The 121,896-nt window shown below is 38.6% G+C and overlaps 2 protein-coding genes across 6 annotated transcripts; one reads left to right on the top strand and one right to left on the bottom strand.

The window, feature by feature from the left end:
- Nucleotides 1-1,614: 1,614 nt before the first annotated feature.
- LOC132151771 (gamma-aminobutyric acid receptor subunit alpha-5-like) lies at nucleotides 1,615-31,543 on the bottom strand. 3 transcript variants are annotated; one of them, XM_059560130.1, is made up of 11 exons: nucleotides 31,277-31,543; nucleotides 30,822-31,062; nucleotides 30,184-30,268; nucleotides 29,845-29,969; nucleotides 28,921-28,987; nucleotides 28,266-28,487; nucleotides 20,811-20,893; nucleotides 13,010-13,153; nucleotides 9,325-9,477; nucleotides 6,311-6,522; nucleotides 1,615-3,613 (listed from the first exon to the last, which is right to left on the bottom strand). In XM_059560130.1, the coding sequence occupies exons 3-11, from the start codon at nucleotides 30,264-30,266 to the stop codon at nucleotides 3,320-3,322; spliced, it is 1,383 nt and encodes a 460-aa protein (XP_059416113.1). In that variant the 5' UTR covers nucleotides 30,267-30,268; nucleotides 30,822-31,062; nucleotides 31,277-31,543; the 3' UTR covers nucleotides 1,615-3,319. The 3 variants fall into 3 exon arrangements, with proteins under 3 accessions (XP_059416113.1, XP_059416112.1, XP_059416111.1); XM_059560129.1 differs by having other exon boundaries at nucleotides 30,831-31,062; nucleotides 31,277-31,542; XM_059560128.1 differs by lacking the exons at nucleotides 30,822-31,062; nucleotides 31,277-31,543 and having other exon boundaries at nucleotides 30,184-30,290.
- Nucleotides 10,308-87,098, top strand: LOC132151770 (gamma-aminobutyric acid receptor subunit beta-3-like). 3 transcript variants are annotated; one of them, XM_059560126.1, is made up of 11 exons: nucleotides 10,308-10,803; nucleotides 32,840-32,887; nucleotides 38,275-38,366; nucleotides 38,500-38,567; nucleotides 64,535-64,755; nucleotides 66,602-66,684; nucleotides 67,688-67,825; nucleotides 73,571-73,723; nucleotides 83,444-83,688; nucleotides 84,131-84,184; nucleotides 86,019-87,098. In XM_059560126.1, the coding sequence occupies exons 1-11, from the start codon at nucleotides 10,709-10,711 to the stop codon at nucleotides 86,364-86,366; spliced, it is 1,545 nt and encodes a 514-aa protein (XP_059416109.1). In that variant the 5' UTR covers nucleotides 10,308-10,708; the 3' UTR covers nucleotides 86,367-87,098. The 3 variants fall into 3 exon arrangements, with proteins under 3 accessions (XP_059416109.1, XP_059416108.1, XP_059416110.1); XM_059560125.1 differs by having other exon boundaries at nucleotides 10,312-10,803; nucleotides 84,131-84,211; XM_059560127.1 differs by lacking the exons at nucleotides 10,308-10,803; nucleotides 32,840-32,887 and adding an exon at nucleotides 37,323-38,182 and having other exon boundaries at nucleotides 84,131-84,211.
- Nucleotides 87,099-121,896: the final 34,798 nt, after the last annotated feature.

Genomic DNA, 121,896 nt, shown 5'->3' with positions numbered 1-121,896 from the left:
CGTTTTTATGCTGAAACGGCCTTCCATATGGTGTCACCCCTTTTTGGCTTAGTGAGAGCATGAACTCGGCCAGTTCAAATGCATGATATACTATCCTCTTGTGGCTGATTACAGCAATGCAGATAGAACGTGCAATAGAGAAATCACAGCACATTCTAAATCAAATACAGTGAAAGAACAAAAAGCAGTGCAGTTAAGCACAGGGTAAAGGATGTGACAAGAAAAATGCCGGCACTGTCAAACATTTTAACTTACTACAATTAAAAACATAATTTTTTATGTACAATCAAAGTGGAAACCCGCCAGTGAAAAAAAAAAAAAAAGACCAACGCTTTTTTAAGAGCTCTTTGAATTTAAGCAAATCAAGTTCAAATCAAAAGTAAAATAAATCATTATAAATTATTGGGGGTTAAATGGATGGGATGGGGGGTGGGGGCGGTATATTATGGTAATAATGATGAAAATGTTAGTTTTTTGAATACTACACTTTTAAAGCATTGTCAATTCTGACATCTCTGTGCTTAAATTGTGGGTGATCAGTACATTATCTGTCACATGGTTAGCTACCATCTTTGCACAGTAGATTAAATCAAAACGACATAACCAAACACATTTGATAATAAAATGCATTTTCAGCTTTAGGAGATGAAATTTTTGGCTTTTTCTTAATAACACAATGAAAAGAATGGGGTAACTCTTCTTGATACAAACAAAAATCTGTAATGACATATCTGAGTGACAGCTTCTAAACTGTACACTAGCGGAATTCCGGTCAAGCTCTCACTCCACCACTCAGGAGATTAAAGGTTTAAGGTCCATTGGCATGCTGTGCATTATTGTGTCAGGGATGAGTTTAGTATATTAGAGAGGTTTACACACGCTTTACATGTATTAAAAAGAAGTCAAGTTTTTCTCTAAACACACAATAAGAGCATGATATTTCAAATAAATGTCAGTGTGACTGATACAAAATAACAACATACTTTAACATTAATATTACATTAACATAAAGCATAATTAAGAACGTTGATAAATATGCAAATGCATAGAATACACAAACATTTAATTTGTATATTATGTCACTTACTGAACACAGCTGCCAAGTCTCCAGTAATATGTATATAATATCACACACATAATGAAAAATTATAGTTACTTGGTCACACTGGTCCTAGTTTAATTCAACGCCATGTATAGGAGCACTGGTAGGAAAAGCAACTTAAGTGAAGCTAAATCCTTCACAAACAGATGTGGGCCAGATGTTGCCAGTGCACAGGACCAGAGGAAGGATTCCGTAGCCTCCCTGCTCCAGGAACTCTGGTCTTGATGTGTGCATGTGTGTTTGCTTGCATGCGTGTACATGTGCGTTTTGTATAATCCCAGAAGTAATCCCAGGAAAAATCCTTCTTCCATTCACAGTAGCTTCTGCAGCAACCGTCTCATTAGGACAATATCTAAGCTTCACGTGCATGTCTTTGCATTACATTGCAATGAGCCTGTGTAAAGCAGCAATGAACCCATACTCGTTCCTTTAAAAAAGCTCATCTGTGTGTAAATGTGATGCATTTCAGCAATGTCTTTTGAGCAACTCAAACAGAAGTAATCAGAACTTGGTCAAGAAACAAATCAGGCAGAATTTATTGCTTCAGACATGTACGCTTTGAGGAACAGCTGTACATTTCTGGAAACATCCATTGTAGTAAAAGGGCACATTACTGACTTTCTTCAACTCTTTTAATGATTCATTCTCTTATAGGCTTTTATTATTCTCTTATAGAGTGGTGTACAGAGGAGCTTAATGGCTCTTGTAGTTGGCCTCTTAATGAGCTACACATTATCTGTAGGATCACTTAGTTCTTTGTGCCATCTCACTTTCACCTAACAAGTTCAGAATAGAATGTTTCTGGAAACAAACCCGAATCTTTCTGAGTCACACTTTTGGACTATCTGTTCGCTCTTCCAATTCATTTCCCAAATAAGTAGCCATGCATTTTGGTTGAAGAGATGGCATTATGGTGTGATGTTAATTTACCAATTTTAACATGTCTGACTGTAGCAGGTTCCATGTTTCTGCTGTGCAGTTGTACAGTAGAATATAGAATATGTCTCTCTTTTCTTGTCTTTAGAATCTGAATGTTTCTTTCATTTTGTTAACCTGATCATTTCACATTAGTCTACATGGTAGCGCAAAGAAAATATCACTAGGTGACAACATTTAAGGCTGTTTTTGACTTGTTCCAACCTCGAAAACCCACTGACCAATTTACAACACAGACAAAAAAAAAAGGAAAATGTCTGTCGCATAAACAGCATTTAAAGCCCATGTAAAAACCATTAACTGTAAAGAAATGCCACATTCTGTCAAAGCCTACAATATTTAACAATAAAATCTGCGTTTTCACCATCATTCATGTCACATTGGCTGCACATCAGAATAGTGTATCAGAACAATTTTTTAGCTCTTCCTCACTAATGTTGAGCCACGTCTACGCTAAAAGCAAAGCATACACAAGCTATGTACAAATGATTCAAAAATCTTAGCTGCAACCCAACCTTGTTCACCTTGCAGGGTATCTTGGTCTAAAGTGTGAAAAGCTGCCTAAGGTGCACAATTCTATTTAGCTACTTCAAAAAAGCTTAGAAAAAAATGACAAACAAAAGTGAAATCAGTAATTGCGATACATTCCAGAGAACTCGTATGAAGTAATCCCTCTGAAGGCAACATTTTTAGCATGGCTAAAAACTTAGCTTAGCATCTGATTACTCCATTGATGCTAAATACAAAGAAGAGAATAAACAAAGAAGAGAAGCCTGAAATCCATTAATACAAAGCAAGGGTTTCATTATAAGCAATTACCCATTACAACATAGTAGAAAATGTTTTTTGCATAGCATTTGGCCTTGCTGTACTTCTTTTCATAAATGTTTTTTATTCTGCGATAAATGCTGATGCCAAATGCATTCATTTTTGTTCACATCCCTTGGAAAATTTTCATGGCTGAAATGGAAGCTTGTGTGGTGCTCAATTCATTGTAAGTTGAATGCAATAACCAGTGGAAACCAGAGAAATATAAAGTAGGAAGTCAAGGCAGATATGGCAATTATATTCCCATAGAGCTTTGAATCTATCATGCAATTTTTGATATCAGGAAGAAATTTCAACAGGAGCACTCCTCTTATAGAATAGCAAAGTAAGAGATGCAGTAAGTAAGTGCTCGGCATCGTTTTTTGCAAGATCAGCTTGTCGTCGAGTATTGAAGTGGAGAAGAAAAAGAGGTTGTGAAAGGAATGTCGCAGTGGCATAGGGGCTTTGCGTGGGCTAAACCGCTCCTGTAATCACTGGTTCCCTGTTGAGATATGTGGCCCAGTAGACCAAGTTGAAAGTCCCAAAGAGGACCGGGAACACTATCCGAGACATCTTGTCAATTTTGCTGACACTGTTGTAAGTCTTTTTGGGATCCATTGCAGGCTTGGTCTCAGCGCTCTTCAGCTGGACAGTGGTGCTGTTAGAGATGGTTGAGATAGCTGCATCCTTCGTGATGTTGGGGGTGAAGTTAACTCCAGACAAACAGGCATTGTTTGGCTTTTTGGAGAGTGCCAGTGGGTCTTTTTTCTGTAGTTGAGAAAGAAGAAGACATTGTTATGTTGTTACTGTCAGACTTTAAACAAGATTGTTAATGTAAGAAGTAAGCTGCCAAACCTCTGTTTAAAGAACCCAGATAATGAACCAGTTTGAAGGTCGTAACCTTCTAATTAAAGGTGAAATACAGGCATGGTTAACAGAGATCTGAGTCTGAACATTAAACAATGGCCTCTGCAGGGTCAAAAGAGATTAATTAATAAAGCGACAGTATAATAATGGAGCGGTCAAGACTGTGGTTCAGACAGAGTGGACTGAACTTTGCTCACTCAAGGGTATGTGCAAGTAACTTTGAGGCACTTTTCCGAGTGAAATGTCATTTAGTTTATCACAATTACACATCTTCTACACTGTTCATCCATTCAAGGATTTTTGTCCACAATCAGTATGATTACTTTAGGTCCAAAAGAACATAAGCAGCAGTTATAGCTCTAAAAATCCTGCTTTATTGCTTTTATGTTCCAGTACTTTCAGGTGGGCAGAGGTAATCTGTCACCATGCCAGTCTGTGGGGGTGGCAAGACAAAAGGTCCTGAGTTGCATCTAGCCACCTCATTTTTCCACAATTCATCTTTACTTTTAAGGATAGAGCTTTCAAGTCTAAAAGGGGGTGCAAACGCATCATTAAAATAGTCCATACAAGTCTATGCGCTGTATTACAAGTCTTGAGTTATTAGAAAGGATTGAGAAATACCCAAATTAAAGTTCATGAGAGTCATAGAGATGTTTGATTTGCAAATGAGTCGTGAGCAATTTTATCCGATTCACAATACCCAAAAGGATCTTATTTGGAATAGAGTTTAAACTCATTAAAGAATTATGAAATATTAGAATCTTTATTAAGAATTGGAATTTCTAAAAGATCACATGACATTGAAGACCAGAATAAATTACATTTTAAAGTATATTCATATAGAAAACATATTTTAAATTGTAATAATTTTTTGAAGTATTACTGTTTTTAACATATTTTTCTTGGTGAGCAAAAGAGACATCATTCAAAAACATTAAAACATTTTTTTTTTACCAACCCCAATATTGAACAGTATTTTGTACACGTCATATACGTTATATTGCGTGGAATTTAGTGGTGGAAATTTAGATTCTTTCAAGAGATTCGTTTATTTTCAATTCGTTCACCAAAATGATTCGAGTGTCGTGTGTTATGTCTTAAGTCAACGAATGTATTTACTTGTGACAAAAACTGATTTGGCTTTATTAAAGTGTGTGTATAATCGCATTAAATAAATAGTCTAAATAAGTTGTTCCAATGAACAAAGCACAAGGTTTTCTTGCATAATGAAACATTTTAATTGTTTGTTCAGACAGTTCATATATTATATATTCACATTAATAAATCAGGGATCAAACGTGGAGTTATGTTCTGTATGCTAAATACGAAAACGAGCGTATGTGCACCTATAACTGTGCTTTGTATCTGCTGATTGCTGATCGAGATTTACATGCTTGGCTCACTGACCCTGTATACTCTCATTCATTTCGTTCTCGAATGAGATGTATCAGTTCATTCAACTCGTTCACCTACGAGAAGATCGTGTTCGTTCACTACATTCAACAAATCACATGCTCCGTCACATCTTGAGTAACTCTTTGACAGGAAACAGTTCACAGAGCTGTTCAAGAGCTGTGTATGCGCTGCTAATAACGCCGCGCTCACGCGCTGCTGTGGAGGGCGGAACTTCAGTGAATGAGAAATATGAGTCAATGGATTCGGTGTGCCAGAATGATTCGTTCACCTAAAATATTCGTTCACGTACAAACCATCACTAGTGTAATTCCCTATAGCCTACATTAAATATTTGGAATATATATTTTCATATTTTATTAGGTTCTTTGATAGGGTCACAATACAAAGGTCTAAGCAACAACGTAACTTCCGTGATGTCCCCGATGCGCGTGGTGGGTCAAGAAATTTTACTTTATATGTGGGGCGGGCTGGGGCGAAATTATTTCAGAAAAGCGGGACCCGGGTTGGAAAAAAAGGCGACCCGTGCATCACTACCCCACAGCATGAGCTCAAGGTTTTAGAAAGACTACTTAGCAGGATAGGTGAAATAAGTTGGTGTTTGATAAAAAAAGGGGGTGACATTTAAAAAAGCTGTGCTGGAGGTCTAGATCTGACCTTCAGAGGTCTGACTGCAGAGCCTTTACTAACAAACTCACCACAGTGACATTGATAGCTCTTTGAATTCTGTTTGTCCACTGCGAATGAAAAATTACCACCTGGGTGAAAATGGATCTTGCATAAGCAGAAACCTGGCATTTACATGTTCATCAAAAAAGCAGCTTTCAGAAATCTCAATGAAGTGGCCAGTCTGAAGGGCATTTTGAGTAAAGGCTAAATATTACTCCTATGGAATTTCAAAATGTGACATCCATCAGCAGCTAAAACAAATACATCTCATCTAATAAAGCAGTTGACATACGAGTTAGTGTCACCATCTGAAATGTTGTAACTGAGCACTCTCAAGCTGTTCTGGTGTCTCCAACCATTTTGTAAAAGCATATTATATAGTCGCAATGTATTGTAACCTTCATGTCAAACAGAACTGTCATGTTATGCAACTTCACTCAACAAAGCCTCTTTCTGAGGTTTTCTAAGAGTTGAACATCACATATGCACAAATGCATGAAAACATACTAAACTTACTTTAGGCTGCTGAGCCTCCAAGGCCTTCTTTCCATCCCATGCCCAGCTGCGTTTGGTGAAGTAGTTGACTGTGGCAAACTCAATAAGCGCTGAGAACACAAAGGCATAGCAAACAGCGATGAACCAATCCATTGCAGTGGCATATGCTACTTTAGGAAGAGAGTTGCGGGCGCTGATGCTGAGGGTGGTCATGGTCAACACTGTGGTCACACCTGTGGAGGATCAAACACATATGTATTTAGAATATTATAAGATCTCTATTAAGCAAAATAAATAAATAAATACACTACCGGTCAAAAGTTTGCAATGATTCAGAGTTTTTAATAATAAAGTCTCCTGTGCTCACAAAGGGTGTATTTATTTGATCAGAAATATAGTAAAAACTGTAATATTGTAAAATATTTGTACAATTTAAAATAACTTTTTTAACCTATTCATGTGATGGCAAAGTTGAATTTTCAGCAGCAATTACTCCAGTCAATACGTTTATTCAGCAAGAACATATTTAATTGATCAAAAGTGACAGTTAAAGTGACAAAAAATTATCATGGTTTCCACAAAAATTTAAAGCAGCAAAAACAACACTGGTAATAAGAACCATTATTAATAATTGAGTAAAAATAATAATAATAATAATAATAATGAAAAATTATAATTGAGCACCAAATCAGCATATAAATGATTTCTGAAGGATTATGTGACACTGAAGACTGAAATAATAACTATTGAAAATTCAGCTTTGCCATCAAAAGAATAAATTCCTTTTTAATGTACAGTATATTAAAATAATACCGTTATATTAAATTGTAATACTTGATGTTGTCATAATAAATGCAGCCTTGTGAGTGAAAGATACCTTTTCTTATCTTAATATCTTTATTATTACAAATAATATATAAAAACTTTTGATAGACAGTATTAATGAAAAATATAATAGACATTATAATCTAAATCCTTTAAGTTTGCCTCTTTGTAAGACACTATACTGTAAATTAAACAACATGCTTAAGTAACAAAATACGTTTCTTTTTCAAATGTATAGGAGTAACATTATAATTTCATCTGCAAAATATACAGGCTTATAATGCTTATAAAATAAAATGATTTATATGCCAAAAACAATCACAGCAATCCATCCAAAAATTTCTGTAGCAGCAGTGAGCAGGGAAATTCTGTCTTTCATCCAAAATAGTTATAATATTTAAAATGCTTTGCATGAATAAAATATTGGTTCATGAATCAAAAACTCATCTTAACAACAAAACAAAGCATACCAGCTGGGAATAATGGCATTAAGATCTTTTCAATCCCAGAAATGCAGTCTACTTTCTATCAAACAAAAAACTTTATAGAAGGTAGCAATGAAGGATTAAACACAGAAGCAATGCAGTTCAGATATAAATGTTTTTATATCTAACCTATGCCTTAGAATGACAGTATTGTTATAATTCCTTATGCAAAGCCTCTGAGAATAGTTCTTGATAAGCGTCTGAGGAGCGTAGGTGTGCGGTCCCTGTCAGAGGGAGATCAGATTGCCCCAGGCAGCGGTCACAGAGACCTTTAGACATATATAAGTATGGTACTACAGTCCCTCTCCGGGATTTCTCAGCCTCGGGCTATGCAAATAAAAAACTGTTACATGTGCAATATCAGCAAGTGAGTCTTTGAGCCTCCGTTCATGGATATTTGTATATTTATGTGTGTGAGAAAACGTTATGTTTGTTGTAGACTTTGTTGGGCAGTCCTAGAGATGTTGTTTGTGTGGGCGCATATTCCTTGTGGACTGTCTGCTCAGTTTGTTGATTATTGCCAAGATACAATGCAAGGCTCCAGAACTGAATAGGAACAGAGGTGTGAATTCCAAAACAGTCATCCGAGTGGATTAGCTCTTCATTCCTTCTGATTGCATCAGTCAGTTCTGATTTCCATTTTGATGAGAATTATTGATGTTCAAAGCAAAACATTAAGTGAAAGACCAAAAGGAGCAACAGATAAGAATCCATACATGCTTGGTGAGTGAAAACAGAATATAGCTATATAAAATCATCTGCATACAATCAGAACTGGAGGAATAAATATCTGATGCTGATGAGTTTGATGCTGAAGGTGCAAGCAGTCTATAATAACTGGAGAATGCTATTAGCATTAGCATTAGCATGATGTAGTTATGGCATTAACCAGAAGGGGCTAATGGAGCCATGCTAAACAGTGTTGTTAATTCTGCCTAAAACTACTGATTTTGTTTTTGGTCATTTTAATAAAGCTTATAAAGCAATTTAAAACTTAAATGAGAATTAGAAATGTTCCCTTGCCAACTAACTGATATAAAGTTGTAGTAGTAAAATTACGAAAACTGACACAAAATTTAAGCTATATAGATTTTTTTTAATACTAAATACAAAAAATAAAATCTAAATCAAAATTGAAAATATAAAAATAAATGTTAATTCAGAGCAATAATAATAAATATTATAAAATTATATAAATAAAACTCGGAATGGTGTAATGACATTAACCAGCAGAAGCTAACAGGGCCATGCTAAACAGTGTTGCTATTGTTAACAAAATCACTAAAGTAATAAGATTACAAAAATTCAAACTAAAAAAACAAATAATAATTGTGTGTGTGTGTGTGTGTGTGTGTGTGTGTGTGTGTGTGTGTGTGTGTGTGTGTGTGTGTGTGTGTGGTGTGTGTGTGAGAAACCTGAATAGTCACTGACTCATGGGGACTTGTGTCAACATGGGGAAAAAAGCTTATGAATGTTACAGAATGAGTATTTTGAAAATGTTAAAATGCAGAAAGTTTTCTGTGAGGGATAGTTTTAGGTGTAGGGTTGGTGTAGGGTGATAGAAAATACAGTTTGTACAGTACAAAACCATTACGCCTATGGAGAGTCCCCACAAGGATAGTAAACCAGATGTGTGTGTTTTTGTGTGTGTGTGTGTGTGTGTGTGTGTGTGTGTAAAACCCTAATTACCAAAAAAAAAAAAAAAGAAAGAAAGAATGCACTAACCAAAGACAGTCCTGGCAGGGACAGATTCACGGTTGAGCCAGAATGAGACTTGGGACAGAATGACAGTCATGAAGCAGGGCATGTAGGTCTGAATCACAAAGTAACCGATCTTCCTTTTCAGGTAGAAATGGGCCATCATGACTGTGTATTGACCTGCAGGGGGAACAATAAAACAGAAGAATGAAATGAGACAAAGGATGAGAATAGAAAACAGTGATGGAAAAATAAGGAAGAAACAAAGGGACTAAGAGAGGGAGGGATAGAGTGTGATTAAACTCTTGTGGGATAAGTGCAAACCAGCTGAGAGGTTTAAAGAGAAAATGAGAGAGAGAGAGAGAGAGACACAGAGAGAGAGAGAGGTGGTGAGAAACAAGTCAAGGGAAGAAAGAGACATAATAATATGAGACAAATCAAAACAAATGTGAAGTGATGTGATTATGGAATTTTCCAACAGTAGGCTACTGTCATTATTCTTTCAAAGTAAAGGGAAACACCTTGACTTCCTAGTTTGTGGTCTCTTGAACAGCTACTCTAATGTCTGACCACAAAGATGATTTGATGTTATTTAAGTGATAGAGTAAAACTTCAATTAAGAAATAAAAACTGCATAAATCATCAAATTGGAACAGATCGAATCATCTAAACGAAAGTGACATATATTATGTGTTTAAGTCACACTGCACTGGAATATGAAGTAAATCATTAACTGGAATAGAAGAGAATACAGAGTGAAAAAAAAAAATTATATATCCTGTTAACCAAGTGTAGATTGAATTTGAAGCTTTAAAAAAATCTTTTTGAGCCACACAGTCTGATACACTATAGAAAATCCACTGATGACTGCTGCTTTCTCCTGGCAAAATCGGATTTTTGTGTCCCACTAATCCCTCGTCACAATCTGCATCCTGCAGGCTTCTCTCACTCTCTCTCTCTCTCTCTCTCTCTCTCTCTCTCTCTCTCACACACACACACACAATCTCTTCTGTCTCTCACTCTTTCTATAGTGCCATCCATTCTGTCAGGCCAGGCCATCCGCGTTTAGGATATACTCTTTCACGGCTTCCAGAGAGAGAGTGAGGGAAAAAAGGGGGGAAAAAGCAGAGCAAAGGTGAAAAATCTAGTCAGGATCAGAGGGGACATATCAAGTGGATCAGATGAAGAGGACGACAAGCTGTTGAGCCTTGGAAGTTTAGGATAAGTCTGAACGTTGTGAGGGCCCTGAGGGGAAAGATGTCCTCGTCACGAGGGGCTCGTCCCATCTCCTTTGTCTCACTCGCCCCTTTATTTCAATGACCGAGAAGAAAGCACAACTGCCAGTGCTCCATTTAAGATATTCCACCTTGGATGTGCCCTGCAGGGTGGGACTCTTCTGAGAGCAGCAAACATGCGACTGTGGTGGATTTTACTGCTAAGCTTTTGGAGTGTTTATGGAGAACTCCCATTCATAGCAGAGAACAACGCTGCCATGCTAGTCAACTGGTGAGTGGTCTGTTTTTTTTACACAAATAGCACAGCTTTGAATGTCGTCAGAAACGGATGAGCACCTGAGGGGGGTCAGCTTCTAAATCAATTTGAAACCATCGGGAAGGGCAGGTGCTATTTTCTGGATGGTTGTTCTTATTAATAAAAGGTGACAGGTTATCTGGATGTCTTTACAGTGCGGGCTTTTCGGGCGATTGAATGTTGACATTTCCACTGGAGACTCCAGAAGGTCTTTTTCCCCCTTTCTTTCTTCTCCACTGGGTTTTCTATTTTTAACTTTGTAAAGAGGTTTGCACCTCAGATTAGCAGCAGTGATGGCCAGCTGACCTTTGTCCTGCAAGTCAGCCAAGGCTAAAATTGGAAGACAGGGAAAGACAGGTTATGAAGTCCTGCCAAAAAAAGAAGAAATTCCATGGCCTCAAAGCTCGTTTCTAAGTGTTTCTGGCCACCTGATGACAGCTGGCAAACTTTGATGTGTAAATCAATGGCAGTGAGACAGAGAGATGGGTCAGCAGGGTTTAAATCATGACGTGGTAAGCGTAGTTGATAATATCTGCCTAGCTCATGATCAGAGCATGATAATGTCTTATTGAATATGAGTGTATGCCAGCTCAGCACGGTTAACCATATATGTACATCCATAAAGGCAGAACAAGGGGAAGCCCCCAACCCCACCCCCCTGACATGATTGCAAAGCTAGAGGCAGAAATTATATGAGTGTATTACCAGTCATCTTTACATAACCGAATTGACAGATGCCACCTAGGCCCCCTTCTCCCCCTTGCTCATCTCCCATGTGTCTCTTTCCGGCTTGAGCCAATGTTGGCTGACCGATGTCACATGGTAAAAGCACAACTGATGGGGAAGCACGAGGATTAACCCTCCACACCCAATGGCTCAGGATAAGTGTTGTTTTCTCCCCTCCCTCTCTCTCTCATCTTCATCTCTTCCTGTACTCTTGCTGGTCCTAGAGACAGCTGGCCGTGAGTGGGAGGTGTACTCAAATCCTCATTTGCCATCCAGACTGATTCCAAAAAGCTATAATCACAGAAGGGCTATGGCTTTATTTAATAGAAAAGACGTCAAATGGTGTGATGCAACACATCCTGTTCCTGAAAATAATGCATTAGATGCAACAGGTTAGAAGGAGAGATGAACGCTGGAAGAATAAATATGATTTACTAGCAAGAAAATAAGGAATGTAATTCATGGTTAAAATGAAACTTTACGATAAACAATCCAAATCTCATTTTATATATAAATATTTTATTATTATTGTTAATATTGTTTTAATTGGATAATATTTAATTTAACAAATGAAATATATACAGTACAGACCAAAATTTTGGACACACCTTCTCATTCAAAGAGTTTTCTTTATTTTCATGACTATGAAAATTGTAGAGTCACACTGAAGGCATCAAGGGCTATTTGACCAAGAAGGAGAGTGATGGGGTGCTGCACCAGATGACCTGGCCTCCACAGTCACCGAACCTGAACCCAATCGAGATGGTTTAGGGGTGAGCTGGACCGCAGACAGAAGGCAAAAGGGCCAACAAGTGCTAAGCATCTCTCTGGGAACTCCTTCAAGACTGTTGGAAGACCATTTCAGGTGACTACCTCTTGAAGCTCATTAAGAGAATGCCAAGAGTGTGCAAAGCAGTAATCAAAGCAAAAGGTGGCTACTTTGAAGAACCTAGAATATGACGTATTTTCAGTTGTTTCACACTTTTTTGTTATGTATATAATTCCATATATAATTCCACATGTGTTAATTCATAGTTTTGATGCCTTCAGTGTGAATCTATAATTTTCATAGTCATGAAAATAAAGAAAATTCTTTGAATGAGAAGGTGTGTCCAAACTTTTGGTCTGTACTGTATATATATATATATATATATATTTGTTAAATTGAATATTATGTATTCCATCAATACATGTATCAAATAAAAAATTGGTTGTATATAAAACCAATAATAATATGCTTAGAAGAAATACAGAATACAAAATAAAATAACAATACAAAATAAAGCTCCATTGCCAGTAAGTATTGTTTATGGGCATTACATTTTTTTCAGTTTAGGCCGGTACTACAAAATATTTTGGACCCTGGTCCTAACTAAGTTGAATCACAGATCTTACACCAAATGACTGACTGACACTCATCACAATGAATGTTATTAGGTCAGAGAAAGTGGTTTACCTCTACTTGTGCTGATATCTTCTGTACCAACAGTGTGACCAATCAGATGGTATTGGTTGAGACGTGACCCTTCCTCTGCCACAACCACAGACATGCCAGGGCCTTTGGTCCACTTATAAACCACTTCTGAGATAGGGTAGGCATCTGGAAAAACACACAGTAGTTTACACTTATTGTGCAATGATGACAGTTATTAACTAGACACCACGAGTACCTGGAAGATTAGTTCAAATTAAATGTAATCTGTTTAGTCCCGTCTTTGAATAAGGTTCAAACTCTTGATTGCACAGTCATTGTCAGTTGACTACATTGCGATTTACATGCAGGCAATGTTAATTTCTCAGATTTAGGAGGTACACCTGACAATCATGGGGAAATATCAGCTTATTTTATTAACAGAGAGCATGTTTTTCTGACTCTGCCAAGTGTAGAGCCGGGGTAATACATTTAATCATCTGCAAATGTGTTGAAAAATAGGATCAGACCAGGAGGGTTAAAAAAATAGATTTTCATAGACACCTGCACCAGAGGAACACCTCGATAAAGTGACACAACCTGAAGAGATAGCAAGTCTTTGCATATGTTAAAAAGTGTAACCTCTGTATAGTTATCATGCAAAAAAAGCTAGAGTGTGTGTGTTATAAAAAAAACGGCCACTCTTTTATTTTATAATTGACTATAATTATTTTTATTCTATATTTATGCATTTCTGTTATATAATTATTTATGTATATTTATTTATTTTACTAACTGTAATCAACTCATTCAACGCAACGTGAAACCAAATTTTCACTAGATGCTTGTTTCACATAAAATAGCTGCAGCTTTACAGTTTCTTAACACTCCATTTTTTCCCTTTAGTGACATTCAATCTTGAAGCAAAACATTAATCCTGCCACTCTCATGCCACATATCTCCATCAAAATTAAAATTGACTTCAACCATCTAGACTGAGGGATTATTCTGTCAACAATCTGCACACACAGACGTTCGTAGCCTTAGATACCCCTAGCAAATTCCTGCAAAGTAATTCCCAAATTGTCAGTCTCACCACCCCCACTCCTCTATTCTTCCCTTGACAAGGAAAATCAAACTTGCTATCCACCTTTGGGAAGTATTCAAACACAGTTCAGTTATGGTGGGGCTTGGGTAACCCTGCAGATAATGTTGTACTTTTACCAAAAACTTTGTCATATTGCCTTGGATGGTCGCAGAAAAGGCTCTTGCATGTTGAAATGCTTTGATACAATAAGGTATTATATAAGGCATCATAGGAAAAAATAGCATCTAGGCCATTCTCAAAGACACTTCTCAGAATGGACAGTGCACTTGAGGACCAGTCCACACATTACCTGTTAAGACTCTATAGTGCACCAGCCAAATGAGATTGTAAAGTAATAGTAATACTGAGTGCTGGGATAGAGAGCATAGTTAGGTAGTTAGTTCAAAATGCTAAGTCCTATAATGTTCTATTTTTAACTACAGCGTTTTATACAACATGCAACACTTTTGGGACAATTGTACTGTATTTTTACGGTCAACTATAGAAAGTTCTATAAACAAGTCACAGTGGGTTTTATTAATGAAATATACACATAATTATTTAATATTTATACAATTTTTTGCTTAAATAGGTCGATTTACACACAAATGGCTTTAAATAAAATGTACAAACAAAATTAATAAAATTATGTTTCAAAAAAAGGCCCAGTTTTTTTATAGAAATGAATCAATCTCTCTGTATGTTTAATTGTAAAATATCTTCCTCTGGTATTTTCATGTTAATTGTTTTGTTGTTGTTATTGTGATAATTCCTATGTTTCTCTAAACATTGAAAAATCAAGTCCGTCTGAGCTGGTATCAAGTCTGTATTCTGTGTTATCTCCCTTTCTGACACACAAAAACAGAGCACATTACTGCTGTCATCATTATTGTGGATTTATGATATGAACCTTTACCGACTGTGTGTGACATTTCAGATGTTTTGAGAAGCCTGAAAAAAACCTGAAACTCTTTTTTAAGGGTTAGATATCAGTTCTCCTAAGGCACAGTGCTTGAAATGGAAATTATGGTATAATTATAAACTACAGTAATGAACAACATGTGTATGAGGGAAATACAGATTTTGTTTGTTTATTATAACCAGAGCACTGTGGGAGAAGTTATTCTTACTTTTTTTTAAATAATGTGGTCTGTAGACATTAAGGAAACAGCATTTGATAAACCAAAGGAAGTGAAAAGGTCTAGCTAACAGAGGACAAAATATTTCTCGTAGGTCATAGGTGAAGACTTGAGGGAAACAAGCGTAGCTCTTCATTACGACAGGGTCACCACAGCCCAAAGAGAATAGAATAACCTTCTTACTCACACACGACTGAAACGCTTTCCAGTAAAAGGAATTTGTTTAGTGTGGATTAACTTGACAGAATGTGTGCGCATATACAGGTTTGGCTATACTCGAGAGAGCCAACATTTTGGGCATGCAACATTCATGTCCTCAAAAATAGAGTGAAACGTCAAAAACCCACAAAGTGATCCTCACTTGATGAGATGTCCTCATTATTACAATGAAACCAGCATGTGTGTGTGTGTGCTTATTTGTGGTCAGGAATGTTAGTTTTTTGCTGATTATTTTATTCCAAGTCTAAATCAATCTTATTTCATTTTGTCATTTCAGTTTTCATTTTGTTTGTGCATCTCATTTACAATCCACTCTTGTTTTTATTGTAATATTGAATGCCTTTCAGCATATCAAATCAATAACAATGTAAAGTAACTTAAAGCACTTAAGTAGCCAAAAATGTGACAATCAAAAATTACATGGGTAAATTAATCAAATAAAATAAAAAGATTCCTCTCCAGATTTTACCACAAAAATTGCAGCGTAAGTAATATAAACTCCATTTATAAAAAGAAATATCAAAAACAGCACTCCCACTTTTTTTTTTTTTTTACAAACACCCACACCTTTCAACCTGTCCCTATAAAGCCTGTATTTCTTAACACTGAGATTATGAGGCTTGGCTGCCCTAAGGTGACCCTAATACACTATACATCAGCTGGTGACATCTTTAGCCATTAGCTAAGCAGGTTGAGAAGCAAACACCATATTCTTAATTATGCAGGATATGTTTGTAATTATAAGGTTTTGTTGCTGAAATGCCGTTTTGTGTGTGTGTGTGTGTGTGTGTGTGTGTGTGTGTGTGTGTGTGTTTAGATGTATTTTGAATGATTATGCATAATTGATTAGTGTATGTCTACTGTTTTTATATATATATATACCTGTACCTTGCCTATATATAGGTATACCTGTATCTCAACACATTATTTTGTAGACCTCTACCTCTATGGTATATCCTCCATTGCTGACCTATGCCTTATCTTATTTCTCCCTCGAAACTCTCTGGGAAGAGATATATTGGATTAATCTGAACGAAAATATGATTCACCATTGGGGACCTTTACAAGGTTGAATCATCTCACAGTAATCTTTAGTCTATATAATCTTTTAAGGTGAATCTGCTGGCACAATAACCCAAAGGCTGTACTGCAGTACAGGAAGTGCTAAATATACACAACTATACCGGTACGAATGTCATCTAATAAAACTTAATGGACATGGCAAAAAGTAGATATAAAAAAGATATACAGACTGAAGAATATGTAGTAAAAGACAGAGAGAAAAATATATTTTAAAAAAAATGACTAACTATTTTTCTTGTAATTTTTCCATCAAACATTGCTGAATAATGGCTGTATATAAACAACCGTTCATTTAGAAACCTCATTTATAGAGCTTTTCACTCAACAGTCTCTACATCTAAACTAATATAAGAATTAAAATGAAAACCAAATTATTTAATCTCTATTTATTAATTTGGCAAGTAATCTTGTAATAACTGGGTTAATGTTCTGTATAGTCAGACATAGAGTTCCAAGCTCCAAGACACTCAACAGTCTCTCTCTTCTCACATAATAAACTCAAATCAACTCAAATCAATATTTCATGTCCAGCCATGCAATAAGTGGGATAATGTACTGTACAGTCAGCTGATCATAACAGCAATACAAACCCTCTTAGGGTGATACAAGACCCTCAGCTTCACACCAGGGACTATTTTTTTGATAATGATCGGATTACTTTACATTAACCATGAAGTTTGTACCTCAGTGTGCTTAGTCCATAGCTGAATATGTATATTGTGTCTGTGGAGATAAACCACAAGAAAGATTGTCTGTGTCTCTCTGAAGAGAGATACATAACGCAAACAATAGTTTCACAACTCCTTACTGCTGTCGTTTACACGGACGCCATTGCCTTTCTAAGGCATTTTGGTTGAAATGATGTTTAAAACCAGGCGTCTGTCACTGTTATCCAACCAGCCAAACAAAAGCTGCTAAGTGCAGACAGAATTTATATAACCCTTTACATAACAGAGCACAATACTTCAAGTAAACACATTTGTTGTGTGATTTACAAGTTAAATCATTCTCTGCTGCCTGTATATAGAGTAACTCATGCAAGGGAAATGATGTTAAACAAGTCTGTGAACTCTAAGTTTATAAGTGCATAAGTGCTAATAAAGGCTACATTTTTTAATTACCACCTGACAATGAATAATTACAGTTTTTCTCAGTTGCTTTGGTACATTTCTTTAATCATCCTTGAGATTTGCAAAACAGTTCATTTCTCAAAACAACTCGTACAAATAGCAAAACACCATGGATTACCTGCAAAAGCCAGTCTCTTGCTCAAAATCCTTAGTTCATCTCTCAAAAATAAATATCTGTGTCAATGAACATGTCAGTGCCATCAGAATGACAAGTCCTTGTGTCATAGTTTACGGATAAGACAGTCAAATCGCTTAGTCATGTTGTCAATATAACAGTGTATGTTCAGAGGGATGTTCTGATGTAAATATATGCCATATATCTGATGTTCTGATATATGCCATATATCCATTTCAAAAGTACATATTTACACATTACTGTATGTGGGATATTGATTGAAAGAGACTGAATAGAATTCCCTGTTACACTTTTGTGTAACTTTCACTAAAAGAAATATGGGCACAAAGATGAAAATAAGTCAATTGTCAGAATATTTAACTCTTGTGTTGTCCTCTGTCTGTACAGTATAAGCTTTCTAACTGAAAATTCATGAGATGAACCTTTGGGCTATTTCAGAGAACCTGTTTATCATTGGTTTATCATCTACATTCTCTTCATTAGTCAAGATTCACTTGCACAATTCATGCCAAATTGACAATAAGTCTAATAATAATGTGTAAAAATAAAAATAAAAAGTGTGCTTGGCAGTTTGTGACAACTAGATTAACCATTTTGCATTTAATGACTTATACGATGAACTAAAGACTAGATGTTTTGAGGGGTAAGACTATTGCACAAAAAACTATATAATACGTTTTGAGCAACATGACATTAGCAACTGATAATGTAGGAAACCACAGATAAATGTGCATAATCAATTGCATGAATGTACAAAAGCAATCGCAACTTGTTCAAAAGAATGAAAAACTGGTTTTATGATGTGTATAAATGACTAGATGATGTGAAGGTTGTACAAGTGGTTTTGAGAATTTCATTTCTGTTTTGAAAAATGCACCAAAGTGACTGAGAAAAACTGTAATACCATTTGAGGCATTTGAGATAGCTCACAGGGTGTTCTGAATCTTAAGTAGAATGTAAAATAAATAAATAAAAATGCTGAGAAATTACTAATTAAACATAATGACTAAATGACATTTCTGTGCAGGGTAGTTCATGTTTATTAAACCTGTACTATTCATTTGTGAAGATCGAGCTCGACCTTCATCAAATATTTACAGAAGTTTAAGTAGTTCTTGCTTCTATAATAAAATAGGTCATTTATGAACAGATCAATGAGAGGGGAAAAAATGTAACATGCAAAATCAAGTAAATGTTGTTGGATATGCTATTGTCCATAAGTAAGATCTGAACAAAACAAGAAAAAAAACTGCCGCACTTAAGGCAGTGGCAGAACTGACAATAAGAGACCTTTTGTAAGCCCTTTAACCACTAAGCCTCGTTATTATTGTTATTAAAATATTTCAGTATACCAAAATAAAAAAGGAGAGTGTTTTTAGAGCACAATTTTTATTTACATTTTTTTTAGACAGCGAAGTATATTAAATTGAGCTAGTGTGGCTGGTTTAACATTATTTTCAAGGATTGTCCACATACATCAATTTGGATTCAGGACAAACCTCACTGGCAACTACAGTTTTACTAGAGTGATAAGATTTTATACTGTACTTCTAACTATGTTGATGCTCTAATTTAAAAATCCATCCAATCACACTGGGAAGCCTATGAGATTCCCAAAAGCACGGATTCAAACTCATTTTAGGACACAGGCCAGATAAGATTAAACGTCAATTTATGCTAGCCGATTATTTTTTTTTTTTTTTTAGTTAAATCTTGGTGTATTCATTGACAGAGTAAGCACGATACACGGTTTTATTTAACATTTGAAGTCCAAGAGCAATTTTAACAAAACTATTATATACACATACACAATTAATAATTAGAAATATTAATTACCACATGCAAAATAAAAAAATTAAAAAAAAAGATGACAGCAGTATCATTTCAGTGTCACTGAGATAGCATTTATTTATATTTTGAACTAGTTTTTTTATCTTTATATTATGTTTTCATTTTAATTTTAACTGAACTTTTATTCATTTTGTTGTGTTTTTGTAATTTTTATTACAGTAGTTTTATTAACTCCGGCAGTTTTACTTTTAATTATTTAAGTACCATTTTGGTATCATGTTAATCTAAATGAAAATGAGAAGTATTGCATTGGCAGCTAGCTGAAATAAAACAAGTTTCTTATTTATTTATTTATTTTATTTTTTACTTCAGTTAGTAAAACTAGTAAGTTTATTTTGTTTCAACTATAATAACACTGGACAACAGCTAATAAAACAAATGTAACATATCAGCTGACCTGCTGTAGCAAACGTGAATAGTTAATTTAATTAAATGTTTAAATGTTAAAAAACATCCCACAGGCCCAACTACCATACTCCATATTCTCAGAAGCGTACTGTATATAATGTCTTCAAAACATCCATTTAGAACTTTAGGTCATGAGGGATTTTACTGTGCAGCTACAAAAATAAAACCGATCAAACATTCAGATATGCATGATCCTGAAACACCAGTGACACCCCTCCTAAACACTTTCTGTCTTGGTATCTGCTCGATCCCAACCCAAAGGCTCTCCGTGCACAGCCCTATTCTGTAATGCCCCGAACATCAAAGAAACCTGAGCCCATCTCAGGTCATTCCTGGCTTCTTAGCACCAAAAAGCCTTCCCTTTGTGTGCGTGAGCGCGGGAGGGTTGGCAGGACACCTTCCTACTAATCTGGTCCTCAAGTCACCCGCCTCTCTGCAAGCATCAGGTGATAATCTTAATCCTACTCTTGGACAGGATGCCACTTGATAATAGGACTAAATCGTGCTCATTATGTGTTCAGACATACCCTAAACACCAGTCACTCAAGCTGTTTCTATATAATTTTCAATTTGCAATCTTACACTTGAATCTTGGTTACCTAAATTAGAGGTATCGTTCAATGCATTTACTTAATAAAATGGATGTAATCTTGCAACTTGAGTACTGACTATATACTTCCTCAGAGGGATTCTTTTATGATTTCTTGGAATCTGCTGAAGCATGTACAGTAAGTTTTTTTGGGGGGATGGCAAATGCTCTTCATTCAGAATAAAACATAGACTATAGACTTACAGCTGCCAAATTTGAGTGGACAGGCATGAGCATCCATAGGAAAATCCTCCAACTGCATGGGACACTCCGCTGATATGGTCAATCTGAAGAGAGAAAAATTTCAATTTAAATATGATTAAATCTAAATCAATGTTCTAAATATCAGTTTTTGGTATAAACATGTCTTAACCTCTGGGCTTCTTCGCCCGAAAACGGGCGAAAACTTGAACGTTTTGAAATGTTTAATTTTTTTGCTTCATCGGATGGGTATGAAACTTGGTGACTTTTGTTGTATTACCTATATGAACACACAAAAAAATCAAGGAGATGATTCTGATATGTTAAAGGGTCGTAAAAAAAAAAGTCACACTTAGCTTCCTCCCGCCCGAAAACGGGCGACATAGGAAATGAATGGGAAATACGAAAAAATAGGAAAACTCAAAGAAACTTTTGGTGGTACAAGCTACAGATCAGCAACTCTGCTGAAAAAAAGTGTACAGCAATGAAGGGGTGACACTCTAGAACATCAAGAGTGCAAATAAGACCCCCCCCCCCCACACACACACACCCACGCACACAAACACACACACACACACACATACACAGATAAACTGGCGACTGCAACAGCAAATTTGAAGAATATTCCACATAAAATCAATAAATGAAAAAAAAAACTTGCTCAAATGCACACACACACACACACAGAGAGAGAGAGAGAGAGAGAGAGAGAGAGAGAGAGAGAAAAAGAGAGAGACTGGTAAGACTGCAACAGCAAATTTTGAGAATATGCAAAAATAAATAAAAAATACAAAAAGAGACTCTCGCTCAAATGCAACACACACACACACACACACACACACACACACACACATTCACTCACACATACACACACACACACACACACACACATTGTGTTCCCTTTCTAACCAAATGCTATAGTTTGATTGTAATCATAATGCAAAACCTGATACTTATCTAAACATTTTTGTTAAGAAAATAAAGTAATCATCTTTTAGAATATCTAAATGTATATCTAAATAAAAAAAACGAATAAGATAGAGAAATCATGTCTAAAACAACAAAAGGAATCAAATAGCCTTTCTACATAGGATATATAGGAAGCTATAGACAGCCTACAGGCTGGTACAGGACATTACACAAAAGTGGCTATTTTTTAAAGCCACTAGATGAAGTTCTTCTCCTGGAACATTTTTTTTTTAGGCTGGCACTCTATTTTGATGTGAAATGCTGCATTTATTGAATTTTTTTTTAAAAAATAAATATAAAAAAAAAATGATATATTAATTCTAATGGAAAAAATAGCTCATAAAAATTATATAATTAATGCAAAGTATCATAAAAAAATCTAAAAATTCTAAATAATAATCAGAAAACATTATAGAACAAAAATATATTTGATTGGTTATCCTGGGAAAAAGTAAAGTACAATTTTAAGGCTTCGCCCGTTTTCGGGCGGGAGGAAGCTAAGTGTGACCCATTTACGAAGAAGCCCAGAGGGTTAAGTAATCATCAACTTAGTGACAATCATCACTGGAACAGCAGCTGTAGCTGATTGTAATTCCATCAACGTTCAATGTCTCATTGAAAATCTTCCTAATGCAGCTATAGGCCTGAATAACGTGTGAATATTAATAGTAAGACTGAGCTTGTGTGTAGCGTTCTTAAATGTATTTATAGAACAAGGGTGCCATCGTGTGCCAGAAGTAGGAATGCTGCCAAATCGGTAAAGTAAATCACTTCTTATTTTGGCTTTAAGCACAAACAAGTCTATGTTAACAAGCCTATAACTTCATGAATACATACAAATTTCCATTCCCGGTGTGTGTGTGTGTGCGTGTAATATGATTTGCACTTGTGAACTTACAAAAAATGTTATTAAAGGTGCTTTGGAATTACATTTATTGTGAAAAGTTATATAAAAAATTGATTAAATTTAAAATGTTTCATGTATACATCTAACATTATTCTAACAGCAGTGTGTGTGTGTGTGTGTGTGTGTGTGTGTGTGTGTGTGTACATGTATGTGTGTGTGAATCACAATATGTCATACACTATTTATATATAAGTCTTTATTCATGAAAAAAAAGAATTTATATATATATATATATATATATATATATAGTTTCCTTTATTCCTAAAAGTTTAAAGCCCCTGATGTAGAGAACACTGCATTGGCTCTGCAGTGGCTGAATCCTAGCTATCCTGTAGCCCCCTCTAGTGGACCACTTATGATACACAGCTTTTTAATAAACCATATGATATTATTTTATAACCATATGATTTCCTGAAAAGATTTAAGGCTAAACACATTAAATGTGATGGAGATGGATTTTGCAGCTGGACAACATCAATTCATTCTATTTGAAAAAGTGCAACGGAATCTGATTGCTGGATTTTATATATTGAGTATATCTAACATGATATTAGAATGATATGATATTGTCAAACTGCCAAAAGGTTTCAGGCACTTCCCATTACAAAGAAGTCATACATTCAACAAATACGTCCATGAGATTTACAATGTCTGGTTGCATAAAGTCTATTTAAATCAATGTTCAAAGTCTGCAGCTAAAGCAAAAATCAGCTAGGCTATTTACAGTAGCAAAGCAAATATACGAGATCAAGTCTGATCATAGCTAGCATTACCATTATGGCTACAGGATGTCTGCCATACTTTGCTGCCCTGTAGTCATTAAACCGTTCCCTCAACATCCCAGCTGGAGCCTATTTAATGCTTTGGTGTAATCAATGCAATAAGATAGTCAGCGTTGACCCTCAGCTGACAGAGTAATGAAGGGTTTGATATTGCCACGCAACTGGAACTGCTTAAAGCCTCCATCATCAGCATCTGACGATGAGACTGGGCTTGAATTGCCTGTGGTTGTATCTCTGACTGGAAATCCTGTGAGAATTTAATTAATGGGGCAGGACACGTGAGGCGCTGTTCCTTCACTTAATCAGCACAGGGCCTTCATCTCTGACAGCTCTATGATAAATTGCTGTATTGGAAAAATGAAGGACTGTCCTCTAAACTCAACCTCCATTCGACCAGCTCACACAACTTTATCAAAACCAGCCATATGAGAGGCGAAGAGCTCGCTATGTACTTACTAAACACAGTTAGTGCTGAGGTCACCATGGCTGGATGTGGAGATGAAATGATGTGGCACTGGGGCCTTGACAAATCGTGGGCTCTCAGAGCTTTATCCTGACAGTGAACTTTATGTTTTATAAAGTTGTTTAAAGCTCATAGTCCCTTTAAAGCTCATAAATTATTATTTTCTGTTCTTCCTTTGGCTGTCTTACAAATTTCACAGGAACATTCTGTAGAAGTTGTATGAATCTCTAAATAACGATTGCCAACTCAATAGTAATATACAAACCTAAGTAGTGATTATAAATAATGCACTTATTAAAATACTACTTTCTTACAGTTTCCTTAAAGAGACAATATTGTAATAGATTGTACTTTTTAATATCAGAAGTGTCTACCTTTCATATTGTATATACAGTGCATGCATGTATCATTGCAATATCTAAACATTGTGGTACATAAATCACTCCAGGACTTTGTATTCATTTGCACATTCACAGTCAAGTAGCAGTTTGAAAAAACATGGAAAAACATATATCTGTTCATTATCTGTACATTTGTATACATAAAAATACAAACACATTAAAAATTAAGGGGTATATAAAAGCTAAAATTTTAACAATTGCTCATTGATTGATTTATAATGCATGTTTGCCTGCTGCACCATTTGTCTCAACACTGAGCTCAAGCAAAGAAGTTATTTTAAAATCATGGCAGATCCTCAGAAGATTTGACAGTTTCTAGAACATCTCCCTTTTGTTCGGTCTCATAAACTCCTTTTTAACTCTAATAAAAGCCTGTAGACTGCATCCCACTTTTAGAATGTGGGTGGTGAAACTGTTTTGCCCTGCTTTTTCATAGCAGCTAAGGTGCTCCTTTCCATCTCTGCAGCAAAAATTAATAATAATAAAAACACTGCTGATCACTTTTCCAGAAGAAATGTGTGCATTAGTGAGTGGTAAAAGGCCCTTTTAATGGTTTGCACTGTTAGTAAATGCAACACTGGGCAGAGTTTATTGTAGGCAAGCTATTATTGGTTTCTAAATGACATACTCTGAGTCATTTCCTCTCAAAGTCATTAATGTTTGACTAATGATCTCGTTCAATCTACGATCCAAAAAAGCAGCTCTATCTAAGGCTTTAGCAACTGAGCAATTTTGTAATATGCATTTGGTCTTGCAATATACAACAGACAATTAAAAAAAAAAAAAACAGCAAACATCCACAAATGAGAAAGAAATGTTTTTCATGTAAATTAAATGATCCATGCTCTTTTTCATTTTTTTTATATTGCTTTAGCCCCACTACATGAAATCTAATTGTTACCTCTTTGTAAAACTCACCAAATCCCCTTTTATATTTAAATTTGAATTGATAAAAGCTAATAACTCATTATATGATTGATCACCATAAGTGTAACCTCAGGGAATAAAAACAATTTATTATTTTTTTTATTAAGCAGATTCTACTACAGAGAGGATTTAGTATTGATGCCATTTGAGATCAACAATAGCGGCTTTTATACTGCACTAACACAGCAGTCTATGGTACTTGGCAGTAGATTGTTTGCTGATGATAGCATGGAGAGCAGAAACTGTAGGTGTGTGTGTGTGTGTGTGTGTGTGTGTGTGTGTGTGTGTGTGTGTGTGTGTGTGTGTGTGTGTGTGTGTGTGTGTGTGTGTGTGTGTGTGTGTGTGTGTGTGTGTGTGTGTGTGTGTGTGTGTGTGTGTGTGTGTGTGTGTGTGTGTGCGTGCGTGCGTGTGTGTTCTCTCCCTCTGCCCTGATGCTGCGTGTAATGGAGCAGACAATCTGTGAAGAACAACTCAACAACAGGGGCATAAAAAATACAGCCACATGGCCTTTCCCACTTTCTCCTTTCCCTTTGTTTCTATCTCTTGCTTTGTCTCATCCCCATCCAACCCTTAGGTTGGAACACCCTTGGATGATTGATTCAGGGCACAAAGAGAAAACAAATTAAACTAGATACAGTAGTTACAGTAATAATTTATAATATTTTGTGTTAGGGCCTGTAAAAATGTTGGCAAGGCAAGTAGATGGACGGACGGACGGACATACTGATAGACAGACAGGCAGAAAGACAGACAGTTGGATAGACAGAAGCTTTGGCCTTGAAATAAAAAGAGAATAAATAAGCATGAGACATCTAAAGTATGTCTAAACTACTAATGAAAAGAAAACAACAAGAAAGATAAACCTAGTGACCTCTTGTGAAAAGACAACCCTGGGAAAAAAAACTGTATAGAGAGAAATCTTAGCTTTAGCAGGGGCATAGGTGGTGGGTGAACCAGCTCCAGGGTAAGTCTAAAAACAGCCAAATCTATTAACTACAAACACCATAAACCCATAGCCGCGATAACATATTTTGAGCAGGGGGGTGTTGAGACGTAAAACCGTGGAGGGGAGGGGCTTGGACACTATGATCCAAAAGCGCACCTTGTGTTAATAAAAGTTTCATTTCTTTGTTTTAATATGAGTGAGTTTGTCTTTATTGTTGCTGTTTTCATTAAAAAGAAATAAATAAAACAATGAACCACAAACTAAGCATTTGTTTTAAAAAGAAGGAAAAGACCTTATTTATTTGGGTTACAATGCAAGTAGGCTATATCCTTCTTATTCATTTTGTTAACAAAAGTTAACAAAATATTAAATGTGTTTTAATAGGCTAATAAATAACCACAAACTACAATCATTTAATGAAAGGGGAATTCCAAAGACTGTTTATTTTCTGTGTTACAATGTGGGTAAAACATATTTTCCTTATTAATATTGTTAATAAAAATTCAAAGTTTAATATACGGTAAGTGAATTTGTCATCGTACTGTTAGCCTTTTTATTATTATTATTAATAATAATGAGCCACAAACTAAGCATTCGTCTGAAGTGAGGGGAAAGTCCAAGAACCTTTTATGTATTTGCTACAATGCGGGTATGTTTTATTTGTTCTGTTTTATGTTTAATATAAGCTACTTTATCATTGTAGTAGCCTATTGCTGATGTTATATGTGTGATACTGAATCAACCGTAAGCATTAATTTTGTTCCAATAATAGGAAAAATCTAACATTAAAGATCAAAATAAGCGCTGATGCGAGAATGCGAGATTGATTGATGCTGAGGTAAATAGATGCTCTCCATCTTTCTCTGCTGTATCTTTGCAATTGCTGTAGATATGGTCGATTTATGTCGATTTGGTTATGGAATAGACATGTTACTGGTAATAATATGATCAAAAAGTTAGTTTAAGTTGAAAAGACTTTCACAATCAATTTGATTCAACTTAATTCATGTTTTACTGTTGCTTATTGTCATTGTAGGCTTAGGCCACTTTTATTCTACAAATTTTAATGATTATACAAATTAATAAAATTAGTTGTATTTATTTTTTGTTACTAAATTGTCATTTATTTATTTTTAACACTGCACCCCCAGCCCCCTATTTTTTCTTGGGCTGCACGCCAGGGGGTGCTGCAGAAGCCCTACTTCCCGCAGTAATGCATAAACATGTATTTTTAGGCAAGAACCAGACATGGGTGTCATGTAGTCTAATAAAATATTTTTAACTGAATTTGTATTTAATGTGATTACAATTTAATTAAAACATTAGAAATTGATAATTATACAATGTTTCCTTCCCACGGTTATTCATAGAGTAAATAAACTACAGACATGACATTATCACTAACCTTTTTCTTTTGCACTCTCAAAAAAAAAACCTATCGTTATAATCACTGAAGCTGTCTACACTGTGAAGTGAATCCCTTACTTACATTGTACTATTGCACTTTGTTGTCTATGATGAGTGAATTGTTGGAATTGTCATCGAACATGCGTGCATGTCCACTGAACGCCTCTGATTTGACATTGTATTCCTTTATTTGTTATATTGCACAACACTAACTGTGCAACATGAGCAAATCTTCATTTAATGCCACAGTCAACACTTTCTATTCATTTGTTAGCAACAGATGTAATAGATTATATTTGTTTGTGCAGGGGCATTTTTTGTCCAATTTAGTGGCATTTTTACCCTAGACCTTGTGGCCAGGAGAAGCCTAAGTCTTACTCACGCTCCGCCTATGAGCAGGGACAAGCTGAACATTCCCACAGAGATTGTACGATGTGGAACATGAGATGCTGAGTTCAGCAGGAGCCGAGTTCATGTGTGCTTAACACATCTGTCACATGGCAGAGCGTTCAACAGTGCAAAACAGGGGTGAGGAGGGCATAAATGAGATGAAGGTCAAATGTATGACTGTACTACCCATAACTACTCAAATCCATTCATGCACAGAGCAGTTCACGTACTGGGTAATTACATGGTGTTATAGCTTTAACTCGTACCTCATGGTGTACAGCAATGTCCCATCATCCTTCAGTCTCAGAAGCTTGTTGGGCGTTGTCATGTTGTGAGCAATGGATTTTTTGCCATTAAGGAAAAAGGTGTCTGGTGTCCAGATGTTGCTGGCCAGCAGGTTATTCAGAGGTAGCATTTCCATGGGCCCCTTGAAACACAGACGCTCATCCTTCCAGCTTTGTCGGAAAAACACATCAATGGTGTATTCCTGTTGAAATGAGAATGTTAGTGTCATTAGTGTGTACCTGAAGGCAGGGTCATTTTGAGGGACCCCGCTCCTCTGTGATGATGAGAAGGAGGGGCCCACTGAGGCCTCCCCATAAACTTTTTCTCCAGTAGCCCATCAAATAACAGCACCAACCTTGCCTGAGGCAGAATCAAATGTCTCACAAGACTCAATATAAAAAGGAACAATTGTATCATTCATCAGATCATACTGTAACCTACCTAAGATATTGCATGCAGAATTTCAGGAAAAGTTGCAGAGGTGAAGTAATGTTAAAGATGGAGGCATGATTTAATGTAGGGGGTCTTGATGAAGAGAGTTCTCAGGTGGGAATTTCCTGCTGTAGAGGTTAATGAATGGTTTTCTGGAAAATTGAAATTTCTTCATGAAGAAAGGATATGGTTTAAATACTTAACATCTCAGTGTCTGACACTGGTCCAAAGCTGGTCACAAAGATGTTGGTCTTAATTTCTGTCACTTTCTCTGTAAAATCACAAACAAATGTGATTTATTAGATCGACTTCAATTTTGGTCATTGCATAGATAGATAGATAGATAGATAGATAGATAGATAGATAGATAGATAGATAGATAGATAGATAGATATTATAGTTAACGGTACTAAACTTAAAACCATAAAAAAACACAGTAAATATATGTGTAAATATAATATAAAATATACAGAATTTCCATTAAAGTATGCTTCGATTTGGCCACTTTGCACTTTCCTTCTCAAAGCACTAAATCAAGTCCAATGCCATCATTCGTCAATTGACATCACACTGCTGCCACTACAGCTATGAGATGTGCTCCCCTAAACTCACTAACGTGGAAACAGAGCAGCCTGCGTTTATTCTGCTTCTCTGGAAAAGAACGATAGCTTTCTCAAGGTCAGCAGGCACATTGATATCGTCTCTCTCTCTCTACCTCTGTCTCTAGCAAGAACACTGTAATTGAGAGTGCCGGGAAATAGTGGCTGTTTGATTTTCACAGAGGACCAGCCAATTTCAGTGATCACTTCTGCTCAGCGTAAACAGCTGGATAAAAACAAGACTTTTTTTCTTTTCTTCGTACTTCTTTTTTTCCCAGTTAGTGAATTGAATAGAAGCAGCATCTCTTTCTCTCCTCTTTTTTTTAATGAAAGTCTTTCATTAGAAAGGATGAAGGCTTTCTCTATGTTTTTTAAAAACCATTTGCCTTTATCTGAAAACATCTTTTCAGAATAACTACTAGAGGTCAATGCCAGACATAAATGGCACTAATATACAAAGAAAAAAACGCCTCTCACTAAAGCACAACTTTGCAATAGATTATGGTTTAAAGATGGAAAGGCAGTTTACCTCCAAGCCCAGGTCGCAGTCTGTTATCGTAGCCATCCAGCAATCCATCCAGGATTCGTGTGAATACTGTGATGTTATCATTGAGCTCTGACTCTTTAGGAATCCCTGTAGTAGACTGGGAAAGGCTGATGCACAAGACCACAAAGATAAATAATAACTACAAGTATTTAGCCCCCATCCACCCTTCAAACATGACCACAGTGATACAGTACAATGGTCTGAAAGTCTGAATCAATATGAATCCATTATAAACATATCCTATCTTACATTAAATAACTCCTGCAATAAAAAATATGAAGTCGGAATAAAATAGAAGGTTAAGTTAAAGATGTAATCTACCTCAGACGGCAGGTGAAAGTCGTGAACAAAACACCAACCCAAAGACTTCTCATTTTGGCGCTGCAATTTGGTCCATATCCCATACCTGCAAAAGTCCAGGATAAGGAGTTCATTCCAGCATTATAATAATCTGACCATTCTCCATGAAAATCTATTATGCACACTGTAATTTAAAAAGAATATTAAGAGGGGGAAAAAAGAGAGTTTGAGGTGTATAAAAATCCATTAAATGGGATGTTCAGTAAACTTAAAACAACAAAGATCATCAGAGTATTTAACCAAATACTTTATCATTATTATTCATGCAATTACCACTCGTTTTTATTTTGTTTTATGCATAATGTAATGTATTTTCTCATTTTAGATTCTAATTCAGTCTATTATTTAAATTATTTATTTATTTTTACGCAATTCCAATGTCAAGAATCCGTTTTATATTTTTGTGCATATTCCATGAATGCTAGTTCACATTTCTTTCAACACCATCGTTTGTAAAAAAAATCTTTAGGAGCGCTGAGTTTGCAGCAGCTATAATTCATAGTTTTAACAGCCTCTGGCGTATAAACTTGTCTAACATTTACAGTGAGCCCTACAAAGCAGAATTGAGCAGAGTTTACAGTAAAAGCCTCGTATCTTACTTTAAATACCTGAATGGTGCAGTGGATCCACGATGAACAACTGCAATGAATTTCTTTTGAAGCAGTGAGCAAAATCCCGCGACGTTCAGCTTACAGCAGTGTGATGCGTTATTCTTCAGATAATATCCAGTCTTAACCATTCAGGCTCATTGTTGCGTCCTCTTCTCAGATTGAGTGACTGAACCACCGCTGCAGAGCATCCCTTCCTTTCCCCCGCATCCCACAGACCTCTTCATCACTCCTAAATCCAATGGAAGGACAGTAACCAGACAGCACAACAGCCCTTAAAACAGTCCTTTTCTCTCTTCCCCTATTCCCCCTGTAGTCAACACATTCCCTTTACAGACCATTACTTTCCCCCTTCTTCCCTCAGTGGTAGCCTAGTGCACGACATCTCAACGCTTATCTGCGCAACCGTTCAAGCGTTACAGAGTTTAACAAGATTTTCCGCTTACCGGGTCGCCGGTTTGGACGTCCGTTGCTCTCCCCACTCTAGCCCGACTATCACTCTAGTGGCATTTGTTCGTGTTTGGGACTAAAGTAATAGGACGTCACTTCTGCGCGAGCTGCATAATTACCCCCCGAGGGATATTTGAGCGGCCGTTTGGGGTTTGAAACTTATCTTGTTTGAGCTTATTCAGAGAAAAGCGCGATTACCGCGGCGCCGGACTGCGTTGCAAGCGTGGACGCTAGAAAATGAGTGGATTTCCCCAACAATTATGCTTACTAGGCATTTTGCGCACGAGCGTTTACCCTTAGCCCCCCTCCCTCCTCCCCCCGACTCGCGCCAGTCTGTTTAATGAAGGCTCAAGGCTGGCTTCCTCTACATGCGGAGTATTACATCTCCACTGGGGATATTTATTGTTTAAAAGTATCAGTTTTACTCAATTAAAACGAGTTGTAAATTAAACAATCGTCCTGGGATTAAATTAAAATATGTACGAAGCCTAGTTAAATAAATTAATCAAGGTATCAATCTAAGATACAATATTGATTTGGCAGGACTACATACAATAAATGGTTTACGATAGTAGTAGAGTTGATTATTGTTTTATAAAAAAAAAACAGTGAATAGACACGAGTAGTAATGAGGACAGCCATCAGAGGGAACTCTAAACCCATTTTTTCTGATGCTATCACTGCAGTGCATCAGTCGATAAATGAAAACCTTAAAAAGCTCTTCCTGCTCCAATTTCATGTTATCCATAAAGTTATCCATAGAACTATTGAATTAGTTTATTTTATAAATGACACACTTAATGCTGATTTGGGCTGACAGGACGTATGGGAAATGTCTTTAAAAATGTATGAAAAATTGTGGCATTGCACTATTCTAGGGGTTATGCAAAATCCTAATGCAAAAGTATAAATATTATAACTTCAAATATAAAACAAGAATTCCAGTAAAATACACTCACTATGGGTATTTTGTAATGAAGTAATGCATATTGAAGATGTTACACTAATTTACAGCAAGAGAACTAGGAATGTATATGATTCAAGCGAGTAAATTAAACATTTGCTTTGGGTTGGCTTTAACGGTCACAGTGCTATTGAGAAAAACATCCGTCAGGACGGAATTTTTTGTGAGTTCATGAAGATTGTGCAAACAGTTTTGTTGTGTAGGCATAATATGATATTGTAGTCATGTATTTTGGGGATTGATTCTTTTTTCAAGCGCTTTTGTCTGACTTCTGACTTCTGACTGACTCCATTGATGTGCACTTTCAGAGATATTCAAACGAGAAACAGCTGTTACTTCTACAGTCCACCTGTGTCCTGCAAGCATCTGATAATTCTGATCTAGTTATGTGTGTTTTATGTACGCATATTTAACATATCTTTAATAACAAAGATTAACAAAACAAAATTTGAACTTCAGACATAAAAGTGATGCTTTTGGAATAATTTTTTACTAGACACAATAAGAAACATCACAATTGTTTACAGAATGTGTTAATTCTAAAATTAGTAACAGAATGATGGGAATAGTAACATCACCTCCTTCTGTTTTGCAGGAATGCTGTGGATGGGAATAAAAAGCTATTTGCAATCTATGACACAAGGTAAGTTACTCATTGTGTATGATAAAAGTACATTTCATAGCATTTTACACTCACTATTGTTTGCTGCACGCTGAAATATTTCACCCTAAAATTTAAATCAGCTGACCTACCCTCAGGATGTACATGCGATTATTTCTTAGGAACAGATCTGAAGAAATTTAGCCTTACATCACTTGCTCACCAGTGGATACTCTGCATTGATTCCAGCTAAAGTACAATTTTAATAAGTCATCTGGTCTGAATCAGGAGAGAAATATGCACAGATCAAGCACCATTTACAAGCGAAAATAGTCCTAAACAGTTCTAAATAAATGTTGTTGGATTTTGTTGTGAGAGAAAAACAGGATGGGCTTTTTCACTGAAGGAAGCATTATTATGGATTATGGATTGGTATTTTAAAGGAAGATTATAAAGTTAAAAATGCTTAATGATGGATTTGTTTGTAACAAACACGCAGCTTTTCACTTCACAATCTGTTAATTTATTGGAGTCATGTTGTGGATTACTGTGATGTTTTTATTAGCTGTATGAACTCTCATTCTGATGGCACCCATTCATCATCACATAGGATCCAATGGTGAGCAAGTGATCTAATGCTACATTTCTCCAGATCTGTTGGGGTGAATAAACAAACCCATGTATATCCTAAATGGCCTAAAACTTTCAGCAAATTTTCATTTTTGGGTAAACTATTCCTTTAACACCACAGGATGCATCTATCCGAATTCTTCAGGTATTATGAGTGAATTTGCAGAGTTCTGTCTCAGTCTAAAACAAATCAGACCCGCAATGTCAGTCACGTACATACATTATTTATTCAGCAGAGTGCACTATTCACTCCATCCAGAGGATCTATTTATCTGTGTCCATTTAATCAGGAGGGGGTGGTGGGGGCATGCGGAGAAAAGAGGTCTCCTTCATCTGCGATTTTACAAGAATGTAAGGAAAAACCTTTCAATGGAGGCCAGTACAACCATGTTTTCATTCCCCCCTTTAGTGATACTACCTCACCCCTACAGTAGATCCGAAAACAGCTTCGATAGTCCAGAGGGCGAAATAAAGCAAAGTGTCTTGTGAACTTGTGGACACGGCCCTATAACTTACAATTAAAGGGGTCAGGGGACCCTGGGCATTATAAAGGCAGAGACAGGGATCAAAAGGTTCCAATCCTCCCACAGCCTGTTTGACTAGTGATACTTTAAAGGCTTTAACAGCATTTGGCTTGGTGTGTGACCATGACTTTGTTGCCATTTGCTCAACCCACACATTGAGGAGCCTTTGCATTTGCAGATGATGTGTGAGTGGAGTGCTTTGTTTGGATGATGGGATGTGGGTGTGTGTGGATAAGTGCTGTTCAGAGCTACCCTCACTTTCCATCTCTCTCCTTATAGCTGCTCTTCATAAACGTTTATACTGCAAGATGCTAAGAAATCATTCCCTATATTTATGGCTACAAAGAAATTCCCAACTTTTCTGCAATGATACTGAATATCTTATAATCTATCTTCAAACTTAAACGTTTTTTTAAAGCGATAGTTCACACAAAATGAAAATGATGTCATTAATTGTTCACACTCATGTCATTCCAAACCTGTAAGATTTCATTCATCTTCAGAACACAAACTAAGATATTTTTTATGAAATCCGAGAGCTTTCTGACCCTGCATAGACAGCAATGGAACTACCACTTTTTGTGCACAAAGAAAAACATAAATAACAGCTTTTTCAATTCTTCTCTTCCACATCGGTCTCCTCCACCATTCACGAAAGAAGGATTTCAAAAACTTTGCTCTTCTTTTAAGCATTACTTTTATATGAATTTAACTGAATTTGAATTAATTTTATTTTAATTTACTCTTACTTCTTTGTTACGGAAACAGTCTCTGTTGTATAAAGCACTATATGACAGGGCTGCACAATTATTCGCATGCGTATATAATGCACATCTTGTCAGCAAAGCCGGTTCTATGATTAGTAGTAAATCTCCAGCACGTACTTTCATATGGAGCAGCATTTACAACACAGAGCCGTAGTTCACTGACAAGCTACACAAAATCGCATTTATAATCGTAGACGATTTAGTCGGGCGATTATAAAATAGAAGTAATCGTTCTGCAATTATGAAAGCTGTTTGCGTAGCTTGTCAGTGAACCATAGCTCCGTATGGTAAATGCTGCTCCATCTGAAAGCACTAGAAAAAGTACCATATTTCATAACATGTTTTTACTCCAAACTCACTTCATAACATCATTTCATAGTATTGTAAGCAATGATGAATGCTATGTCAATTAGCGTTGCATTATTATATACTTTATTATAATAAAATTATAACAAGAAAAACTTATATATATATATTGTCGCAGTCGTGTGTTTATTAGTCACATTGAATTAATGAAAGCAGTTAAATCTTCTTTTTAATCAGCAACCGCTATAAGGATTTCCTGGGTTTCTTCTGCGAGGCATATTTGGAGTTTCAGTGCAAGAGCGCCCTCTGGCCTTCGGATGGAGATTTACTAGTGATCACAGAACCGTGCTTCACTGAAAAATACACAGGACAATCGCAGCTTCTGCTAATCGCAATTTATCGCCTCTGCGATTTAATTTGCATTAATAGTGCAGCCCTACTTTATAAATAATGACTAGTGATAAATAGTGACATGATTTGACTCAATTCTATTTCAGTCAAAATTAAAATTGCAGTTCTGCATTGTGTTCGCTATTTCAATACAAATTCAGTTCAAACTCAGAAACTGGATTGTAATTTTAAAGGCATTCAATGAATCCTAACCTGGTACAGACAGGACCAACTGTCCTAAAATATATTAAAGAATATTTGCTAACAATTAAAAAAAAATGAGGAGGGGGGGGTCAGTTTTTTTTTTTAAACCTTTCCCAAAGGCTTCCCCCTGCACATTTTGTTTCAGCAACAAACAACGCCTTCATCTAACACACCTCATTCAACTCATTAGCTCATTAATAGAGACTGCAAGACTTGAATTGGGTGTCTGTCTACTAAGGGAAACATGCAGTGCTGGGGGCTTTCAGGTTGAAATCCCCTGATCCTAGATATACTGTATCTATCATTTTAGACTAATATAGTCCTAACGATTTTTCAGGCAGTGGATCAAAAACTAAATATTGCTACACTTACAGAATAGTAGGCTATGTACATGAGAACACAAGAAGACCAGGCATCCAATAACATTTAAGTGGAGTCTCAACCCTCGCCTCTCTGGAATAAAGCTTCTGAAACAGTACCAGGAAGCACAGCCACATCCTCCTGCATCCGGCATTTGCTTCTAGAAGCATTAGGGCAGCATCAGTCCGCACACTACAATCTTAATGCAGCATGAGGGATATAAGAAGGCCACTAACTTCAACCACTGACTGTGTCAAATCCACCAACAGCTCTCGTAAACAACCTTTCCATTCAGTCAGAACAATGCAAACCTATTTTTTGTACACAGGTCAAATTAACAGGATTAGTTTAATGAGTTTTTAAAGCTTGGTAGAAGCCATTACACTTGTGCTTAACCTCCAGCAGACTGTCAAGCCTCACTGAAAATCTGATTATGCATAATAAAATTGTCTAGAGCCTAAATGGAGGAGCCTTAATATCCACTGATGGGGGGGGGGGGGGTGGTACTGAGAACAAGTAATACACTATATCATATTATCAAAGAATGTGTCAATAAAGCAGCATTATCATTCTTTCTCTCTGTCACATGATGTTCTGTTTATCACTGTTAGTATGCCTGTGTGCGTGCATGCAGAGGTACAGTACAGGAGATGTCCTGATGAATGCAGTGTTCTAATAAAATTCCAAAGTACTGTCATTTGATACCACCATACCTTGTTGCAGCAGATACTGTATGTGCAGCTAAAATGCTTTTCAGAGAGAAAGAGAGATTACCAGCGTCCATAACATAACTCGAATTGGAGGAATGAGCTGAGTAGCAACTTAACATTGATTGACTGATGTATTGATTGATCGTACACCTCAAATGCATTTTAACATTTAAACAAAGCTATATTTGTGACGACAATCATAAGAATGTGATAACAGTGGTTTTCTACTTCCATGATTTTCTTGTTTCTCTCGCTCTCCTGCTGTAGTCAAACTTCTATGATTACTGAAATCATATTTGAAAAATACTAATTAAACGAATCAATACTTTTATGGTTCTGACTTTCTGTGTTCAAGTCACCCGGCAAGGAAGCACCAAACCTAATGTCTACCTGAACAGCAAATGATGAATTTGCACCACAAGAAGTAACGTTAGTGACTCAGTCAGTATTGTATTTGTTGTAAGCTGTTTTCTCCTGATTTCTATTTCAAATGTACACTCACCAGCAATAATGGCACAATACAGAAGCTGTTTATGAATAAATCGCCTGAAAAACTTACCGTTTTATTGCTCTCCATGACCCAAGAGATACACCGAGGGGAAACAAAACCCCTCCCAGTTGTTCTCGTCAACTTTTACTTGCGTTGAATGTGCGCTTTTATCTAGTAGACAATGAGCCCAACGAAACAACATGTGTTTACCGTTATGTAGTTTTTGTTTGAACCGACACTTAGAAAGAATACCTTTTCGATAAACTCCGATTTACATAGGCTACCAACAAAACGGCGTGCGCACCGAAGCTTGTGGAATGTCACGTGACCACTATACTTCTACTGAAGTCCTCCTGCTCACATACCAATTTCATCACACTCTGGTCGACTCGGTCATCAGTTGTCGAATCAATAGCGGAACTTTCAGTTTCAGTTTCCAACTCTCACGTTCTCCCATCTAATAATAATTTTATTTTTTGCGGTATTTTTGAAAAATAAGTTAATTGACTCGTCAAACCACCCTTTGCTGAAACATAAGACTGAGACTTCAGCAGAGGGTGTAGAGTCGGGACAGAACAGCTACGAGCGTCAAAACCGAAGAATGGAGATTTGGCTGAGCCCCAAACACCGACTCCCCTTCTGCATGCTCCGGTAGTTTCATGGGCAAAATGCATTGTATTTACCGAGCACCTAATCAAGCAAAGCAGTCTCCGCAAGAGTGCGAAATCTCGGATCGCAGCGATTTATTTACGCGTGTTTGACATTAATTGGAGATCTTTAGGAAAGACCCACTAATGGAATAACGTTACATAGCTACGCAAGGAAAGCTTACAACGTCCGTTTTGTCGCTCGATTCCTTGCCTGAAAGTATAAGGAATGTTTGGCATACAGAAACGAAGGCTGTTTGGTGTTCTTTCATTACCGGTAATTGTGGCAGTGATGTGCTGTGCTCAAAGGTAAGAAGAGCTGGTGGAGACCATGGCGCGAGAGCATAGACCTCCTGGGCTCTAATATGATGGAAATAACCTTCTTTATTATTTCTTTTCAGCGCCAATGAACCAGGAAACATGTCTTTTGTCAAAGAGACGGTGGACAAGCTTTTGAAAGGCTATGATATTCGTCTTCGACCGGACTTTGGAGGTATGATGATGCTCACGTCAATATTTCTTACTTTTAAGGTTACATAAATATTTCAAGATTGTTTTTAAGATTGATATAAAATAAATAAATCGTTTGAGTGAACTTGAGGATTAAGTTTTTCTTCTCATTTAAGGTGCACCGGTGGCAGTTGGCATGAGCATCGATGTGGCAAGCATAGATATGGTGTCTGAGGTCAACATGGTATGTCTGTTTATATCTTTAATTATTTATTTAACCATTTATAAGTAGTAGACCATCAGCCGGTTCCAGAAAGAGCTGTCCATGGAACCTCATAGCTTAGTTACATCTCCTTCTGAGTTATAGAGCTTTGCTCAATCTCTTTTAGTGTCTAGGAAGGTCTAGTAAGGAAAGTGTTTTTAATATTAAAATCCTATCAGTGCTATATAATGGAGGATGTGGTGTTTTCTCATCATTAAAGTATTTATGGGTCATTAGATAGTGAACACAGTTGTTTTGTGTTCAATATAGTTAAAAGTTTGATTTCAAGCATTAGATGATACAATATGTTGTCTGTGCTGATTGTGGTGCATTTGTTTATCTATATATGACTTTATTTTTAATGTAGAACCCATGCTGATTTGATTATACCTGTCAGAAATGTATCAAAAGTCCTCAGTGGTCCATGTCCACATCAGCATATAAGACCTGGTTGTCTCCATGGCGACCGTGTCCATTTCACAGTCATGAATATGCAGATGGGTTAACCCTCTCACCTGGGCACTGAAAGGAGAATGTTGTCAGATTAGAGTCCCACAAGGGGATGGACACATAATGCTAAAGACACAGCTTGACTGTGACATAAGTGTTCATCAATTACCTGGACCTGTGTTTATACAATTGTAAAGTTAATGGACACTGACATGATGAAATTGCTCAGTATCTGTCCTCATCTAGGTAGCATGATACTGTGTGTCAGACATTTGTCACAGTGTGGATCATAACTGACATACTTAGATTTTGATGTGACTATTCTCATATTGTATTCTTTATAAAGGCTTCATCTGATTTCAGATATCCTGGCTTTGATTTGCTCTGGCATTGTTTCAATTTAGAGCATGCAGTGGAGGTTTGATGTCTGGCACTTGTGCTCTTTGCTTTAAAGTTGAGTGTTTGAACAAGGTGTGCTAGTCCTAGATTACCCCCAAACACGTCCGTTGGATCTCATAGCAGTGAAAGTCATATAACCCTTGCAATCTAAAAAAAATAAATAAATCATACTCTTGCAACTTATAAAATCAAACCACATGTTATGGAAGCCTGTTTCTGCCACAGAATAAAATAAATAAATAAGTAATTTTGATTTTTTATGTCACAATTCAGATTTTTTTTCTCTCATAATTATAAGAAGAGTCAGAATTGCATGATATAAACTCAGAATTGTGAGATATAAAGTTTAAAGCCTTATTAAAGACTGTTTAAAGAATTAAATTACTATTTTTCTCAGAATTGTGAGTAAAAAGTATGAATTGTGAGAGATAAATTCAGAGTTGTAAGGAATTCTGAACTGTGAGATAAAAAGTTACAATTAACATTTTTTTATCCCATGCAGAAACAAACTTCTATAATATCTGGTGTGGTTTCTCATTTTAAATATTTTGAAGTTTAGCTGGTTTTCCTGGTAAATGAGCTTTTAGCTTGTCTTACTTCTCATTTAGTTCTATCTGTAAGAAAAAACTCCAAACTATGTTACTGCATCAATCAGCACTTGTTGTCATGTGAGATGTGCGCTTCTCTGATGTAATGCAATGCCACTCAGCTCAAATGTACTTCCCACATCTTTCCTCTCACTCACTTTTCCTACTCACTCTAGAGATTCATTGATCAGTGCATTTTTCAATATTAAGATCATTAATATTTAAACACAGCAACGCTTAGTCTTATCAGGTATGTGAATTATTCCCTCTAGCTAGGGGTGCACATAAGTGGTACACAGGTGCACATGCGAGACCAAAATAAACAATGCGCTGTGTAAATATGTTCAGACCACTCATTTGCATACCGACATTGCACAATTACAATTGTAACAAACTGTTACACTTTATAAGATTTCTATTCAAACTGAGAGCATGAATCTAGGCTATCCACTGCCGTTTTCAAAGTACAATGCAAAACTGTGACATTTCATACACTGATGCTCTTCACTCTGTAGCGCAAAACCCGGCGACGCATAGACTTACTTTCCGGCAACGCCAAAATAAAAGCTAGCTAATTTTAAGTTTGAAAATGATGACAATTAATATTTAAAAAAAGTAAATATAAGCATTTTTTTAAAAGTTTACAAAAAAAAAAAAAATATATATATATATATATTTTTTTTTTTTTTACTTAAAACTCCCTTTTTATTTTAAAATATAATAATATCACACTTTAATATTTTGTTTATTATGTTATTTAAAAAAGTGCAATAATATTATTACTATTATTTTTATTCATAGTTATGTTTAATGGGTCACACTATGTGCAGTGTAATGACCAAACCAAATCTTCAGGTGCTCTTTTGAGAACCAGGCTGAAGAACTTATGTGTACCCCTGACTATAGCCCCATTCAGCGTTAGTTCTCCCGTGGCGTAAAACTGATCCTGTCAGCATGAAATATTAACTAAATTTGTTGCTGAAATCAACAGTGCTGCAGACATTAGCCCGGTTGATGAGGTTAGCCATATGACTGAACTTAGAGTGCTTTTGCATGGAAAGTCTAATGGTAAGGTAATCAAGCAGACACTAACAGGATTTTCCCGCCTAAGAATTGTGTTTGCTCTTTACAGATTAGTTATTTTTGTACAATGGATTAGCTTTCTTTAGAGGTACAAATTAGGATTACTTGTCCCGTATTGTTGATAGCAGTGATCCAGGCAGGACGAGGACTAAGATGTGTGTGTGGCAGGAGTTGGTTCAGCTCAGCAAAGCTCAATGCATCCCAGCACAGTGGGGATATCAGGGGAACCTTTGTGCACAGTAGGGATTACAACAGTCAGTGTGATTATTATTCTGTGAGACAGTTAAGCATCCAGGGAGTGACAGGAATAGAGAGCAATATGAAATATTACCGGTACAGGCAAATCTGTGCGCGTCTGCACGCATACTCCGCCTGTGTATACATGACTGTTTACGCGGGCTGTATGGAATAGTTCATCTCTCTTGAGAATGTATTTGAAGTTGTATGATTGAGTGCATGTTTGCTGGAGTGATTTAGAAATGGCAAGAAAGGAAAAGAGTATCTTTGCATATATCATATGGGCATCAAAGTTGAATGTGAAAAAAGGAAATGGATTATAGATAAACAAGCAGTCAAAAGTTTGGGATAATGATTTTTAAATGTTTTTGAAAGAAGTCTCTTATGGTCACCAAGGCAGGATTATTTTGTCCAAAATACAATAAAACAGTAATGTTGTGAGATTTGTTTTCTATTTTAATAATGGTTTTTATTTTCAATGTTGAAAAGAGTTACTGCTGCTGAATATTTTTCACTTCAAAACATTATAAAAGTCTTTACTTTCACATTTGGACAACTGAATGCATCCTTGTTGAATACAATTTTTATTCTTTATTATTAGTATTGTGGTAGTGTGTTCCATTTTCTACAAAAGTTTTAAGAAGCACAACAGTTTTCAGCATTGATAATAATAAGAAATGTTTCTTGAGCACCAAATCAGCATTTTAGAATGATTTCTGAAGGATCATGTGACACTGGCATAATGGCTGCTATGCCCCCACAGGAATAAATTACTTTTTTAAATGTTTTAAAAAAAGAAAACAATGTAATAACAATTGTAATAATATTTCACTCTATCAATGATTTTGCTTTTTTTTTTAGGAAATAAATGCAGCCTTGGATAGCATAAAAAAAATAAAAAATTATATAAAATAATAATTATTTCAGTCTTTTGACCGCTAGTGTGCATACAGGCAAGTGTAATGTTGCTGTCCGTGGTGCTGAAATGCTCATGCATATTTTAGGTATAAGATTTGAGGGATTTTGGAGATGTTGAGGTATTGACATGGGCTAACTTAACAATTTGTTACAACTTTCATAAATTGTTAACCTTATCTAACACCGGCCCACAAAATAACACAAATCAAAACTAAAATAATCCATTGTATAGATTAACTTCTTGTGATTAAAGGATTAACTGTACAATATTTTGTTGATGTCGCATTACCATGTTTGTGTCACGGCTTATGCTGCTGGAAGGAACAAGGAGTCGAGGGATAAAACGAAACAAGGATTTATTAAATAAAACATAAACAAGGTAAGTCGTAAATAACAGGTGGCAAGAGGCAAGTGGCAAGTAACAAGTGACAAGTAGACAAGTTGACATTTAGACGAGTAGACCCGACCAAACAGAACTGAAAGGACAAGGCTTTTATAGAAGGGATAATTGGGGAAACACAGGTGGATGGCATGACTAAATTAACAGGGACATGGAACACATGGGGAAATGGCTAGACACACCTGGGAACTAATCAAAACCACACACGGAAGACAGAAACTGGGTCACAGGGGAAAAAACACAAAATAAGTCCAGGTGTGTGACAGTACTCCCCCCTCCCGGTAGGTGCGTCCTCGCACCGTAGAAACAACAAAGGGAGGCGTGGGTGGGAACTTGGGAGGAGGTTCCGGTGGAGGACAGCCTCCCAGGAGGGGGCCAGCAGACAGGGACCACAGAGGAAGGAGCCAGGGAGGAGATGACGGAGGGAGGAGCCAGGGAGGAGACAGGAAGGATGTGAAGCAGGAGGTACCCAGCAGGACCCAGGCCACAGCCATAACGGCCCAAGGTGGGGCCGACGGTGGAAGGAGCCATGGAGGAGGAATGGTCACTGACTCCAGGGACTCGACCCACGGCAACGGAGCAAGTGGAGGAGGAGCCCGAGGCGGAGAGCCGAAGAGCCAGGGTGACGGGGAGGAGCCGGAGGTCCTAGGCGGAACAGATGGCTCTGGTGACTGACGCAGCGATGTGGATCCGGAAGGCCGCGGTGAGGCCAGAGTGACCGAGGACTGAGGTGTAGCCGAGGGGATGAAGGAGCCTGACGGAGCCGGAGGGACGGAGGGATGAGGCGAAGCCGGAGGAGTGGAGTCCCGAGGCATAGGATGGACGACGCCAGACCAAGGCGGAGCCGGAGGGACGAGGGAGCCAGGCAGAGCTTGCGGACTGCCGGGCCACGGCGGAGAGGAAGGAGCTAGGAGCCATGGTGGAGCCGACGGGTCAACGGGCCGAGGCGGAGTCCAGGCCTCAGAGGCTGGAGGCGGAGGTGAGGGAGACGCCGACCAAGGCGTCGCTGGAGGATGGCGGTCCCGCTGAGCTCGCACCACAATGATGGTAGGCTGAGGGCGAGCAGAGGGGCAGCCAGACGACAGCGGAGGAGGAGGCAGGAGTGGGTGGGAGGGTGGGAATTTTGGAGGAGCAGGCATTGGAGTAAGCTCTGGGGCTGGAGCCCTTCCTGGGCTTAACGGAGGATCAGGAGCCCGTCCTGGGCTTAACGGAGGATCAGGAGCCCGTCCTGGGCTTAACGGAGGATCAGGAGCCCGTCCTGGGCTTAACGGAGGATCAGGAGCCCGTCCTGGGCTTAACGGAGGATCAGGAGCCCGTCCTGGGCTTAACGGGGGTTCAGGAGCCCGTCCTGGGCTTAACGGGGGTTCAGGAGCCCGTCCTGGGCTTAACGGAGGATCAGGAGCCCGTCCTGGGCTTAACGGGGGTTCAGGAGCCCGTCCTGGGCTTAACGGGGGTTCAGGAGCCCGTCCTGGGCTTAACGGGGGTTCAGGAGCCCGTCCTGGGCTTAACGGGGGTTCAGGAGCCCGTCCTGGGCTTAACGGAGGATCAGGAGCCCGTCCTGGGCTTAACGGAGGATCAGGAGCCCGTCCTGGGCTTAACGGAGGATCAGGAGCCCGTCCTGGGCTTAACGGAGGATCAGGAGCCCGTCCTGGGCTTACAGGAGGATCAGGAGCCCGTCCTGGGCTTACAGGAGGATCAGGAGCCCGTCCTGGGCTTAACGGAAGATCAGGAGCCCGTCCTGGGCTTACAGGAGGATCAGGAGCCCGTCCTGGGCTTACAGGAGGATCAGGAGCCCGTCCTGGGCTTACAGGAGGATCAGGAGCCCGTCCTGGGCTTAACGGGGGAACAGGAGCCCATCCTGGGCTTAACGGGGAATCAGGAGCCCTTCCTGGGCTTAACGGAAGATCAGGAGCCCTTCCTGGGCTTAACGGAAGATCAGGAGCCCTTCCTGGGCTTAACAGAGGATCTGGCATAGGTGAATTGGAACCCCCCTCATTTTGACCCATTTGGCGCTCCATATTTTGCTCCCTCGTGGTGGGCAGTGTCGCCGGCTCTCGCACCTGGTCTGACGGGATGCTCTCTGGCTCTCCGTCATCGGTGGGCTCGGGCTTATGCCTCATACCGTGGGGAGATTGTAGGCTGGGCTCTGGGTCCAGAGTGGACCTGGCGAGATCCTCCATTGGGCCGACCGTGAGAGGGGACCCATTTCTCACCAGATTCCACTCTATAAATGCGGCGAAATCCTCCCGAGGACCATCTTCGGGCGACAACGCTCAGCGCGTGGTCCGGGTAGCTGGTGGCATTAGCTAGCCAGAGAAACCGTCTGGTATGGTCCTCGAGAGACAGTCCCTCCTGCTCCAGCAGGAGGAGGAGGTATTCGGGGCGATAGAGGGGATCCATGAAACACTACGGAAAGAAAAAAGACTGAAAAAAAAACGGAAAACAAAACGGAGGGAAAACACGCAGTTTTTAACTTTTTCAGGTCGGGTCTTCTGTCACGGCTTATGCTGCTGGAAGGAACACGGAGCCAAGGAATAAAACGAAACAAGGATTTATTAAATAAAACATAAACAAGGTAAGTCATAAATAACAGGTGGCAAGAGGCAAGTAACAGGTGACAAGTAGACAAGTTGACATTTAGACGAGTAGACCCGACCAAACAGAACTGAAAGGACAAGGCTTTTATAGAAGGGATAATTGGGGAAACACAGGTGGATGGCATGACTAAATTAACAGGGACATGGAACACATGGGGAAATGACTAGACACACCTGGGAACTAATCAAAACCACACACGGAAGACAGAAACTGGGTCACAGGGGAAAAAACACACAAAATAAGTCCAGGTGTGTGACAGTTTGCGAGATGCTATTGTAATTTTACAACCCTAAACTCAATTATGTTACTCTGACATTCATAGTCTGACATATACATATTCAACAGGACCTTACACTGTCAATATGTCACATGAAGCAGCTTCCATTTTGTGTTTGGTTAATTTCAACAACAGGCCCATGGAGTGTTCAGTACAGAATCTCCTGTAAGTGTGGCTGACAACACAAAAGGCATTAGGAATTTCAGTTATTTAGAATTTCCTCGACCCCAACTTGCCTTTAAAACATTGTTCTTCAACATTCCAGCTTGAATAGCTCTTTTTTAATGTCAAGTCAGAGTTTTTTTTTCACATGTTTAAAGGTTTGAATGTGGAATGGTTGCATGTTGACTTATGCTGATATAATGATTTTAGTTTTCTTGTAATCTTTAGTGCAGATACAAAGCATATAGTTTTAAAATATTTTTGGTTACAGCTGAATACACCTTAGAAGTTTTATTTGAAATTATAAGCAGTGATGCCAATTCATTTGATTTCTATTTGGGGTCGGTAAGATTTGATTTGATCTGAATTTAATTTTGAAAAAGAAAGTGATGTGACATACAGCCAAGTATGGTGACCCATACTCAGAATTCGTGCTCTGCATTTAACCCATCCAAAGTGCACACACACACAGTGAACACACACCCGGAACAGCGGGTAGCCATGTATGCTGCGGCGCCTTGGAGCAGTTGGGGGTTCGGTGCATTGCTCAAGGGCACCTAAGTCGTGGTATTGCCTGCCCGAGACTCAAACCCACAACCCTAGGGTTAGGAGTCAAACTCTCTAACCATTAGGCCATGACTTACCCACAATTCTAATTTTGAAATTAAGTTAAGAAAATAAAAAAAGAAAGTCTTACAATGATGCATTAAATTGATCAAAAGACACAGTAAAGACAGTTTGTTACATATCTGGACTCAGTTTGTGTGTTTTTGCCCCTGTGACCCAGTTTCTGTCTTCCGTGTCTGGTTTGATTAGTTTCCAGGTGTGTCTCTTCATTTCCCCATGTGTTCCATGTCCCTGTTAATTTAGTCATGCCATCCACCTGTGTTTCCCCAATTATCCCTTCTACTTAATCCTTGTCCTTTGAGTTCAGTGTTGTCGGGTCTACTTACTTACTAACCACTAACTAACCACTCACTTGCTACTTACCTGTGTCTTCCTCTGTGATCCATGTTTGGAGAATGCCTATGTTGGATAATAAAGCCTTGTTTCGTTTATCCTTCGGCTCCGTGTTCCTTCCAGCAGCGTAAACGGTAACAGAAGACCCGACCTTGAAAAGTTAAAAAATTGCGTGTTTTCCCCTCCGTTTTGTTTTCCGTTTTTTCTTTCCGTAGTGTGTCCATGGATCCCCTCTATAGCCCCGAATTCCTCCTCCTCATGCTGGAGCAGGAAGAACATTCTCTCGAGGACCATACCAAACGGTTTCTCTTGCTAGCTAATGCCACCAGCTACCCGGACCACGCGCTCTGCTCCTTTTATCACGCCAGCCTGAACTCCAAGTGCAGAGCGTTGTTGCCCGAAGATGGTCCTCGGGAGGATTTCACCGCATTTATAGAGTGGACTCTGGTGAGAAATGGGTCACCTCTCACTGTCAGCCCAATGGAGGATCTCGCCAGGCCCACTCTGGACCCAGAGCCCAGCCTACAATCTCCCCATGGTACGGGGCATAAGCCAGAGCCCACCGATGACAGAGAGCCAGAAAGCAACCCGTCAGACCAGGTGCGAGAGCCGGCGACACTGCACACCACGAGGGAGCAAAATGTGGAGCGCCAATTGGGTCAAAATGAGGTGGAGGGTCGTACAGACTGTGATCCCCAGTTAAGCCCAGGACGGGCTCCTGGTCCCCCGTTAAGCCCAGGACGGGCTCCTGGTCCCCCGTTAAGCCCAGGACGGGCTCCTGGTCCCCCGTTAAGCCCAGGACGGGCTCCTGGTCCCCCGTCAAGCCCAGGACGGGCTCCTGATCCCCCGTCAAGCCCAGGACGGGCTCCTGATCCCCCGTCAAGCCCAGGACGGGCTCCTGATCCCCCGTCAAGCCCAGGACGGGCTCCTGATCCCCCGTCAAGCCCAGGACGGGCTCCTGATCCCCCGTCAAGCCCAGGACGGGCTCCTGATCCTCCGTCAAGCCCAGGACGGGCTCCTGATCCTCCGTCAAGCCCAGGACGGGCTCCTGATCCTCCGTCAAGCCCAGGACGGGCTCCTGATCCTCCGTCAAGCCCAGGACGGGCTCCTGATCCTCCGTCAAGCCCAGGACGGGCTCCTGATCCTCCGTCAAGCCCAGGACGGGCTCCTGATCCTCCGTCAAGCCCAGGACGGGCTCCTGATCCCCCGTTAAGCCCAGGAAGGGCTCCAGCCTCAGAGTTCGCTCCAGTGCCTGCTCCTCCGAAATTCCCACCCTCCCACCCACTCCTGCCTCCTCCTCCGCTGTCGTCTGGCAGCCCCTCTGCTCGCCCTCAGCCTACCATCATTGTGGTGCGAGCTCAGCGGGACTGCCATCCTCCAGCGCCGCCTTGGTCGGCGTCTCCCTCACCTCCGCCTCCAGCCTCTGAGGCCTGGACTCCGCCTCGGCCCGTTTACCCGTCAGCTCCACCATGGCTCCTAGCTCCTTCCTCTCCGCCGTGGCCCGGTAGTCCACATGCTCGGCCTGGCTCCCTCGTCCCTCCGGCTCCGCCTTGGTCTGGCGTCGTCCATCCTATGCCTCGGGACTCCACTCCTCCGGCTTCGCCTCATCCCTCCGTCCCTCCGGCTCCGTCAGGCTCCTTCATCCCCTCGGCTACACCTCAGTCCTCTGTCACTCTGGCCTCACCGCGGCCTTCCGGATCCACATCGCCGCGTCAGTCACCAGAGCCATCTGTTCCGCCTAGGACCTCCGGCGCCTCCCCGTCACCCTGGCTCTTCGGCTCTCCGTCTCCGCCTCGGGCTCCTCCTCCACTTGCTCCGTTGCCGTGGGTCGAGTCCCTGGAGTCGGTGACCGTTCCTCCTCCATGGCTCCTTCCACCGTCGGCCCCACCTTGGGCCGTTATGGCTGTGGCCTGGGCCCTGCTGGGTGCCTCCTGCTCCAGATCCCTCCTGTCTCCTCCCTGGCTCCTCCCTCCGTCGTCTCCTCCCTCCGTGGTCCCTGTCTGCTGGCCCCTTCCTGGGAGTCCGTCCTCCACCGGAACCTCCTCCCAAGTTCCCACCCACGCCTCCCTCTGTTGTTTCTACGGTGCGAGGACGCACCTACCGGGAGGGGGGAGTAATGTTACATATCTGGACTCAGTTTGTGTGTTTTTGCCCCTGTGACCCAGTTTCTGTCTTCCGTGTCTGGTTTGATTAGTTTCCAGGTGTGTCTCTTCATTTCCCCATGTGTTCTATGTCCCTGTTAATTTAGTCATGCCATCCACCTGTGTTTCCCCAATTATCCCTTCTACTTAATCCTTGTCCTTTGAGTTCAGTGTTATCGGGTCTACTTACTTCCTAACCACTCACTTGCTACTTCCACTAACTAACCACTCACTTGCTACTTACCTGTGTCTTCCTCTGTGATCCATGTTTGGAGAATGCCTATGTTGGATAATAAAGCCTTGTTTCGTTTATCCTTCGGCTCCGTGTTCCTTCCAGCAGCGTAAACGGTAACACAGTTACAATGTAAAAAAAATTATATTTCATATAACTAACCACACTAACCAAATCTTGTCCCCCTTGGAGTCAGGTGTCAATATTTCTCTTGTCTGTTTCACAAAACAATATAGTAATATAGTTACAGAATTGCACTACTGCCTCATACAGCCATGATTATTCCAACCAGTTAACTCTTACCATTAGCCAGTGAGTCACAGAAAAACATGTCCTGATTGACTGACATATCCACGGCTTTTCGTTCACCCCTGTTGACTGTGACAAGGCCTGATTGTGTGGCATAGTGTATAAATAGCCGGCTGCCATGGCAATAAGGCTCACTCTTGCAGTGTGTCAGGTGGGCAGGCTCTGTATGCGCATGTGTGTGTCAAACGTTAAAATTTTGTTACCTCATTAGCTAGACTGAGTTGCCAAATCAAGATTTTAGTTTGTGCATGTGTTAATGAAAACAAGAAGAAGGAAATTAATAAGTGGATGTTTTTCAGATGTCTTGCCGTCACTTTATATGACAAAAGTAACAGTCCCAGAGGTTCTGTAGTGACATGGCTAGACATTACAGGAGAATTTGTGCTTTCCCCACAGCATTCAAGCACGAAGTCTGAGACAAGGCTGTTAAACTGAAATGCTTTCCAGATTTTTACCCCAGAGGCTTGTTTTTGCTGTTTTCCTGGGGTTTCCTCTGAACATATTTATTGGTTTTTACTCAAACTCTAAAAGAATCACTCTTTACTGTGGCAAAATGTGGTCTAACCACTCTCAAGTTTGTTTCTGGTTCAGTACAATTAAAAGACTTAGAACTCTATGATCTGTGTAGCATACTGATTACCACAAAACAGTGATATTTAATATTATTTATATATTATTATAGTATTTTATTGTGTTTATTATCAGTTTTTGTTTTCATTAAGTTTCAGTGATTTAATTATTAGTATTTCTCAATATTCATATTTCTATTTAGTATTTTTCTATTTCTATTTTCTATTCTATTTATTCCAGTTTTAGTATAGAAATTTTTGTACTTGAGAGTAATATTTATATTTTATTTCCTCTTCTTTTTCATTTAGCCACAGTGATTTTTAATCGTTTTCATTTTTATTAAATTATTTTCTTCTCATTTTTAATTTTTGATAACAATACTGACACTGAAAATAATTTCAACAAATTGAACAGAAGTCATGTTTACAGAATTGGCTTATTGTAAGCGTATGTGGAAGTCAGTCAATTCAGCTGTGTCTAACCATAAAATAACTTTGTCAGACTCTGTTCAGTGTCTTGTTGTAACGATATAAGCTTCGTAATCTTCGGGAAGAAGGAGCCGGGAACCGGCGGACAATCAACATGAAACTTTAATTACAAAAATAAACACAAAACCGCGCACCAGCCCCTCACGGACGACTGGTGCGCACAAAATAAAACCAAAACACAACTAAAAGCCCAGGCCTGGTCCTCTCTCGTCCTTCACTGTCGTCGCTCCAGTTTTATATCCTTCCATCTCCTCCATGGGCCTCGAGACCGGCGGGTCAAACAGGTGTAGCTCATCTCCAATCACTCCACCGGCCTCGCTCCCATGTCCCTCGGCCCCGCCCCACTCGTCACACTTGTATTGTGTTTTCCTCCCCAACTTGCTCCAGTTTGATTACAGTTTTTCTCAGTCGCTTTGGTACATTTCTCGAATCAAACTCACAATTTACAAAACAGTAAGTGCATTTCTCAAAACAACTCGTACGAAGAGCAAAACACCATGGATTACCTGAAAAAGCCAGTCTCTTGCTCAAAATCCTTAGTTCATCTCTCAAAAATAAATATCTGTGTCAATGAACATGTCAGTGCCATCGAATGACAAGTCCTTGTCTCATAGTTTACGGATAAGACAGTCAAATCACTTAGTCATGTTGCCAATATAACAGTGTATGTTCAGAGGGATGTTCTGATGTAAACTATGGCAACATTTTGGATGACAGTTAATTTATTGAACAGTATGCAATATGCTTATGATGTTACCGTTTACGCTGCCGGAAGGAACACGGAGCCGAGGATACACGAAATAAGGCTTTTATTATATCCAACACATGGAGCACAGAGGTAGACACACGTAAGTGGATAGTCACTGGTTAGTTAGTAGTAAGTAAGTAGACCCGACAACACTGAACTCAAAGGACAAGGATTAAGTAGAAGGGATAATTGGGGAAACACAGGTGGATGGCATGACTGAATTAACAGGGACATGGAACACATGGGAAAATGAAGAGACACACCTGGAAACTAATCAAACCAGGCGGAACAGATGGCTCTGGTGAATGACGCGGCGATGTGGATCCGGAAGGCCGCGGTGAGGCCAGAGTGACAGAGGACTGAGGTGTAGCCGAGGTGATGAAGGAGCCTGACGGAGCCGGAGGGACGGAGGGATGAGGCGAAGCCGGAGGAGTGGAGTCCCGAGGCATAGGATGGACGACGCCAGACCAAGGCGGAGCCGGAGGGACGAGGGAGCCAGGCCGAGCATGTGGACTGCCGGGCCACGGCGGAGAGGAAGGAGCTAGGAGCCATGGTGGAGCCGACGGGTCAACGGGCCGAGGCGGAGTCCAGGCCTCAGAGGCTGGAGGCGGAGGTGAGGGAGACGCCGACCAAGGCGGCGCTGGAGGATGGCAGTCCCGCTGAGCTCGCACCACAATGATGGTAGGCTGAGGGCGAGCAGAGGGGCTGCCAGACGACAGCGGAAGAGGAGGCAGGAGTGGGTAGGATGGTGGGAATTTCGGAGGAGCAGGCACTGCAGCGAACTCTGGGGCTGGAGCCCTTCCTGGGCTTAACTGGGGATCAGGAGCCCGTCCTGGGCTTAACGGGGGATCAGGAGCCCGTCCTGGGCTTAACGGAGGATCAGGAGCCCGTCCTGGGCTTAACGGGGGATCAGGAGCCCGTCCTGGGCTTAACGGGGAATCAGGAGCCGTCCTGGGCTTAACGGGGGATCAGGGGCCCGTCCTGGGCTTAACGGGGGATCAGGAGCCCGTCCTGGGCTTAACGGGGAATCAGGAGCCCGTCCTGGGCTTAACGGGGGATCAGGAGCCCGTCCTGGGCTTAACGGGGGATCAGGAGCCCGTCCTGGGCTTAACGGGGGATCAGGAGCCCGTCCAGGGCTTAACTGGGGATCACAGTCTGTACGACCCTCCACCTCATTTTGACCCAATTGGCGCTCCACATTTTGCTCCCTCGTGGTGGGCAGTGTCGCCGGCTCTCGCACCTGGTCTGACGGGTTGCTCTTTGGCTCTCTGTCATCGGTGGGCTCGGGCTTATGCCCCGTACCGTGGGGAGATTGTAGGCTGGGCTCTTGGTCCAGAGTGGACCTGGCGAGATCCTCCATTGGGCTGACAGTGAGAGGTGACCCATTTCTCACCAGAGTCCACTCTATAAATGCGGCGAAATCCTCCCGAGGACCATCTTCGGGCGACAACGCTCTGCACTTGGAGTTCAGGCTGGTTCAAACCGTTTGGTATGGTCCTCGAGAGAAAGTTCTTCCTGCTCCAGCATGAGGAGGAGGAATTCGGGGCTATAGAGGGGATCCATGGACACACTACGGAAAGAAAAAACTGTGGAGAAAACGGAAAACAAAACGGAGGGGAAAACACGCAATTTTTAAACTTTTTAAGGTCGGGTCTTCTGTTACCGTTTACGCTGCCGGAAGGAACACAAAGCCGAGGATACACGAAATAAGGCTTTTATTATATCCAACACATGGAGCACAGAGGTAGACACACGTAAGTGGATAGTCACTGGTTAGTTAGTAGTAAGTAAGTAGACCCGACAACACTGAACTCAAAGGACAAGGATTAAGTAGAAGGGATACTTGGGGAAACACAGGTGGATGGCATGACTAAATTAACAGGGACATGGAACACATGGGGAAATGAAGAGACACACCTGGAAACTAATCAAACCAGACACGGAAGACAGAAACTGGGTCACAGGGGCAAAAACACACAAACTGAGTCCAGATATGTAACATATGTATGCCATATATCCGTTTCAAAAGTAGAAATTTTCACATTACTGTATGTGGGATATTGATTGAAAGAGACTGGATAGAATTCCCAGTTACACTTTTACAGTTTTTCTCGATTGTTTACACACATTTTCTGAAAGCATGCCTCATATTCTCAAAACTCTACACACAAATCCAAAAACACACACACAATGGGCAAAACCCCTCAATGCTCCTGCAAAATGAAACTTTACATTCAAAACAATGTTATTTCTTCTCAAAATGGTATTTTGTTTTCAAATGACACACACAAACCATCATATGAATAGACATTTATAAGAACCATTTGAACACTGATGTGCTCAGTGTAAAACACTATGATGAATGGAAAACACTTATTCTCCATTCATCATAATCAGTGTTACACTTACTACAGACAGTACATAAATAAGTGTGTTGTAAAATATTTGAGAATATTGTTTTTACAGAACACACAAATACACGGTAACGAATATATTAAATTTTTCCCACAAAAACAATGTACACAGTGTACATCCCAACCAACACAAAGTAGGACATACAGTGGTCTACATACAAAACAACAGAAGAATTTACTGTATACAGTTACAGTAATACTGTAAAAAAAACACTATGCTGCATCCTCTCTTCTGTTGCGGTCTGGCCACAGCACCTCATCCACATCACAAGTAATGTTTTCCCTGGCCAAGCAGCGGGGGAAATATCGCCTAGCATGGCGATTCCAGCCATGAAAAGCATCAGCTGCTATATCTCCACATGCGTCCTCCATAGCTTGGAGAAGAGGTATACGCGTTTGAGGATTTCGGTCATACACTTTCCATCTCCAGGCAGAAAAAAATTCCTCAATAGGATTGAGGAATGTAGAATATGGAGGGAGATAAACACCTAAAAAGCGTGGGTGGGCAGTGAACCAGTTACGAACCAGAGCAGCCCTGTGGAAACTTACGTTGTCCCAAATGACAACGTACCTGAGCTGCTCTGGGCCATCTACCTGATCTGGTGGAATGAGTGTGTTGTGTAGGGTGTCCAGGAATGTGATCAGATGGGCGGTGTTGTAGGGGCCAAGGGTAGCATGGTGATGGATGACGCCGTGATGGGTAATCACTGCACACATTGTGATGTTCCCTCCGCGCTGGCCAGGGACTTCAACAATGGCACGCTGGCCGATTATATTCCTTCCCCTCTTTCGTCTTTTTGTGAGGTTGAACCCAACCTCATCAATGAAGATGAACTGGTGCTCCACTGCAACCACCTCTAGCTCAAGGACTCTTATTGTGAAGCTCAATCATTATGATTACAATATTGAAATATGTATAATTTACAGTAATGTATACAGTGTTGAGAGTATGCATCAATTGTGGGACTCACTTGCACATAGTTATGTCGCAATTCTTTGACTCTTTCTGAATTGCGTTCAAATGGCACCCTGTTGACCTGCTTCATCCTGAGATGATTTCTGCGCAAGACACGGTCCAGTGTTGATAAGCTTACCCTATCAATATTTTGAAATATGTCATTGTTTTCTATTATCTTTCTTTGTATTTGCCGTAATGTTATGGCATTGTTTTCTAGGACCATGTTAATGATTTGAGTTTCCTGTTCAGGAGACAGAACACGTTCCCGACCGCCTTGTGTTGGTAATCTTTCAGTTCTGCCAAACAAATACATAGTAAAATAGTGTAAATACAAAGTAGGTATACATTTCCTATATACATGAAGCATACTTTACAGCATTTTTACAGTCCTACAGAACAGTCCACAGGCAATACTGTACTACTGTACTCATTGAATACTGTATTTATATGTAGTACTGCAATTTTCTAGTGAAAGTAGATTTCTTACCTATTCTCATTTCGGAAAGTCCGGATGATGGATGCCACAGTGTACCTGCTCAAATGTGGCTGTACTCTTTGCCCAGCCTCCCTCATTGTTAGACCATGGTTGACCACATGATCAACTAAAGTGGCTCGGATCTCATCAGAGATTACGTTCCTTGGCCTTCCTCGTCCTCGTCCTCGTCCTCATCCTCGTCCTCATCCTCGTCCCCGTCCTCCTCCTCCTCCTCCTCCTCCTCCTCCTCCTCCTCTTCCTACTCCTCCTCCTCCTACTCTCACTCCTCTGGCTCTGCCTCTGTTTCCAATGTTGGCATCCATTGTTCCATTGAAGAGCTCACCTGTTGCCCTTTTATGCTAAAGCTCTGATTGCTAATTGTAAAACTGTGTGACGGGTGTTTGCCCATGTGATGAGTCAGTGTGCATATCTGAATGGCAGTGTGTTCCTTGTGAAAACAAGAAATTTTCCGCATGAAAATTGTGCCTAAAGCAGAGAATTGTGTGTAGTGTTTTGAAAGAAGTGTGTTTTAGAACTGCAGTTTGAGTGTAAAGCAGGAATTGTGCTTGTAGTTTAGCAGAATTGGCTCAGGGGGTTGGTGAATGAGTTACATGTTGTGGTCATTGTGTCTCAAGTACCAGAAAATGTGTGTAAACAATCGAGAAAAACTGTACTAGTGGCCTGTCCCAAAAAATTATAATAAAAAAAAACAATGTCACTGTGATATAGAAATGGAAAAATAAATATGGGCACAAAGATGAAAATAAGTCAATTTTCAGAATGTGTAACTCTTGTGTTGTCCTCTGTCTACAGTATAAGCTTTCTAACTGAAGATTCATGAGATGAACCTTTGAGCTATTTCAGAGAAATGGTTTATCATTGGTTTATCATCTACATTCTCTTCATTAGTAAAGATTCACTTGCACAATTCATGCCAGATTGACAAAAAGTCTAATAATAATGTGTAAAAAAATATAATATATGTATATAAAAAAATAATGTGTGTGCTTGGCAGTTTGTGACAACTAGATTAACCATTTTGCATTTAATGACTTATACAATGAACTAAAGATGTTTTGGGGGGTAAGACTATTGCACAGAAAACTATATAATACATTTTGAGCAACATGACATTAGCAACTGATAATGTAGGAAACAACAGAGAATTGTACATAATGATTTGCATGGATTTACCAAAGCATTTGCAACTTGTTCAAAGAAATGAGAAACTGCTTTTTTGATGTGCACAAGTGACACAATGATGTGAGAATTGAACAGGTAGTTTTGAGAATTTCAATTCTGATCTGAGAAACTGTATTATGCCCATATTTGTTTTTACTGTTCTTGTCCCTGTTTAGTTCATTAGTTACCAGGTGTGTCCCATTAGTTTCTGTGTATTTAAAGTGTGTTCTGGCCCTCGTTTCCCATCCGCTGTTAAATTTCATTTCGTGTTCTGTGTGTTCCTGTGTTCCCAGCTATGTGTTTATGGAATACTTTGGATTTTGCTTTATTCTGTGTCTCCTTGCTCCTTCGTTCCCGTGCTCCCTGTGTGAATCATGACAAACTTTAGATTTACATCACTTCTCTTCCTATTTCCCAGCTTTACATGGTTGTAAAAATTGAAGGATTGAATATAACCTTGCTCAAACAAGTTTGTTAAGCACTTCAGCCAAACTAGTCATGTTTAACATGTATAATTTAAAGTCTTATGGTCATATTTAAATGTTTAGTAAAGTATTTTAAAGTGTTTAGTCTGGGGCATTCCCTCTCCCTCTTTCAATGGAAATGCATTACCGTGAGAACGATCTTTGTTTGTTGAGGGGCAAGTTGAATTTTTTTGAACTTAGCTGAACTTGTATTAAACCTGGAACATTTTGGTAAAATCTCCTTACATGCCAGAGTTTAAAAAAAAAAACACAAAAAAACAACAACAATATTGTAGGATTCTTTAAATGGAACTATGAATTATCCAAACAGCTTCAGCTTGAAATGTGTTTCATGCACTCTCTAAGATCTGCTTATTAATGTTGTGCTCTTGATGTCAGTGCATGCAGCTGTATTCTGTCTTCAGACAGGAAGTGACAGGGCTGTTAAAGACTAAAAGCTCTCAAGCTGTCAGTGGGGTAAGCCCAGTGCCTAGAGTAAAAAGGATTTGCCTTGTGTACATTTTACTGTACCAGTGCCCCTCTCTCTCACTCATCTGTTTTAAAATCAGGGAATGGGAATGTCATTACACACACAGAGGCGTGTTTTCACTCACAGAATTGAGCTGCAGTGCAAGAATTATGGTATGAAGTATCCCATTTTAAGATATCTGTCAGCAAGATTACTTGGAAAAGGCAAAAAGTGTTGAAAATATAACACTATTCCATAAAAAGGAATTAAATACAATTTGCATCTAACAGACCATGCTGCTTACACAGCCTGTCTTGAGGAGGGCCCAGCACAGGCGGTATTAAATTACCCTGTCAAAATGTGCTGTTAGTGAGCTGAATATTTCTCAGAAATCAAAAGCATTCAGACATAATCAATATACTACTGCTGTTCTGTGTTCAGTCAGGGGGGTGAATCTCACGAATCCTGTCAAGAGCATTTCTCAGTCCCAATACTGTATATATATATATATATATATATTACCCCCAAAATTAAATATTGCTTTAAATGTACTCACCCTCAGGCCATCCAAGATGTAGATAAGTTTGTCTCTTCATCTAAATTTTTTTTTTAACATTAGCATTATATCCATGCTCACCAATAGATACTCTGCAGTGAATGGGTACCACCAGAATGAGAGTCCAAACAGCTGATAAAAACATCAATAAACTGCAAGTAATCCACATAATGCCAGTACATCAGTTAATGTCTTTTGTAATAAATTTTTCAGCAAGACATTTTATATACAGCTCCTCTATTCATAATATTTCTTGCTCCAGTGGAAAATGTTTTAAACAAATATGTCTGTGGATTTTGTTGTGAGAGAATGTTTTTCCATGGAGGAAAAGATGTTGTGGATTATGGACTGATATTTTAGCCCGAAGCAACAGTTTAAAGTTAAAATGCCTTTTACAGATAGCTTAGAATTTGCTGCTAGGATGTAATGCTAAACTTCTCCAAAGATGTTAAAGAAACTCATCTACATCTTAGATGGCCTGAGGTTGATTATTTTTGGGTAACCTACCCCTTTAATCCTTTTTTTTTAAAGATATATATATGCCCCCTAAAAAAAAATCTGATTTTCATTACTGTTATGTGTTACAGTATATTATTGAAATTGTGAAATATTTCAACAGATCAAAGTACTATTTATTACTACATATAATTTTTGCTGATTTAAACAATTATTAAAAACAATTACAATTAAAAACAATTATTATTATGAATTAAAACTATTATTAGTAGTATCTTTTAAAGAAACCCACCAGGAAAAAATAATTTGCCACAAAAGAAAAAGAAAAAATAAGATTATACTCACAGTAACATGTAAAACAAATAAAATTAAAAAAATAGCAATAAAGTTCAAATGCATATACAGTATATGCATTTGTTATATATAGAGAATGTGACTTAGACATGCTTTCCTGAGATTCACATAGGAAAGACTCCACAAATCACTATTATGCATACATTTAAAAGATTATCAAGTCTCTCTTTCTCTCTCTTCATATACTTTGAGGGACATTCTGTGCCTTTAGATGCTTTCCTGACAACATCTGAAATCAGGGAACATTTATAAATGCTACTGACGCACAGGACTGAAATTCTCATCTGTGCACAAGCACGAATGAAACATATTCAGTGTGATAGTACTGGATGGATTGGATACACAGCAGATGATCGCTCTGGCACAATGTGTGTGGCAAGTATAAGTGGTTGCCCTGGAAACCAATATCATCTTTGGTCAGGATTTGAAGATGTTTGTGGTACTTACCCAGATGAAGAGGGAGGTGGGGGTGGCTTTATGAAATTACAGGTTTTTTATTTATTGATTAATTTATTTTTAAAAGCACGTGGTCCTGGAAGTCTAATTCTGTCAACAAAACAATCCCATCGTACCTGCTGCTTTCTGGTCAAGCTTTACGTAGAAAAAACAACAAATAAAATCCGATGAATCCATTGATCTGTGTGGCGTATTATACAAAGAATATTTCAGAAAAATTATGATCCAGTTATGATGAATGCTAGTGGTTTCCTTTAATTTAATGCAGCCGTATCCTGACAGCTGAGTTTGGTCAAATAGCTTTTAAAGTGAAAGTGAGGGAAAGAAAGGCACAGAAAGCAAAAACTGCCTGGAAAGCCTCAGAAATGCAAAAGGTATCGGCCCAGAGCTCAGCATGCCTGTGTGGGTGTTTTGCAGAGAGAGAACGTCGTCAAGGAGACCAGAATTATTAATATATTTAGTCTTTTGTTTGCTCTCACCCCCTTTATTTTTAGCCTGATAGTCGGCTTTGTGCCCTGTAATTGTTCAATCAGGCGTAATATCAGTTTATAGAAGTGTTAACTCTGAAGTTCACTAAGTGCCTATTATCTCCACCTTTAGGATAAAAAGGTGTGCTTTGGGGACCATTTCCTTCCATCGACTGGCATGTGTCATACTGTATGACCTGAAGGCATGTTGCGGTCTAAGTGCCCTCTAAAAACAGATTACGTGGACTGTAAGGTGAAGCCAGGGGTTCTCCACTTGAATTATAAATGTAACTGTGTGTTAAGAGGACTTTGCACTGTTTAAATCACCCCAAAATGTCCTAAATGTTGGATAGTTTCAAGCTCCTGTTGAAAGTCTTATTAAGTGCAACAGACATAGGATGTTCACACACACAGGATCCACTGTAGAGCTTCTGGGCTTATCCCTGCAGAGCACTAGCAGACAAAGAAGAGGCCAAGCAACAAGATCACGCTGTGACATCAGCCACTTTGAACACCGTGTTAACTACAGCCTGTTGAGTTGCAGAGCTCTGGAGATGAGTGCCTCTCTCTGCTCTTAAGAATTCATCCGCTGTTACCAGGAAGGTTTTTTTTTTTTTTTTTTTTTTTTTTTTTGCGCTTTACAGTGGTTGCCTTTCTTCCATGCTGTTGTTTGCATGTGAGGAAGCACGTTGATGTCAATTGGAAAATCAATATCATATGAAAGAAAACTGGCTGTACGACTGACCTGACCTGACCTGAACCTGAGTCCAACACTTCTGGAGTTGAATGTAGTTTGAGCCATTAGGATTTTTTGTATTGTTTTATTTGCAATTCCAGTTCCTTTTTAAAGATTTGAACTTCATGATGGTTCCATTAACAATAATTTTAATGTATTAAATGTATAATTCACTCAAAAATGAAAATTCTGTCATAATTTATGCAGCATCACTGTGTATGGCATTTCTTCTTCTGTGGAACAGAACGGAAGATATTTTGAAGAATTGTGGGAGGGTTTTTCCATACAATGAAAAAAAAAAAAAGAAATATATATATATATATATATATATTAAAAAAAAAAAAATATATATATATATATATATATATATATATATATATAACTCAGATTGTATTCATCTGAAAGAAGAAAGTAATATACACCTAGGATGGCTGGAGGGTGAGTAAATGATTGTATAATTTTCACTTTTGGGTGAACTATCCCTTCAAAGAGGTGTGGAATGACATGAGAGGAAATAATTTTATTTGGGGGTAAACTATCCATTTAAGAAATAAATCAATAGCATTACTTTCATTGATATTTATAAAACACCAATGGCAAAATGCATATCTTTTCAACTCCATGTTTGTATATAAACAATCAGTAATTATACTGATTTAAGTTTCCAACTGAATGTTCTTGATTCACAAACCAGAACCAGTTCATAAGTCAACTGTTCTGTTATGGAATGTCCAAAATGAATAGCACATCATAAAAATGTAAAAATTCTTGAGTGCACCAGCAAAGCAAGTTTCATGTATTTATGGCCCATTAGATTTACCAGTCAGAACTGAACATTAAGCTAGGAAAAAGTGTTTTAACATAGACAAAATTACATGCTTCATCTTTAAATGTAATAGGTGTAACATTTTTTTTGCTTATTTATAGACAAAAAAACCTTTTAATATAATCTCACAAGTTAGATACTTATACTATGGATCAGGGAAATTTTAATGCTGACACACACTGCACAGATGAATCTCTCTTACTGCTGTTATTCTGGTATTCCCAGTAGATGTGGCGGTGGTAAGTTGATGTAAATGCTATCTGACTGGCATGCTGAAAGCTTGTCTTTGTATGAGAGCACACACTTCTCACCCAGCTGATGACACTATCACCTCACCCTTCCAGAAGGTCTCATTTAATGACAGAATTTGTATTTCCCTTTTATATGATTAATCCTCATCCACACATGTTTGGAAATTCAGTATTATGTATGGTGTAAATATGGTGAAAAATGTAATCTCTATGCCATAAGTGGCTCCAGATAGTATATATAGATAGTAATAACAAAAAAACTATCATAAATTAAATAATTCTTAAATTGTATTTGATGCAATCTCATTTATTGACAGGATTTTTCTGTCCTTTACTTTGATTTATCCTACCAAAAAACGTCATTTTTTAATATGCCATGAGTGGTTCCAAATTGTATATAATAATAATAATAATAACTTACAATTTGTATTTTGTTCTATAAAGTCACTCACAGCATTATTATTATTCGTATTATTATACAATTAAAATAATTTTATAGTAATTAATTTATAATTATTTTTTTCTAGCCTTGTTCCCACAAATCTTGTGTAAACTGTAACTAATTTGCCTGTAGCAGGAGTAAATCCATGCTGCAGTTCTGTTGTTGGTTCCCATGTGTTTGATATCAGTCCCTACATTAATAGATTGACACTTTCAGATTTGAAATAATGTCTCTCTGTTTGTTTCTCTTGCATTTCATCAGTTATTTTTATCGGTGGCACAGGAGAAGTGGTGTATATGTCAGAGTGCGGTGTCGCTTTATCGTAGGGAATCCCTCTCAGTGGAGAACAACAACAGTGATTTAACCCTCAGATGAATCAAGCAGCAACCTAAGATTTTTACCTCTATTTTTAGCTATTTCTCCTTGCAGCTTGAATAAACTAAAATATAACATTTTGCCTAAAATTGAATGATTGATGCATTTCCTTATGTTTTGTGTGACCACTGCAACACAGTTCCCCAGATATCAAAAGTATCAAATCGCTCAGCTGTCACGACAGCATCTGTTTACTCCATTTTTAAACAAGACATGTAAGTGACACTGGTTTTAACAGTTTTCAGAGAACTTCTGGCTTCGCTGGTTTGTCTGGATCATGGTAATAGCTTTGGGTAATAGCACTGAATCACTGAGCTCACACAGTGAGGACCCAGGGAACTCACCATAACAAGAGCCTCAAGACACCTCGCTGCAGAACATGCTTATACACTAACACATTTAAAGAAACAGCCATGGAGACAAAGAGACAGAAAGTCAAAGATGGAAAGATAAGACTAACATCCACACTTTGGCATTTACTCATCTAGTACATTCATGAGCCTCGCCCCATGCCCTTTTATAATTAGACTTTGTACAGAACAATAGTGTCCTACACATACATGATGGGTCCTGGTGTTTTAGGTCACCATATACTTCAGAGGGAAGCCCGCCAGTTTGTAGCCTGAGGATCAGACAGGCATTCAGAGGAGTCCTTTTAACAAGTCTTAAAACATTCCAAAAAGCAGATATGAACAAAGTAAAGGTCAACTGTTTATTTGCTTTATTTTTTTAATTATTTTTATTATTTTACCATCAGTTCAAGCCCAAACGGGGAACAGAGTCGCGTGACAGACACAGTGATGAAGCTCGTATGTGTTTGCAGTACACAAGCCATGGACGGTTAAGACAGCTGACTCCACTGTGTGACCCTCTATCTCTCTCTCTCACACACACACACACAAGACACACACAACTCTGCATTTGAACTTTCAATAACAAATACTCAAAACTAATTACAAACATTTAATATTATCAATGTTGAAAACAGCTATATTTTTTTATATTTTTATGGATTTTTTTTTATTAATAGAAGTTCAAAAGAACAGCACACTTGCTAAATAAAATTATTAATTGCTTCTAATTAGCATCTACACTTTTGATAGTGTAGGGTATAATGTTTTGTGAGAAAGAGTAGCATCCGTCAGTGTCATTTAGGGGGTTCATTAAAACAAAACCCTTACCAAAAGGGATGAATGGAGAAAGGAGGAAAATAAGAAGAAGGAAGAAGGACAGGGGTAAAAAGAATGCAAGACTGAGAAAGAGCAGGGATCACAGACATTAGTAATCATAAAGACAGTGTCCCTGTCATGTTGTCCCCCCTCATCTCCTTAGCTAATGAACTCCACTTATACGGTCTCTTGCACAGCCTCTGCTTTCACAGATCTGCCAGCACTCTCTGAAGTCAGCCTCAGGGGCCTAAGCCCGTTCTAACATATGTTTGTAAGTGAATTACTTCTTATTACATCAACAGGTTGTGCGCATTGTGGGGGACAGCATGCCAGGTCTTCATTTTACCCAGGAGTACCTAATATACTGTAGCAGTTCAGCAGACACACAAAGTACACACATTTGTGTTTTCTACTGGATTTCAACCAGATTCAGCTCTGGCCCAGAGGACAAATAAGGTCCATGAATTTCGTGATTCCAACCCTTTTAGAAATTCATTGATTCTCAGAGATGGCCCACATATAAGGCCTATCATGCCAATGCTTTAGTTTGATTGAATTTCTATACAGTGAATTGCTGAGGTCAAATAGTATAGCTCTACAAGCTGATGTCGAGTGGACTACTGAGACTATGGTGGTGTAATGGAAATCTATAGTCAGTCCAGCGCATACCAGACTGCCTCACGGAGATGGTCACACAGCGTCTTCATGGCAGACAGGCTTGAAAAATGCAGTCCAAAGGCAGCTTGTTTCCAATCCAAATTTGACGCTTCTATAAATATCACTCAGACAACAGAAAATCTATTTGCTGAAGGCCACATTATTTGGATTTCTGTTTCTGACCTTGACACTTTTGACCCTTCAGGAAAAACAGAGCATGTTAGCTCTGATACAAAATCTAGGGTGAATTCTGAACAGCATTTTTGGGTCCTTCAAGGACACTACTGGAAGGGGACACAACCTGAAGGGCTGTTCCAGAACAAAAGTGAGCAGTTGAATACTTTCACAAAAGGCCCTTTTAAAGCTGTTAGCTAAGGGCACATGTGATGGTCACTTTGATGTTATTTAGTCATTTCTGACCTGGTCCTATGTGGATCACGTGTGTCCTCACAGAGAGTTCACAAATTAAAATAAATATGAAGACACAACTAGGCAATATTTGACATAGTTTGTTATGTTTTGATAAACTAAATAAATAAAATGCATTGATAAATTTAAGTTCTACATTTTAAAGTAGTGAAAATTGTAATGTAAATATTATGGCTAAATACTGTGGATGGCACTATTTTTATAATAAATCTGTCTGATAAAATAACTACAAATGTTTTGTTTTTTTTCTACAGGACTACACACTGACCATGTATTTCCAGCAGTACTGGAGGGACAAGCGGCTCGCATATTCTGGAATCCCTCTCAATCTTACCCTAGACAACCGGGTAGCCGACCATCTCTGGGTTCCTGACACGTATTTCCTAAATGACAAGAAGTCTTTTGTCCACGGTGTCACAGTGAAGAACCGCATGATCCGCCTGCACCCGGATGGCACAGTTCTTTATGGATTAAGGTAAGAACTGGTCTCATATCCAGAGCCATCAACCAGTATTGCTTTTTTTAAGTGAAAGTGAAAGTGACGTGACATTCAGCCAAGTATGGTGACCCATACTCAGAATTCGTGCTCTAAAATGATAAATTCTTTAAAATGTATTTTCTAAAATCTGCTTTTAACACAGTTTGTTTGTATTTGACATTTCAACTGTGGGAGGAGTCTGATAGTGCTCAGCTTCAGTGGACACACATCGTGTGAGCGTGCCCTATTTTGCACAGTGCACTCGCCTACTAAATTGCATAAGTGCTAATGTGTGCCTTTATCTTGTTAAACCCCTTTAGTGTTATCAGACTCTGATCCTAAATGAGCTGCTTTTCTCGTTCCCACGCAGAAGACCATGGGTATGCCTTCATCCTCTGTACCAGCTGGACTGCTCTATGAGCCAGTTACCGTAGCCTAATTTAGCTTTTATTTTTGTTCCAAATGAGATCCTGTGGACTAATGCAGCCATATGCTAATGTATGGTTCTTGCTTATAAAGTTGATTGAACTGTTTCCGTCTTTTTATGATTTATCTCCTTTTGTTTAAATGGAACATCATTTTACAGTTCATAAAGAGAATTCCCTGGTCATATAATGCACATATTGAAGTTTGACAGAGCGACAGTATGTATGGAGGGCTTTTATTTGTTCGCCTGAGCTGGACACCATTAAAGAAAAAAGAGCATGCATATTTTTGGTAAGGCTAAATTTACAAAGTCTTTAATTTACCCATTCTAGAAGGGAAGGGCCACAGAAACATACTAGCAACTCCAATCCAATATTATATACTCATGTGTAAAAATGCTTATGTGTGGGGGGTGATCCAAAAAATCTAAATCTAAATCGAGGGATAGTGTGTAATACTGACATTAAAACAAAACCATTGAACCCAAAAACTTGAATATACATCTGTAGGCATAAAAAACAATTAAACAATTTAATCTATATAGATTCTTTTGATTATCAAAAATCTTTCATTTCCATGCAAAATTCCCAATTACATGGATTCCTATTGAAATGGTAAAATGACCACACTTAAGTAATGAAGTTTTTCTAGGATGTGGCTTACATTTACAGAGCCTTGGACAAAAAAAATAATAATGCAAGAAATTGAAACCGTAATAATCTAGTAACCCCTTGTTATAAACCCCTGCCATAGAGGACTTTAGTGAGCCCCACTTGGTTGCACCCCTGACCATGGCTATGCATTCATCCAGATAAGATTAGAAGGATTGAACATGATCTTCCACTTATGGTATTTCAGCTGTTACCAGGAGGAAAATCAATCTCTGGATGATATCGTTGCCTGGATGCGAAACCAAACCTCACTTTAAATGTTCATTGATATTGACTCACGAAGAACATTTGTCATCACATTTGAGTTTAAGCTCACACTTGTAGCAAAGTGACATGTTGAATGGGATGAAATGAGATGTGGGCTTTCTTTGAACTTGTTTGGCAACTTGCAATCCTACAACTCAGTAGCCACATTTATGGGACAAAAAAAAATGCATTTTCATATATATTCAAACCTGTACTATTTGTTCATGTCCACTCATATGCTCTGTGCTATATTTGGTTCAAAAGCCTTTTGAGGCCATCTTGCTCATCTTGTTTACAATGAGACAAATATTTTGCAGTGCTGTTTAGCAAATGCAGTACCTGCTATATACTACTACTGTAGAAGAGCTGTGAGTACCTGAATGTATAGATTTGTTGCTTAGATTTTTCTTTGACCTGTGTGTGTGTGTGTGTGTGTGTGTGTGTGTGTGTGTGTGTGTGTGTGTGTGTGTGTGTGTGTGTGCATGTTTCTGTGTTTATAGAATCACAACCACTGCCGCTTGCATGATGGATCTGAGAAGGTATCCATTAGATGAGCAGAACTGCACTCTGGAGATAGAGAGTTGTAAGTGTTCTTTCTCCTCACTCACCTGCACATGCCCTGCTGCAAAGCCAGTATACATTTCCATGCTGTTTCAAGCTGGTTTATACTGGTCAGTGCTAGTTTGGTGCTTTTCTCACTGGTGAAGAAGCAAAAATTTAATATGCAGTATCACTGAATATAATATTGTATATTTCTGCTATGGTGCCTAAAATAATATAAAATAATTGTTTACCCTTTGTCCTCAAGCTTAACTTGCTAATCTGTTAGCACGCTAACTGAAAGCACAATGACAGAAATATTTTATTGTTTTAGTTACATCAAAAAAAAAACTATATAGTAATATTTTTAACTCTAACCACCCCAAAGACAAACTTTACTCCAAGAGAATTAACAGGGTATTAAATCTTGCATGGCACCTGTAATTGTAAAACTCTGTTGACATAGGCACCATGTTTTGCTTATGCTCATTAATTGCATTTAAACAATCAACACTCTGTGGACGGTCACTCTTAATAACACCACTGCTTTAACAGTTGTTCAGTTTACTGTTGTACAAATTTGAATGACTATTGGGTTTCACTAACTGAATTTTTTGCAGGTAAATTCACTTACAGAATGTGGAAGTGACTCGCCCGAATAGCCTAACTCTAACTGTACACAGTGCTTCATATGCACACTAATAAAACCATCATTATGGATTACAAACATGGCTATGCTGGTATGAAATGGAGCTGTCTGTGTCAGTGGGAAATCTGACCCCTAAGAGCTCCCCAAACTTGTGCATAACAGATGCTCGTGTGCATGATTATGCTAACAATGCACTTGTGCTGCCTTTTTTTTTTTTACTTTTCAGCATATGTTACACACACTAATTATGGGAAGAAAAATCTAATTACAAGGAACCACAACCTTAGAATTGAAAAGGAGGGAAAAGTTGCATAAATATATACATTTTAATGTGTGCACAGTCTGAGTTGAGTAAATCTCCTCCTAAAACTTGATTTGATTTCTGCTTGTCCTGTAGATGGATACACAACAGATGACATCGAGTTTTACTGGAAGGGAGGAGAAAATGCAGTGACTGGTGTGTCACGTATCGAGCTCCCACAGTTCTCCATCGTGGACTACAAACTTGTGTCCAGAAATGTTGTCTTTTCCACAGGTAAAGTAGCAAGACAGGTTGAAAGTAAAACCACTAAGACTAAAAAAGAAGTTTACTTAAAACTAATCATTTGTGTCTGCTTCTTTATTAATAATGAAACATGAAGTGATAAACATGTTTGAAGCTTAAATCTGTTTAGATTGTGCCTGCCTCTTTATTCCAAATGCAACATATGAGGTGACAAATGATTAGTATTTGCAACCTTGCAGTCATGACTCTTTAAGATGAAGCGTAAAATGTATAGCTTAGTTCTGAGACATGGGTCAGGGTGCAAGTTTACTACAAAAAAGACCCTGAAATGAAGTCTTTACAAACAGTTTGTTATGGTTTTTGTAAAAATTTTAAAACTCTGAAAAAGCTGAGATTTTTAACCAAGTGTATTTACCATGCAGAAAAGTGATGATTTCTATTATTCATGCCTGTCTTTGTAATGTTTTTTTCTGGGTGTCCTGTTTTCTGGCCGCACCCTCTCGAGAATGTATTCCCATGGCCTGCTTATTTGAAAAGCTGCCTAATTGGGGCCTGTGCATCAGATATCTTTCCTCCTTATGATAAAACAGACCAGTAATAATGGAGGAGCAATTACCACTCTATTTCCTCAAGCTTCTAAAGAGAAGAGCAGAGATGGAAGTGATGAGAAAATGAGAGATGGAGTAAGAGAGGGGAAAAAACAGCCACTTGATACAAACCATCACATATTCATGAGGTAGAAGACCCACTGCATAAATTATTCTCTTCTAAATCTAAGGCATTCATAGAGGCAGTGCTGTAATGAATATTCCCCATCCTGAATTAATGACACATGAAAACGCATGGCTATCTTCTGCACATACTGAAAAGAATTTTGGGAATCGCGAGGTTGTGATTGAGGAGGATGTGACTGCTTGCTGATGCCATGAGAAGCTTTTTCAAGAAAAATAAAAATGTTGTCAGAATTAAGACTATTTTTAATAGTTGTCAATGAAGATTTGATGGCCATTTTTGGGTCCACATTGTATATAGAAGGAAAAGACGTGATGTGTGGCCAAGTTACCCATACTCAGAATTTGTGGTCTGCATTTAACCCATCCATGTGCACACACACAGCAGTGAATAGTGAGCAAACACACACACACGTGAACACAAACCCAGACCAGTGGGCAGCCTGCAGCTGCAGTTGGGAGTTTGATGTCTTACTGAAGGGTCTCACCTCAGTTGTGGTATTGAAGGTGGAATAGAGTGCTTTACATTCACTCCCTCCACCTATAATCCTTGCCGGTACCGAGACTCAAACACGCACCCTTTGGGTTACAAGTACTATCCAGCCAAACCTTGACCGCTTGACTAGCCCAACATTACATCAGTTTCTCTGACCGATTAATGGAAGATGAGGGTGTGTTACATATGTGTGTCTGTACGTGATTTGTGTGGGAAGGTTTTTGTGAGGTATAAGTAATTAGTCTAAAGTATGTGTAGGTAGCTTAAGTTCATAACGTAGGTTACGTAGCATGTTTTTATAGACTGTGATGTGTGTACAGGTTGCATAATGTGCATCTGTAGGTTGTGTTATATGTGTGTAGGAAATGTGATCTTGTTCATAGGTTGTGTGCATGTTTGGGTGAGTATGTGTTTCTAGGCTGAATGCTTGTTAGTTGCTTTTTTTACCTCTATAAATAACTAAGCAGACATTTTTCATCACATAATTAGTTCAGTGTCAGATCACTCTTGTGTTTTTTGCATCATGTCGATAGTGTTGCTTTCGTCAACGAAAATTATGACTAAATATCCTTGTCAATGAACCTTTATCACGTGACGAAAACGAGACGATATGCAATGTAAATGCTGGTCATGTGACAATGACTATAATTAATTGTATAATGCAATATTGTTGACGAATAAAAACAACCCTAAATGTGGTTTACAGAATAAAAACTATGCTAAAATCTCTCTTCATTTTCGTTGACCAAAACGAGACGAAACAAAATGTTATAATGTTATTTCGTCTCGTTTAGTCACATTATTATTTTTATTTTGCAGTATTTCTGTGTGTCACTTCAGGGGCTGCATCAGGTCGCACTGCACAGACGCAGGCGACATCACTTCTTCAAGCCCCACTCACGGCATTATTTAGAAGACGACATCAAACAAAGCTAAAGCCCCTTTCACACTGCATGTTGGACCCAGAAAATTGCCGGATTGCCTTCTGTGTGAACTCAAACACGGACCTAGTAACATTGCTAGGTTCAGTCCCGGAATGAGCTCTATGTGAACAAAAGCTAGAACCAATGCTGTAAAGGGTGTGTCGTAGTGATGATGCACGTTATAATGTGGCTATTTTACCGGGTGTTTTGAAGGCAGATCAATGTATGCTCAGACTTCCTCAGAAGGTGGCTGTCAGTCCCAAAAAGCTTTTGCTCTATAGGGCTATACAGCTCAGGGAACAAATTGCAATTGCCAATTACTTTAGTCGTGGAGGAATTTAAGACAGCCAAAGTTCGGTTGGCCAATTGGGAAGGAAGCGGAGGAGTGCTTACAGCATGGAGACATCATGGGCATGGTGACCCAGGGGAGGCTGGGCCTGGGAGTCATCACCCGAGTAAGCTGGAAGGAGGCAAGGGCAAAGGACCGGAAAGGGATGGTGCAGAAGGAAATTAGGGCTGTGGAGGAGGAGAGTAGACAAGCCAGGGCAGTAGCTATGAAACAGCAAGGTAGCTGGACCCGGTGGGAAAGTGTCAGAGAAAGATCCCTCAGTTGGAAGGACATCTGGAAAATGGGGGGGCATCGAATAAAGTTCCTCCTTAGCTGCCAACACCAACAAACCTCCAAAGATGGAGACTGACTGAGGATCCTTCCTGTGTGCATCCTCAGGCCTGGGGAGAAGGCAGGCAAGGAGGACAGATGTCTAGGGATCCTTGGTACGGCAGAGGCCTGGGAGGTGAGAGTTGACCTCGGAAGGCAACTCAAGTTCCCAGAGGAGATTGCCGTTACCAGCCTCTGACCAGATATCATGCTCTGGTCCCAGGCAACAAGGCAGGTGGCCCTAATAGAGCTGACGGTCCCTTGGGAGGAAAGGATCGAGGAGGCACATGAACGCAAGCTAGGGAAGTATCAGTCCCTCATCTCGGAGAGCCAGCAGAGGGGTTGGAGAGCCTGGAACCTACCGGTAGAGGTGGGTTGCAAGGGGTTCCTGGGACAGTCACTTTTGAGAGCATTGGGGATGCTTGGGGTTAGAGGGGCAACCCGTAAGAACCTGGTGAACAATATAGTAAAGCAGGCAGAGACAGCATCCAGATGGCTGTGGTTGAAGAGGAGCCAGCAATGGCTAAACCAGGCTGCCAAAGAGGGCGGGGGTCAGAGCTGAGTGGTGAAGTCCTGAATGACCGAGGGAGCAGTTCCAGGACGCTGGTTTTGCTGTCAAACCCCATTGAGGTGTTGTGGGTTAGTTGACAAAACATCTGTGAAGTGGGGTGAAAACCCAGTAAGGTCAACAAGTCTGAACCATGCAGCTCTGCGCTCAGTTGAAGACATTTGAGGGGAGCGATTTGTATGGTAGCCACCCACTTAAGGAGAAGGACGTAACTCCTGCCAAGTGCAGTGGCTGCGATAGACCCTATCGTTTAAAGACATATGCAATGGAAAAATATGTGCAAACTGTAATGAAGCAGCGATCAGTTAGCTTCTCACTATTTAGTGTGAATGAACCAAAGTGTGAAAGAACCAAAATCAAACGATCCGGGAACAAGTGCCGGGACACATTACCCATGTATTATCCGGAATCTCAGTGTGAAAGGGGCTTAAGTCTGACACAGAGAAAGGAATGTGTGTACTTCTAACATGTTTGGTTGGTAAAATAAATGTTTTACATTCAAATCAGAACATTACTAAATCAAATTCAAATCAGAACATTACTAAAAAGAGACTAAAATAAAATTTTAATTGACTTAATGTCATCAGTTTTCGTCGACTAAAACTAGACGAAAATAGTCATGGATAATTCTGACTAAAATGCTCAGACTTTTAGTTGACTGAAACTTGACTAGACTAAAATGAGTATGAATGTGACTAAAACTAATAAAAACTAAAATGAGAGCTTCATACAAACACTAGACTAAAACTAAAATTAAAACAGGCCGCCAAAAAACAACACTAAAGGCAACATTTCACCATGATGTTTTGATACTATAACCCCTTCTGTTCTCTGGACTGATGATAGACTTGAACAGGGTTGAACTATTTATTTCAACAGTAAACAGGGATTCAGACTCCTAATATTAAAGGACACATTAGTAAAATTGCAACAAAATATTGCAGACAAAAAGGTATGTTGTCAATAGTGTAGCAATGTTTTTAAACACAGCTCAAACAAAAGTCACTTTCAAACCAAGCAGAAAAGTCGTTGTTTTTTTTTTTAATGAAATTACTGCATTTTGTCTGTAAAAATTCCCCAAACAGTGGTAAATGTGGTCAAACCAGTCTGTCTTGGGTCTTGGCCCAAAAATGTCTCAGAATATAACAAAAAAGTACTACAAATATAATGGCAAATAATTTATTTTTAAGGAGTTTTGTTGTTGTTGATTATATATATATATATATATATATATATATATATATATATATATATAATTTTTTTTTTTTTATATATATATATAATGTTTTTTTTTTCTGTATGAATAAAAGTGAAATTTTCTGACATTTCATTATTTGGAGTCTAAATAGACTTGAATATAAAAGTATTTGACATAAAAATGACAGCACATGACAGTACATTTTATATGTAGTTAGAATAAATTTGCCTTCGTAAAAAAATAAAAACAATAAAAAAATGTTTTTAAGATCAATTCCATGGGGTGAAAATTTACCCTTAATAGAAAAATGTATTTCTGACTTTAGAGAGGATATTATTTCAGTAGGGGTGGGGATTCTGTTTATAGAAATTTTCATTGAAAAATCTTTATAGTACATGTTATGCTTTTGGTCCAATTTTCTGTACATTTTCAATTTGTTTTTTGTGTTTTTGACTCTTAAGGCCTATTCACACCAAGGACAATAACTATAAAGATAACAATAAATACAGTATATAGTTCTAAAAATCGTTCTCAGTATTTAAAAATAGCAAAGTCTACACCACAGCTAACAATAAAGAAACAATATAGTTGAAATTACTTTCAGAATGATTTTCTCCAGCTGATGAATGATAAAAACATTCACAGCCAATCAGAATCAATCCTGCTATAATGAGCTGGAGAATTTAAAGCGGCAGACAAGTGTGCGCTTAGAATAAACAGGCAGTATCATCCGCTGGTGTGAATCCTAAAATAGTTATCTTTATAGTTATCATAATTGGTGTGAATGGGCCTTTAGAAGTGTTCTAGTGAATAGATTGCTTCAAAATTAATGGACATGGACTACAAGCCATAAAAGTCTTGTTTTTATTTCATAAGTGGCTTTAACATTTAATGTTTACTCAGTATCTCATTGTCTTTTCTTGTCTCCTTTCACACTGTGGTGTTTGTGCTCAAGGCTAAGCTACAACAAATCACAGAAATGTTTTTTTTGTTTGTTTTTTTTGGTCGAAGCTTACCAGTTGCCATAGCAACTAAAACTACCCACACTTCCAATGCTACTGATGTAAAATTTAAAGGATTTCTCCAAAGGCTTTTTGAAATAAATATCTGTCTTTTTTTCTCTTGTGTCTTCCTATTTACTTCTTTTCCTCACTTCTTTTTCTTTAATATTCTTTGACTGCCTTTCTTATTTTTTTAACAGGTGCTTATCCTCGACTATCTTTAAGCTTCAAGTTAAAAAGAAACATCGGCTACTTCATCCTGCAGACCTACATGCCCTCAATCCTGATCACCATCCTGTCCTGGGTCTCCTTCTGGATCAACTATGATGCCTCAGCAGCCAGAGTGGCATTAGGTATGCTATTTATTCATTAGGATGTCCTGTATGCAGCGGACAGGATGTATGTCATCTGTCGTTTCCATTGTGGATGTGCATGCTTTATTTAACAGCACATTGTTGGTTCCAGTAACTAGAATGCCAACATTCAGTATTCTGTTTGAATTGCAACTTTTTCTGTATGCATGCCAGGTCTCCTCTGAGTCCTCAACCTCCCTTTGGCTTACTTTTTCTTGGATCTTGCCTCCAGACAAACACTGACACACACATATACACTCAGACACATACACAGACAGCTATTGTAGGGGCACCTGCATCATTTAACATGAAACAGGGTTGACCCAGGTAGCCACAAACCCATTGCCTTTGACACACTACAGCGACTGCACACAGAGAGAGTGTGTTCTCAGTATGTGTGTCGTTGCTCTGATGTTTTTATCCCAGAATGACGAGTGACTCAGTTTGCCTGAAAGGCTACAGAACCACTCCAGCTGCAGCGAGTAGCAAGACACAAAAGCTCTGTTTCAAAACCCAGCATAAACATCCTTTTAAGACACATTTCCATTGTGAAGAGGGTTCCAAATTTTGCCCAAATTCTAAGGAGTCTTTTTGTAAAGGCAAAAACCTGAGAGATTTACTGTCTACATTTATATAGTATGTAATATTTGTGTGTGTCATGAATTTGTATACAAAAAGTTCTATACTGAAAACAATTTCCCTCAGAAATTGCTAGAAACTTTTACAAGGGCAATGAAATTGAAAGTAACTAATTGAATTAAATGATATTTTAAAGTAGATACAGTTAAATAATATTTTCTCAAAACATATTCAGTAATCTTAGAATTTTTTTTTTTTTACAATGTGCAGTAGATACAGTATGTGTGGCTAACTTTACTAAATTTTCAGTAGCAAGCTACTTTTTACACAAACTTTTGAGTAGCAAAATATATAAATAAATAAATATGTCTAATAATAAATATAATCCAGATTTGCAGCCAAGCGAACTAAACAAATAAATACTTAAGTTTTACACTTTTGGACAAATGAAGAAAATATGATTACTTTTATTGAATACATTTGTTTCGACATTTTATTTTTTATTGACCCATTCAAAAATGTTTGTGTGACGTTATTTATGCACTAGTACAAAATAGTATTTTAAATCTTATTTCAGTCATTTCAAAAGTAGTAATATCCCTTTTTATGTACAGTTATGCATACAAGAAACTTTTACTTTAAAACATACTTTTATTTACTTATTTACTTCATTTACTTATCACATAAAGTATTAGAATGATTTCGAAAGAATCATGTGATTTCTGAAGACTGGAGTAATGGCTGCTGAAAATTCAGTTGCCATTACAGGAATAAATTACATTTTACAATGTATTTATATAGAAAACATTTATTTTAAATTGAAATCATATTTCAGAAATATTACTCTATTTTTGATCAAATAAATGGAGAGACAAAGACTTATTTCAAAAACATTAACAAATCTTATCACAAATGATGAATGTTGTATATGGCAGCGGTTCTCAATTCCAGTCCGCACGACCCCTTTCTGCACATTTTGTATGTTTCTCTTATCGCATCATGGGATATTCCACCATGATTCAAGTTCGAAAGTGATCATATTCCATCCAAAGTGCATTGAAGTGTGTGAAACATGAATTTATATGATGGTATATGATGATAAGATGTTGCGCAGCGCAAATCCGTGAATAAATGTTCCAAAAGTGAGGTAAACCTTAACAGATTTCCCCTGCTCAGGGAGTAGGGAGCAATGAACACTGTGTAGGGACCATGTCAATGAGAACATAGTTCATGCACGGAGCTCACTTCTAATGAGCTGATTATCTGAATCAGGTGTGTTAACAGAGAGACATGACAAATGTGTAGAGCAGGGGGTCACGAGGACTGGAACTGAGTACCTCTGGTATATGATATCATTTAATAATAGCATATTCACTCAGCTAAAGGATCATTAGGAAAACCTATTCAATTTCTCATTAATGCAATTATCTAATCAACCAATCACATGGCAGTTGATTCAATGCATTTAGGGGTGTGGTCCTGGTCAAGACAATCTCCTGAACTCCAAACTGAATGTCAGAATGGGAAAGAAAGGTGATTTAAGCAATTTTGAGAATGGCATGGTTGTTGGTGCCAGACGGGCCGGTCTGAGTATTTCACAATCTGCTCAGTTACTGGGATTTTCACACACAACCATTTCTAGGATTTACAATTAATGGTCTGTAAAGGGAAAAACATCCAGTATGCGGCAGTCCTGTGGGTGAAAATGCCTTGTTGATGCTAGAGGTCAGAGGAGAATGGGCCGACTGATTCAAGCTGATAGAAGAGCAGCTTTGACTGAAATAACCACTCGTTACAACTGAGGTATGCAGCAAAGCATTTGTGAAGCCACAACAAGCACAACCTTGAGGCGGATGGGCTACAACTGCAGAAGACCCCACCGGGTACCACTCATCTCCATTACAAATAAGAAAAAGAGGCTACAATTTCCACGGGCTCACCAAAATTGGATAGTTGAAGACTGGAAAAATGATGCCTGGTCTGATGAGTCTCGATTTCTGTTGAGACATTCAGATGTTAGAGTCAGAATTTGGTGTAAACAGAATGAGAACATGGATCCATCATACCTTGTTACCACTGTGCAGGCTGGTGGTGGTGGTGTAATGGTGTGGGGGATGTTTTCTTGGTACACTTTAGGCCCCTTAGTGCCAATTGGGCATCGTTTAAATGCCACGGCCTACCTGAGCATTGTTTCTGACCATGTCCATCCCTTTATGACCACCATGTACCCATATTCTGATGGTTACTTCCAGCAGGATAATGCACCATGTCACAAAGCTCGAATCATTTAAAATTGGTTTCTTGAACATGACAATGAGTTTACTGTACTAAAATGACCCCCACAGTCACCAGATCTCAACCCAATAGAGCATCTTTGGGATGTGGTGGAACGGGAGCTTCGTGCCCTGGATGTGCATCCCACAAATCTCCATCAACTGCAAGATGCTATCCTATCAATATGGGCCAACATTTTTAAAGAATGCTTTCAGCACCTTGTTGAATCAATGCCATGTAGAATTAAGGCAGTTCTGAAGGCGAAAGGGGGTCAAAAACAGTATTAGTATGGTGTTCCTAATAATCCTTTAGGTGAGTGTATAGTAATAATTTGCTCCGTTATTGAATTAATGCAGTTGACTACTTTTTATTATTTGTCCGTAGTATTGCTAACTACCTTTATATACAAAACGACTGTATAGTTGAACTATAGTCAAAAATATGAGCAGCTTTTTCCATTTTAGTCAGGATGCTGCCTAGGAGGTACCTGCCTGTTCAGACAGTTGACAGCAAGGCACCTTTCTTGGTTGTGAAACAGAGCTACTGTGAGCATCTTTTAAATTAAATTTCAGTCTTACAGCTTCCAGCCTACTCAATGCCTGTGTTGACACCAAACTTGGAGCGTATGAGCTCGGATTTACAAAAGCGTCTACTGAAGAGTCCTCTGTGCATGTACAATATTATCATCTGGGAATATTTAAATCACAGCGATAGATCACAGGGTGCAGTATAATATTTTTTAATCACATGTTTAATGTGTGCAAGAGTGTGTTTGTTCATGCATTCAGGTGCAGCTCTTTGAGATGGATGTTATATGTTGGATACGGCCTTCTTTAGGGAAACTGTCCTCATTAACCATGTTAAGTGGAGAAATGAGAACACTTTACACTGGGAGGAAGGAGTCTCCTGGGTCCCCCACACATATACCACCCATCTCACCTGCCTCTACTCATCATTACAATCCCCCTCCCCCTCTAACAAAAATCTATTTTGTTACTCTCTGTTTCTGTTCCTCTTTTTCTTTCTCTTTTCTGCTGTCCTCCCACAGCCAGGCAGCCAAATGAAAACAAAAAGATCAATGCAGCTAGAAAACAATTACATTTAACTTCCATTTCAATCCCAAGACATGCTGCAGCACAGATGAATCTCTGCCTTAAATGCCTCTGTCTCGCCGCCTCCCACTGCTCACTGGCTCCATCTATTCTCTGCAGCCACATCCGGCCCGGCCCCAGTCCTATAGCAAGTGCTGTATTACTGCAGCACACTTAAGGACTTGATTCATTTCAGAAAGGAAGTTATCAAATGATGCAAGAAGCAAACATATCGAATGATGTAGATGATGTTTCATTGATGTCTTCCGATTGTTTTGCTGACGTGGTCAGGCGTGTAGATTTTCAGGGAGATTATCATAAGCTCCATTCTAATATTTAATGGCCACTTTTTATGATTCAGTGAGTTCTTTATCATTTAATCAACCCAATGCCATTCCAAACCTACATTATAAGAAACCTCTTGTTTCTTGGAACACAAAGGCAGAAATGTTTATATAATGTACTGGTTTCTCTTTTTCAATGGAATTAAAATGCTTTCAAGAATCAAAAAGAGAGAGAGAGAGAGAAAGAGCACCAACATATATAATTTTTCTTCTGAAATCATACTTTAGCTTTGTGTGATGAAGTCAGATTCTTGAACAAATCAGCATTAAAGAAAGGTTTTGTTCACTGGATCAATAGATTTATTGAACAGACTGGACAATAAACAATTCCTTTATGAGTTGCTACTTCTTCCAGGAAAGATGTCAAGCTTTTCAGTGAATATTGTGTTATTCTCGTCTGTTCCTCACACAAAGCTTTCATTTACTTTTATTTAACCATCCAAATTCTTATTTAAAACGACATGTAGCTTTAGAAGATCTGAAATATAGCACACAAATCATTTTACCCACTTTTTATAATACATGAATTTGTACTTTTTGTCATTTTGGATATTGACCATCTTTCGTCATATTTAAATGAGTGGCCTTCACCTTTTCACATTTTGTTTTGTACAGTAAAATCCATATTGTACAGGTTTGGAATTACATGAAGGTAAGTAGTATAAAGGCAAAGTTTTCATTTTTGAGTGACTAAACTCATCTAGTCAAAGTGCCTGAAGGCAATCTGAAATACATCTTTAGTGCTTGCCGATGTTGTACATTTCACTTTAAAAAGTCCAAATCAAAAGAACGACATCCTACACTATTCACTGCAGATAGGTCCATGTGAAGGTAGATTTTTGTTCTGGTTAGGTAACCCCCCTGCGCTAAACTCTGTGTTGAGCTGAGTTTGATCCTCCCTTGCTGTGACCTGGTCATGCACAAATCAATGTAGTGTGCTCCATGTACAGTCACACCAGAACGCTGCTTTTGAGTTCATGTAAGCTGGACAGGCATCCATCTGCCCACACATGTCCTCTCTCACTCTATAGTGAACACACTGTGGGAGTAAAATGTTAAATTGTAGTCTACCTTTTAATATTCAACTCCAGTAATAAAGCTTGTGAATAAAAGGTCTGAGAGGCCAGACATGCTAATTTTAGTTTGCTATTTTGTGCAGTTCTGTGACAGCTCACCTTTTTCTAGAACATTTGATGATGCTATGTTAATTCTGTTAGATTATGAAAGATTGGTCACTGATTCTAAAGACCATCAGTAACAATTCACAGGTAGCTATTGCTGGACAAAATTACATATAATACAATGAATATGAATTGCCATCACAGGAATAAATTAAATTTTAAAATGTTTTAAAATATAAAACAGTTATTATAATTTCTAAGGATATGGTACAATATTACTGCTTTAGTGCACTCTTAAAACATTCAGCTTATTTATAAGGCAGAAAACTTAATCTTATTTATACAAAGTAAGATTAAATGTTTAGATTAAAAAATGTGCATTTAGACAATATAAAGTCATCAGACAAAACTTATTGCACCTCTTTGCTTAATTAATAGTTATTTTTTACTTGTGGGGTGGTGAAAGTACAAGACAAAAAAGGTTGGGAAACACTGTTATAGAATACTCATAATCTAGATGTACACAAAGAATGTCACCTAAAAAATTCTTTAAAGAAATTGTTTTATTCAGTGGGAAACCTGTTCTCTGCAGAATTATGGTTAACACTGAATTATTAAAGCCTTTAAATAGTCAGGAGACAAGAGAATATAAGAAAAGCATGTACATTTTTTTAAAACCCACTGTTTGAGATGTTCTGGGTAGTCAGAGTCTCGTTCAGAAAGTGCCTGGATTATAATTCCAGCAATTGTGCATAATGTAACTTTAAATGTTAATGTCATGCTGCTCAGAGTAGAAACTAGGACATGGTTGCTTTGCAGTCAGTCGACGAGGCCTATTTCTCGTTAACGAGGTAACAGCATCCCTTAGGGAGTGTGAATGTGACGGAGACAAGGTCCCCTGTAAAGCACACTGTCCTGCATTAATTACATTTTAATTAGAGGAAAACCCCAAAGTAACAGTTTGTAACTTTTGTGCTGGAGATCTAAGCTAAGATCAGGCTTGTCATAGCCAGGATGTACGCTCATCAATTCCTTAAGATCTTCAAGTAGTTTTGTGATGTGATTCGAAGAGGACGTTGGCAGTTCGTTTGAGAAATGAGCTCAGCTATGATGGAGTCTTGTTGTAAAAGAGCTCGGTCCTTTGCAGGGCAACAGAAATATTGACAGTTTCGTTTCTTGCTGCAGTCAGGCATATTCACACTTATGTCCCACCACAGCTACAGCAGAGTCAGCAACAAACACAGAGATTTGAGTAGCAGTGTTAACCGGGAGCTGACGTTCGTAAAGCAGATTTATGTCTAATCTGAAAATTTGATTTGCAGAAATGTACTGTAGAACTACTTAATATGCAAAGCAGACATGACACATAGGGTCATTTTAAAGATCTGTCATCACCCTCAGAGTTAAGGCCCGATAAACTTCAACGAAGTTCGTTTTCATTCTTCGTTTGGGGGCAAAAAAAAGTTCGAAAAGGCTGAGGAATGGTATACTGTTCTCGAACATTCCAACACCCCACGCTGCTGGAATTGGGGTGTAGATTAATGTTAACATGTGTCGAAATGCTCGCACCTATGTTGTAAACACAACAACTATGAAATGATGAAGTGCAGGCAATCTACAGTAGGTGTGAGACCGGTACCAATGGTCAGAATATTATAGACAAATAATAATGATTAGCAGCAGTTAAGTATCATGTTTGCAATACAAAAGAACCATACCATTTCCATAATCATTCCTTTATGGGAAGTGTGAATGTTTCATAGTCTGAAAACTTAAAAATTATATTAAACTGGATAAATTGTTACTCCTTTTTATATTTTATGTGGTGTCATGATTTACTTTTGATAAAAAAACAAAGGTGCAAGCTTCGTTGCAGTTTCTTTCTTGGAATGAAGCGGTCCACGAGCGATCGTACAGGTGCGGATATATTTGTGCCAGCTCAGCTATTCGACGCTCCAGTGTATAAATGTTGCTAGTGACTAGGCCGGAGATATAGTTCTCTTGCCTGACCTCCGTGATTGAGAAATGAACTTGGGGAAAAAAAATGCACATCAAAGAAGGAGGAGTTTCAGAACACACCCAACGATTGCATGACACCACGGACCAATGGAAGCTCAAAGGTGTTTAGGAGCCAAACCAAACTCCCCCAGAATGTTTGCTTTGTTCAGCTGTTTTGAAATGCCGAAACAAACTCAAAACGAATTTCGTTTTGGCCTGATTTAATTTGAAATTACGTCATATCAGTTTGTTCTTCGATTTCATTTGAAGTAAATTACTTTACTTTCTTTTACAGAACACAAAAGAAGATATTTTGATGAACATTGGGGTCCAAAAAGCAATTAATTCTGTCAACTTTCTCTGTACAGACAAAAGACTTTTTCAAGAAACTGTTTTTAACCTCAAATATGTTTTTGACATTGTTTATCCTTGTTAACACATAGACAGTGATTTTTGTTTTGACATAAGATAATCTCCTTGAAAGCAGTGCTAAGTTACATTAAGATATTTCACAACTGGTCTCACTCTCAGACGGCACGTCCTCAGACCGCCCACAGTCTGTTTGCTGACCATCTGACTGATGTGTATTGCTCACAAACCTGGCAAGCTCCAATCTGATTGGCTGACTTCACACTAGTCATGGGAGTGAAGACATGCAGGGATCTTATTTATTTATTTTTTAATCATTGTGTCTGATGAAAGTTATATTTACAAGTTACTGGGTTAATAAAAGCACTTTTGACAATGGATTTGTCAAGGTTTGTCAGGTTAGTGGCATCAAACCTTAAAAAATAGAATCTAAAATTATATGTATACATATATCATGAAATCTTCGAAAAAATATAAATATTATAAATGTTGGTCAGAGAGTCACTTTGTCTTACCTTATCGACAACCATCCTTTCCCAAAAGTCACCACATATCTGAAAGAACTGAGAGAGCTCTGAATAATGGCAGATTGCTGGTGTTTGGAAAAAGTTTGGGTAAATAGATATTTTACAGAGTGGGAGTTTCAACAGTATATTTCTGTTCTCTTCACTGTGTGTGTGTGTGTGTGTGTGTGTGTGTGTGTGTGTGTGTGTGTTTGTGTGTTTGTGTGTGTGTGTGTGTGTGTGTGTGTGTGTGTGTGTGTGTGTGTGTGTGTGTGTGTTTGTGTGTGTGTGTGTGTGTGTGTGTGTGTGTGTGTGTGTGTGTGTGTGTGTGTGTGTTTGTGTGTGTGTGTGTGTGTGTGTGTGTGTGTGTGTGTGTGTGTGTGTGTGTGTGTGTGTGTGTTTGTGTGTGTGTGTGTGTGTGTGTGTGTGTGTGTGTGTGTGTGTGTGTGTGTGTGTGTGTGTGTGTGTGTACATATCCGAGTGGGTGTTTGAGCAGTTGGAGTATTGCTCCTCTTTGAACTCATAGTGATAATGACTCTGGATTGACTCATACAATAAACAGAATAGAGTATCACAGCATAGAATCAATAAAATGCATAGGAAATAGAAAAATTCTATTGACTTTTCTATGTATATAATATAATCTATAATATAAAACATTCTATTAAATATGAATAGCATTTGGGAAAGCTTGGGGAAAGGGAGGAAGACACTTAAGGAAAAAAAAATAAAAAATACAACAACAGTGCTGGGTTCTTCTTTTAAGCTGTGGCCAAATTGATCAGATCTGTTTTATACTCTGTATGTTATTCTTAATTTCTGATGAAAAATGAATCCAATATAATCAGGTAATAAGGTTAGCACTCACATAATGCATAATATACAAAAGAGTGCAGTGTTGTGGCTTTGTAGTGGCAATTAAAGGTTCGGAAGCTGTCAGTTAAAGGCTAAAACAGCATTTTATTTGGTATTTCAATCAGTTATGAAGTTAACCAGGCATCTGCCATCATAAGTGGATTATTCATAGCTAGATTTGACAGCATTGTGGTTGTGTAATTCGGATTACTAAGCAGGGCTTGGATCTGGCATTTTAAACATTGTGACAGCACTCAATCTGTAGCACCCATTCTCAGAGTCCAGATTCATGGTGGGCGTTGAAACAGAGGTGTCAAATGAGAGCGCTTTCATCCCTGGCTCAGTCTTTCCCTCATTTTCAGTGTCAATGTGTTCTGCCTTCCACAAGCTTGTACTTTCGAATTATTTACACTTGGTTGTACTGAGAATGACAGTCTGTGTAAACCATAAAGTTTCCTTTTACTTCATAGCCTTCATCAAAAAAATGCTTTTTATTTTTGCTGAATTATTGAATATGATATTTACAATTTATTTATTATTTAATATTACTTAAATATTTTTATAATATATATAACTTCTCATACAGGTATTACCACTGTGCTGACCATGACCACCATCAACACCCACCTGAGAGAAACACTTCCGAAGATCCCCTATGTCAAAGCCATAGACATGTATTTGATGGGCTGTTTCGTCTTTGTCTTCTTGGCTCTGCTGGAATATGCTTTTGTCAATTACATTTTCTTTGGACGAGGGCCTCAGATGCAGAAGAAGTTGGCTGAGAAAGCTGAAAAAGCCAATAATGACCACAACAAGTATGATGGCAACAAGGTAAAAGTCATTTTTATCTGTATTGACTGTATTGTGTGCTAAAGAATTGAGTGTTAGCATGTTTCATTTTATTTTATTTTTTATGAAAAGTTGTGTTATGGTAGCTCTGGGGGATATGATACAATAGCATGAGCGAAGAAGAGGAAAAAACACAAATGTGTTTCTAAGTAATAGTAATAAAGTGTGTGAAAATTAAGTAATCTGGTTAGGACATGGTGTTAATATGATAAAAAGAAGCAACATGTTTGCTTAGCCATATGCTGTTTTCATGCTGCACTTTTTTGAGTGGTACAGTATACTTTCCTACTGGAAAATGCAACCACAATGTCCTGAAATATGTAACTTTTCCATTAAATCAATAGACAAATTCCAGACTCAAGTTGAGATTTTTGTGGTTATAGCAGATGATATAGCAAACTCTTGTTTGTGTTTTTCTGACAAGTCTGTTCAGGAGGGAGGCAACTGCAAGGCATCATCTGTTAAACAGTCCAATCAGGTACAAGGCCACCATCACTCACAAGGGGTGAGTGTGTGTTTTGCTGGCTGTTTTGTCAACATTTGTAAGCTTCCTCCTGAAATCTTCCTAGCAAAATTTTCCCTCTCATTTACCGCAAAGCAGTGTTTCTCAACTGGTGGGTTGCACCTACATATGTTCTTCCCATATGTTTTATTGTTAAAGTCCAAGACTGTAATGCACGAAACCATCAAAGTTCAAGAAGCATCTTAAAACAATGAAATTTTTTTATATTATTCCGTCATATCAGTTTTGGATTTTAATGCGGTTCATGTAATGCTAAGAAATTACAAAGTTTGATTTTAGAGACATTTCATTTTAAAATTACATTTTTGGGTCACTGCTTGATATCCAATGTAAATTTTGGGTCCTGATTCAAAACTAGTTGAGAACCACTCAAAACACAAGTTCTTTTCTTTTTCTTTGTTATTTTCTTCCTTCATATGTAATGGTGTGATTTCTGGTCCAGTTGAAAGTTCAGCAAGATTACCAGAAATCCACTTGTGATGTCTTTCAGTCAGTTGAATATTCTGGTTCAATGCTCATCATCCCACAGCACAACAATATGCTATACTCATGTACTGTTGCTGTTCTCTCATTCACCCCATCACAAACACCGATCAAGATTACGACATGGGTTGTAAAGATATTTTTGCAAGAATGTATTTCTGAATTATTTATTACTGCAGAGACTCTAAGGTAACAGTAAATAAACAATCAGCCTCATGGAGGGATCTCCTCTTGTGAAATAGCCTGAACTTGCTTTTCAGAAAAATAGCAGTTTTGTCATTTAGCATTTTCCCCTTATTTTAATGCACATTCATTTTTATTCATTTTATGTTCTGTGTGTGCACCATATAATAAACAAATTTAATTTTATTGATTAAATAAGAAAATGACAAATCTATAGGTTTTTTTAGGGCTTCTCTGTTGTCTAGTTTACATTACAGTTTCAAAGTTACACTTGATTGATGAAAACTTCTGCTTTCTAATATGATCCTTGTGAGGTTACCAACTTGTTCTTTTTTTACAGTAGTCGCGATGCTGCTCATTAACAAAACAGCCATTTATAACCTAAATATGATTTGAGCTTACAGTTGTACAATGTAATTATACTGAATATTACTTTTTGAAATTGTGGCTTGTTTAGAGCATCTCATTATCATACTGTTACTACAATGATGTTTTTGTAGTACTAGAGATTATAAAATGAGTGCTTTTCAATTCTGTATGCTGTACTGGAGAGCCCAGCACTTCAGCGGTAATTAATGTCTGTGTCATGTGTCTATGGCAGGGATTTACCATTATTATTTTTTCTTGGGAGCATTCCGAAGTAGTGGTTACATAATGTAACCAATGAATCTAATTCATTGGTTAATAGCTAATAAAAGCTAGCTGTCTTTCACTTTTGTGCAAAGAACTGTTCTGAGCACATTGACGGCTTTTTCATTTCATTTATTCTTTTTTTTACCATTTTTTATTTATCAACTTTATAGGTTTTTTTTTGTTTTTTTTACTGTTCGTACAATTTTGTAACCATTTAATATATGCCTGAGATATGAAAACATAACAATGTATCAGTATATTTAACCTTTATAAAATCTATTAAAAAACAAAACAACAAATTTGATATGTCTCATCTTATGGCTCATATTATTATTTAAGAGCATATGGAGCTCACACTCAACAAGGGAAAAAAAGCTTTTTTTCAGCAAGATTTTGAACATGGGATTAGAAAGTTTTGTATAAAATATAATACAGTAGGCTTTAAAAAGTTAAAGACAAACATGGTAACCAGGACTGTCTGTGCTTGCAGGTTGACTCCCAGGGAAATATCCTTCTCACCACCCTGGAGATCCACAATGAGGTGGCCGGGAATGAGGTCACCACCAGCGTTAGCGAGACCCGAAACTCCACTTCAATGGTGTTCGATAACTCAGGGATCCAGTATCGTAAACAGAGCACTGCGCGGCCCGATGGCCGCCACAGCATGGCCAGGAACATGCAGCCAAAGAAACCGCGGCTACGTAGACGCTCTTCTCAGCTCAAAATCAAAATCCCTGACCTCACAGACGTGAACGCCATCGATCGATGGTCACGGATAATATTTCCTTCAGCTTTCTCTCTTTTCAACTTGATCTACTGGCTGTATTATGTGAATTAGGCCTGAGACGTCAAATGGGTTTTTGTCCCTTCACAATATTTTTTTATGTTGCCAAGTGGAAAATAGAGACTTTTTTTGCTCTGACGTACTTAAGGGATGTACTTATACGCGCCATATATATCAAGGTTTTTCTACAATTGAACCTTTGTTGTGAAGAGTTCAGAAGGAAAGCTACCTGCACTAAAACCCATTCTCACATACAGTAAATATGTACTCAAACATTCCCATTCACACATACTCAAAATCTGTTTTCTAAAGACTATCTCTGTACATACATGTTGCAATTTTTGAAGCCACAGGACTTCCGCATGATGCACTCAGAACTGTTTTTGATTTGTACATGTTGCTATGTTATTTCAATTGAAAGATGCTAAATGCAAATGTTTCATGCCAATAAATATTTATTGTTTGAGCGCAGAAGCCTATTATTGAAAGAAGATTATACAGTTGTGGAAATGCAGTATATAACAAGGGTACTAGGTCAAATCATGTCTTCAGTTTCAAAGCTCGCTACATAAACATCAGCTGCACTTAACATTGCTGTTATGATCTTGTTCAGACAAAGTGTGTATATAATCATGTTATGATATGCCTCTGGAACATGATTTTCATCTGTCTTGGATTGATATGATTATACGCCACTTTTGTTGCAATCATCATGTAAAGTGCTTCAGTACATGTAAGATAAGATAATAATTGTATCTCATTTCAAGAATATCATGAATGAAGAAAAAGAACAAAATATATATTTTGTTACTCCACATTTGCAGTATACATATATACTGCAAATGTGGAGTATTTAAATCAGGGCCTTCAAAGGATTTCCACAATGCCATCATGAACATCAAGCATAACTAGACGAACAATCCTGACACTGTTTTGGTTTTTGTTAGTAGATGTGTAGCATTACTGTATGGTTTTCAAATGAGAGGTTTGGGTGTTTTATTCCCCTCCATTTTCTAAAGAATGCCTGAGTCATTTCAGATATCATTGTGGGCCTATTGTAAACATTGTTTGGCCCATTTACAATGCATCACTTCATTTCCTTCCCTTCTGAAGAGGGTTATTTCCATTGACGGTAAATGGAAAAGCTTGTAATGCATTTGAGGGAATTATACATTGGCATTAATACACAACTAGTCTCAGGTTCTTGTCCAACATGAAAATTATCCAAATGTTTCTGACTGTCAGTATTCACATTATATTTGTTGTGATTAATTTGTATTATATCCTTGTGTACAGCAACCACAATTACATAGATTTAGACAGCATGATATTGTTTGCATTTAGAGATACTACACTAATTGTTTATGATTTTGTTTTGGGAGATTTCTTTACCACCGCTCATATGCACTTACTCTGTTTCAGGGGCTGAAAACTGCTGTCTGGTTGAGAGTAATGTTGTATATGCATGCTTGCAAATCATCTGAATATATTTATAAATCTCTTTAAAACATATCCCCGTGTGCTGTTAACATGTCATATAAACAAGTTGCTTTGCAGTGGCATTGTGTCATTAGATGCTCATTAATTCTTTAATTACTTTTCTTCCCTCTTCTATTGTATGTTGTAAATATATAACCCACTATCCACACATGTGACCCATTTGTTTCATTCTTTTTTTTAATATTCACTTCTGAGGTTTTATTCTGTACAGTCAACCCCACAAATTACCAGATCTCTATTTATGAAATGTGTTTAAATGATTAGAGGTTTGAATGTCCTGAGGACAATATGAGGAAATGGAATAAACTTTACTCTTTCAAGTAATTGGTTTTGCCTTATTTCAAATTCTGATGAGGTGTTTATAATATATTTTAAATTGTTATCATTATGCATGCGATCATGCATACCTTCTCCCCATAAGTCGAGTTGGACACTTAGGTTATTCATGTGTCCAAGTACTGGAAAGGGGAATGTTTTATAAAATAAATGAAATAAAAATATCAAGCTATAACTGACGTGCAATGGTGTTCTTGTTGGTCTTATAAATAGTGGTTTTATTGACAAATCATTTAAAAATTTTCCGGGGTTGGGCAGGAGCTTATATGCCAGATTTCAATAAGCTGTGCTGTACTTTTTAACAACTTCTAATGTTCATTATCACGTTACAACTTTTTGAACTAAGACAGTTACAGCTTCCACTTCACCGAAGAGTCTAAACGACATTTACTGTTTGTCTCGTTAATAATAATAATAATTAAGTGAAAGCCACGAATTAATCAAATTATTTTTCTTATAATCACATTTCTCAACATATATACAGTATATATATATATATATATATATATATATATATATATATATATATATATATATAGTTGATGATGTATATGTTGACAGAGCGTGTTATATGGTTATATCGATGTTAAAAAGCTTTCTCCTATCCGATTTACTTTGTTAATATGCATAAACTTCTATATGTAAACCAACTGATGGCTGATTTCTCTCGCATTACTTGAATAAACACTGTGGCACTATCAAAATATTTCTGTCGTTTGAGCAGCCTGTCCACCCAAAGCATATTATTTTCTCAACCAATGGCATGAGTTTGGGGCGGTACTATCTGATTGAGCAACCAATGAGTGTTCATTTTCTGTTCATTTTTCATTTCAGACGTTTTCTGATATCCTGATGAGCCCAGCCTGTAACAAGGAAATTAATTTGGTGTTTTCTTTTTCTTTTTTCTTTTTTTTTTTTTTGCAGCTTTATCAAGTGTTTAGAGAGGGCAGATTGGACAAGCTTGCATCAGGTTTGCAAATCCTGAGCACAACACTCCATCATGCATCCAATTTAATACTAATTTAAAGGCAGTATGAGGGAAATAATAACTCTGAATTCAAACTCCAGCTTATTGAGCAGTGTTGGGACTAAATACAGTATTTGACACTAGAAGAGCAGGAACTGGGGGTAAAACGAAGAAAATAATAATAATATGAAAAGGACATGAAAATCTTCAGGAGGATATTTTTGGGATCATATCCTCAAACAATGGCAATAAAACCATCAAACTCCAAGCTGCATTTCTGAAGAAAATAGACAAGCCCTCCCCCATCTGCAATGCTTGTCTAAAGTAAGCTGAGTTGAACATAAAGTGGTTAGATATCATATACGTGACTAATGTTACCGGCACATGTGACTGCTGTCATTTAATAGATTTATTAATCAGTGGCCACATTGAAACAGCAGTACTGCTTGGATCATATCTTGTCAATGTAGCTGAACAAGTACTTAACAAGAGTGATTCATCAGTTCACCATCAGTCATCTGAAGGTCATCTGAAGGACGCCGTGTATGTGACAAGCACTACGTTGACATTAATGTTTCACGATTGTTTTATTGTTTTATTGTTTTAATTTTGCTGACACTATTGAGGAAACACCTTTGGCCTCTATGGACCTCTATAAGTTGCCACATGTAACCATAAAATCTTATATCACACATCAAAGTGCTAATTGTCAGCCATATTTTATAACACACTCTGCTAGGCAATCAGCGTAAAATGACAATCTGTGTGCAAAAGCTTCAAGTAAGTTCAAAGTTAGACTAACTTTTCCTATAGTTTATAATATTTTATACCCTTCACCTGTAGTGTGTTCCCTCTTAAAAAAAGTCTTTATAAATAAAAGAGACCATTAGAATCTCCGGTTGCTATGAGCTACTCAGGACTGCACATGCGCATTGGATGGTCTAGTCTGAAATAAAGATGATATGATTTAAAAAATTCTATTAAATTGTTAGCTCGGAGAACAGCTTTGGATAAGTTGATGTTTCGCCATTCAAAGACACTGGTGTCACACAATGAGGTAATCCAAGGCAATAATAATAAATAACTTTTAATAGTATAGATAAACTGAACAAACTCAAAAAGGCATGCAGGCAAAGAAGAAGAAAAAAGTAACACAGACAAAACCGAACAAATGATGATACAAATAGAGGATAATTAGGCAAACACAGGATAATTAGGCAAACACAGCTGAACACGATAAAGCAATCAAATCAAACACCATGGTAACAAATCAGACACGCAAACAGGAAATGAACAAAGAAAACCAAACTAAACTGAATGACATTGTGACAACAGGAGCTGTACTTGCATGAATAAAATAGCTGACCGAGAGACATTTCATGAACTGTGCGATTTCATCAAGGTACCAACTCATACTGTACGAGCAGATCAAATGTGATATAAAGACAAAGCTCACAACTTTTATGTACTCACACGTACATACATGCTGCTTACATATTATTGTAGCCCATGTTTGTGCTGATTACAGTGTTATTAAACTTTAGCCATTAAAATGTTTATACGTTACTGAAATAATCACAAATGTCAGGGCATGTCAAAACTTCTCGAGGTCCCAAAACACCCTCGGCTCGGACCCCAGAGGGATAAAAACTATTCACTGAATGGTTTATTTGGAAACCCTAATTAGTTTTTCTATGGCATCACTGTGCAAACCCCTTTTTGATTTTTTTAAGAGTATATATATATATATATATATATATATATATATATAGACACACACATACATACATACATATAAAGTATATATTTCACTTTCGTTTGTTACATCACTTGAGGTTAAACTGTCTTGTTTTGTTGCTCATTTCAATAATTTAATTTACTTATTTTTAGTGTGATCATGCATCACTTCAATAAATATCCAGCCTCCCAGCTTCTGTGAAAATGCCAGGTCAGTCTAGATCATTAATTTCTCAAATTATAGAATTACAGCAAATGTGTAATTTTGCAGATTATATGAACCAGGCAGAATAAAAAAAAAAATCACTACCTACACTGAACACACAGATAAGCTCATGCAACATGCACAACACACATACAGACACCAAAATGACACTGTGTAAACATAAAAGGGCACATTATATGCACATGATTTATTACCTCAATTAATTTGAAAAGGGGATTATAACTTCATTTTAACAGGTATTACTTATTAAAGTAGAAAATGCTCTTGTAAGCAAAAGTTCTCTTCTAATGAAACCCAAGAGTCCTAATAGATTTTTAATCTGATTTTTCCCCTGCCACCTAACTAATGGTGATATAAAACAGGATCCTTGAGGGGTATCATTTTATCTTTATCAAATATAACATAGATCAGCATTGGGCAGCACATACTGGCTCATTGATTAATTTTTTTCCCTGTAATGATCATCTTTCTGAACTATTTTGATAAATGGCAAAAAAAAACCTTGTTAAGGTACCAATCCCTCCATGTAGGAGTGACCCAGAAATGGCAATCTCTATGAGCCACAATAATGATTACATTTCATTCTGTCCCTCACACAATGTTATCATATACACTACACTACTGTCAAAAGTTTGGAATCATTAAGATTTTTTTAAATTCTTTTAAAATAACTATCTAGACAAGGCTGCATTTATTAAATAAACATAAAAACAGTAAGTGAAATATTATTACAAATGTAAAGAACTATATATATATTTTTTAATATACTGAATATATATTAACAATTAAATTATTCCTGAGATGTCAAAGTTGTTACATGATGTTTCAGAAATCATTCAAAATGATAGGGCATAAATTGAGGTCTCCATGTGTACAAAAGCTTATAAATCATATAAAATGAGTTTCTTTGAGATTGTAAAACACAAAGTTTTCTGTGGTGAGTAGGTTTAGGTGTAGAGTTGGTGTAAGGCATTAGAAAATACAGTTTGTACAGTATAAAAACTATTATGCCTAAGGGGAGTCCCCACAAGGATAGTGAACCAGACGTGTGTGTGTTAGATTATCATTTTGTGTTAGATAGGCCATTTTTATCGATCTTTCATCACCCTTGAAACATTGGAGACTTTTCGGTCATAGTTCAAGCTGCAGCTTTGTCTCAGATGTGTCTCTTAAAATAGAATCAGATTTTGACAGAGTAATAACAGAGCTATAAAATGAATGTGGATAGCATCGCTGAGAAAATTTGATCATTGTTTGATGAAAAATGTTTGAGCTCAAAATGAAATCTTAGCAAGACTTTGAGATCTTATAGCAAATCTGAACACTTGTGAAAACTCTTGAGGAGATTACATGTGAAGAAAAATCTCCATTGTCTCCATTGTCCTGCATTTAATTGCATTGCTGTCTAGAATAAACAGTTGAGATATTATAAAAAATATATAATTTAGTCATTTATTTTCTTCTGGTACGTGGACAAAAATGGCCCAAGCTAGATCTCAATACAAAACAAGGTTTAAGAATTGTTCAGAAATGTTCAGCATACAAATAATCAGAATTAGATCATTACTGTTAAAGCTTATATGTAGCTCAGTTTCCTTTTAATGCAATACAGCTGCATATTCAGAATTGCACATTATTGCAGCATACAGTATAACTGTGTAGAGAATACAGCAGTTATGTGTTCTTTGTTTCAGGATATTGCCTTTAAAGCAAGCTAACTTTGTCTAATCTGTCAAAGGGGATATTTTGCGTCGTTCAGTCAAGAAATGGAGTGCAACATAAAAATTAAATCCTAGGTTTTGTGAATAAGAGCAAATGCTTCCATCCGCTTAATAGGTTTCATGCTTGAACAGGAATCTTGTTAAAGTCTGATAGAGCTTGGGTTCCCTCCCTGCACACTTTTTTTTCTGTTTTCATGTTATATTTCTGACTAAGCATGTTTTGGGTTTTCAGCAAAGATATGGAAGTTAAAAGTGAACAAACAGTGCTATAGTTTCGGCGAGAAGTACATTTGAACTTGCATTCCCGAATAATGCTTAATACAGTGTTTCAGCTATGCTAAAATGCACAATATAATAACATTGATGACACAAAACATTTGCTCACCTAGCTGCTTTCTGTGCTGCAAATCACCATGGAATAATATTTTGTTGTTGTTTATTAGAGAAGCACTGATATTACAATTTTCACAGATGAGCCAAATGATCTATACTATTATGTCTCACTAAATTAAAAATAAAGTACTGACAAACCTAAATCTGCATTTTAAATACTACAAATGGCTTTACAAATGAGGTATATCAGTATGAAATGTATAGGATGAAAAAATACATTTTGATAATTTTAATAGTGTTATTAAATTATTGTTATGAAATATAGACTTTAAGTGTTTAGCAAATGCCATCTAAATACAAAAGTTATGTGCCTGCATAAATATTAAATATTTAAACAAAAACTGATTGAATGAATGAATGAATGAATGAATTTGAACCATTAAAAAAATTGCCAAAAATGTATACAATACCAATATGTTGCATCATTATTTTACTATACTATATTTGGGCAGTATTTATTTTTTTATTTAAATGGTTTAATTGTGTCCTTAGAATTGTTATATTGCATTTTAATATTGTTATATTCACATGTTATTGCATTAATTGTGACTATGTTGAACGTCTGGACTTTCATATCTTATTATTAAGTACTACATTTTTCCAGTTTGTACTATGAACAAGATGGCCAGGTCAAAACAGAAGATTAATATTTCAAAATGTTTATCAATCATACATCAACCAATACAGGTGTCAGAAGAATGATTCAGACATACCAGTATACCCTTTAAAACAATGTATATTTCAGAATTTCATAATGCAACATTAAGCACAGCAGCATTCCCTCTGAAAACATATGCTCCATATGTCTCTCTCAGCTGCACTGGGTGTAGTGGCAAATGTCATGGGAAGCATAATTAGCATGTGTGATTAATTAAAAAAACATTATCAATTGTTAGCCCTTCAGCTGCAAAGAATACTCTAAAAGGTCGCAATCTATAATTAGTTTATTTGGAGTAAAACCGATATGAGTGAGCAAACAGAAATCGCTGACGTCTTCGCCGGAATTATTTTTCACACCGCGGTATTCATTTGTTCAGTAATTGTCATATACTGTATATGAGGAATCTGATATTCGTCGATAAGGGAAAACGCTCTCCTCTGGGAATCATGCCATGCGAGGCAGTTTCCTCCCGAAAAAACCCTGTGGTAACAGAGTACCCACACGAACAGAGGTCTCAGCACTATAACACTTTATTTAAAAATATCTGCATGTTAAACACTGTTATTTGCCTTTCTCATCAACCAGACAATGTTCTGATGACAGAGCAAACCACACTAGAGGGCTTCAGCATGACTCTCACAATAGTTGTTTATATAACTATATGAAAATATATGCTTCTGTTTTCCTTCACACACTAAGATCACACCTCTGGGTAATAGAGGTGCAAAAAATAGGAGCAAAAGAAGACCATATTAAATCAGCTCGGCTTGTGCTGTGCCTGTAGGTAGGATGCCAGTGATAGGGGAGCTATAGGGGATGCCAATAATGTAGATTTTGGACTCAATAACAGGCGCTGCATGAATATTTGCACTGAGGGATTTGTAATTATTATAAATTAGTGATGTTAGAAAGAAGAAATGGATGAACTGATGGTGGAGAATTTACAATAAGGCCTGAGGGGAAATTTACGCATTACAACAGAGGCAGTTCATTAAAGAAGGTCATTAATCACAAACAGGGGTCAAGTAGAAAGCTGTGCCCTCTTGTTCTCTCAGAGAATACTGTTAATGTTGATTTCAATGGTGCAGCCCATTAGCTGTTACTGTAATGTGCTAGGGAAAGAGACTTGGTCTTGGTAAATATTCATTCTGACAAAAAGATATACTCATACAACCTTAAAGGAACTGTTACTTTAAGAGAAAATGAGCAACTTGAACATCTTGGTCTATAATGAGTGTGATAAGGGAGTATATAAGGGCATTTGTGCAGATGTGCACTTGTAATGATGGTGAATCAGCTATAAAGGAGAGTAGGATCCATGTGCAGAATAAAGTTTATTAGGGAAATAATCAAGCATACAAGAAACTTAAAAGACAAGCAAGCATACAAGAAACTAAAAAGACATGGACAATTGGAAAACAAGACACACCTGAGGAAAACAAACATCGGGAACCAATCAAAACTTGAACCTCAAAGGACTAGAATATTAACACAGGAATCTAAGAAACAAGAAATTGGGAATATCCCAAACAAACTGGGAAATGTAACAGCACCATTAAAAACTAAATTTGAATTGAGGTCACAAAAAGGAAGTGAAATGGCAATTTAAATTTTTTATTTGAAATAACATTTATTTGAAATACAAATAAATGTATTCATGTAATTTTTAAAAGCAAAAGTTTGTCAAAACTGATATTACATGTTTGATTTTCTTGATTTTTAGGAGCCAAGTGCTAAAGGTGTGTGGGCACCTATTGTATCCATTGGCATTACTAATCTTCTTCTTCTGTTTCTTCCCTTTCTTCCGCTCTTGAGTCTATGGCAGCCCATAAAACCGCTTGCAGGAAAATTTGGCACACTGATAGAGGACAGTGTGTGTCCTCTAAATTTGGAGTCTCTAACTCAAACTCTCTAGCACCACCATTTGTCCAAAATTTAACTCATGTTTATGCTAATAACTTTTTTCTTCTGAATCCTTGTCTCATGCCGAGTCGAATGAACACCAAAATAAATAAATTGTAAGTTATCATTTTTTTTGCTATTTCCAATTATTCATAAAACCTACTTTTTCGAACTCGTCCTAGACGGTTTGTGCGATTTTCACCAAAATTGGTTCAGATCATCTTCAGACCATCCTGGCATAAATGAATGGAATTCAATTTGATAAGTCAAATCATTCTCGAATAACGTGTGAAACAATTCTATGAAAAGCACACAAAAATGGATGTGAGGCAATATCTCCGCAATGGTTTGGTGTATTGAGACCAAACTTGGTGTGTGTCATAAAAAGCAGGACCTGCCACCTAGTGGTCAGGAGATATGAAAAATGCTGATTTTTGCTTATAACTTCTGAATAGTTTGGCCAAAAAAACAAAGCTGATCTTTTTAAATTAGGTGCAGCATGTCGAGTCGAATGATATCCAATTTTCAATGGTAATTGATGACCCTTTTTTTTTTTTTTGTGAAATATTCCTTCAACAGAAACAGGATGGCTTATATGGTAGACAGGTTGTTTTAACTCACAGGATCACATAGGTTACAATTTCCCTCCAATAAAATCAGTCAAAAGGAAGCTAAGCAGTGTGGTTTTGACCACTGGGTCACTCAAACGATAGAACCAGGCAGGACAGAAGGCTGTTTAGGGGCGATAAGGACCATGTTGTCTCCAACCAGCAGCGGAGCTCAATACCCTTTGATGGATCCTGTACAGAAGCACTTCTCCATCAGAGACTACCCATGGTGTGGTGAACAAGCTGCTATAGGGGACAACTGAGCTTACCATGATAATAAAGAAAAACGGTTTAAGAAGAACCTTTAGTTAATTCCAGTAAATTAATACCAGAACAGGGTCCAGTTCCAGTCGGATGGCATTAATGCAGTATTTGCCATTCCAGTAAAATATATTTAGCCCTGAAGCCAAACTAACAATATCTCATCTCATCAAATTCCTTCATGAATCAAGACAGTAAAAAACAAAATTGTAATGAGAGTCAAATTATGGCTGTTTATGCAGAACGTGGCAGGCGGTTTGCCATTGGAATTATTTGAGGAGTCTGGCAGCTAGGTCACTCATATGTTTAATTCATGAAAATGTAGATCAAAGTATTATGTGCACAGTTAGCTTTACCCATCGCTGCTTGAGCCTTTTCCCAGTATGGAATTGGTTCTAAAACACACACTGATAGTACGGACCACAAAAAGCATGAGGTTTTTTTTAAGAGCTCAAAAAATTGTTTATAACTACTTGGGGAAGTCATGGCATAATGATTGGAGAGTCGGACTTGTAACCAAAAGGTTGTATCACTCACTTAAGAGTGAAATGTAAATATTCACTCATAATATTCACCTCCACTTAGGCCTTGCAAATCGAATATGGCACCCATGCTGCAGATTGGACGTCAATAACATCAAACATCATTGGTTCTCAAGCGTCTCATAACTAAGCACCATGATTTTAAACATGCCATAAGCACCATATTTGATTCACGTACCACAGCCACAAAGAGGCGTTGAAAATTATCAGTGAAAAATGACAAGAGAGCTATACAAACTGCTGTCTGTCAGGACTGCTGATGGCAGCTCTGTGAAAACTCAAACTAAATATATAAAAATAATTCAGACACCGTTCACTTTTGACCAGTGTGAGCATGGACAGATGGACAACTTTTCAACAACAACAAAAAAGACTCAAAGATCTTATGGTGCAACATGGACAGGATTCAAATGGATTCAGACTCGTCACTGAATATTGTAATTTCTGTTTGCAAAAAAAATAATAATAAAATAAAAGTATAATAAATTTTGCAGCAAGTGGCAATTAGCAGGGTCTGAGCAGATGGGGTAACGGGGAGAAGGGTGATTGCTCTCTAATTTGAGAACCTTGCCAAATTTGTTCAGAGTAGAGTCCTGCATATGTGTCCTGTTTCATCCAATACTTTTAAGTTGCCTGGGGAGCCATGTCGAATTCAAAATTCAACATGTTTTTGAGGAGAGAAATCTTATGAAGTGATTTAATCTTGTAAAAAAAAAAAAAAAAAAATCAACATGGCAGAAAAAAGGATCATTCTGACTGATATTTTATGACATGTTAGTACATCAATCAAATGGTTGCAGAGTTATGAGGTTAAATTGACCCTGTGTGCATTTGTACTAAAGTTCTTTAAGTTTAGACTTAATGTTCTGAAGTTATAGATAAATTAGTGAGTATGGGAATTGCCTGAAAAGTCATTGGCCTGAGGCACATTTTCCCAATGAGTCTAGTTAGAAATAAAAACATTTTCCAGATTGAAATAGTAAACCATGAGACCATTTGATTTTATCTTTCAAGTATTCAGGTGAAAAAAATGTCTAATAGTTTATATTTTGAAATATAAATGGACTTGCTAATTCCTACATGTGATTAATAGTAAAATAAGCAGTATTGTAACCAAAAAAGCAGCTAAAAAATTACAGATTTCATGTGTGGCAACTACAATCCTCAACTGAACTGAACAAGACATGCAAAAAATTGTCTCAGTTGATTCCAACATTAGCATCAGACTAATCTAAAGTCTAAAAATTTTAATAAGCACAACAAATATTTATCACACACAAATACTGGATGGAATACATGTTTAAATAAATCAAATAACTCTGCAGAATTGAATTTCTTCCATCAGAAATATACAGCATATTTAATGTAGCATCTTAGATCGTGGGTGAGGTCCACCAGTAATCCTGGGTTTTGAAAATGGCCTGGAGTCGAGCATTCAGTCAGCCTCTCCATTCATCCCCTGACCAAAAGGACTGAATCACTGCCCAATTGATCAGTCCGACTGCCAGAATGATAAATAGTTTTATGTCAGGAAGAGCCACCCCTTAGATATGAAGCCATGGTGGAGGCAGAATACAGCACAACCTTCAACAAACCGCAATGAATCAGAGACATATGGGGAATAAAAGAGACCTTCTGGACCAGTCAGCTCCACAAGAGGTTGGGGGCTAAAGGGTCAGACCACCTTTCCTCTAATCCATCAGGCAGAGCATTCTGGAACGAGCATTTACTCTGAGAAATTGTACCAGTTTCCTCGTTCTCTGATCTCCACACCTGCCATGCAATCCTTAGTAATTTGAAAATCCATAAATGCACACTAGATCAGTCAATGAATTTCTGCCATGGTGGACTTCTATAAGGACAACAGGATGCACCCCTCTACCCATGACCCTATCTGTTGTCAGTACACTTGAGTTTTCTGGAAAGATGAATATCTGGCATGTATCCGAGTGGTTTATTTTAGAATTTTTATTGGATGACTACCTGCCCATCCTTTCATGGGTCATTCCTGTTTTGTTGTACATTTTCATGTCCCTACCATATATCATAACATATTGCTAATCAGTGTGTGTGTGTGTGTGTGTGTGTGTGTGTGTGTGTGTGTGTGTGTGTGTGTGCGCGCGCGCGCGCGTGTGTGTGTGTGTGTGCGCGCGCGCGCGCGTGTGTGTGTGTGTGTGTGTGTGTGTGTGTGTGTGTGTGTCCAATTTCACTTTCCGTCCTTTAAGTTTTTGCAATATCTGTCTATTTAAGAAAATTGTTGGTGGGCAAATAACAAACATCAGTATGATTTATAAATGGATGAATTCTGTGATGTTTTGTGGTATAAGTTGGTTTATTGCATTCATAAACATCCCCTTTCTGAGTAATGGCTAACAATAGGACCTTGTTCCCATCTGGTTAATATTTGACCCATAAGTGTCTGAGAGTGACAGCAGCAGATTCCTGGTAATAAACTTCTGCAGACTTAAAATTACAACACAAACATATTAATTTTTCTAATACTCAATTCAAAAGAAATTATGATTTGCTAACATGATGTGACATGATAACTTGATCATAAAATGATACCATGTTCAGTTCTGTAAAATGATGAGTTTACTGTAAACCAGTTTAGACAGGGAGTAGTTCACAAAGTGCAAAATATTTAGAATTAATAATTCATACACTCTTTTTCCATATTACTATATTTATATAGGTTTCTAAATCCAAACATGACCATTATACATGAAAAACAAAGTGCTCACAAATAATTAACTCGATTTTTCCACTTACCCCTCCTTGTCTGTCTCTTACACACTTACTTTCACCTCCTGCCGTTTGGTCATAAATGTTTCATCCTCATTTCAGGAAATAGCAAATGTGCAGGTTTTTACTGTACACTCTGAGGTCTGTGACAAGCTTTTTGCCTACATACAAACACATGACAAGTTTCTGAATGAACTTAAGATTTATTTTTACACAAAGCCATCTCATGTACTGTACATACATGAATTTAGATAATAGATTGATCTCATAGACATTTTCTTGACTAATTTCGTCTTTGAAATGCCCTTATATTGTATGCCACCAAAAATGGAAAGCATTATATACAGAAGTAAACAAAAATACTGTTAAATAAAATGATTGCTTAGGTTGCTTTGTCTCAGTACTTTTAGACACAATGAAAAAGAGAGAGAAGTGCAAAATGCTTATTACCGCTGACAGAAATGAAGAGAGATAGAAAAATGAGAAGTGGAGTGGCTGAAGATCGTGCAAGGGTCTGGATATTTCTCTTAAAGTCTTGTGCTTGTAAGCACTTAAAGTGCCAAAAAATGTTGGTTTGCATGTGCTTTTTAAAGTTTACCTCAACTTGCGCTGTTTCCAGACTAAGAAAAGGCATTATAAGCATCTAAGTGCACTTAAAAAAAAAAAAAAAGAAACTTGCCGTCCGGCACTAACTAATGACAAGCATCTCTGAACTTGCTGATCGAGCATATAGAAGTGTGTATGAGGAAACAAAGGGAAGTGAGCATTGCACCTGCAGTGATCTCATGACTTTTTCATGGTCTTTGTCAGATACTGTATTACTATATAGACATGAAACAAAAGAATATTCTTGGCTAATCTGTTCCTGTAGGTGTACTGTATATGTCACTGCTTCCCTTCAATGCCAAAGCCTTCAGTGTCCCAGAAGCTTTGAATGCATCTGACGCCTGATTGTAAAACGCCCAGTCATGATGAGTCAGGTTTTAAATGCACAGCCCACACAAACTAAACTGCACTATACAGAATCAGGCTGGTCCTGTGGGGCATTTTTAAAGAATGTTGTTATTTACCACAGTATGTATCCCTGTATGTCTTTCACTTTAATCTTTATTATTACTATTTTCCTCCTCTAGCAATCTTTAGGGACATCATTTTGCATTTACGTGCTATATTTGGAAGCTAGAATTCCTCTGCATCCTTTATCCTCCAGCACACCCTCACTCAGAGTTAATGGTAGAATCATTAATAACCCACACATTTCATGTTTATTCCTGTTGGAATCAATTTAATTTAGAAACTTTATAATTTTTAGGTTTTAAAAATATTAATTCATTAAATTATATATTTAAAAAAAAATACTGTACATTTATAATGAAAATAAACCTAAACATTTTATTGATGATAATGTGCCAAATATGTCAAATTGTAACAGACCAAACTGATTAAACTTTCAAATATTTTGAAAAAATTATATTATTAATATGAATATTTGTCAATATAAATGTTATGTATCAAAATACAAATAACATACAGTACAGACCCAAAGTTTGGACACACCTTCTCATTCAAAGAGTTTTCTTTATTTTCATGACTATGAAAATTGTAGAGTCACACTCAGAGGTGGAAAGTAACAAATTACATTTACTCGCGTTACTGTAATTGAGTAGCTTTTGTGTACTAATACTTTTTAAAGTAATTTTTTAAATCTGTAATTTTACTTTTACTTAAGTATATTTTGTTTGAAGTATTGTACTTCGCTACATTTTAAAACACATTAATTACTGAGTAAAAAAAAAAAAAAAAAAAAAAAAAATGGCTCCCTGGAAACTACGGCAGTAAATAATGGGCAGATGGGCAAACTGGAGCTAAAATCACAAGAAAGATGCAGACGGACAAAACAGGCGTTAGTGGTGCAGACACCGCTGAAAACGAAACCCCGTCATATTCTGATGTTGAACTCGAAGGAAATGAAGTGAACCCCTGGCAGTGTTGGGAAGGTTACTTTGGAAATGTAATAGGTTACAGATTACAAGTTACCCTATTTAAAATGTAATAGTAGTGTAACTTTTTTAATTACTTTAATAAAGTAATGTAACTAATTACTTTTGAGTACATTTTGATTACTTTTATAAATTTCTAATGAATGTTAATTTGCAACTGTTAATCATCTTCAACCATTTTACACCATGCAGGTTTAACCTTAACAGTAGTGCTCAATACTGTCAGACTTTCACCATCCTTCATCACCTGAATTAAGATGAACAATTTTGAACAAATCCACCACACAATCAGACTTTAGTACTGCCTTTTACTTAGAGATTGATCTGAAGTTCAAAGCAGATTTAAAATCAAAAGAAATAGTTTATAGATACTGTTTTTGAAACCAGATCTTTGCATAACTACAGGCATCTAACTGCATCTAACAATGGTTTGGGGAAAAATAGTTAATAAAAAAAATAAAAGCATATACATCAACTCAAATACGGTTATCTAATAAGCATGTGTCCTATTTTGTGTACTAAACTCCTGAAACATTGGTGTCTTTATGAAACACTGCTGTCTCTTTGTATATGATATGATGATAGTTTCTCAAAATAAGTAAAAAATGCTCATTAAGTGACTGTTCTAGAGATTAATTTCCACGAGGGGCGGACTGGGAAAAAAAATAGGCTGGGAAATCTCACACTCATACACCCACAACCTATTCTGAAACATGGACAACCCTATTTTTTTTTTTGGACCTTACATGAAAAAGATTTGAATCCTTAGGTTGGGGGACTTAACGTAATTAAGAGTTCTCTCCTGAACTGCACCTTCACTTCCATTATCCATTCATCTCTCTCATGACTTTAATACTGAAGATTTTTATTTGACTTTTACCATGTTTTGTAAGTGCAATTTTGTTTTTTTGGCAAATGAATTACCACTTGTATTTATTTTTACTACAAATTCCATAGTTAAACCACGGTTAGTGCCATACCATAGGCTACATTAATTTTCCTAAGCGTTGTGTTTTTGTATCCACTAGCTCCCCCTAAACCTATGATAAAATATGATGATTTGTCTGCTAACTTACTACTGTAACATTACAAAAGATAATAATGACGTCGTTTATACAGTATTTTGAGTGATTGCGAGCAATGTGCTGCTGCTGCTTGACTAAGTTAACAAAGACAAAACTACATTAGCATATTTACAGATGAAACTGACCTGCACCTGAAACCCTGAACAGAAGTGTCGCTTCTCTGCTCCAGCTGAGCTCGCATTGACTACTCAGAATCTGATCCAAACCGTTCGGCGGAGGCGCGGAGAGCGCGCGAGCCCAACCATTGCCAGTCACGACTAACCGATTCATGATTTATTAGAGATTTAATTATCGAATGGCGGATTCGGAAATAATCGCTTTAGTATATTCGGCCTGCAATTATCCAATAACAATATTAAAGTAGAAGGCCAAATCGTCTGCCAGGCCACCGGGAATAGTCCCGGTTCTCCCGATTTCCAGTCAGCGCCTGATTTCCACAGACACGCAGAATGTGCAGGATTCATATTCAGTCTTTTTGCGGCTTAATATTCACAGACATCAGTCCATATCGGGTTTTGATTCAAGTGTACTGACCTACTTTTGATTTATTCGTCCAAAATGTGGCATATTGCGTCCGCGTTATAGGCTGAATTCCATTTTTATGACTGGATTCTACGAATGTGTTTTCCGCGTCTCGGATATTATGGGCCATATGTTTTAGTGCAATTTGGGAAAGAAATAAGCTGAATGTGGATGTGTGTAAATATTCAAATGTAATCCTCTTTGTAATCGTTATAATTTTCATAAGTAACTGTAATTTAATTACTCATTTTTCTTTTTTTACTTTAACTGATTACTGTTACATTTATTTTGTAATTAAATTACGTAACGCCGTTACATGTAACTAGTTACTCCCCAACACTGACCCCTGGCCATATGTATGCTCTATTATGCAGTGTAAGCTGTATTTGCCTAGGAAGACCAAACTAGCAGCTTATAAAATCTCGACAAGACATCAACCCTTCGCAAGAATGTAGAGGTAAGCTAAGTAATTGCATCGTTGCATTGGTGGTTAAAATGAAGCTTTGACATTTTAGCATGAGGTTTTGCACAAATTAGCCAAAAAGACAGTGGTGAGGAGTGTGCTATATATATCGTCTGCGATAATATCATATTTTTTGTTTTAATGATGTGCGCGCGCATTTATAGTGCGTTCTTTCACTGTGTGATTCAGTCTCCTAAAATCCATTTAGAATGATCACAAAATTGAAGATATAGGGGCAGAAAATTAACATATTTATATAATTTCATATATTAAATCAAAATCACACAAAGAATGCCATCTTTTCCTCCAAAAATCATCATGAATATATACATAAATATATATATACATATATATAACAGTTCAGTAAACAAGTTAATTAAGAGACTTGCGTTTTAGACACCATATTGCCTTTTTTAGCTCTATTTCTACAACAGAAAATAATTCCAAACACAGCCACCAAAGCACAGTTTTGCGTCTCTGAGCAACGTGACAGTGTTTCGTTCCTGAATGAATCAACCGTTTAAATGATTCGGTTCAATCGCAATGACTCACTTATTAACAGTGACTTGCTGACACATACTGGCCATTTTAATTTCACATTTAAAGTATCTTTTGATTTTTTTTAAATAATTAATTTCTTATCATTTCAAATGAGTATTCAACATTTTATGTATTGTATATCAAAACATTATTCATGCATTTGTAACTGCAGGTTAAATGCATTCTTGTCCTGCACTAAACAGTGTAATACATCTAAATGCCACTTCCAATCAATCTTCTGCATTTCCTCTGCATTAAAAGATGAGTTTGTTGATACTGATTTGCCTGGTAACAGCCCAAATGTTTTATTATTCTAAATAACTGATTCCTTTAATTAAAAACAACTAGTTTGAGATTAATAGACCTATCCCAGGGGTGTCAAACTCAGTTCCTGGAGGGCTGTAGCCCTGCAGAGTTTAGTTCTAACCCTGCTCCAGCATACATATCATGTCCTTTTTCAAATAAACCTAAATTATTAGATTAGCTGGATCAGGTGTGTTTAATTGGGGTTATATCTAAACTGTGCAGGACTGTGGCCCTCCAGGAACTGAGTTTGACACCCTTGGCCTGTCCCATTTTGACTCCCTCCAACTGTTAAAATGTAACTAAGTAATTTTTACTCTGAGTAAATTTTAATTGAGCTATTTTTTACTTTTACTTGAGTAGATTTTTAGACTGGTACTTTTACTTGTACTTAAGTAAAATTTCATTAATGTAATGGTACTTTTACTTGAGTAGAATATTTTTGTACTCTTTCCACCTCTGGTCATACTGAAGGCATCAAGGGCTATTTGACCAAGAAGGAGAGTGATGGGGTGCTGCGCCAGATGACCTGGCCTCCACAGTCACCGGACCTGAAACCAATCGAGATGGTTTAGGGGTGAGCTGGACCGCAGACAGAAGGCAAAAGGGCCAACAAGTGCTAAGCATCTCTCTGGGAACTCCTTCAAGACTGTTGGAAGACCATTTCAGGTGACTCCCTCTTGAAGCTCATCAAGAGAATGCCAAGAGTGTGCAAAGCAGTAATCAAAGCAAAAGGTGGCTACTCTGAAAAACCTAGAATATGACATATTTTCAGTTTTTTAACACTTTTTTGTTATGTATATAATTCCATATATAATTCCACATGTGTTAATTCATAGTTTTGATGCCTTCAGTGTGAATCTACAATTTTCATAGTCATGAAAATAAAGAAAACTCTTTGAATGAGAAGGTGTGTCCAAACTTTTGGTCTGTACTGTATATACTGTACATAAAATACATACTTGTTGTATCTTCGTTGCATATAGTTACGATCACCAGGTTATGTGTTGAATGTTGTTCTGACGAAATCCAAATCCCAAGTCACACATTCTTACAAGCACATAACTTAGTTCAAGTTCATTATTGTTCACAAAGGTTAAAGATGGGAGAAAATGGACACATATTATGGTCTTTTGCACAGACATGTTCATTCAGCCATTAACTTTATCAATTTTTTTACAAATTTGAAACATTTAAAATTCTAAAGACCACCTATTCCCTAAACCTACTAGGGTGCTCATTGTCAGGTATTAAAAAGAAAGAGACTGAGAGTGAAAAGCAAATGTGCAGAATCAGGAGTGCTCAGATCTCTTTATTGTCTCTCTGTGTGTGGGCTGTATTCAGAAGTGGCAGCAGGAGGTGAAGGGCATGTGATTAGTCTTCTCCAATAACAAATAAGAGTGTGTGGAGTAAATTCTCATTTGCCATCTCCCACGACTGACCTCCACACCCACGTATAAAAGACAGCACAATTAATCAAAGCCAAGCAAGGCAGGAAAACAGTTCTGTCAGTCGTAGGGCCCATCAATGGCCACAACGCTGATATGCAGCAATCAAATGCTTCTTACAAGCTTTTATCAACAGATCTGTCACAGAGCTAACCCTCTAATAGGGCAGGTCACTTCTCTGCTGCCAGTGTCCTTCGAAAAAGGGATGAGGCTTCGGGAAGGAACATTTTTGGTTAAATACCATTTAACCACAAAGAATAGTATGGCATGCTGGTGGTATGTGACACAGCAAATGATTTCAACTCATCCCACAGTAAAATGCATTTACAGTAATGTTCTTATAATGGAAGTCTTATTAAGTATGACTTTTAAAGTGATGTTTTAGTATCAACTTGACTGTTTTATTACAGTTTTTCTCAGTCACTTGGGTGCATTTCTCAGATCAGAAATGCAATTCTAAAACTACTTGTACAGCCTCCACATCATCTAGTCATTTATACACATCATAAAACAAGTTTCTTATTCTTTTGAACAAATTGCGATTGCTTTTGTACATTCATGCAATTGATCAATACTCAATAGGGTAGCCTATGGGATTTGGATTCCGTCAGAACAACATGCAACACTAAAACATATGGAGTAATATAGACTGCTAAAAGTTATAACAAATCAATGAGAAGAGTGCAAAAAAAAAAAAAAACGTCTTAGGAAAGACATGAAAGTTGTGACATTTGTCAAGAATAGTAAGAATAGTGTTTTTTCCGTGGTTTAGACATCATAAATTAGTAGAACAAGTCTTAAGTAGTACATTAACTATGCAATCCATGCTGTTGTTTACATCCGAGTATCTCCAATATGGCCACGCATCTGGGTATCTGACCAAATGGTCAAACGCTCTGTTCAGTACTTCATGTGCACTTGGGGTCTGGCAGACTTATAATGGCTGCCACATGCGCATGTCCATTAAGACCAGGAGACAGTAGGGTGTCCCATTCGTCATTTAAGCTTTCAGAAGGGTGCACGCGAGAGTGCCATTTGCGGCGACAATGCACCCTCGAAGCACACTTCTGCAGAGCCCACACTGAAGCGAGCTTCACAGCAAACTTCTACCCAACAATCAAAGCAGCATTATGTCATGAAAGTATGGACTCAAGAGGAAGACCACGAGGATTTAGGGTGTGTTTTGGGACATGGCCACAGTGATAGCTGATATTTTTCCATATTAGAGATTTCCTGGAACATTGTGAGTTCTAATACTACTGTGATACACAATGTGGAGTTTCTGTGCGAGTGTGCCCTCTGGTATCCAGTATGAATGAGACATTACATGTGTTTAGCACTCAGTAATGCACACTTCACCCTATTTTGGGCATAAATAGGAAAAATAACACTAAAAATAAGACTCTCTTTAAAGAAAGTTGTGAACTAAATTAGCTCAAGAACGTTTTGAGTTTGAACATTCCGTGTTTGTTTAATACTCTGTTTTCTATTACACTGTAGATCAGTGGTATGAATTTATTTTTTTTCCTTTTCTTTTTAGCATTAATATAGAAAAACAAACTTTAATCCATTTTATTTCTTTTTTCATTTTCCCGCTCAGTATTATTTATAATAGAACAAGGACAAGCAAGACTTAATAAACGTAATTTCTACCAGAAATGAGATGCTGGCGTCAGTGTCTGCGAACGCAAAAATGAGTGAGAACAGAACTTAAATACTCCAGATGTTGAGTGATTGGCTAGATCTATGAATAATAAATGATGTAACATTAGATTCTTCTAATGTGCAAGGGTTCCCATTTCTAAATCTGGAAAACTGCAAATATTGTTTTAAATAAAGTCTTATTATGCAAATTGTAAGTTGTGGCCCTTCGCATTTTATGTAGTTTAAATGTGGCCCCCTTTGCCGCTGAACTTGAGGATCCCTGGTTTCCAGTATACAGTACAAACACCTTGTACATGCATTACTGAAAATAAGTTTTTATTTTAAGAAATTGTTATGAGTTCAGTACAAATTAAGTTCAATTGGCATTATAATACAAATTTTATAAAAATGTTTATTTACTCCGATAGTTGGCCCCATTCACTTACATTGTAAATTGTCAACATTTTACAAGACTAATTCAATGTAGTCTGAGCACTACAGGAGTAAATTTGAGAGTAAATGTATAAACTTTTACCATTGTATCACAAGGTTTTCAGAGCAGAGGGTAGAGGGAGTATCTATATGGCTGCCATTACAGCTAGGCTTGCACCATCATTCAGGGTGTCAGTCACCTTGATTACAGTCTGTTCTCATCTCTGTGGCCTGGAGGAAATTTCTGCAGGGTAACAATTTACACAAGCAGATTCAGGAACTGTTAGGATCCCCAAACAGCATGAATATTGAACTGTCAATCAAACATTTACTGACAAACATATTGAACTTACAGTTAACATTACGAGATGAGCATATTCTATATAAGCAATACTGAACAAATATTCAATATTTATTTAATATTATTATTTACATGATGTATTTAGAGTTCTTATTTTATGAACAGCCACTGTAACTCTGATATCTACATTAATGAAAAAAGCATACAAAGTTTGGAATATCTTACATTGATATGTAATACTCTTCACTGTAAAAGTGTATATATATTGTAAATTGTATGCACTGTTTAACATTGTAAATGCATCATTGTCAGTCACAATAAAAAAAGACCTTGTTTACTTTATATTCAAGCTGACAACTAATTAAAAACCTGCAATTATTTAATTAAAGAACTGTTTTTAATTTATTTCACGTAAAAAATAAGTTTTTTTGGTAATTTAGGTATATAGGTTATAGCTCAGTGATGTTAAATAATATTACTGGATAAAACGTCGAGGGAACGAGGCACTGCGTCAAACAATGCTTTGGGGAACGCGCTTAGCGTGAGCGACTCTGAATATCGTGTGTAATCAGTCCAATGGAAGAGCGTGACGTCACAGGCGGGGTGACGTAAGCGACCAGGAAGCTATAAAAGCACGTGCCGTGCAGCTGGTGTCAGCTTCGAGTACCAGCAAGTGCCGGCAGGGGTGCCGGGGGTATGGCTCCGAGACGCAGCGTCTCGTTCCCTCGAGGAACTAGGGTTACATACGTAACCTAGAGACGTTCCTCTTCAGGAAATCGAGCTGCGTCAAACAACGCTTTGGGGAACGAGTACCAACACCACCAAACTACCAAACCCCTGCCTAGTGTGTATCCGAAGAGCACAGCTTAGGACGAGAGGACAGAAGCACCTGGAGTGACTGGCATGTCTAAACCATAGAATTTTACGAACGTAGAGGGCGTGGACCACCCCGCAGCATTGCAGATGTCCAGCATTGATACACCTGCTAGGAAGGCCTTGGAGGGCGCCATACCCCGAGTAGAGTGAGCCTTGACTCCCGAGGACTCATAGGTGGCGTTGATAGCCTCGACTATCCAATGACTAATAGTCTGCTTAAAAGCAGGAGAACCCCTCTTGGGGGGACAGAAGCATACAAGCAATTGATCTGTTTTTCTCCACAGGGCAGCTCTGTGGATGTATGCGTCCAGAGCTCGAACTGGACACATACAATTTAGCTTTGCTTAGTCAGGCTCCCGACAGGGAGGAGGACAGAAGGCCTGCAGCACTACAGGTCATGGTGTGACAGAGGGAACCTTAGGAACATATCCCACTCGAGGGTATATGAACGTTTTTGTCATGCCAGTTGCAGAATCAAGATAAGTAGGGGCCACTGAGAAGCCTCCATTCCCCGTGCCTCGGCCCCTGCCTCGACAGTATGTGTGCTCCCATATTTAGTTTCCCAGGAATATATACTGCTCTTAATGAGAGGAGTTTGCTCTGGGACCACACAAGGATCTGGTGCGCCAGCTTGTATAAGGGGCACAAACAAAGAGCTCCCTGGTGGTTGATGTAAGAGACCACCGATGTGTTGTGGGTGCGCACCAACACATGGTGACCCCTTAGGTCTGTGAGGAAGTGCTTCAGTGCAAAATAAACTGCTAGCATTTCTAGACAATTGATATGCCATGTCAGATGGCGACCGCTCGGCAGACCACGAGCAGGGTGGCCACTCATGACTGCACCCCAGCCAGTAAGGGATGCATCCGTCGCTAGTATTACACGGCGACAAGGAGCTCCCAACACCGAGCCCCTGATTCAAGAACCAAGGTTTCTTCCACATGTCTAAGGCACAGAGGCAGCGCCGCGTGACCTTGATAGTGCGAAGTGGATTGCCCCTCGGGGAAAATCCCTTGGTCTTGAGCCACCACTGTAGGGGACTCATGCACAGCAGGCCAAGAGGTATCACATTGGACGCAGCTGCCATCAGACCCAACAATCTTTGAAATTGTTTGACAGTGAGTGACTGGCCTTCTCTGACTCTCTCGACTGAGATGAGGATCGACTCGATACGAGCAGGGGACAATCGTGCCTGCATCGCGGTCGAATCCCATACTACGCCTAGATAGGTGGTTCTCTGAACCGGAGAAAGTACACTCTTCTTGGCATTCAGTCTCAAACCCAGCTCCCCCATATGTGCGAGAACGACATCTCGATGCCGAGCCGCAACCTGCTCTGACTGAGCTAAAATCAACCAATCATTGATATAGTTGAGAATGCGGATGCCCTGCATGTGCAGGGGGACCAGAGCCGTGTCTACACATTTTGTGAACGTGCGGGGTGAGAGTGCAAGGCTGAAGGAAAGTACTCAATATTGGTAGGCTTCTCCCCCGAAAGTGAACCTAAGAAACTTCCTGTGTTGTGGAAGGATGGATATGTGGAAGTATGCATCTTTGAGATCTATTGTGACAAACCAGTCCTCGGACCTGATCTGAGCTACAACATGCTTGATCGTGAGCATTTTGAACTTCAATCTCATAACTGAACGATTTAAGACCCTCAAGTCTATAATCGGATGCAACCCCCCATCTTTCTTTGGAACTATGAAATACCGGCTGTAGAACCCGGACTCCCTGTCTTGAGGAGGGACCACCTCGATGGCCTACTTCTCTAATAGGGTTTTCACTTCCTGTTCCATAACCAGACCCTGCCTGGGGCCGACTATTGTCGGAATGACCCCGTTGAACATCGGCGGTGCAGAGCCGAACTGAATACGGTAGCCTTTTTCTACTGTGTGCAGGACCCATTGAGATACATTTGGCAGTAGTTTCCACGCTGCTAAATAATCTACTAAGGGAATCAGTCTCTCGAGACTGACTTCTGGTGTAAGAGGCCCCCACAGGGGCGGCGAGCGTCTCATCCCCGCTATGCGCACGGGCGGAAGATACTGATAACAATGCTCGCTGGTGACTGCTGCGCCCTGGAACACTGGCAGGGTTGGCAGATTGGCCCCCAGAGGGCGCTGAGGCGAGACGGGCACCGTGTACTGCGGTGTGTACCGCTCTACCCCAGCAGAGGCTGCCCTTTGGAACCCTGGGCTTCTGGCGTCAGGGCTTCTTGGCCGAGGACTTCTTAGCTTCAATGACTGCCCTCAGATCTTGTTTAGGCTTAGAAGACCTCGGCTGAGACTCTCGTTTCCAACATGGAGGAGCATGAGAGGTGACGCTCTGTTTTTGGGCCTCGCAGTACGAGGAGCTAGGGTGTGGCTGGGGCATCTCCTGCCCAGATGCCCCAAGAGAGCGATGAGGGAGGAACTTATAGAACGCCGCCGCCTGTTTGCGGGCCTCCTGAAACCTGTCAACGACAGAATTGACTGCGTCGCCGAACAGGCCAGAAGGCTGAGTCCATGAGGCAGACCCTGTCCCACTCTTTCATGTCAGACAGGGTCAACCATAAGTGCCACCATCGCTGCCATGGACTGCCCAATCGCTCGGGCAGTCTTCTTGGTGGCGTGGAGGGAGAGATCAGTGGTTCTTCTAAGTTCTGAGATATCATGGGACTTGATCTCCTCTCCCTCGTCTAGCTCTTTCAGCAGGTCGGCTTGGTACGCCTGTAACACCGCCATGGTGTGCAGACACACACCAGCCTGACCTGCAGCCGCATACCCTTTGCCCACCAAAGCCGATGTTGTTCTGAGTGGCTTGGAGGGCAATGCCAGGGCCTTCAGAGACGAAGCAGCACCAGGGGGCAGATAGCTCGCGAGCGTCTGTTCCACCCGGGGCATCGTTCTATAGCCTTGCTCTCCCATCCCCACCACGTTGCCATAATAATCAGACGAGGGGATGTAGAGGCGGGCTGAAAACGGGCATTTCTACGACCTGGCGATCTCATGCAGGTCGGGAAAGAATGGAAGGCCCTGGCTAGGAGGTGGTTGACTCGCGCGCAGGAAGCGTTCATCGAGCTTGCTTCGCTGCGGTTCAGTTGTTTTCTCAGCGGGCCAATCAATACTCAATTTGGCCACCGCTCGAGTCACCACCTCCAAGAGCTCCTGATATTGTGGCGAGTGGGGTGGCGAATCCCTGTTGACAGACTCCACATCAATCTCCTTGGAGGAAGAGAGGCGGAGTGTCGATCCCTCTCCCTGGGTGGAAGAAACCTCAGAGCGTGCTTCCGACTCCAGAGATTGGGTGCCGGATCTGGCGGAAGTGGAAGTCTCCATTCCCTCCACCAAATCCACTTGGGAACCCCACGAGTGCAGCTGCCGTTCTGCCTCGGCAGAAGCGGGACCAGCACCGCGGGGAACGCTGGCGAAGACCCCCTCCTCGAAGAGGGCCCTCCGGGAATGAAGCAGCCGCACGAGGGCCGACTCAGCGTGCTTTGCTCCCAGGCAGACCACGCATAGGCTGTGTGTATCCCCGCCCGTTATATATCGCGGGCAGGGATGAACACACAACCTATAACGTGATCTGGATTCACCTTCAATATGTTTTGCTTTCGCTTTGCTCTTCGGCATGACTAGGAGCTCTAACTGTACAGACAACAGTAAATAAGACTCACAAGACAAACAAGTGACATTCACACACAGAGCGCTTGCTGAAAGATGCGAAGCTGTCACCAGCTGCGCGGCACGTGCTTTTATAGCTTCCTGGTAACTTACATCACCCCGCCTGTGACGTCACGCTCTTCCATTGGCTCACGCTAAGCGCGTTCCCCAAAGCGTTGTTTGACGCAGCTCGAGTTCCTGAAGAGGAACTTTTTTTTGTTCAGTGTAGCAAATGGTGAAAATGGACCATATTATACTTTGTATATTGTATTTTTTTAGAGGTTAAAATATATAAATCACCATTCATTTTCACTGCTTGGACATTCTGATGACTTTTCCATTTCTATTTCACAGATGAAAGAAAACAATACGAGTTTGTAAAGACGTGAAGGTGAGTAAATAATTGTCCAATTTTCATTTTTGGATGAACAGCTCTACATTCCTGAAGTGAATACTGAGAGCAGTATGGTAACCAAAACAGTTTATATATACAGGGTATAATATAGAACTGCAATCAAAGAATAAAGGGTAAAATGATGAACCTCCAGCTCCATTAAAGCCTCAATCATCTGACCTCTCTAGTAAAGGCAGGTGGACTCCAATATCTCTAAATGTTGTGTTTTATCATAGTATTATTGTCCTGGAAAGCCTGGCATGATTCCCAGAAACCCCTCAGTATAATAGGGAATGCTTATAAACGACCAGTCATTGTGTCTCTGTGAGTCTCCACACAATACACAGACCTTGAGCCTCCAATTTAAATCCCACTAAACAACGACAAGAGCAGTACACTGAAACACATGCCAATTCAAAGTACTTTCAAACCGCAGAGAGAGGCAAATGCTGTGTATGGTGTCTCTTCAGCAGTGTCCTGTACACGAATGTCAGTGAGCATTTCCAGACAGAGCGGGAAGAGATTTGTCGGAGGTATTAGAATATCAGGTTCTGACCTTCATGTTTTTGCTGCTTAGAGAGATGCAAAAATCTGTTGTAACCACTAACAAAAAGTTACCGAAACATACCAATGAATCATCTCAGAGCAAACTGTTATTCATCATAAGCTGGCCTGGGAGGCTTAACAGTTATCTCATTTATGTCTACACGTTGAAGCCTCTATTAAATTCATTTGAATTGAAATTTTTGCTTACAATTTAATTTAAGATGAACTTGTTACAGTGTAATTATATGTCTGAGTAATAGTAAGCAACATGTACTTATATGGTTCATGTTTTGAATAAGGTTTGGTTTCAGGATAGTTTCATGTAATTATGCATCATTTACTTTTATCATTACATGTTCAATTCATGTAAACTGAAACAAGGACACTGTAAAATAAAGCGTTACCAGATATTTTTATTTTCTTATTTTATAAATGTTTAATTTGTAAAAAAAATACTGACCGCAAACTTTTGAAAAGCAGCTTTTATGATATTCTATTACGTAATCTTTGAAGAATGAAAAACAAATGAATGATGTTCTGGTACAGTATGTATCTTCAGAGATACAGGGACAGATACAGAAACCATGAAAACAGATACAGAAAGCCCAGACCTAGTGAAAGCATTCCAGGGCTGTAACTACCACATCAATCTTATTCAGAAAGTCTATGATGTAAGCTCATATTTTAGGTCCTCATATATCTATCCCTCACCATGTGCGTGCATGCGTGCGCATGTGTGTGTGAGTGTGTGTGTGTGTGTGTGTGTGCGTGTGTGTGTGTGTGTGTGTGTGTGTGCGCGTGCGTGTGTGTGTGTGTGTGTGTGTGTGTGTGTGTGTGTGTGTGTGTGTGTGTGTGTGTGTGTGTGTGCGTGTGTGTGTTTGAGTCTATACTTGTGGTGGTTCATGCCTCTGTGACTCACACTCTTTAGACGAAGGACTCCCTGAATAAAACTGCATCCCCTAAGGCTAAAATGCAACCTTTCTTTCCCCTAACTGGCTGGGAATGTCAACGGAGTTAAAACATCCACTGGTGTCGACTGCTCGTTCACACACAAACCTCCTATACTTACTCTTTATTCCCAATTTGAAAGGTATATTTACAGTTATTGGACAATTGCATATTACACAGGAGCAATACATTTTTTGATTGCAAGCTGCCTACTCCTGTCAAAGAAGATATTTGGCTCCAGAGCCATTACTCCAAGTAGTCACATGATTATATTTTTTACTGGAAATTCAGCTTTGCTATCACAAGAATAAATTATATTTTACAATATATTCAAATATAAAATGTTTATTTCAAATTGTAAAGTTATTTCACACTATTTTAAATTATATATTAAGCCTTTGTGAGCATAAAATACTTCTTTCAAAAACATTTAAAAATCAATATTACTCCAAACTTTGTATTTACCAGTGTATTTACAGTACAGACCAAAAGTTTGGAAACATTACTATTTTTAATGTTTTTGAAAGAAGTTTCTTCTGCTCATCAAGCCTGCATTTATTTGATCAAAAATACAGAAAAATTTGTAATATTGTGAAATATTATTACAACTTAAAATAATAGTTTTCTATTTGAATATACTTTAAGAAAATAATGTATTCCTGTGATGCAAAGCTGAATTTTCAGCATCATTACTCCAGCTTTCAGTGTCACATGTAACATCCAGTCTATCACATGATCATTTAGAAATCATTCTAATATTCTGATTTATTATGAATGTTGGAAACAGTTCTGCTGTCTAATATATTTGATGAATAAAAGGTTAAAAAGAACTGCATTTATTCAAAATAAAAATAAAAATTCTAATAATATATATTCTAATAATATATTTTCTTTACCATCACTTTTTATCAATTTAACACATCCTTGCTGAATAAAAGTATTGATTTTATTTAAAAAAAGAAACAAAAAAAATTACTGACCCCAAATTACTGACCAGTAGTGTATATTGTTATTACAAAATATTTATATTTTAAAAACATAGCTTCTTTTTTTTTCTTTACTTTTTATTCATCAAAGTATCCTAAAACAGTATCACTGTCACGATCATTAGATGGAGTGCCCATGAGCTTCAGTAGAGGGCACTCCAGTCAGGACCATTCCACCCATCAACCACCAGTTGTCACTTGGACACTAGCACCTCTCATACTGTTGCACCACACCCGAACTACATCACCCATGAGTCACTGCATCACAATCACCCTGCCACACCTGCACCTCATTCATCAGCCAATTTCCTTGCCACACCTGCACCTCATTTACACACACACATAAAGCAGCACACTCACTCTCACTCACTGCGAAGTCTTGTTTAGCCAGTGTGACATTTCCGAGCGTTTTCCCAGTGTTTGTTATTCCTGTGTTTTGACCTTTGGACTGTTTATTCCGACTCTGATTCTCCGCTGCCTGTCCCGATCTCTGCTTGTTTCTGGTTACGATTCTGGTTATCCCTGACACACCTGACGCCGTTTCTGATATCTGCCTGTATTACCATTCTGTTGAATAAATTCTGCACATGGATCCGAACGCCTCTGACTCCTTGTTACAGAAGACTTCGCCATACCAGGATCCAGCAGCCCGGTATCCCCTTGTCACTGAGGTATCGGTTCCTGTTTCAATGTCAACATATCACCAATCCAGCCTAACCACAAATCCAGTTGACCTGCTGTTAGATCTAAAGCAAGGAGATCGATCTATTGAGGACTATGTTCAACAGTTCTGTGAATTGGTTTATCGAGTTCCTCTAGACGATGAAGTCTTGTTTAAGGATTTATTCCGTTTTGGACTCAATGAACCAGTAAAATCATGGTTACCTAGAGGGGAGTTTAATTGCAGCTTAAGGGACATAATGGACTTTGCACTCTTGTTATGTGGTTCTCCTTTCACTGTGGGAGAAGCAGAGGACTTTAAAGCCCAAAAACCGCTGCACAAGATGGCCGCCAGCCCAGCGCCGCTGCACAAGATGGCAGCCTCAGTTGAATTTCCAGAGTGAAGTCAGGTCCCCGTCGACTTTCCAGAGTCAGGTCAAGTCTCCACTGACTGTCTAGAACAAGGTCAGGTCACCATTAACACCCAAGAGTCAAGTGAAACGATAGTTAAACTTTATGAGTCAAGTCAGGTCCCTGTTGATTTCCCAGAATCTAGTCAGGTCACCATTGATCAGGTCCCTGTTGATTTCCCAGAGTCTAGTCAGGTCACCATTGATCAGGTCACCGTTGACCATCCAGAGTCAGGTCAAGTCTTCGCTGACCATCCAGAGTCAGGGTTAGTTACCGTTGACCTTCCAGAGTTAGGGCTAGTTCCTGTTGACCTTCCAAAGTCGAGTCAGGTGCTCATGGACCCTCCAGAGTCAGGGTTAGTCGCCGTCGACCTTCCAGAGTCAGGGTTAGTTCCTGTTGGCCTTCCAGAGTCGAGTCAGGTGACCATTGAATTTTCAGAGTTGAGTCAGGTTCCGGTTGACCCTCCAGAGTCTAGTCAGGTGCTCGTGAACCCTCCAGAGTCAGGGCTAGTCACCGTTGACCTTCCGGAGTCAAGTCACTGGTGGTCTTCAAGGACCGAGTCAAGTCACTGGTGGTCTTCAAGGACCGGGTCAAGTCACTGGTGGTCTTCAAGGACAGGGTCAAGTCACTGGTGGTCTTCAAGGACAGAGTCAAGTCACTGGTGGTCTTCAAGGACAGAGTCAAGTCACCGGTGGTCTTCAAGGACAGAGTCAAGTCACTGGTGGTCTTCAAGGACAGGGTCAAGTCACTGGTGGTCTTCAAGGACAGGGTCAAGTCACTGGTGGTCTTCAAGGACAGGGTCAAGTCACTGGTGGTCTTCAAGGACAGGGTCAAGTCACCGGTGGTCTTCAAGGACAGAGTCAAGTCACCGGTGGTCTTCAAGGACAGGGTCAAGTCACCGGTGGTCTTCAAGGACCGAGTCAAGTCACCGGTGGTCTTCAAGGACCGAGTCAAGTCACCGGTGGTCTTCAAGGACCGAGTCAAGTCACCGGTGATCTTCAAGGACCGAGTCAAGTCACCGGTGATCTTCAAGGACCGAGTCAAATCACAGTCGTTCTTCAAGGACCGAGTCAAATCACAGTCGTTCTTCAAGGACCGAGTCAAATCACAGTCGTTCTTCAAGGACCGAGTCAAATCACAGTCGTTCTTCAGGAACCGAGTCAAGTCACCAACGATCTTCATGAGCAAATTCAAGTCATCAGCGATCTTCATGAGCAAAGTCAAGTCACCAACGATTTTCATGAGCAAAGTCAAGTCATCAATGATCTTCATGAGCAAAGTCAGGTCACAGTTGATCCTCAGGAACCAAGTCAAATCACCAACGATCTTCATGAGCAAAGTCAAGTCACCAGTAACCTCCGTGAACTAAGTCAAGTCACAGTTGATCCTCAGGAACCAAGTCAAGTCACCAACGATCTTCATGAGCAAAGTCAAGTCATCAACGATCTTCATGAGCAAAGTCAAGTCACCATTAACCTCCGTGAACTAAGTCAAGTCACAGTTGATCCTCAGGAACCAAGTCAAGTCAGCAACGATCTTCATGAGCAAAGTCAAGTCATCAATGATCTTCATGAGCAAAGTCAAGTCATCAATGATCTTCATAAGCAAAGTCAAGTCACCATTAACCTCCGTGAACTAAGTCAAGTCACAGTTGATCCTCAGGAACCAAGTCAAGTCACCAACGATCTTCAGGAGCAAAGTCAAGTCACCAACGATCTTCATGGGCACAGTCAAGTCACAGCTGATCTTCATGAACCCAATCAAATCACCACAGATCTACCAGAGCCTCGTCACATCTCAGCCGAACTCCCAGAGCCTCGTCACATCTCAGAGCTCTCGTCCTATCCTGTCACGGCCAGGGAGGCCGTCAATGAGCTCTCATTCATTCCGGTCTGGGCTACGGAGACCATCCACCAACTCTCTGTCTGTCCTGTCATGGCCACGGAGGTCCTCCATGAACTAACCGCCTGCCCTGTAATGGCCACGGAGGCCAGCTACCATCTCATCACGGCCACGGAGGCCGCTATTAACCTGTCAATGTTCTCTGTTTCAGTCCCACCTGAGCAGACTTGCGGTCCGGTGCCATCGACTCCACTGTGGTGGTCCTCTGCTCCGCCCTGGTGGGCTTCTGTCCCGTCTGCTCGGCTGTGGTGGTCCTCTACTCCTCCCTGGTGGGCTCCAGCTCCACTCTGGTGGGCTGCCACGCCACCTGCTCTGCCTTGGTGGACCCTTGTTCCCGAGTTAGGCCCATGGCGGGCCCCTGTTTCCTATGTCAGGCCCAGGAGGGGCTCCTGTTTTCCTGAGTTAGGCCCAGGAAGGGCTCCAGTTCTGCCTGCTCTGCCCCGGTCCCCGACCACGGCACTTCCTCATGGACCTGGCCCTCCATCCCTCCCCCTGTTCCGCCTACGCTCCGCCGCCCTCCTAGATTGTTTTGAGCGTCTGGAAGCTGCTCCTTTGGGGGGGGGCTATGTCACGATCATTAGATGGAGTGCCCATGAGCTTCAGTAGAGGGCACTCCAGTCAGGACCATTCCACCCATCAACCACCAGTTGTCACTTGGACACTAGCACTTCTCATACTGTTGCACCACACCCGAACTACATTACCCATGAGTCACTGCATCACAATCACCCTGCCACACCTGCACCTCATTCATCAGCCAATTTCCTTGCCACACCTGCACCTCATTTACACACACACATAAAGCAGCACACTCACTCTCACTCACTGCGAAGTCTTGTTTAGCCAGTGTGACATTTCCGAGCGTTTTCCCAGTGTTTGTTATTCCTGTGTTTTGACCTTTGGACTGTTTATTCCGACTCTGATTCTCCACTGCCTGTCCCGATCTCTGCTTGGTTCTGGTTACGATTCTGGTTATCCCTGACACACCTGACGCCGTTTCTGATCTCTGCCTGTATTACCATCCTGTTGAATAAATGCTGCACATGGATCCGAACGCCTCCGACTCCTTGTTACAATCACATGTTCTGAAAAAATATTAAGCAGCAGAACTGTTTCCAAATTTGATAATGAATCATCATATTAGAATGATTTCTAAAGGTTCATGTGATAATGATCCTAAAAATTCAGCTTTGCATCACGGAAATAAATTATAATTTAAAGTATAATTTAATAATTTTAAATTGTAATAATATATCACAATATTATTTTTTTTCTGTATTTTTGATCAAATAAATGCAGGCTTGATGAGCAGAAGAAACTTCTTTCAAAAACATTAAAAATAGTAATGTTTCCAAACTTTTGGTCTGTACTGTATGTAGGATGAAAGAGTGTTACAGGGTTACAAGGTGAACAAGCCCTTTGTTCTTACAGATGGAGGAATCAAATGGACCATTAATCTGATAAATACATGATAGAATGTGATTTATTGCCTTTGTCACCATGTAGCGTCCATCTACTGACATAAGATCAGGAAAAGGTATTTTTTTTATCATTAGTTACAGACACTGAGTAGGAACAAAATGCTTCTCTCAGCACTGCCATCCATCCTCATTATAACTGGGCACAGCCAATAAGCAGTCAATTATGTGCCATGAAGCAATGTTACATTCCTATATTTATTCTGTGTATTATCTAATACTTTTATTTAGCAATTGATCAAAATTGAGAGTAAAGATATTTATTCTATTTATCAAACAAGGAATATTCAGCAGCACAACTTTTTTCGACATTGATAATAATATATATATATTTTTTTTTCTTAGGCACTGCATTAGCATATTAGAATGATTTCTGAGGGAAATGTGACCCTGCAGACTGGCGTCATGGCTGCTGAAAATTCAGCATTACAAACCAGGAATAAACTGCATTTTAGTATATATTGTAATAGAATTTTAATGATAGATAGATAGATAGATAGATAGATAGATAGATAGATAGATAGATAGATAGATAGATAGATAGATAGATAGATAGATAGATAGATAGATAGATAGATAGATGAAATAGAGATGCACAGTCTCAAAAATCTGCACAAAATAAATTGCCTGTCATTTCTCTTGCCAGATTGACACAGTTTATCTCAATTCAAAAGTGGTTTTGTGTGAGTGTGTGTGTGTGTGTGTGTGTGTGTGTGTGTGTGTGTGTGTGTGTGTGTGTGTGTGTGTGTGTGTGTGTGTGTGTGTATGAGAGAGAGAGAGAGCAGTCAGCCAGCTCATTAAAGTCTCTCTTTGTGAAACAGGGAATAGATTTTTTTCTCCAATGTGCTTTAGATGCAGCTCCTCTTTTCAAAGAAATGAAGGAAAAAACACTGCGTTTGGTTTCAGGCCCAATCTTGCCTTCACTCAGCCTCCACATGATGTTGTGTGATGGATTGAATGTTTTTGAGACTAGAATAGCCCAATATCCTACCTCAGCATCTTGTTTCAGAAGTATTTTTGGGCTGATTTCTACCCTGGTTACGTTCTTGACCGTAACAGATATTTCAGTTAAATTACTTCTTAACAGCTTAATTTCATTCAGGATCAGACTACATTGGATTCAAAAAGAATGACAGAATAACGGACCATGCCAAAATAAAAGTACTCTAAGAGCATATATTTAAAGTGTAGGAGGTGTGAGTATTATGTTTTCTTTCAGCCCAGATAAAGATTTATGTTTCAAAAAAAAAAAAAAAAAAACGGCACATAAATAATTCTGAGGCTTCAGTTGAATCCTGTGTACTTGTTATATGTAGTGGACAAAATAACAGAATTTGGGTGTTACCTAGTATATTTGGTCAGGAGAATAAACACTTGTCCAAATCAATCAATCAATCAATCAA

This window comes from Carassius carassius, chromosome 10, assembly GCF_963082965.1.
Source record: "Carassius carassius chromosome 10, fCarCar2.1, whole genome shotgun sequence".
In the NCBI taxonomy this organism is placed as follows: domain Eukaryota; kingdom Metazoa; phylum Chordata; class Actinopteri; order Cypriniformes; family Cyprinidae; genus Carassius; species Carassius carassius.
This window is presented reverse-complemented; position numbering and strand designations above follow the sequence as displayed.

Excerpts from the sequence above, each read along its gene's own strand:
- LOC132151770 (XM_059560125.1), top strand. The coding sequence starts at position 10,709 with ATGCGACTGTGGTGGATTTTACTGCTAAGCTTTTGGAGTGTTTATGGA. Across the intron at positions 38,367-38,499 it reads TCTTCGACCGGACTTTGGAG|GTGCACCGGTGGCAGTTGGC; the intron begins GTATGATGATGC and ends TTCTCATTTAAG. Across the intron at positions 38,568-64,534 it reads TGGTGTCTGAGGTCAACATG|GACTACACACTGACCATGTA; the intron begins GTATGTCTGTTT and ends TTTTTTCTACAG.
- LOC132151771 (XM_059560130.1), bottom strand. The coding sequence starts at position 30,266 with ATGGGATATGGACCAAATTGCAGCGCCAAAATGAGAAGTCTTTGGGTT. Across the intron at positions 9,478-13,009 it reads AGATATCAGCACAAGTAGAG|GTCAATACACAGTCATGATG; the intron begins GTAAACCACTTT and ends TTCCCCCTGCAG. Across the intron at positions 3,614-6,310 it reads TGGAGGCTCAGCAGCCTAAA|AAAAAAGACCCACTGGCACT; the intron begins GTAAGTTTAGTA and ends TCTCAACTACAG.